The sequence below is a fragment of the Corylus avellana genome, chromosome 1 (assembly GCF_965113065.1).
Source record: "Corylus avellana chromosome 1, dhCorAvel1.hap1.2, whole genome shotgun sequence".
In the NCBI taxonomy this organism is placed as follows: Eukaryota; Viridiplantae; Streptophyta; class Magnoliopsida; order Fagales; family Betulaceae; genus Corylus; species Corylus avellana.
Window position 1 is genome coordinate 23,745,658 of NC_142490.1, and position 122,588 is coordinate 23,868,245.

The following is a 122,588-nucleotide window of genomic DNA, read 5'->3' on the forward strand; positions in this document are numbered from 1 at the left end:
GAGAGGTGATCAAGCTTTGTCTGTCGCTGTGTTTCTCTTTCGCTTGCTCTGTCTCTCTCTGTTGGATGTTTATTTCACGGGATTAATTTCTATTTCTGGTAAGCCTGGGTTCTCCAACTATTGCCATAATCGGCAAAAGTCAGGTTGCTTTTGCCGACCACATCAATTACGAATTACGACTTTACGAGTGTCCCTATTTTGTTTATTGGACAGCCAAGGACCACCTTTTTCCATGAAACTATAGTCATGCCATCCCTTCATTCATACTGCACCAATGATTTTTTGTGCATGCTTTTAATTAAAAGTCATGATGAGTCATACCAATCAACCGAGTTCCTTTTTTTTTTTTTTTTTTTTTTTCTTGGATTAGTATAGTAAATTAATGAATCTATTTTCTTCCACATTTTTAATTCATCATTTATTACGTCACTAACGAGATAATGCCATTTTTTTTAACATATTTTAATAAATATTAGGGAAATCATATATAAAGTCCTTAGGTAAACGCGTTTTTATTAAAAACTCTTTGGGTATTTTTTTTTGAAAATTTTGTTCCTGGGTCACTCGAAACTACTAAAAAACTTCTTACCGTCACCGCCACCCCTGGCCACCCTTCAAATTTTTTTATTTTTTATTTTTTTAAGATTTAATTTTTTAAATTAAATAAATAAATAACTAATATTTTAATTAGATAAAACGGTGAGTTTTGAGTGGACTAACGGAAGTTAACAAAAATTGACGGTAGGGAGTTTTCTAGTAGTTTCGAGTGACCCAGGAACTAAATTTTCAAAAAAAAATACCCAGGGAGTTTTTAATAAAAGCGCGTTTACCTAAGGATTTTATATATAATTTCCCTAAATATTAAGTCTCAATTTGAAACTTGAGATATTTTTAAGAGCACTCCTTGGAGCTTCAACAAATTCATTTTTTTGATTATTTGTAAAGTAATGACCTCCCCATTAGAGAACATTTGAGGATATATATATATATATATATATATATATATATATGAATGAAAGAATTTATAGATGCAACTATTCTCAATCAAGAGACATCTCATACGAACCTGTCACCCATGGGAAATAATTGTATATGTGGGGGCTACACATCATTAATTATAGTGTCATCACCTCACATGAACTTTCATATTCCACTTGAGCAACTTTACACTAATTTAACCAAACCAAAATGACACATATTTGAAGAATCTTCCTAAAACAGCAAAAGTTACACGTGGTAGAATGACCCATCTCTCTCTCTCTCAATCTCTCAATTATATATCATATTTCACTTTGCTAGTTGTATCTGAGACCCAACTTTTCCTTTTAACTGGTTGACAATCCAAAAGTTTTGATGACCGAAAACACCATGAAAGTGAAAACTTACATTACGTAGATCACTATGTTTGGTCGGAGATATAAAGAAAGTGACAAAGCAAAAAAGCATCTAAGGATGAACGAAGTGTTTCCATTAAAATTTTAAACCATTAAAATTTGCCATCCTTTGGTTCTTTCTTGAAGAAGCTTTTGATTAAACAAGTGTAACCAAAGAAGTCCTTCCGGGCATGGAAAAAATAGAGAGCAATTGCATAGTGACTCAACAAGATTAAACATTTCCCGGGAACAAGATTCACCCGAGCACCAAACAAATCACCGAGAAAATTATGCACCAAGAAAATTATTGAACCTATTTTCTTCTCGTGTTTTAAATTTAATTCATCATTCATTAAGTCACTAACGAGATCATGCCATTTTTTCTCTCACAATTTGATAGTTAAAGTCCAACTCTTTGGACACAAATTTTCTTCAGCGGTTTAAAATAAATTATTATTTTTTATATACTTCTCCCACTAAATTATAAACTAATGACCGAATTGATGAGGTCCACGTAGCTTTCTCTTTACATTGTGTTTTTCGTTCTTTGAAACTTTTGGATCATCTACTAGTTCAATGGCAAGTTACGTCAATTTTGTATGTGAAATATGCTGTATATATTTATAAGACTCAAGCCCATGATGGCAGCCCTTTCTCCCACTACCCTCTGTCACCGGTATGAGGTAGACATGCATGATGTCACATAGACGAATAAAGACGAATAAAGATGAATAAAGAGCATGTCCCACTACCCTTTGTCACCCGTGTGTTTATTTTTTATCTTGATCTTTCAAAATGGGAAAAAAGTAAATGCACCCAATTAATGATACACCTTATCTCCTGTAAATGTACATATTTTTGTACATATTTTGCTTTAACGTTGCTTTTAAGATAACTTAATTTAAAAACAACCATTGAGATTGCAAAAAAGGACTCGAATTTTCTATCAAAACGTGGTACGTACAACATGCCAAACAAAAAAAAGGGCCCATGGTCAAGATTTGTCCCATTGTGACGTGGTACAACTTTACCTAACCCTGTAGATTTCTTGCTTTCTCTGTATTTGATTTGACCTAACCTACAGCTTTTTGTTTTTTTGGTAGGAGTTGGATATTATTTATAATATTCGACCCCACTGGCCACTACTTCACTCCAATAATTTATATTCTCTCTTGTCCTGCCTCAATGAGTTGTTAAATAGTCCAAAAACATGTACCTGACTCTCCTCCCAAAAAAGCAAATAGAATTATATAATTACAATAATTAAATATTAATAAATTTAAAGAAAAAATAAATAAATTTAGTCCTTTAAGTTTGAATGTAATTTTAATTTAGCCCTTAAATTTTTAATTTTGACAAATAAGTTTTAAACTTTGTCTCTAGTTTTAAATAAGTTGCTCAATCTGCACAATGTGACTTGTCAATGATAAATTGATTTGCCTAACTTGACTCATAAACTGGAAATCAGGGACTTAAGAACAGTAACATGGTATAAAATGGGTAAGAGATTCTTAAGATGAACTCCACTCCATTGGAGACCGAACTATTGATTAGCTGAATTAGCTTAAGAACAGTAATATGGTATAAAATGGGTAAGAGATTCTTAAGTTAATTAGCTGAATTTTTTGGCATCTTCCCTACATGTTGTTTAATGGTGATTTTTACTTGAAATCAAACTAAATTAAATAAAACTCAGCAATAACTAGGTTCGGTGGACTTACATTAATCGGTAATATTGTTGATTGTTGATTATTATTTAGCATTAATTATTATGTATACAAGATTTTTTAAGTAGCTCCTCCTTTACACTTTTAATTATTATGTCCTAATATCCACCCAAGGGCCAATTGAACAAAAAAAAAAAAAAAAATTGCCGGAATGATCCTTAGTCACCCCCAATTTTTTTTTTTTTTAATTTATTTAAATATCATTCTTAATGTTTTTTTAAATTTTTTTGATTAATTAATTATATGAACATATATCGAATCATGATTGGTGCTGACATGGCATTCTATCAAATTTTAGACGAAATATTGACAGAAGGACAATTCCATTGATGGGTCCTTCTCCAACACCACTAATGGGTGTGATTTAGGTGGTGAATAAGTGAAAAACTCCACCGGCGCCGGTACTTGAAAAATTGGTTTTTTTTTTTTTTCTAAGAATAAGATAGGGTGCTTTTGTGTATATTATATTTGGTGATTTTAAATGATGTGTCAATATTTTATTGGTAAAAATAAGATATTACAGCCCAGCAGGGGCTCTCATAATATATGTCCTGGCCTCCCCGCATCAACAAATTAAGAGTAGAGTCATGAGGCCAGGGCATCTTTAGTTGCTGTAAATATTTTAATTTGTTTAGCTTTTGTGTAATTTGTTTTTTATAAAAAGAACCTAAAGGCACGTGGCATCGATCTTAACTGTTATTGAGAGTAATTAGTTCTTTTTTTTAAAAGAAAAAAAAAAGATTTATTTGAGTCATAAGATAGTATATATTTATTTAATTAAAAAAAGAAAGAGAGAGTTACTCAATAAAAATACGCATTTGATTTCAAAGCTTTAAGTTGTTGATCAAATTAAGGGAAATTGACAAGGCCAAAGCTCAGCATTCAATGATGGTACCCCATTCTCCCCTACCCTCTGCTCCCTCCTTTACTGAACAGTGGGCCCTCGCAATGCAAGCTATGGGTTTTTTTATTTTTTATTTTTTATTTTTTTCAGGTATTAGGACCTAGCTAAGTTGCTTTCACAGGACAAGGCACGAATAAAAAGGACAAGGCACCACCACTCACGAAATGTGTTTTGGCTAAAGAGTCCAAACAAGAGATCATGTGAAAAAAGGAGAGATTGAAAGCAAAACATGAAAGAAAAAAAGAAGAAAGAAACGTGTCAATGTCATCAAGTCCATCATATTCACAAGCATCTTTTACATCTCATGCGAAAAGAGAAAGAGGAAGAGAGAGAAAAAGAAAAAGGTTAAATCCTTTAATTTTTTTAAAAAAATATTAAACACCTATACAAGAATAATAGCCACACCAATTTTTTTTTTTAAAAAAAATTAATTAAATATCATTTTTAATGCTTATTTTAATTTTTTAATTTTAAAAAAAAATTATTTTTTTAATTAATTAATTATATGGACATGTGTTAAATTGTGATTGATGCTGACGTGGTGTTCCATCAAATTTTGAACAAAATTTTGACGGAAGGGCAATCTCTATTTTTAGGCAAACCAAAAGGACTTTATCTAATAAAAAATAAACTATAAAAATTAAAAATTAAAAAATTAAAACACAAGAATAAATAAAATATCTAACCCGGTATATTAACTAAGTGCACTCATCAGATTTATTGGACCAAAAAAAATAAAAGCATTGGAGGATAAGTCATACGTGCCTACGTGGCTTAATAATGCACTTCTATTGACATAAAGAAAAAGTAAACAGTTTATATATTTCCTGTTTGAGAAAAGGGTGTTTTTGTCCTTCCATTTGTGGGACCATACGAATCTATCCAATCCTAGTGGAGTCATTCACACCAAGCACACTCAGAAATACACGCTCTTAACTTTTTTCATTTTTGGAAGATAGAGAAAAACACAACACTTTCCCATTTTGGAATATAAAGTCTTCCCAACGTGAAGAAAAGTTTGCCATTTTGAAGGGTACGTGTATGGGCTGCATTGGTTGCTTGTACGTAGTTGGATCAAAATATAAAACTAATAAGCATGGAAAATTTTGCACTATCGGCATCTCTTATTGCTCCAAAGATTGCACATCTCCATAGGGTTGGCCTAGCAAAATAGGATTATGTGTTGGATTTGTGTCACTCCGATTAACTTGTCAAGTCATTTATATTAATCCAAACACAACATATTTATTAACTGTCCCTAGTCACGCTTATGACCTGAACTCTAAACTTAAAACTACGTGTAATGTTCGTATTGAATTTGTAGGTTGCAGGTTAAATTGTTAGCCCTAACCACCCCTAACCCCTCCTTTATAATGTGTGCCATGTGGCATGATTTTATTGGATTAACTTAGCACACTGAAATATGTTAAAGTAACAATTCTCTTTTATTACTTTACTGATAACTTTTCATGCATTTTGTAGAAAAACTTAGTGAGAAAGGAAGAATGATTATTACTTATTAAAGGGCAAATGACATGATATTTGATGAAAGAATATAGGATTTTGGTGGTATACGTGTATGTCACCCCGGGAAAGAAATCCACTTGATAGGGAAAGACTTTCCTCACAATCTGCAATAATTTTTTTTTTCTTGGGAAGTTTTTCAAAATCTCTCTTGTTTTTTTTTTTTTTTTTTTCAGTTAAATAATTTAACATTTCCCTTTCAAAAATTCATAAAGTACAAAAATCTTCCTGCCAAGTCACGAGTCATTTGATCTTTTGATTATACTTATTTTTTGCTTTTGTTTTTTGTTTTTTTAGGAGGTTTTGGTGTGGGGGCATTGGGAGAATAATTTAGACTTTTAGTAGAAGGTCCCACCAATCCTTTTTTTTTTAAAAAAACTCAACTAATTTTTTCTTTTTCTTTTTTTATATAAGTCTCAACTAATTTTTTATTTTTTTTATTTTTTTTTTCACTTGCTTTATTTTTGTTTTCTAACTATGAAGAGACTAATTGCTCAATAAAAAGTTAAAGAGACTCTTCTATCTTTTCAAATCAACAAGAAATAAATGATAAAAAATGTTTAAACGTCTTTTATTTATTTATTGTCATTTTCAAAAACATAATAACAAACAATTTAAACACAAAGTACTTTTAAAAATATAAAAAGAGTTTTAACTTTTTATGTCACATTACATTAAATTTTTTTTCAAACTAAAAATACAACAGTACATTTTTTTTTGGAGAGAAAGATATAAAAAGTTGTTTGATAATAATAAGGAAAAATTACACTTTACTCCCTAAAGTTTGGGGTAATTTTTAATTCGACCTTCAATGTTTTAATTTTTGCAATGCACCTCCAAAATTTCCAAATTTTTGCAATCCGACCAATTTTATTCCAAAATTCTATATTGTCCCCCTCTTTTTTTTAATAATAAAAAAAAAGTTAGGGGTGCAAAAATGGCCCGACGGCCACAATTTTTTTTTTTTTTTTTAATAAAAAGCAAATTGCACAAAAGCTAAACAAACTAAAATATTTACAGCAGCTAAAGATCAATCTCATTATTCTCTCGACTCCACTCTTAATTTTGATGATGAGGGGAGGAGATATATTATATAATATAACATTTGGCACAAAATGGCTTAATATGGGTTGTTCGCTACTTTGCTTTGCTTTCTTTATTTTCACGAGCTTCATAAGTTATGATCTATTACCTATTCTAACATAAGCCTTTTTTTTTTTTGTCCTAATTAAAAGGGGGAACATTAAATGAAAAGAATTCTAAACAAGTGTATACACGCGTAGTATGGACTGTAGAACGCTTTTATGGTGCACTTAGCATTGAACTGTAAATAATTAAGATCTAATTAAATCATTTATCTTTTCTCCTCACTAGTCGATCCAAGAATAAATTTGATGACCCATATTCTTACTATTATGCGGGACAATGGGAGTGATTTGATCATTCTATAGCCTTTTTCATCTGCAACTTTTTTCTGAGATTTGAAATCATCAACCACATACTCACTAAAAATAAAATAAAAATACAATAACAGTTTCTATAGTTTAAAAGACAATTTATTCATCATAATCAAATTATGTACGTCTTGACCTAATTAAGGTGCATTTTACATTGTGATTTTTTAGACAAAAAAGTTGAATTTTAAACTAAATTGCAGAAAATATATTGTTTAGCATTGATTTTTAAAAAATTTGCAATTTAAAATGCATAAAATTTTTATTTTCAAATGGCAGGTAGAATATGCTATTTTGAAAACCCACAATTTAAACTGCAATTTTAAAAGACAACTCATGATTTTACAAAACACTTAACTACGTTTTAAAAATTACGTTTTTAAAAGGGTTAAATATTTCAAACCCCCCTAGGGTTTTACAACTTTATTTTTTTTCTCTCTGGGGTTTTATTTTTATCACAGGAGGTCCTTGTGGTTTTGATAATAAACCAAGTTAGTCCTCCGTCAGTTGACCGTTAGTTGACTTAACGGAAAGTCATGTAGATCAATCAAATGCTGACACGTGGCACCTACTTAAATTTTTTTTTTTCAATAAAAAAAAAAAAAAAAAAAAAAACTGAGGGTGGCCGAAACCACCCCTAGTACACACTGGGGGTGGCCGAGAGCCAAGGGGTAGCCGAAACCACCCCCAACCACCATTGGGGGTGGTTTCGGCCACACCAAGCAGTACAAATCATTGAAGCTTTTGGATAATTTTGGCTGAATCATTGAAGCTTTGGATGCTTCAAGTACTATTATTGCTTTTGGTCCATTTTCTGTTCCTGTGAGCTGGCAGTACTTTTTGTCGTGACCATTTGTTTTTGACGGTGATTCGAAGACATTATTTGTTTGCTTTTGAAACTTTTGCATAATTGCTTCTTATTTTTTGATGTTTTGGATCATTGGATGCCTCTATCTCGTGGGTCTTCATGTTTTATCGTGATGATGTGATTTTGAAGACTTTATGGCTTTTGCTGTTGTGAAGTCTTCATCTACTTTGCTACGGGTAGTCTTCATAAACAATCAAAAAGAAAGGATCCCCCTCTTTTGGTTGGGCTTTTTCCTGTTATTTCTAATCTTTAGCATGTTTTGCTCTCTATCCCGGTTTGGACAGCTTTAAAGACCTCTAGATGTGTCAATTTTTGTGCTCATCAAGTTGTTAAATGGGCCGCTTCCCACTTTATGTTCAGAAGCATTCCCACTTCTTCTCCTTTTCTAAGTTCTATTCGTGTAAGGAGTGACAAAGACCCTCCTTTGTAATGTTGTTTCCCTTTTCCCGGTTTCCTTTATTTGAATAAAAAAAAAAAAAAGAGAAAAAAAAAGAGAAAGGAATTGAAGACTATTAATTAATTAATATATATTGATCCCAAACAGTCCATCCATTCAATAATTTATAAATATTTCTTTCAGATACCCTAAGATTAAAAGGAACTACAAATGAGCTAATTTATGAGAAGCCTCTAACTCATTGGGTCGGGCCTTTGACTATCTAATCTAAAAATTAATTGGTGTTTACTAAAAAGAATTAAAAATCTTTTATGACAATCAAAATCACACTCCACAAAATATATTATAAGAGTCATCGTCCACGTGAACAGAGGAACACCATCGCAACGAACTCAACAAAAATGTTAGCCCGCTGCCCGCTGCAAGATATTTTGTTTGTCAGTTGTCCAAATTTATTGGAAGCCAACAATAGTTTCATTAGTGTGATAAGTTAAGTCAATAAAATTACGACTACACTTGATACACATCGTAAAAATGTAAAACTAAGAAATTAAAAACCAATAAAAAATAAGGGAGTGGGGTAGCTTGCACGCCAACCCCGAGGTGGAATTATTTGAAGGAATGGAATTATTGTAGGGTTGTAGATGTGATCATTTGTCAATTTCTGTCGGCTGTTGATCGATGGTGACATTTGTGTTAGTTTGTGTGGAAATGAAACGACAATGAGATTTGAGAATATAAGGGTGTGTTTGTTAAACACTTTGGCATTGTTCATTTTCCACTGCATTGTCACGGATAGAAGGAATAAAAATAAATAAATATTAAACACCTATACAAGAATAACAGCCACCCCAATTTTTTTTTTTTTTTAAAAAAAAATTTGATTAAATATCATTTTTAATGTTTATTTTAATGTTTTTAATTTTTTCAAAAAAAATTATTTTTTTAATTAATTAATTATATGGACATGTGTTAAATTGTGATTGATGCTGATGTGGTGTACCATTAAATTTTGAACGAAATTTTGACGGAGGGACAATCTCTGTCTTCAGGCAAACTAGAAAGACTTTTTGTGATAAAAAGTAAACTATAAAAATAAAAAATTAAAAAATTAAAACACAAGAATAAATAAAATATTTAACCCGGTATATTAACTAAGTGCACTCATCAGATTTATTGGAATAAAAGCATTGGAGGATAAGTCATGCGTGCCTACGTGGCTTAATAATGCACTTCTATTGACATAAAGAAAAAGTAAACAGTTTATATATTTCCTGTTTGAGAAAAGGGAGTTTTTGTCCTTCCATTTGTGGGACCATACGAATCCATCCAATCCTAGTGGAGTGATTCACACCAAGCACACTCAGAAATACACGCTCTTAACTTTTTTCATTTTTGGAAGATAGAGAAAAACACAACACTTTCCCATTTTGGAATATAAAGTCTTCCCAACGTGAACAAAAGTTTGCCATTTTGAAGGGTACGTGTATGGGCTGCATTGGTTGCTTGTACGTAGTTGGATCAAAATATAAAACTAATAAGCATGGAAAATTTTGCACTATCGGCATCTCTTATTGGTCCAAAGATTGCACATCTCCGTAGGGTTGGCCTAGCAAACTGAGATTATGTGTTGGATTTGTGTTACTCTGATTAACTTGTCAAGTCATTTATATTAATCCAAACACAACATTAACTTGTCTGCCAATGGTCTTAAAAATAGACTTCTACTACTTTTACTATTTATCTTAAAATTAATCCTAAGATTTTTACCTTTTATATTGCATTAATAACTTTTTATTACTATTTAAATAGAAAAAAATCACTATAAAACAATTTTTTATTTTTTATTTTAATACAAAATATATATATATTTTTTTTTCACGTCAATCAAATTTGTTACAGTTGCACAGACCAATTTCTCTTTCTAAGGCCAATGGCCAACATAGCCTTGCATTCTTTGTCATTGCACAATCTCTATGGTCATAAAAGGTTGCTAAATAAGGAAAGTTGGTCATAAAATAAATGCATCTAAAACATAGGTTGCTAAATAAGGAAAGTACGCTAACATGGTGGGACCATCACAAATCAACAAAACAAGTGATGCTTTTCGTTGTCAAAAAATAAAGCCCAATTCACAAGCTATATTGCGTGCCTAAACCCAATTGGTCCTTTATTCTTAAGTGGGCCCTACAGTGAAAAAAAATCATCCATTTTTTTTATTGTTTATCACGACCACAAGTAAATATATGTTGTTTCTATTATTTATTGAAATTTAGGATAAGTTTGATTATAATTTTAAAATATATATTTTTGAATTTTAATTTGATAAAATATTTTAATTTAATATTATAAACATGAAAAACATTTTTTTTTTTTTTTTATTGCGAACTAGTTCTAGTGTTTTTTTTTTGGCTCCAATTTCTGAAAATTTATCATTGTAATTAGGGAAAAATATAAAATCATTTCTTGTGGTTTAATAAACTTAGAGATCTTGAGGTATACCAAAAAAAAAAAAAAACTTCATACAGTCAAATTCCATCAAATGATTTAACTGGTTCCGTTAGTATAATATTGACTTAAATAGAACACTTGATAATAGTTTAAATGCACCTTTTTCTTTTTTTTTTTTTTTTTTTTCAAGTTAAACATTATCATACTTTATTTCTAATAATTCTTGCATTTTTTTATTTCTAATAATTCTTGCAATATTTTATAATTAATTGTGAAATATAATTTCAATACTAAACTTGAGTTTAATGAAGTATTACTGCTATGAATTATCCTTTCGTAGAAGTCTATGAAATGTTAATGCCCACCCCTAGCTCTCTCTTTGTAATGCCATTGAAACATGTTTGCCATTTTGATTTCTTTAATTTTTCCAGCTAACATTCCATATACTTATACGCAAAGGTCAAATTTGGTCTAAAATGCAAGAAGCACGTACACCTATTAAATTGCTTTTTGTTTAAACTAGGGGTTAACCACTAACTACAAATTGCTTTTGGAAGTGATTATAAAAAATCGCTAACCGCTAACCGTTAAACATTAACTAACTTTATGTATATAATATATATTATATTTTTATATATAAAAATACATGAAACAACGTTGTTTTTATGTTTATATATATATATATAAAATCTAGAAATGATGTTGTATATAGTAGGGTTTTATCATATCCATAAAAACGACTTCGTTTGGGTTTTTTTTTTTTTTTTTTTTTTTAAAAAAATATTTTTATCTTTTTTTTTTTTTTTAATTTTTTCTTTACAAAGCGGTTAGAGGTTAATATATATAATCTAGAAATGATGTTGTATATAGTAGGGTTTTATCATATCCATAAAAACGACTTTGTTTGGGTTTTTTTTTTTTTTTTTAATATTTTTAACTTTTTTTAAAAAAATTTTCTTTACAAAGCGGTTAGAGGTTAATAGGGTTTGTTGGTGCAATTTTTAGTCCACAATACGGCTAGCCAGCAACTTTTCTTCTTTGTTGGGTTGAGAAAGAGATTCTTGTACATCTATGGTGTTTCTGCAAAATAAAAGCACGGTCAGGGGTCTCCGGTTGGGATTCCGAAGACCCTCCGACGCTCAAGTTAGCATCTCATATATGGGTTAAAATATATGACTATAATACGCCCCAAATGCTCGTTAATCTGTGTGTGTGAAGTAAGATGTGGAAGAGAGAAAGATAAAGGTAAGTGGGAGAGATAAGAATCTCCTCTGAGAGGGAGATACGTGTGTGAGAGAGAGGCCAAGAGAGATCCAGTTAAGGAGAAAGCGAGAGCTTTCTCCTTTTATAAACCAATGGTGACACGTGTCGTTATATGAATGGGCAATAGCAAAATGGTAAATAAATATAAATAGGATGGCATATTTTATCCCTAACAGTTACCCCCTGATTCTCATGGTCGACTCAGATGGTAGGCAAGTGTCAGGAATCTTTGGAGAATTTGTAAATGTATTTACCTTTTTGCTTCTTACCAAGCGCGGAGTGTTGTCCGCAGGGCGTTTGACAGCGACCTCAGGCGTCGCGGGCCCATTATGTGTACGGGGCTTACCGCCCGAGCGGGCGGCTCGGCCTTCGCCAATTCTTTGCCGATGAGCTCGCCGATCCAATATCCTATGTTCAACGAACATGGTGCTAGGTTTTTATGCCTCATTGAGCGATCCTGGGGCCCGGTCCCTGTCAGTCGGGGTAAAGCGGATTTGTAGGACCTTCGTCTGATAGATACATCACTATCTTGGCCAATGAGAGTCTCATGCATTTCTTGAGGTTCCCTGCGTAAGCTCAAGACAAGCAGGAAAAACACATATAGAGTAGCTTCGCTACTCACTATCACATATAGATAGCTGCAGATTGGGTTAGCTCATAGGAAAATAACATTTTCACGGTAAAATAAAGTAAATATGCGGGAGTCAAGCAATATGCCAAAAAGGGACATACCTGAACCAGGCAAGATGAGACCTGTCGCATGTCACGTCTTGGGCAAAGGTTTGGGGGCTATCGGGACCTTTAATCCTGAAGGATCATCTAGAGGCTGTAAGCCTGTTCTCCTTCACATTGCTGTTTGACAATTCATTTCATTCTTGTGGCCACTAGGTCTATGCCGTAGGCACATTCTGAGGTCGCGACGAGGGCGAGCCGAGGTGGCGAGCGATGTGCAGTGTTGGTTGTTGCGAAGGTGCTTGCGCAATCGGCTGCTCACAGATTTGGAGATGTCGCGGGTTAGTTTGGCGACCCACCGAGGCATATTAGTAGTCCCTGGAGGTGCTCAGGTTGATAATGAAATGGCGAGACCGCAACCCGAGATCGAGGTCAATAATGGAATAGGATACTTTTTGTGCTCGAGCTTCTTTGGTCGCAACATGTCGGTGGAGTTCTCGGACAATCATTGCATGTTGGAGAATCAAAAACTGGAGAATAGTAGCTTTAAAGGACACGCTGTTTATGTGTTTGATTTCGTGTACTTGCCGGAACACTTCTGATATGCTCAGATGCTTTGATGCTGTCGAGGGGGTATGGAAACTTTTCCATTCCCACAAGGTACGAGAGATACTGCTCACTAGACTCCAAGTGACAGAATAGGAGATAAGGGGGCTGATCTTCCCTTGCTGTCTCGAAAGGTAAAGTTGTGTCTTTTAGGTCTGAGCATTGATTGTGGACGGAGTAGCAGCAATTCTTTGTCATCGAAGTTTCAAGTCGGAAATGCATGGCGGTGCGAGGTTGCCGCCAGCGGGGCGAGGTGAGGCCGATGTTGTCGCGGGCGAGACGAGAACGAGGTTGTTGCCAAAAATATAAGATGGTGCCATTTGTGCGGGCTTGCTGTCGCCTGAAGGTTTGCAAGGCCACTTATAAAATTGTCTAAAGCAGCGGCGGGAACAACTCAGCATAGATGGTTGCAGAAGGTTTTCCAGAGTTGGCGATCACGGTAGGCCTGGTTGGCGAACTCTGAAGATAGGGTCCGTGACTTCTGGCAGGGTCGAAACATGCTGTCAAAGTTAACTTTCGGATGACGGCAGCTGGTGTGCTCGGTATCTGAGTCTTTTGTATAAGCAGCTGGCGAATGATCCTTGGTGGCATCTAATCCAAGAGTTGAACCAGCTTCAACTCGCTTCCCTCAGGGAAAGATAGAAGTCCATAGGAGCCTCTTTCATGTGCACTAGGAATCCGATAGTCGAAAAAGACCTTATTCTTCTATCCAGGTAGGGAGTTTCTGATACTCGCGCACCGATCAAATCAAAAGATGAGCCTTCCACTGAGAGTTCTTCAATTGGGAGTGTTCAGTTGTGACCTAGGGAGGTCCAAGAATCCCAGAATCCCGGAGTCTAGTTGAAGAGAATGGAACTAGTGGCATTCTTGCTTCGTCGCGAGTGCGGCCTAGGGTCGGCGTTGCTGGCTGGTGGAGATCGGACCTCGCGGAGACTTTGCCGGGAGCTCGCACAGACCGGAGACACGGGATGTTGAGCACATGCTGGGTCGGCGACCGTTGGCTTGCTAGAGGATCCGCGGGGTCGTGACAGGATTACCAAGTTGCTAGGCCCGGTCTCGCCAACCTGCTGGCGTAACCGTGAACTTGTTGGTTGGCTAGTATGCTCGTCGGTGATGCTACAGACTTGTTGGGCGAGTTCGCGCGCTTGGCGGCAAGCGTGCCGGATGGGGCGCCTGCGGGCGAGGTCGAGGAGCTGGTTTGTCCTCGAGGTGAGGCGATGGTGTTGATGGTTTGCAGGAGGGACTACTAGCACTAGTGTTGCTGTGAACGTCGTGTCTTGGCTTGAGAGGACCGGCGGAAGTTATTAGGAAACTCTCTTTGGCGAGGGAGGACCTCGGCTTTTCCTGGAAAGCCAATGGTCTCTGCTACCGTAGGGGTGAGTGCCCATTGTTTGGCTGCCAACCTCTGCTTGGACTCCGCTGGCTAGCAGCTCGTATCTAGCTCTGTCTGTCATCGCATAAGCAGCTTCCTTGCAATGTGACAATGGAGGTTGTTGGTCGCAGTGATGGGGTCAGCGACTCCTCAAGGGTGCTGAGGTGGATCCAAGGCAGGTTCGGCGCTAGCTAAGACAGCCTTTTGAAGCCGCTGGCAACCGTCATAAACTCAGTTCTGGACATCACAGTGATTGGAGGCGTTTTGGTGTCGTTCGTCATTCGTAGGTTTAGCGGTCCTGAGATGAGGCTTGTGCGCTTTGTCTAGTGAACTCGAAGTAGGGTCCTTGTCGTCCTTGGTGGTTCAGATTTGCGCGATGTCTACGATTGGCGCTCTACCATGATGGGTTACTGGAGCTTTGCAAGATTGGGGACTTCCTGTATAAATCTAGAAACCGACAGGGAAACACATGCAGTAGCCTCACTACTTATTGCCATGAATATAGGACCTTGGTCCTAGTTAGCTTTTGAGCAAATAACATTCTTATGACTGAGAGAAATAAATAGGTATGCATCAAGTAAGTATGTGGAGAGAAGCTTACCTTAGCCGTGTGAGGCGAGACTCGTAATATGCTATGCTTGGGGTTGAAGCTCGGTAGCTGGCTCGGGTCGAGATTGCGATAGGATGCCGTGTCATATCAAGGAGGTGCCTAAGAGCAACCTTATGCAGCGAGCAAACTGGGCCTAGTTTGGAGTCGAAACAGGTCGCCTGACCTAGTCTTTCGCTGGGTTTGGTCGACAGATCTGGCCTTTGGCCTAATAGGTTAATGGACCTGGCCTATGGCGTAATGGGTCAAAAGACCTTGTCTCTGGCTAAATGGGTCAAAGGACCTAGCCTCTGGCGGGAGTAGGTCACCGTGCCATGGCAAGGGTATGCGCTTTGCGCAGTCTTATGCCATGAATGGATTAGGACCTGGCCTTGAGCTTATCCTACCATGACAAGGGTATGCGCTTGGTACAGTCTTATGCCATAGTAGGATGGGGCCCAAGCTCTAGGCTTGCTCCGAAAGGAACCCGAGGGTTCATAGCATTATTCTTACCTGTAATGACATAGAGGGAGACAAGATAGAAACCCTTGTTTAGATGCTCGATGCTCCGTAGATGCGTGGGCTTCTTTGTTCTAAGCGAGGGACCCCCTGTGGGTCGAATGTGGAATACATCGAAAGCCGAGCAGCCTTGACACTTGGTGTTTTCTATTAAGTAAGAACAACCTTGGCCCAATTGGGCTATCACTTCAATGGTGGAGTTGGGCCTCATGGGCGCATGTATTTCATGTGGAGGCTCAGAAGATACCAAAACAATATATGGCAGTTGCGCTGCTTGTTAGCTCAAGTATAATTGAATTATGATCCAATATCATTTAAAGTGTCACTATCTGACTATTGTAAGTGACTAGCATGTGTGTCCAGATTTATTGAGCAATTATGTATGCAAGGTAACTAATGAAAGCTTATAATAACCTGACGGTGATTCGCAGCTCGAGTTTTGGCACTAGAGGTGTGACTTTCTTATGATTGGTTCTAGCGACTGAGGTCAGAGATAGCCAGCTGAGGCCGCAATTGGAGGTTGAAAAACACAATTGGAAGGTCGGGGTCGATAATAAGACCGCGATAGGAGGTCGGGAGACCTTCCATCGAGGGTTGCCAAACCTTGCTTGAGGGCTGGAGGCCCTACGGCCTGAGACCCAGGTCGCTGATGGAAGAATGAAGCTGCGACCTGAAGTTGAGGTCGGCAATAAAATAATATGAAGTCCGCAACCTGAAATCGAGGTCTATAATAAGGTAAGAAACTATTTCGTGTGCTACCGAACCAGGGCCGGCTCAGGCCCTAGGCGAGTTAGGCCCTCGCCTAGGGCCCCCAATTTAATAAGGCCCAAAAAATTTTTTTTTGAGTTAAAAAAAAAATTAAAAAAAAAAAAAAAAATTTATTTTGGACCCAAAAAAAAAATTGAAGGCCCAAATTTTTTTTAGTAGGGCCTAAAAATTTTTTTATCAAAATTTAAGGCCTCGATTTAATAAGACCTCAATTAATAAGTTTATTATAAATTTTAAAAATAATTCAAAAAATAAATTAAAAAAAAAGACAACATTAAAGCCTTTTGACATCTAGAGCTGACGCTACAGTGCTGACGCTACAATACCCGACGCTACAGTGCCCTGACGCTACAGTACCCGACGCTACAGTACCCTATACATGCCTACAGCCTACCTCATTCATTCATCATCATGGCCATTGGCCTCTCTCTAGAGACTAGAAATTTTTGTTTTTGATAAAAATATAAACGTTAGAAGAAATAAAATATTATTATTTATTATTTATTTATTATTTAGCCATATAGGAAAAGCTAAAAGCCAAAAATATAAATTGCTGTCACTATGGGCATTTTAAATTTCAGTCTCTATATTTGCCACTTTACCTCTCCTCTTTGCTTGCTCTTTTCTGAGTTTTTCTTCTCTACCTATCTCATCATTTTCTTTTCCTCTCCGACTCCGAGTGACTAAGTCTTTTGTCCTATCTTCAAGAACTGCTTCATAATTCCTTTGCCAAATCAGGTTTTATTGTTCTATTTTTGTCATTTATTTTATTATAGTCATAATTTATTTTTGATAAATCGTGTTTGTTTAATTTGTTAGTATTCTTAATTAAACATGTCTACTAGAAAATATGCATCTGGATATGAAAAACTTAAAAAAAAAAGAAAAATAGATAAATTGATTGAATCTCAAAGAGGAGCTCTAAATAAATTTGTTATTAACAATAAACAAAATATTGAGGATAATTTAGGTGAAAAACTCATAAATGAACAAGAAACTCTTCAAAAAGAATTAGAAGATAATGAAAATGTTATTGATGTATCTAAATCTATTGCTACAAATATTTATGATCCAGGCCAATGGAAAAATATTGATGCAAAATTAAGGGATTTGTTAGTAGAAAATGGTCCAATAAGATACAATACTATAGATTTTCCTAAAGATGAGAACTCTAGGCATTTTTCTAATACATATTATATACGAAAATTATCAAATGGGGAGCAACATAATAGAAAATGGCTAGTTTATTCAAAAGATGTAGATAGAGTATTTTGTTTTTGTTGCAAGTTGTTTAATTCAAAACCTAATAGAATGCAACTAGCTAATGAAGGGACTAATGACTGGAAAAATCTTAGTGCTAAACTAAAAAGTCATGAAACAACCAATGAACATATTACTAACATGAATGATTGGATTGATTTAGAAATGAGATTGTTAAAAAATAAAACAATTGATAAAAATGTCCAAGAACAAATTAATAAAGAGAAAGATCATTGGAAAAAAGTATTATTGAGAATTATTGCTGTAGTAAAGAATCTTGGTAAGAATAATTTGGCATTTAGAGGACAAAATGAAAAAATTTACCAAGAAAATAATGGAAATTTTTTAAGTTTAATTGAAATGATTGCAGAATTTGATCCAGTAATGCAAGAGCATATTCGTCGTATTAAAGATGGGGAAATTCATAATCATTATCTTGGACATAATATACAAAATGAATTGATACATTTGTTAGCAACAGAAGTAAAAGGGAGTATTATTGAAAAAGTTAGAGAAGCAAAATATTTTTCAATTATACTTGATTGTACCCCAGATGCAAGTCATCAAGAACAAATGTCTCTCATTTTAAGATGTGTTAATATTTCAGAAAATCCAATAAAAGTAGAAGAACATTTTGTAGAATTTATAACAGTAGATGAAACTACTGGAGAAGGTCTTTTTATTGAAATGATTGGGTTAATCAAAAAACTTGAACTTAACATTAGTGATATACGAGGACAAGGCTATGATAATGGATCTAATATGAAGGGAAAAGAACGAGGGGTGCAAAAAAGACTACTAGATATAAATCCTAAAGCATTTTACACTCCTTGTGGTTGTCATAGTCTTAATCTTGTACTATGTGATATTGCTAATTCATGCCCTAAAGCTATATCTTTTTTTGGAATTGTACAACGTATATATACTTTGTTTTCGTCATCTACAAAACGATGGAAAATATTACTAGATAATGTGCCAAGTTTAACTCTTAAGCCATTATCACAAACACGTTGGGAAAGTCGGATTGAAAGTATAAAAGCAATAAAATTTCAAACTCCACAAATAAGAGAGGCTTTGCTACAATTAGCAAAAACAAGTGAAGATCCTAAAACAAAAAGTGAAGCTAATTGTTTAGCAACCTATGAGATTGAAAGTTTTGAATTCTTATTGAGTATGACTATTTGGTATGATATTTTATTTGCTGTTAATACTGTTAGTAAAAATTTACAATCGAAAGACATGCATATTGATGTTGCTATAGATCAATTAGAAGGTCTTATTTCCTATTTTAAAACTTATAGAGAAACTGGATTTACATCGGCTATGATTTCATCTAAAGAGATTGCAACCATAATGGAAATAGAACATGTTTTTCGTGAAAAACGTGTAATTCGTAGAAAGAAACAGTTTGATGAGAATGCTAATGACGAGACAACACAAACTGCTGAAGAATCTTTTAGAATTGATTACTTCTTATATATAGTAGATCAAGCTATTTCTTCAATTCAAAGTAGGTTTGAACAATTTCAAATATACGAAAATATTTTTGGTTTTTTATTTAATTTTAAGAAATTAAAATCACTAGATGATGATAGTTTGCAAAATAAATGTCTTAATCTAGAATCTTTCCTAAAACATGATCTTGATGGTTTAGATTTATTTTCAGAACTAAAAGTTTTAAAAGAAATTTTACAAATAGAAGAAAGTGCTCCAATTGACATATTAAATTATATAAAAAGACTTGATTCTTTTCCAAATGCATGTATCGCTTATAGAATTTTATTGATAATACCTGTTACAGTTGCTTCTGCAGAAAGAAGTTTTTCAAAATTAAAATTGATAAAATCCTACCTAAGATCAACAATGTCACAAGAGAGATTAAATGGCTTAGCCATATTATCAATTGAAAAAAAGATATTAGAAAATCTTGAATATAAAAATTTAATCAGAAATTTTGCATCTCAAAAAGCGAGTAGAAGAATTTTTAAATATATATATATATATATATATATATATATGTGTGTGTGTGTGTTACTTTAAAAATAAAAAATAAAAAAAAAAAAAATTTGTTACTTAAAAAAAAAAAAAAAATTTAGGCCCAATTTCAAAGTTTTGCCTAAGGCCCCAAAATATGTTGAGCCGGCCCTGTACCGAACCAATTGCGAGACCAACACTGGTCTATCCCATTTTTCACTGTGAGTCACGAGAAGTTGTCTTAGATGGCTGTTAGGAACAAATTACTTGCAATAGAGATCTTTATCCGTATGCGCAAGCGCGGGTGGCAGTTGCGAGAGTATTACGGCGGGTAAGAGACCCGCGTACTTCTCTAAGGTACTACTCCATTCTATCGTTCATTTCTGATCATTGTAGCTTGGCAATCGGGAGGGCACTACTTGGTGCTCGGAGACTGAGCCTTGGAAGCTGAACTCCTTGGGAGTGATAATTATTTTTGTCGGAACCTTGGGGCTAGAATTTGGCAATCATTGTCCTAGGAGCTCTTCGGGATAGTGGACTTGCCCTCTTGGTCGCTGCTTTTGACTAGGATAATGCAGCTCAGAAAGGCATTCCGCTAAGGAGGTGTTGCTTGTTGTTCGAAAGAAGACCGATTGTGTAGAGAGCAGCCATACAAAGAAACCCAGGGACATCAATGATTTGATTTCCTTATCTTCATGCGAGACGCCACTCGTTCTAGTAAGATGATGGTATGAGGGTTATACAGCTACCCCCGAAATTTTTGGCTATCACAAGAAGCAACTCGGAGGCCTGGCGGTCGTCAAAGCGATGTCATCGACCCTTTATCCCTGTTGTCTTGGTCCTTGGACAAAAATAGGAAAAGGAGATCCGCTCCTAGATCTTTTTTTCTTTCTCGTTAACCCATCTAGGCTTTAGTGCAGCCAAGTGCCATGCCACTCGAGCGTAGGCGTTTCCATCACTGTGAGCACGTCTCCTTCCGCACTCATATGGTCACCCAATGTGATATATATATATATATATATCTTTTATTCATGCACTGTAGGAGGTGCGTGAGTCACTAGGCATCACAAGTATTTTAAAGCTCTGCATGTGAATTGCATGTCAGACAAAAGACACCCCCTTTTTTTATCAAAGCATCCTACTATATGGGGTATGCCAAAAGATGAACGTGGCACTCTATTCACATGAATTTGCCATCAAGGTATAGTATATATGCAAAATTATAGGGCATGCACCCATCATTTTTAGAAGTAATGAGAATAAGACAAAGAAGGCATGTGAGCTCATCTTATGTAATAGGCCGGGGTAGTCATTGAATGGGCGTCTGATACGCGCATATATGCAATTGTGAGAGGTACGAAAGGGTGATCGCACGGATGCAAGTCCAGAGACCGCTAAGGTGAGGGTTAATGACCACCTGCGATCGAGCTGTTTACTGCACATCGTGACAACACACAAGCCCTTGGGGCTCTTTGGATTATTCTTCGAATGAAATGTCATATACTACGGAAATCAATAAGGTGGGGAGCTCTCCTTACCCGAGCAATATACTAGAATTTATGCATACACGAATATATACACATTCTTTAGCAACAATTGTTGACGCAGATAAATACAAAGAAAAATGAGGATAATAAACCAAAGAATGCTAATCGGTAACACGGGTTCTTATCTCATAGGTGGCACTGCGGGAAGGCCCATGTCCGTTAGTTGCCTAGCTAGCGGACGGACTGTGTCATCCTTTTTTTTTTTGTTATCCTGCAAGAGATGAGACGAGCAAAAAACCCAGCTATGCGAGGCTTTCTTTCGTTAGATGTGACTTAACCATGAGTTTAAAGAGGTAAACGGATATTATTAAGACAGTTCGAAGTGAACCTTCTAGCACCTGTGCCTTACCGGTATATCCAGGGCCAGGCTTATGACCTGACTCTTGCAGGTGTATCTGCCAATTTCAGAAAGCTGAGGAGGCTGCTGTAGAGTTCGCCACTGGAGGACAGGGCAGCCGCGCTTCCCACTTTTGCGGTGAGTCGCGGCTTCGGAGGTTCGCAGAGAATAGGGGAGAAGAGCTGGCGAGGGTCGGCGACCCTGAGTTGGGAGCCGGCGACCACTGTAGAATGCCTGAGCTTTCTTCTACTGTATCCTTCTTACTTCATCCCTCACATACTGATACTTGGTGGGCAGTGCGTCTTTTTCGTTCACTAAATTAGAAACATCAAGGCCATCCTAGTGGAATAGCATTGTTCCTTCCAGAAACTTGTCGACAATTAGCTTCGCATGTGTTTTCACATGCAGTAATGATTGTGACGTCCTCTTGACTCGAGTACATGCGTTCTTTGGCACACTTCAAGACCCCTTCACAGCTACTCACGCTGGCGCACGCCACCACAATGATGAGAGAGAACGACAATGAGGGTTGACATATTTTGTTCAAGGTGGGCGCAGCGCATCGAGGTTGAGCGCCGGTTCTGGTGAGGCTAAGTGGAGGCGAACCTTGGGCGAGGCGGCGAGACGAGCGGGTTGAGACCGGGTCTCGTGGGGAGCTGGTTCGCTGCATGAAGCTAGGTGAGGCCGGCGAGGCGGGTCCGGCGACGCGAGGTTCGCGCACCCTTGGAGGGCGAGACCCATCCTGCGAGGTGGGTCCAGCGACTTGACCATAGGCGAGGGCGAAACCCATCCGGTGGGGGCGAGACCCATTCGGTGAGGGCGGGACCCACCCGGCGAGGTGGGTCCAGCGACGGCGCGGACCCGCTGGTCCGTTAACCAAATTATAGGCCAACTGGTTTTGCGAGCTCGCTCCTCCCGGGCTGGTGAAACCTCGAGCTGCCGGGTGAGACTTGTAGAATGCATGAAGTCCACGTGCTCAAGGAGGTCCAGCTAGGCCGTGGAGGTCATGAGTCTGCGAGTCATGGAGGAAGCGGACTGGCGCGACATGGAGGTCGCGGGCTGTGCCAGGTTTGGCGAGGCGAGGCGGGCTCGCTGGCAAAGCCGGGTTTTGCCGACGAAGGCGAGACTTGAGGCGACCTTGATGGCATGGAGTGGCGAGCTTGGACTCGTGAGGTCCGGCGACGGCGAGCTTGGGCTCGCGAGGTGCCAGTTCGCGGGCAAGGCGTGGCCAGAGTGCTGGTTCACCGGCGAAGCGCAACGATCTTGGAATGTTGGTTGACGGGGTCGCTGTTCGCTGGCTCGGACGTCATGGGGGAGGTTGGCAAGCCACTCATGAAGCATTCAGACTCGTTTGGGAGAGCTCACGCTTGAGGGGGTGCAACTGAGCGAAGGGATCTGCATGGATTTTTCAGAAAAGAACCCTTTTCTCCAAGGTTGGAGAAGATGTCAATAACTATGGCACAATAGTAAATTTGAGTTTATTAAATGTCACGAGAAGAGCCAGCCATCATGCTTTTCCCATATTTCACGGAAATATTAGTAAAATAATCCAAGTTAAGGAAATGGACTTATCTTGTCTTAGTTTTCCTTTGTTGGGGGCGGTGACTTGACCGACGAGAGCTAATGAGCTGCAGGTATCGGCGAACCTTTTGGCGAAGTCACCGTGACTCCGAAGCTGGTTGGACGAGCTGTCGTGCAAGGTCCGATGGAGGCGAACCCCAAGTTGAGAATCTCATTTTGGCAAACTTCAGGTCGGGTTTGGCGGGACCTACAGTCCGGCGAACTTGGGTTGGAGTCGCATGCGGGACGCTAGCTAAACCAGCGGTCCGCTAGAGGAACAGAAGGTTCACTGGTGGGATAGGTGGTAGCGGGTTAGCGAGACCTGGATATCGCTGGCGAGTTGCGGCGAGGCGAGGCTCTGCGGGCGAAGCTTGGGAGCTGGGTCGCCGGCGAGCGATGCGTGGGCTTGTCGAGGTTCTTGCGCGGGACGAGGCCAAACTGCGAGTGTGAGGCTGATGGTCTCCAGTGAGGCCTGGGTCGCAGATGAGGCGATGCGAGGCCGGGACTCGCGGCGGACGTCGATTCGCTGGTCTGGCGAGGCCGGGGATCGCGGGGAGCTGGTTTGCTGCATGAGGCGAGGTGAGGTCGGCGAGGGTGAGGTTGCTGCGAGGCGGGTCCCCAGCGAGACGGGCTCGCTTGAGATGAGGTCGCCGGCGAGGTGAGGCGCGAGGCCGGCGGTGGCGTGGCGCTACCGGCGATGACGAGGCGACACTGGCGAGGGCCAGGCATTTGGTGCGGCGAAGCTTGGGCATGCGAGGCCTGGGCTCGCCCGGTCTCTAGAGGGAGTTCGCCGGAGCGAGGCCGGGACTCGCGGGGGACGTCTATTCGCTGGTCTGGCGAGGCCGGGGATCGCGGGGAGCTGGTTTGCTGCATGAGGCGAGGTGAGGTCGGCGAGGGTGAGGTTGCTGCGAGGCGGGTCCCCAGCGAGACGGGCTCGCTTGAGATGAGGTCGCCGGCGAGGTGAGGCGCGAGGCCGGGGGTGGCGTGGCGCGACCGGCGATGACGAGGCGACACTGGCGAGGGCCAGGCATTTGGTGCGGCGAAGCTTGGGCATGCGAGGCCTGGGCTCGCCCGGTCTCTAGAGGGAGTTCGCCGGAGCGAGGCGAGGTCGAGGTGCTAGGCCAGTGAGGCGGGGTGAGGCTGCGGCATTCTTGTCGCGAGGCGAGGTCTGGATATCGCGGCGAGGTGGCGGGCTCGGTGCGAAGGCGAGACAGGGGGCTCCCTGGCGGGATGGGCTCGCTGGCGAGGTTGGCTCACTGGCGAGGCAGACTCGCTGGCGAGGTTGGCTCCCTGGCGAGGTGGACTCGCTGGCGAGGCAGATTCGCGGCGAGCTCGAGGGTCGCTGGCGAGGCTGCGGCATGCTGGACGCGGGCGAAGCCAGTCTGGCGAGGTGTGGCAAGCGAGGTGACCTGGGGCGATGGCTGCGGAGGTGCTGCAGGTCACAGAGTCCGCTTGGGGTGGCCCTTAGCTTGTGCGCCAACTCCATCATTTCCGTTGTTGGGTGGGCGACTGTACATTGCAACTTCGAAACCATGAGTATTTGGACGCACAGAATGGGTTAGTGGTTCGGAGGCTCACTGTTCTAATTAAGACCATCAATTAGACATTCTTACTTGATTCTTTGCTTCTCTTTATTTATTATTATTATTATTATTATTTTTTTTTTCATTTGATTTTTGTATCCAATTGAAACATTTGCTGATCGACTCAATTTCTTCCATTTATCGGGTTGCCATTTCACACCATTTTTTTTTTTATTTATTTATTTTTTTTTCTTTTTTATTCCTTGAGAAGAAAAATGATCACCTCAAACATCGTAGCAATAGAGGCGGATATAAACCAATGAAATAATACAGAGGAAGAGACAGAAATACAGAAAAGATTATACATGACAGTAATTCTACAAAAAAGATTATAATTTATACCGACCCCTTTTCCCTTTTGGTAAATGAACTACGTACGTATTTGTTGTGCTTAATTCCAAAATGCCACAGACATGGCTATGAAGGATGAATTTCTACCTTGGTTTATCGAAAACACAAATTTCCTATGCCACCAAACTATGACAAAAATTGGGTTTATGACAATAAACAAAATGATTGCTTTTTTCTTTTTTTTGTCTTTTATTTTTTTTACATGCGCCTTTATTACTACCTAATTTTCTTTGTCTCCAATTTTTTTTTTTTTTTTTGGCGAGTTTAGTCATCTATTGCAAGCCTAATCACTGTTACACAGTCCTTGAAAGTTTTTCTCTTTCCTATATATATATATATATATATATATATATATATATATTGAATCCATTAATTAGTTACCTAAAAAACAAGATAACACTTAACTTGTCATAAGATGTATTATTCTATTCAAGTATGAACAAATGTATAATTGTATAAGTTTACCGGTAGAAATTTAATGAAACTAGCTAGTGCATGACAATTAGTTTTTATTTCAAGTAAATTCTCAACTGATAGGTTATGAATCGCAGTTACTTTTTATTCGTGCATGACAATTAGTATTTATTTCATCTCGATGACAAGTTTAAAGATGATCCCGCTTGTCTACTCCCCGAACACCTTCCTTTCAACAAACAAATCCTCTAGATGTTACTTTTTCATTCAACTTACTGTTATTTATAAATTTTTTTCTCACTCCAAACCCCATTTGCTTTCCTTAATTTTCCCAATGCTTTCATGCATCTTCCAGAGTATTAAATTCCATATCAAGTTGAGGTGTCCAATCCATTTGAGTATTCATATTTTGAGGGGAATCACCTGTAATGCTATCCATATTTTTTTGGGTATAAAACTATATTTCTGTCATCAACAAACAAAAAATAAAATTATACAAGTCAATAAAAGACATTACTTTATACAAGGATATATATATATATATATATACACGTACATTAGGACTTGACTGGCTCTTAAGTTTAGGTTTAGTTTGGTTTTTTTTTTTTTTTAATCGGCTCTTACATGCACTTAGGTTTAGATTAAAGTGTGCTCTTTTAAAAACAAAACAAAACAAAAATAAAAAGGAACGATCCAAACACAGACAATAAATAACAAATAGCAATAAAACAACCCCAAACCCATATAGCAAACCCACTAAAAGATCCAAATAAACAATAAAAATGGACAAATTACTCAAAAGAGAAATACCATGGTTCAATAGTGCTATCCTGCTTGGTAGTTTTTCTCAGATTCTCCCTTAGAAATACCGGTTGCTGTTCGAAACATCTGCAAAATGTCGAAGCTTTTTGGTGGTTTTTTTTTTGAGAACGAGATGAAAAAAAGAAGAAGCAAGGGATCTGATCATTTTCCCCTTTCCCACTTATGAGGGAAATTATTTTTAGAGGGAAAAAGCGAAGCCTTTGGAGGGAAATTTTTTTTAGCCTCAGGAATATGCCATCCACTAAAAAACTGGGTGTTTTATTCTGAGCCATTAGATGGATTCAATGCCTTAGATTTGTAAAAAAAAATCCCGTGGCAATTTTTAAGAAAGACGAATAAAGAACATGTTTGTCACCCGTGTTTTATTTTTTATCTTGACCTTTCAAAATGGGAAAAAAGTAAATGCACCCAATTAATGATACACCCTTATCTCCTTTAAAATGGACATTCTTTCGTAAAACATGTTAAAAGCAGTTACATGGTGCATTGCAGGGTATGGGTGTTGATTATGATTTTTTTTACTAAGAGTATTAGTAGCAATTTCTTTTTTATTTTTTTCTAAGTTTAGAGCACAAAATTATTTTTTGGCTTCTCTTATCTTTTCCTATATCATTAAAATAATATTTCTTTACAAAATACAAGTTCTCTACTAAACCTCACTTTTTTCACAAAATTTCAACACAATCCCCAATTAAAGACAAAAAGTTGAAAGAGGAGAGAAGAAAGATAAATATTTATATTAAAATAAAGTATAGGGAACCACTTTTGATTCCCTTCACATTGGGAAATAATGTAACAACCCTTGAGAGTTGGTTAAATGTAGCTTTTAAAAGTCATGATTAGTCATACCAATTAACCGGGCTCTTTTTTTTTTTTTTTTTTTCCCTATTTTTTTTTTCTTGGATTAGTATAGTAAATTAATGAACCTCTTTTCTTCCACAGTTTTAATTCATCATTTATTACATCACTAACGACATAATGCCATTTTTTTCTCTCAAAATTTGATAGGAGAAGTGCTAGAGAGCCAAACAAATGAACACAGAAAAATTTCCAAACGAACGTAGCAGACCATGAGTGGCAGATAAGGAAGAGAGAATTGTATTTTTTTTTTTTAATTTAAAAACCTTTGCCACATCAGTTTGGAAATTTTTTTGGGTTTATTTGTTTGGTTTACTAGCACTTCTCATTTGGATAGTTAAAATACAATTCTTTGGGCACACATTTTTCTCAAATTAAGAAAAAAAAAAGAAAAAAAAGATTCTTCTGTTGTAAAATTAAAGAAAATAACAAGACAAGATAAAAGATTGCAATATATGAAACTAGTTCTTCAGGAACAATGTATTATTCTTCTCTATTATTGTGTGATTTACATACAACTCAATACTCCCTTTTATAGGCACGAAATCATAATGGGAGGTTAAGGAATATGAAATGGGGAATATGAAACAAAAGGGTTAATCAATTTATTACATGGATGTTATAGGAATTCTAAAAGATGACATGAATGTGTAGAATTCCAAGAGATGGAACTAAATGGTCATCCACCAAATGCATGAATGCATTCATAACACTCCCCCTTAGATGACCATACACTAAAAATATGCCTCGTTAAAACCTTGCCAAGGAAAACCCAGTGGGAAAAAACCTGTGGCGAAGGAAAAAGAGTACAATATTCTTGTGTGCCTTCGTATGCTTTAAGATTGCCTCATTAAAACCTTGCAAAGGAAAACCCAGTGGGAAAAACCTTAGCGAAGGAAAAAGAGTACAATCAGCATAATCATTTTACTCCCCCTCATTAGCATGAAGAGCTTCAATTGTTTATGATGAAAGATCCTTCAGTCGGCGCATTCCAATGTTATTCACCAACTTCTTAAATGTTGCAGTTGGTAATGCTTTGGTAAATAAATCTGCCAAATTGTCACTTGATCGTATCTGTTTAACATCAATATCACCACTCTTCTGGAGCTCATGTGTATAAAAGAACTTTGGTGAAATGTGTTTGGTTCTATCACCCTTAATATATCCTCCTCTGATCTGTGTGATACAAGCAGCATTATCTTCATATAATATTGTCGGGCTATCTTTGATTGTGGATAAACCGCACTTTTCTCGAATGTGTTGAATTATTGATCTTAGCCATATGCATTCCCGACTTGCTTCATGAATTGCAACAATCTCTGAGTGATTTGAAGAAGTAGCAACAAGTGTTTGCTTGACAGATCTCCATGAAATAGCAGTACTTCCACTTGTAAATAGATATCCTGTTTGAGATCTACCTTTATGCGGATCAGAAAGAAAACCCGCATCTGCATATCCAATTAATTGTGAATTTGAACCTTTTGAATAAAATAATCCCATGTCAGTTGTTCCACGAAGATAACGTAGAACATGTTTGACCCCATTCCAATGCCTTCGAGTTGGTGCAGAGCTGTATCTTGCTAATAAATTAACTGAAAATGCTATATCAGGTCGTGTGCAATTTGCAAGATACATCAAAGCACCAATTGCACTAAGATATGGTACTTCAGGACCAAGAATTTCTTCGTCATCTTCTCGAGGGCGAAAATGATCTTTTTTCACATCAAGTGACCGAACAACCATTGGAGTGCTCAAAGGATGAGCTTTCTCCATGTAAAAGTGCTTCAGGACTTTTTCTGTGTATGTTGACTGATGAACAAGAATTCCATTTGGAAAATGTTCAATTTGTAAACCAAGGCAAAATTTTGTCTTTCCAAGATCTTTCATCTCAAACTCATTTTTTAAATATGTGGCAGTTTTTATGAGCTCTTCTGGAGTCCCAACAAGATTTAAATCATCTACATAAAATCACTAAGACGATTGTACCACATGCGTCCGGATTGCTTTAACCCATATAAAGATCTTTGTAGCTTGATAGAATAAATACTTCGGGATTTCGAATTATATGCTTCAGGCATTTTATATCCTTCAGGGATTTTCATGTATATATCATTATCAAGTGATCCATATAAATATGCTGTAACCACATCCATTAAACGCATATCCAAACTTTCTGTAACTACCAAGCTAATCAAAAATCTAAATGTAATTGCATCCACTACAGGGGAATATGTTTCTTCATAATCAATACCAGGTTTCTGCAGGAAACCTTGTGCAACAAGTCTTGCTTTGTATCTCACAATTTCATTTTTCTCATTTCGTTTTCGTACAAATACCCACTTGTATCCAACAGGCGATACACCTTCAGGTGTTTGGACTACAGGTCCAAATACTTCACGTTTTGCTAGTGAGTTCAATTCTGCCTGAATTGCTTCCTTCCACATTGGACAATCATTTCTACGTCGACATTCTTCGACGGTTTGTGGTTCAATATCATCATTACTTCTGGTAATGTCAAATGCAACTTTAAATGAAAATATGTTGTCGACAACAATTTTGTTTCTATCCAATATTTCTCCTGTACTTACATAATTTATTGAGATCTCATTATTTTCAGGTACCTGTTCCTCTTCAGGAGGTAACTCTTCAGGAGATTCCTCTTCAAGAGGTTCCTCTTCGGGAGATTCATTTCCAGGAGAATTTTGTACAGAAAGTTTGGATGAATCAATTTTCGTTGCCTGTTTTGTGGGTAAGGCCTCTTCAGGAGCGCCGATTTCATTTCCTTGTGCTTTTCTCTTCCGGGGAATCTTATCCTTTGCACCAATAGGTCTTTCACGCTTCAGGCGCGCCTTAGACTCATTTGCTGCTGTATTAATTAATTGTCCTACAGGGACTTCTATCTTCGCTGGAGTATTAGCAGCTGGAATGTGAGACTTAATTATTTTCTTGTTGTCAGTAAATGCATCTGGCAATTGATTTGCAATACTCTGCAAATGAATGATCTTCTGAACTTCTAGTTCACATTGATTTGTACGAGGATCAAAATGAGATAACGTCGAATTATTCCATGTGATTTCTTGTCGTGCTTCTGGCAACGACTTTTCTTTCCCTAGTGATGGGAATATGTTTTCATCAAAATGACAATCTTCAAAACGTGCTTTAAAAACATCACCAGTTAAAGGCTCAAGATATCTAATGATAGAAGGAGAATCAAAACCAACATAAATTCCAAGTCTACGTTGAGGTCCCATCTTAGTGCGTTGAGGTGGCGCAATTGGAACATATACAGCACAACCAAAAATACGAAAATGAAAAATATTTGGTGGTTGACCAAATGCAAGTTGCAAAGGGGAATATTTTTGGTAAGCTGTTGGTCTGATCCGAACTAATGATGCAGCGTGTAATATTGCATGTCCCCAAGCAGAAACAGGTAATTTTGTTTTCATAAGCAAAGGTCGAGCAATTAACTGAAGTCGTTTAATAAACGATTCAGCTAAACCATTTTGAGTATGAGTATGAGCAACAGGATGTTCAACATTAATTCCAATTGACATGCAATAATCATAAAATGCTTGAGATGTAAATTCACCCGCATTATCCATCCGAATAGATTGAATTGGATAATCAGGAAATTGTGCTTGTAATCTAATTATTTGAGAAAGAAGTCTAGCAAATGCAACATTACGAGTAGAAAGCAAGCAAACGTGTGACCACCTAGATGATGCATCTATTAAAACCATAAAATATCTAAATGGCCCACATGGAGGGTGAATCGGCCCACATATATCCCCTTGAATCCTTTGTAAAAATGATAGAGATTCAACAATTATCTTAGAAGGGGATGGTTTGATAACAAGTTTACCTTGAGAACATGCAGCACAAGGATAATCACTTGGTAAAAGAATCTTCTGGTTCTTTAAGGGATGCCCATGAGAGTTCTCAATTATTTGACGCATCATAATTGTTCCCGGATGTCCAAGACGATCATGCCAAAGCATAAACATCTTTGGATTAGAGCACTTCTGGTGCATTACAACATGTGATTCAATTGTTCTTATTGTTGTATAATACAACCCGGAAGAGAAAGCAGGCAGTTTTTCCAATATGAGCTTCTGGCCCGAAATTGTTGAAGTAATATAAAGATATTCATCACTACCTTCATTAGTGGTTTCAACATGATAACCATTTAGACGAATATCCTTAAAACTGATTAAATTTCTTCTAGATTTAGATGAATACAAAGCATCATCAATACAAAATTTTGTTCCTTTTGGCAATATGATATTCGCTCTTCCAGAGCCTTCGATTAGGTTTGATGAACCTGATATTGTATTGACACTAGCTTTGTTTAATATCAAGTATTGAAAATATTTCTTATCTCTAAGAATTGTGTGCGTTGTACAACTGTCTGCTAGACACAAATCTTCACCAATCATCTTGAAATTAATCATTCCATCAATATGACCCATACCTCTATATATAAACAAAATATATATTAAAATTTCATTAATCAAAAAGAAAATAACAAAATACAATGAAATTTGACAATGTAAACATACTATAATTAAGACATAAAGAAAACATATTAATTGTTGTAGACATATTCATCACCAATCAGAAGATCAGTATTTGTGTTAGAGTCTACAAAGAAATCAGAAACATCAAGATGAGTGCTACCCTCTCCATTTAGAGTATCAAGAAAAATTGGAGAATCTTCAGGATTATTGTGATTAGCAAAATTCATTTCAATCCCATTTTCTTTTATGGAGGCTTGATATAGATCTACCAGATGTTTAGGCGTACGACAGGTATGCGACCAATGTCCTTTCATACCACACCTGTAACATTTATCTTCATAGTTCTTTGTAGGTTTATTCTGTAAACCTTTGTTTTCATTTTGTTTTGCCTCAGTGTGGTTCCACTTCTGGTGGTATGGGGTATTTCTTTTGTAAGAATTATGAGTACGTTCCCCTTGACCTCTATAATTTTTTCTACCACGTCCACGTCCACGACCACGGTTTCCTTTATTACCATGAAATGAGGTTCCATTTGCTTCAGGAAATGGTGTAGAACCCGTTGGACGAGATTGATGATTTTTCATTAATAGCTCGTTGTTTTGCTCAGCCACTAGAAGACAAGATATCAGTTCAGAATATCTTGTGAAATTACGCTCTCGATATTGCTGCTGCAGGAGCACATTTGAGGCATGAAATGTGGTATATGTTTTTTCTAACAAATCCACATCAGTGACTTTTTCTCCACACAATTTTAATTGTGAGCTGATTTTAAAGAGTGCAGAGTTATAGTCACTGACACTCTTAAAATCTTGCAACCTCAGGTGCATCCAATCATAGCGAGCTTTTGGGAGGATAACTGTCTTCTGGTGCTCGTATCTCTCCCTTAAATTATTCCACAAGGTCAAGGGATCCTTTACTGTAAGGTACTCAATTTTTAATTCTTCATGCAGATGATGGCGAAGAAAAATCATTGCTTTAGCGCGATCCTGCTGGGATGCTTGATTATCTTCCTTAATAGTATTTCCAAGATTCATAGCTTCAAGATGGATCTCAGCATCAAGGATCCAAGATAAGTAATTTTTGCCAGAAACGTCAAGAGCGACAAACTCAAGTTTTGTAAGATTTGACATTATCTATACAAAAATATATCAAGAATTAAATAAATAAACATTATTTAAAATTAAGTGATATTATACACAAACCAAAAATTTTCAAATATAAACTATTATGTTCATAGCATTAGTATGATAATATTCTAGTTCATATAAATCTCACATGGATATGCAAATGTTAGAATGTTAATTAACAAAATAGATAATAAGATTACTAAACGTTAAAGAAACTTACAATGAATTGAGAATAGCTCACGGATAGCTTTTGATGTTGAAGATCAAAAGAACACAACAATTGGCTAGAGCTTCGTGCTGATAACGTGTTGTAAAATTAAAGAAAATAACAAGACAAGATAAAAGATTGCAATATATGAAACTAGTTCTTCAGGAACTATGTATTATTCTTCTCTATTATTGTGTGATTTACATACAACTCAATACTCCCTTTTATAGGCACGAAATCATAATGGGAGGTTAAGGAATATGAAATGGGGAATATGAAACAAAAGGGTTAATCAATTTATTACATGGATGTTATAGGAATTCTAAAAGATGACATGAATGTGTAGAATTCCAAGAGATGGAACTAAATGGTCATCCACCAAATGCATGAATGCATTCATAACATCTTCAACATATTTTAATAAATATTAAGTGTCGGTTTGAAACGTGAGATATTTGTAAGTCACATGAGTTCCACATTATTGTATGGTGACGTGTAATGGGCGAATATTTCGATTAAAAGGGATATAAAGGAGAGATGTAGATAAGGAAATTGCCAAATCAAATGTTTATCATAAGGTTGGGTGCTTAAACATTTCATATTACAATGCAATGCAACTTGTTTTGTTTCAACTTTTGAAACTAAAATATGTTAAATCTACCCTACTAAATTATCTGTAATTTGTAAACAAAGCTTAAGAAGAAAAAAAAAAACTTAATTAGGAATAAAAATGAGAAGAATTTTTATTTATTTATTTTCACGTATGACACCTATCAAACCTAGCTACCAAATAATGATAAAAATACAAGGCCAATTTGGTCATCCACCCGAACAACACGTGCAATATTTTCTAAACTACACTAATTAACACGCCCATCTCTCCCACAAATCAACACATCCATATTAATTGTTACAAATTAAAGAACCAGATTTCCAAGAAGTTTTTGACTAAACGAATATATGCAAAATCTAATCCACTCACGAAATGCGTTTTGCCTAAAGAGTCAAACAAGAGATCATATGAAAAAGGAGAGATTGAAAGCAAAACATGAAAGAAGAAAGAAACGTGTCAATGTCATCAAGTACCCATCAAATTCACAAGCATCTTTTACATCGCATGCGAAAAGAGAAAGACGAAGAGAGAGAAAAAGAAAAAGGTTAAATACTTTAATTTTTTTTAAAAAAATATTAAACACCCATACAAGAATAACATTGGTAGTAATCAATTCCCACTAGAAAATAGTTATCACATTTCGATAATGTGACATGTCAAATTAATAAAATTGTAACACGTGTTTTATTTAAGTTAATATCACTAACGAAATCTATTAAATTAATGAACGAAATTTAATGATATAAAATAAATTATTATTTTCATATACTTCTTCTACTAAATTATAAATTAATGACTGAATTGATGAGGTCCACGTGGCTTTTTCTTTGCATTGTGTTTTCGTTCTTTGAAACTTTTGGATTGTCTACGATTTGAATGGAAAGTTATGTCAATTTCCATTGCATTGTGTAAATGGGAATGAGATGCAGGTCCCTTGATTCATAAGGATAAAACCGTAACTTCACTTTATATGTGGACATTTTTACCCTTATGGATCAAGGAACCACGTTTTGATTTGTCTATGTCAAAATGTGAATGAATCAATATTAACTTCACTTTTACCCTAGACCGACTCCGTCTAAGGGTGGCCGAACTACTCCTATGGCTCTTGGGGGTGGTTTGGCCAACCCCAAAGGCCAATTAAAAAAAAAAAAAATTGCTAGAAGGCCACATTCACCCCAATTTTTTTTTTTTTAAAAAAAAAAATTTAATTAAATATCATTTTTAATGCTTTTAATTTTAAAAAACATTTATTTTTTTAATTGATTAATTATATGAGCATGTATTAAATTGTAATTGGTGCTGACGTAGCGTTCCGTCAAATTTTGGACGGAGGGACAATTTCTATTTTTAGGCAAACTAGATAGACTTTCTGTAATAAAAAATAAACCCTAAAGATAAAAAATAAAAAAAAAATTAAAACACAAGAATGAAAAAGGTGTTTAACCGGTATATTAAGTAAGTGCACTCATCAGATTTATTGAAAAAAAAAAAAAAAAAAAAATGAAAAAAAAAAGGAGGCATTGGTGGATAAGTCATACGTGCCTACGTGGCCTAATAATGCACTTCTATTGACATTGAGTCATGGCCCAAGAAAAAGTAAACAGTTTATATATTTCCTGTTTGAGAAAAGGGAGTTTTTGTCCTTCCATTTGTGGGACCATACGAATCTATCCAATCCTAGTGGAGTGATTCACACCAACCACACCCAGAAATGCACGCTCTTAACTTTTTCCATTTTTGGAAGATAGAGAAAAACACAACACTTTCCCATTTTGGAATATAAAGTAAACCCAACGTGAACAAAAGTTTGCCATTTTGAAGGGTCCGTGTATGGGCTGCATTGGTTGCTTGTAGTTGGATCAAAATGTAAAACTAATAAGCATGGAAAATTTTGCACAATCCACATCTCTTAGAGCACTGATTCACGGCACGCGACCTGCGTGGCATGCCTGTGCAAAAAAATTTTTTTTTTAAAAAAAAACAAAATTTTGCACGCGGCGTGCATGTTTTGTTTTACCCCATCTCTTATTGGTCCAAAGATTGCACATCACCATAGGGTTGGCCTACCAAAATAGGTTTATGCGTTAGATTCGTGTCACTCCGATTAACTTGCCAACTTATTTATGTTAATCCAAACACAATATGTTTATTAACTGTCCCTAATCACGCTTATGACATGAACTCTAAACCTAAAACTACATGTAGTGTTCGTATTGAGTTTGCAGGTTGCAGGTTAAATTGTTAGCCCTAACCACCCCTAATCCCTCCTTCATAATGTGTGCCATGTGACATGATTTTATTGGATTAACTTAGCGCACTGAAATATGTTAAAAGTAACAATTCTCTTTTATTACTTTACTGACAACTTTTCATGCATTTTGTAGAAAAACTTAGTGAGAAAGGAAGAATGATTATTATTTATTAAAGGGCAAATGACATGATATTTGATGAAAGAATATAAGATTTTGGTGGTATACGTGTATGTCACCCTGTGAAAGAAATCCACTTGATAGGGAAAGACTTTCCTCACAATCTGCAATAATTTTTTTTTTTCTTGCAAAGTTTTTCAAAATCTCTCTTGTTTTTTGCGGTTAAATAATAAATATTATTTAACATTTCCCTTTCAAAAATTTCATAAAGTACAAAAATCTTCCTGCCAAGTCACGAGTCATTTGATCTTTTGATTACTTTTTTTTTTTTTTTTTTTTTTTTTTTTAAAGGAGGTTTTGGTGTGTGGGCATTGGGAGAATAATTTAGACTTTTAGTAGAAGGATAAAGTCTCACGTGAGGGTCCCACCAATCTTTTTTTTTTTTTTAACTGAACTAATTTTTTCTTTTTCTTTTTTATATAAGTCTCAACTAATTTTTTTTTTTTTTTTTTTTTTTTTTTTTTTTTTCACTTGTTTTATTTTTGTTTTCTAACTGTGAAGAGACTAATTGCTCAATAAAAAGTTAAATAGACTCTTCTATCTTTCAAATCAACCAGAAATAAATGATAAAAAATGTTTAAACGTCTTTTATTTATTTATTTATTTATTGTCATTCTCTTGTATATTTTTTAAAAAACATAATAACAAATAATTTAAACACAAAGTACTTTTAAAAATGTAAAAAGAGTTTTAACTTTTTATGTCACATTACATTAATTTTTTTTTTCAAACTAAAAATACAACAGTACATTTTTTTTTTGGGAGAGAAAGATATAAAAAGTTGTTTGATAATAATGAGGGAAAATTACACTTTACCCCCTCAATGTTTGGGGCAATTTTCAATTCAACCTCAAATGTTTTAATTTTTGCAATGCACCCCCAAACTTTCAAATTTTTGCAATTCGACCAATTTTATCCCAAAATTTTTATATTGCTCCTATTTATATTTTTTAATAAAAAAAAAATTGAGGGTGCAAAAATGGCCAGATAGCCAAAGGGGTGACTACGGCCACCCCGATTTTTTTTTAATTTTTTTTTTTAATAAAAAGCAAATTGCACAAAAGCTAAACAAATTAAAATATTTATTGCAACTAAATATCAAAATCATTATTCTCTCGACTCCACTCTTAATTTGATGTTGAGGGGAGGAGATATATTATATAATATACCATTTGGCACAGATGGCTTAATATGGGCCGTTCGCTGCTTTGCTTTGCTTTGTTCATTTTCACAAGCTTCATAAGTTATGGTCTATTACCTATTCTAACATAAGCCTTTTTTTCTTTCTAATTAAAAGGGGGAGAAAGGGACTACAAGGGAGGGTCCTTCTCACTCTTGATCCGGATGGAAGAAAGAATGAGGGAACCTAGGGGGAATGCTACCAAAAAGAAGATGGGTAACGACCCATTTATCTAACACATGTGCACGAAAATTGGCACATTTGGACACTTTTGAAGCATTCCAGCTTCGAAAGATCAACACAAATGTCAGAAATAACAGAAATAAAATGCCAAGAAGAAAAAAGAGCAGGCTAATTCACTGCTAAAATCACCAGAAGTGCATCCCCTTCAAGGAGAAAACATCCAAACCAGAAGACCGAGCCAACCGAGTAGCAAGAAGAGTAGCCGTGTCTTCTCCTAAAAGGACATCAGAGGAATGGAGCTTCAAGGAAGCAGCAATAAAAATCTCCCCAAAAGAGTCACTAAGAACTATTGCGGCAATTGCAAAATTGCCTCCAATGGCAACATCAAAATTCCCCTTGATACTACCCACAAGAGGAGGAATCCATAAGGAGGGGAGAGATGCATTTTTCTAGGCCGAGAGATGGAAGCCCAAACTAGAATGAAGTTGCTGAGTAACCTTAACCGGATCTGGTTGGGAAGCCTCATGAATCAATTTATTCCTGGACAACCAAATTAAATCCAAAGTGAGAATAGCAAAAAATTGAAAATGACAAACATCAGCAATAGGAGTAGCCAACTTTTCAGCTGGATAAACAACAGTAAGAATCCACTCGTGAATAGGTCTGGACGAGTAAGAGGAGATCATATTAAGCCAAGAAGAGCTACTCCAAAGAGCACGGGCCAGATTACACTCCAAGAACATATGAGTCAAGGTCTTAAGAGGACCTTTACAGAAAGGGCACACCCATGCATTAGAATCCTCAGAGACAACAAACCTACCAATATTAGCACTAGAAGGAAGCAAATCCCAAGCAATCTTGAAGCTTGAGGCCCCAAAGAGCTTGCCAATTAGCCGGAGAGAGAGGGGAAGATCTGCTAGCTGTAGACAAAGAGACTTCACGAGCAGATCTCACACAGAAAAGTCCAGAAGGAGAGGGCACCCAAGTCCATTTATTTGTTAAACTAACCTAGGGAATATAAATGCTAAGAATGCTTGAAACCGTGGAGGGAGAGAAAAGATCTCTCAAAAGATCCGCATTCCAAGAATGCACACCAGGGAGCAAAAGATCAGCCATAAAAAAAATCAAGAAGCTCAGTAAGAAGAGCATTCAGCCTGGGCTTAAAATTTGGCAAAAAAGGAATCTCAGGAGAACTCCAAATAGGGATATTCATGCCAGTAGAGATAGACCAACAAGCTCCTTTCTCCACAACCTTCCTATTCTTCAGCAACCCTTTCCAAATCCAAGAAGAAACAGGATTATAAAGAGCCTCCAAAAAAGAAATACCATGCTGCTAATACTTTCCCCTAAGGGCATCAACCCAAAGAAGAGGCTCATTTGAAGTCAACTTCCAACCAAGCTGAGCCAACAAAGAGTTATTTAGAAATTCCATTGAGCTAATATCTAGCCCACCCAAACTCTTTGGTTGGGAGATGCTATCCCAAGAAAGAAAAGAGAGGTTGTGCCTTTTTTCTTGAGGGAAACCCCACTAGAATTTTCTTAAAACTGAATCAATCTCTGAACAAAGAGACGTAGGAATAAGAAAGAGAGACATAATATATGTAGGGATGGCATTTAACACAGATTTCAAAAGTGTGGTTCTTGCAGCCTCAGATAAGAGTCTTGCTTTCCAACCAGTCACCTTAGCAAAAATTCTGTACTTGAGCTCAAAAAAAGAATCCTTCTTATTCCTGAGAATAAACATAGGGATCCCCAAATACTTGGCACGAGCTGGGATAGGAGGCAGCTTGAGGACGCTATCAACAGAAGCCTTTACAGCAGGCTTACAATTCTTACTAAAGAAAATTGCAGACTTGGCTTGATTAATACATTGCCCAGACTAGAGGGAATAAGAAGTAAGGCATTTGAGAATAACATTAGCTTAAGCCATATTTGCCTTGGAAAAAATCATGACATCATCTGCAAAAAATAGATGAGAAATTGGAGGACTCATTCTGGCAATTTTAATACCATGGAGAGCACCGAAATTTTCTTCCCTTAATAAAAGCCTCAAAAGGATTTCAGAGCCAAGAATAAAGAGGAAGGGAGACAGAGGGTCCCCTTGCCTCAAACCCCTAGAGGGAAAAAACTTGCCAAAAGGAGCACCATCAAGTAGAATGGAGAAGGAAGAGGTGGTAATACATTGGCTTATCCAATTAATCCAAGTGGGCTGGAAACCAAGAAGCTCCATAATTTTCAAAATAAAGCTCCATTCCATTGAGTCAAAGGCCTTTTCCATATCCAATTTAAAGCCATAAGTCCACCATTCCCTCTTTTCTGTCCCATAGAATGAAAAACTTCATGCGCCAAAATAAAATTATCATGGATAGATCTCCCTTTTTAAAAAAAGCAGATTGCATGGGAGAGACGATTTTATGAAGAAGAGGTTTAAGCCTATTCGACAAGATTTTTAAAATGATCTTGTAGTTGAAATTGGTAAGACTGATATGCCTAAATTGATTCACCCTTGAAGGATTATCCACCTTAGGGATGGGAGCAGTATTAATATGATTGAACTCCTTAGCTATAAACCACCTCTAAAAAAAGATTGCATTGAGGCAATAACACTAAGCTTCACAATAGGCCAGTAAGATTTGTAAAAAAGCCTTGTCATAGCATCAGGACCAGGAGCTTTATTAAGACCAAGATCAGTGATAGCCGAAAAAATTTCCCCTTCAGTAGGAATTACACACAAAGCCATATTTTCTTCATTAGTTATCACTTTCTCCACCAAACTAGAGAGATCATCATCAAAAGAGAGGTGAGTAGTAGTAAAACGGGAATTAAAATGATCCACCAGCAAAGAACCAATATTCTCCCTACCCATAACACTGACCCCATTATCAAAAAGACAAAAGATGGAGTTGTACCTACGACGACAAGCAGTAGAGGTATGAAAAAATTTGGTATTAAGGTCCGTGCAAGAAAGCCATAACTCCCTTGATTTTTGTTTCCACAAAACTTCTTCATGAAGGAGTTGCTCTTGGAGAGCCTTTTGAAGAAGCACTTCTCTGGCTGCACTACTGGAGAAGTGAGGAGAGGCTTGAATAACACCAATTTGGGCCATAAGAGACTTAATCTGAGTCTAAATATGACCAAAATGAAGAGTGTTCCAAGACTTTAAAGCTGATTTTGTTTTCTTCCACTTCCTGCTCAACGAGAAAGCTGAAGAACCTTCCACCTCAACGAACGAAGCTTCAGCTACCACTGAGTGACTAGCCTGATCACGAGTCCAAAAGGCTTCAAAACGAAAAGGCTTGGGAAAATTTTGGTAGGTACTAGAGGTAGACAGCAAGATAGGGCAGTGATCCGAATAAACCCCAAAAAATTGTTAATCAAAGAATTGGGGAAAAGAGACACCCAATCTTGATTAGCCAAGAGGTGATCTAATCTTTCCCTGATGTTTGCTATACCAGAACGACAATTACTCCAAGCAAAATTATTACCAACAAAACCCAAATCAATAAGAGCATTAGTCTATACAAAATCAACAAAATCTGTATGCGAAGTAGTCCCAAAGCTACAACCACCACACTTATCAGCAGAAGACAAAATCGCATTAAAATCTCCCAACAAAAGCCAAGCTCCACCAAAAAAGCAGCCCAAAGCAGAAAAGTTGGACAAGAGAGCAAAACGATTTTGTATAGTATGAGGAACATACACATAGAAAATTAACCAAGAGCGTTGAAGAGGATCAGAAACCACCATACAGGAGATGTGGTGCTGATCAAGACGAAAGTAAAGCCATATTTCCAAGTCACAAAAAGACCTCAACTTAAGCCAACATGAGGAAATTCTAGCCAAGCAAAGAAACCCAAGTGAGAAAGAGAGTTCCAGAAGCGAGAAGATAAAACCTTAGTTTCAGACAAGAAGAGAACATCAGGCCTATGCTTCCTAATTAGGGCTCGTAAGGTACGAATAGTCAGAGCACAAGCCAACCCCCGACAATTCCAAGCCAAGATTTTCATTGTGGCGGTGGGGGCTGGATGAAACCAGCCACCCCATCCAAAAGCGAACCACTAGAGGAAGATACATCAACTTCCTTATCACACAATTCCCTGCCATCGCAGTCACCATAGGAAGAGCTAGAACAAGGCTTGGATTTTTTGGGAGGATGAGGATCATAACTAGAAGAGGATAAAGAAGGTGAGGGCAATTTGTGGTAAGGGTGAAAACGTTTTTGGAGAAGGTAGCGAGAGGATATTTTGGAGGTTTCAGATGAGTAAGAGAAGAGTATTTTTCAATAGGTGGGGATGCCTTTACTATAGAAGGGATAGTTGCAAGAGGATTAGTAATGGAAAGAGAAGCAAACGTGGGAGTTAGAGCACAAGTGTCGTTTGGAGAACTAGTTACTAACGAACTAGTTAGAACAAAAGGGGTGGGCCAGTAGAGCTATTGGGAGTGGACCACAAATTATTGGAAATATTGAGCTGTAGGCTATTAGCAACATGGGCAAACATTAATAAGGAAGAGATAGGGTTCAGCTAAAAGTTTATAAGGGGGGACTTTTTCGTGAATGCAGATGTGAGGGAAGGTAAGGGTTTAATCACCGAGAGAAAATCGGGGCTCGATGAGGTGGGTTTGGTGGAGATGGGATAGGCCAGCTTTGCAAGGGAAGGGACGCTTGAACGAGTGGGACTGAGTTGGGATGAGTCACCAATGCTAAAAACTTGTACTGACTCACCAGGGTCAGGAGCCTGAACTTGAGAACTAATCCCATACATTGCTGGAGAGACCTGGGACATTGCCAGAGAGACCTGGAAGCTTCTAGGAGACAGCAACAGTTTTACTCGATTAGCATAAGGAGATTTTACTTTAAGCTTAGGACCAAATATTCCAGAATCAGGGGGATGAGGGATCACTGGGCATGCAAAAGATAAATGCCCAAGCCTTCCACACGCATAGTAAAACTCAGATAAACGTTCATACTGATAAAAAACTTGAGTTGGTGACTTAGGAGGATGCTGAAGAATAAAACCCGTAGCCAAAGGTTCATCAAGAGGAATAAGAACACAGATTCTCAAAAAGCCTACAAGGCTTTATATTATCCATGTTATCAACTTCAACCAGACCCTCAAGACTTTCAGCAATAATAGTTGCATTAACAACAATCATTTTATCTAGTTGAAGTCCAAGAACCTGAACCCAGATAGCTGCCTTCGAAAAACCAATATCATCAAAAGTTTCATCGTTTTCCTAACGCTTCAAAAATAAAGGAGATCCATTGATATTCCAAGGAGAGTTGTTAAGAACCCTAGATAGATCCTCCGGATCTTCAAAGGTAAATACCATTTTGTTATCATCTTTATCCTCAGTGGTAAGAGACTTCACAAATTGCCAAGCTTGCAAAATGTTCTTTTTTATAGCAATCTTAGACACAGGTTTAAGGGAGATGATCTTCCCTACTAAGGTGAGAGAGGGAGGGAGAGGAAGGTTGATGGGATGATCACCCAAGATGGGAGCAGAGGGGTCAGAACAGTGGAGAGCATTTGTGTGAGTGATGACTGATGAGATCATTTATTTCATTACACATTTCATTACATGCTCAGGGCAACATCAACCTTGAGGAATATCTATTAGACACGGGATAGAACATCAATATAGCAAGGAGGATAAATGAACATGCTAAGGCAAACCGGTACTTCATCTCCTTTGCATGAAATTTGTTCTTTTGCGTTTGTAATTGCATTTCAAAATTAACAAATGTAACCTCCATTGTGGCCTTATATTCAGCAACTTCAATCTTGCATTTCAAAATTTCATTCAAGATTGTTGTTCCAATCTGAGCAAGCTCAGTCTTCAAATTCTCGTGTCACTCAAACAGTTTTGAAACCACTCACTTACCATGTTGACAAATATTTATATCTACCCATTTGAAAAAGCCACATCCACGGTTGTCTGAATTCTACACAATCAGATCAACATAAATAAGATCTCACACAACTATTATGTACCATAAGCCACCAACACTATTTATTGACAAAATAGTGTATCTGGCTTCAACCAAAAATGCTTTATTCCAAATCCTTCTTAGAGTTTCAAAATCAATCAAAATATATCACAACCAATTTCATGAACAAATTAAACCTTAAACCATACTCAGCTAGCATGACCATTTAACCAAAAACATCGAACCAAATCACCATACTCAACTATCATGGCTATTACTTATATCGAACCAAAGTACCCAGCTAAAATACCCAGTTAAGCAAACAAATTTAAGCAAATACCCAGCCAAGCAAACAAATTTCAGCAAATACCCAGCTCAAATACTCAGCCAAGCAAACAAATTTTAGCAAATACCCAGATAAGCAAACAAATTTCAGCAAATACCTAGCTCAAATGCCCAACCAAGCAAACAAATTTCATCAAAACACTCAGCCCACATTTTCCTATAAGCAAACAAATTTCAACAAATACACAGCTAAAAACTGTACCATCCCCAACCGAATAAAAATACCCAAAGCAAATAAAATAGCCCACAATTGCGAGAAAAAAATAAGATCAAGAGCTGGGTTGCGAGAAAAAATGCCAAAAAAAATCTTACCACATAATTTGCATATGTATAAAACCTTTTACCGAAATTCAGTAGCGTGAATGCTATTAAGATGCGTGATCTCCTCCCACATTTGCACATTGGATTGTTGGTTCCTGTTCCTGTGTCGATGACTTCACTGACTTCACTGTCGGCTTGATCCATAGTGGATATCAAATGGGTATAACGAAGCAAAATGATGAAATGGTCAACACGAAGAAGAAGAAGAAGAAAAGAGGGGCTACCCAAAGAAGAAGAAAAAGAAAAGTGGGGCTTTCAGTATGTGGGTATGAACAAAAGAAGAAGAAGCAAATGATTAAATGGTGAAGAAGCAGGGAAAGAAAGAAGAGACTTCAATAAAGTTTCAAGGGTAAAACGGGGCTTTCAATAAGTTTTCCCTCACATGCGTGGCATGTGCGAGCTCTTCCGTTAGGATTTCACAGAAAATCCTAATGGAAGAAGCAAAGTAAACGAAACTAAAACTTTGATACATGAAAGTGAGAGTTTTTGAACAATGGGAGGTATTTGCAAAGAAATCCTAACGGAAGAAGCAAAGTAAACGAAACTAAAACTTTGATACATGAAAGTGAGAGTTTTTGAACAATGGGGAGTGTCTGCAAAAAACGCGAAAGTTTGGGGGTAGGTGAAGTTTCCCTTTTTTTTTTGTCTGTGCTATACAGGAAAGGGAAGGAGACATTTTTTGAAGGTTAAAAAGTAACTTACTAGCGCAGAAAAAAATCCATTGCATCCTTTGTTTTCTTCAGAATATTATTCTTGTATTCCATGTGTGGAATATGAAGATCATCCTCTAAAGAAGTGAGGCTAACAGCCAGAGCAAACTGAGTGATAGCAGCCCAGCAGGAAGAAATTGTTTTGTAGGGATCCTGGCCCACTATACCAAGACCAAAACCCTGGGGAGGGGTTTGGTAGTAAAACTTATTGCTCTGAAAATTGTTTGTAGAATGATAGAAATTGTTAGCAGATAGATGGAGAGGGAAGACATTTTCTGTCAGAAATGAGGATTTACTTTGGATGAAACTATGGAGAACTTATAAAAAGATTCGTAAGCCCAAAGCTATTGTTGGTAAAAATGGACTGCGAAATTCTCAGAGCAAGCCCAGTGAAAGTTCCAGGCTTTTCGAAAAAATTCAATGTCGATCTTTCGGTCGGGAAGAGAGGGTTGGGGGCCAGGGAGGAGGGAGAGTAAGAAGCTTTAAGCTGGGAACAAAGCTTGGACCAATCTCTCCCGTCGATTTTTCTTTCGAGAGTATCGCCTATATCACAGTCAGGCAATCCAAATTTCAAGCTAAGCTTTTATGTTACAGTCACCCAATAAAGACATTCCCACCCAAAAATTAACACTAAAAAAACATGGCAGGATTATCAACAAACCAAGATCACCCCGCCTTTTGATGGGATTTGTCAGCTAATGGCTTTTCTTCCACTTTCTACCTTCTTGGAAGAAAGAGGTCCATAGAAAACTTTTGAAACTTTGCCGGAAATGGCGTATATTTCCATAGCAAGATGGTGTTCTTAATTTTCAATCTTCTTCTATAAATAGAAGTCCTTGTGGGTGGTCCTAATTACACGGTGACTCTCATGACTATATTCTACTTTGCTTTCTCAATTATGCTTCATAATTTTTAGACCTAGCTAGCTAGTTAGCATATATGCTCTGTTTATTACACGCGTTTATTTTTAAAGTCATGAAGAAGAAGATTAGAACAAAGCGTTTATTTATTTTTTTTCTAGGCTATACAAGAAAGGGAACGAGACAAATTTTTTGAAGGTTAAAAAGTAACTTACTAGCGTAGAAAAAAATCTTGGCTCCGCAATTGACCTTGAGGTTGGCCGTGCGCCAACCCATGGGCCGGGGCGGCGGCGAGTCACCCCATCTCCCTCCTCTACAACCCTCTACATTTTTTTTAAAAAAAAAATAATTAATAAAACCTTATATAATCAAGTGTAGTTGTGCATTTTTTCTTAATGTATTTTATGCTAATGTGTCTACTTGTGAATGGTGGGCAGAAAACTATGGGTTTGGCCACCCCTAGGGCCAAACCCATAAACACAATTTTAAGTGTGATAAAATTGTTTGGGGGATTCCATGTTTCTTGTTGAATTATCGAGATGTGCAATCTTTGGACCAATAAGAGATAGTGATATTGCAAAATTCTCCATGCTTATTAGTTTTACATTTTGATCCAACTACAAGTTTTCAACCAATGCAGCCCATACACGTACCCTTCAAAATGACGAACTTTTATTCACCTTGGGATGACTTTATATTCCAAAATGGGAAAGTGTTGTGTTTTTCTCTATCTTTCAAAAGTGGAAAAAGTTAAGAAGATCCTTTGAAGTTTGAGGTATTTTTTAATTTGAACCCTAATATTTAAAAATTTATAATGTATCTCCTTAATATTTAAAAAATTTACAATTGGGACCTTCCGTTACTAATTTCTGTCTAAATAGACGGAAATCATCCCACGTGCATCTCACATGGGAACAATATGCTAAAACTTCCAATTTTACACCCAACTTAGATATTGAAATGACGTGATTACCCCCACATTAAACTCAAAGCTTTTTTTTTTTTTTTTTTTTGACAGCGTCAACCCTCCTTTTGAACCTCACCCACACTAGTCCTTCTCCTTTTGTGGCACAGCCAGACAATTCATATTAGGGGTACTGCTAAAATTTTTTTTAGGGTGCCGAGTGGTAACTTGCGTAAGTAGGAGAGAAGAAATTTGTTTTTTTTTTTTTTTTTTTTTTTTTAGGAGTACCGTGTGGAACTTGGGCAAGAAAACAGCAAAAAAAAAAAAAGCTTTGAGGGTGCCACGTGGCTCGATCAGGACATATTCAACAAAGCCTCACGTGGCTCCGCCAATTTCACTCCAACACCCACACATTAAAACTCAGGACATATTGCGTTTTGCAGGAAAGAAGAGAGATCAAGACATATAAAGGCTTGCGATTCACAGTTTCTATTTTGGATGATGTATTTGCATTAGAGATGAAGAAATTGCTTGGTACTGCGCTGCAAGAGAAAGACTTGGAGCCACTGCCAAATAGTAGGGAACTGCATTCCTTGGTCTACTGAAGACAAGGGTGGCATGGATTCATCATGGTGATCAACATGTTTGAATACTTTGTAATATCAATTAGTCTCCACTATGTTAGAAGATTGGATTTTGTAATTCTTTATCATTATCCTTAGCATTTCAAATGTTACATAATCAATTTATAAACATGCACAGTGTAGCTAATCAAACTCAAGCTGCCACTTTCCAATTCTTGTCTATATTTTTCATGGTGTCAAAGCCTGCTGTCAACACCATCGATCCTATGGCTTCCAACTCTAATGCTTCTGTTACTTCTGTTGTTTTCCTACCAAGCATAACTCATTTTATTTGTATGTAACTAGACAGCAGCAATTTTTTGAATTGGGTGTCTCAATTCCTTCCGGTGCCAAGGAGTCACCATGTCTTTGCTTTGTAGGCAAGAAACTTGGGGTATACGCCCCAAACAATATGAATTCCAGACTTTCAAGTGCGATAAGTTCCTCATATATATATATATATATATATATAAAGGAAAGGAAAGATCAACAAATGCCAAGCTTTAGTTCTCATGTTACTTATTTTCTTTATTCTCCAGCTCAGAGGCCTAGGCTGTGGAGATTGTTTATTTTTCACAAGGTACCTTGTGCTGATACAAAATTATGCTAATCGAATCTGTTTGCTTGTAAGGACTATGTGAGAACTGAGAAAGATTTGGCTTGCCTTCAGCTCTCTCTGAAAATTATTCTGTATTATGTCCATTATAATCATGACTGAACAAGTTGAACTTCAGAGTAATGTAGATTTGTTTTGAAGGATTTTGTTATTTTTACAAGATATCAATTTTTTTTTTTTTTTTAAATGTCTCATACCCAATCAAAATAAAATCTCCAATCCTTAAAGACACTTTCTAATTTATCTAAGTTGATTTATAAATGATTATATGTAGACAGATGTCATATTCTACATAAATGATAATATGCCAGTGATGATTCCCCTTCTCTGAATCAACAAGACATTGCAAGTAGGAAGTTTTTGTCATTGTTTTTACATTACAGCACTGTCCCAATCTAAGGATCTTTCTTCAAAATCATAGTCTAAACGTTGGTGCCTGTCGTGAGCTAACCTGCTCATCAAAGAGAGACCTGCAACAAAAAGCCAACATCAGATAAAGGCAGACGGAAACATTTTTTTTTCCATGCAATTTACTACAAGCACCACAAGAGTCATGCTACACTACGCTTCACCTCCATTTATCACGCTTATTTTAGGATCCGGCTTACATGCTGTTATTAAAATAATAGCATATATGTTGTAGTGTAAGCAACAGTCAAGATTGAATCTCTCAAAATCTTTCTTCATTTTCTCTCTCCTATTAAAAGCTTCTTAAAGTAAGTCAATTTTGAGATTCAATCTTAACCGTTGCTTACATTACAGCATACATGCTGTTATTTTAATAACAGCATGTAAGCCAAATCCCTTATTTTAAACTGGCTTACGTTGTGTGCTTTAAGTGACCGACATGAAAAGCCACTTAAAACACGTCACAAAGGAAACTGTACCAGGAAAGCTTCAAGTCCCTAGATGGAGTGTAACTGTACCTTCAACAATTTTGTAAAGAGCAGACCACCATGTATGAGTGGGGACCTGATACTCATTTAATGTCTCATCTATGATTCTGTCATGCCTTCCCTCCAAAACTCCCTGCAGGGTTATAACTGCATCCTTTGTTTTCTTCAGAATATTGTTCTTGTCTTCCATGTGTGGAATCTGAAGATCATCCTCTAAAGAAGTGAGGCTAACAGTCAGGGCAAACTGAGTGGCAGCAGTCCAGCGGGAAGAGGCAAACCATCTCCTTTGCTTGGTTTCTTCTCTGCTGGACTTGTTCTCTTTACCTCCAAGTGCTAAGCTAAGTAAATACTGAGCATTTGCAGGCCCTGTGCTTTGGACCATCCTGGAGAATGCGCTTCCTTCATTTGATAGAAGTTCCTCTGGGGTATCATATTCTAAAACCTGAAATGAATGGTTCAAAGTATTAACTAAAAAGAAACAAATCAGAGATCAAGATTTATGTCAGCTAGCGATCGTCCGGCTGATTGTTGAGTTTGGCTGCTCAAACTTGTTTTATGGATCCTATTAAGCTGCAGGCTCATGCTCTTGTACAAACCAAAATATTCCTGTCAAGTGGGAAAGAGAACTTCTGCAAGAACAGCATTAAACTTGTGGGAATACCTGACCAGCATCAAGCACAAGAATTCGATTGGAGTCGATTATAGTATTTAGCCTGTGAGCAATAATGAACATTGTGCAGGATTTGAATTCTTCACGAATGGTTTTCTGGATAAGTGCATCAGTTCTAACATCAACAGCTGCAGTAGCTTCATCTAGAACAAGAATTTTTGACCTTCGCAATAATGCTCTGGCAAGACTTAACAGCTGCCTCTGTCCAACACTGAAATTTTCTCCTCCCTCTGAGACCTTGACACAACTCAAAATAAAATACATTTTTGGTTAGCATTACTCATATTTTTTTTTTATTTCTACATACATTTTCCATTGAATTAAAATAAATTTGTCACTTTATGATCTTTTACACAATGAAATTGGTGTTAACAACCTACATCAAGATAACTTAAAACAAAATTGACCAGACAATTTTGCCACCACTTTTTCTTTAAAATTTTATGTTTGTATGATGTTCATATAAATTGGTGTCTGCTATGTATTTATTATTCCTTTGTCATCATATGAAAAAGATAAAAAATACTTTGTTTATGGGTGACATATAAACAAATATATGATTTGAAAATTACTGTTTCTTAATCCTATTGGTGAAAGTAAAAGGTAATATATCATGGCGTTTCAAGCACAAAAAATTGGAGTGCAATTAATAGCCCCCATTTAGGACATATCTTAAACCAAAGTGCATCAATTACTAGGTCCTAAGAATCATAAGAACTTCTTGATACTATAAACATTTGCATGAATGAAAAAAAGTAGGATTACTAGTTGCAGACTTGTAATGGTACCTCCATGAACAATTTGTGTACCAAAATTTTGCTTTTAACCAGCATTCAACCATATAAACCTTGATCACTGGAATTAACTAGGGATAATCAGGTTTATACCTCAGCATCCAGGCCAAAAGAATTCCTCCTTATGACATCCTTTAGATGTGCCCTTTCTAAAGCCTCCCAAAGGTTAGCATCATTGTTTTCACTGAAAGGATCAAGATTAAATCGTACAGTTCCTAGACAAAATAAAAGACCATTAGAATGATGAATGCCAAATTTGGAGGTTTTACAATAACATGTTCTCATAAATTGAAAAAAAAAAAAAAAAAAGCATATAATTTCATGCAACAAAATTTTCTTCCTAATTCTTGTTAGCTAGTAGCATGGTTTGGCTGTTTCCAAAATGTTTACACTGAATATATGTCATGCATTCTTAGCAACCAAAACGTGAGATTATCTTCTTAAATCACGAGTTATTCAAAAAATTTAAGCTGATACTTCCTTATGTGTAAGCTTCTCTCTCAATAATTAGGATCCAACAGATAGAATATTTGACTGAAAAATGAGGTGAAGTATGGAGTCAATGTTCGAAGTTTAGACCACTATTCTTATACTATGTTAAATCACTAATTGTCTTACAAACATAAATAATGAATTTAATCATCTTATTATCAGTTTAATAACAATCCAAGAAGTAAAAAAAAGCAACATATATGTGTGAGAATATGCAGCTAAAGACTAAACATACAAACCTATGCACCAACACATAGAGACACACTACCTGACTTCATAACTGGTTAAGAAGAATGCAATCATTTATTGCACTATAAAAATAACCATTCACTTAGTGCATAAAATGTTTCTAAAAAGTCTGCCACGTTTATATTTGTGTTGTCATAAATATGGCACGTCAAAAAGAAAAAAAAGCAAAGGCTAAGAATATTACTGACATCATATAAATTCCACGTTGAAGATCAAAGCGGCATCAACTTCACTAAAATTTCTACTTCAAAGATTTAAGTTTACTAGGTAAGCAATTTCTCATGTTGAAAAGCAAAAATAATCACAAAAAAAGGAAATAAAATCACTTCAAACCATCAAAAGAGCAATATAGGGTTGTCTAAGTATGCATACCTGAGAAAAGAACTGGTGATTGTGGTATGATACTAAGAGTTTTCCGCAAATCCGTCAGTCCAAACTTAGCAATGTCACAAGTGTCAATTAAAATTCTTCCTCTTTCCATTTCTACAATCCGAAATAATGCATTAAGCATGCTAGATTTCCCAGCACCGGTTCTTCCGACTATTCCCAACTTCTCACTTGGAGGAACTGTAAAGGACAATCCATGCAAGACTGGAGGAAGTTCAGGCCTGTAACGCAAGACAACATCCTCAAATGTAATTGATCCTGATGAAGGCCAACCAGGTGGGGGACGGTTGCTCTTAATGACAGATGGAGCCTCAGAAGGCAAATCTATATATGTGCCAACACGCTCAACTGAATTTAAACTATTTTCAGCCCTACTTGCTTGTCTCAGAACACCACTCAGCAGATTTGTTATATTCAAAGTATAACTAAGAAGTAGACCCATCGAAGATGCAAAGGCCACCTGGTTTTCCTGTCTAGCATTCAAGACAGCAAAGGTTGCTGTCAACCAAATCATGAGGCCTCCTAATGTTTCCAACCTTATGGTGAGCCAACGATTTGAACTAATATTCACAAGAGTGAATCTGATATTATTATCCATAGACTTCCCATTAATGTTAGCCATCCGGTCATATGCTTTGTATGCTCGTATAGTTGACAAACCATTTAACGCTTCTCCAAATTGTGCGTAAACAGGAGATCTGGTAATGGAATCCAAGCGTTTCACTTCACGGGATGTGCTCTGTCATAAAACATATATGATCACAAAAACTGTGTGGAATTGGAAACTAATTATATGAAACATGTTTAGCGAATTCTTAATTTGATAGAAATATATAAAATATACTTTCCTTGCTACTTAATGGTTAGATGTTAAAGTAAAAGTATGAAGACAAGGTTGCATTCACTGCAGTATCATTCGTGCCAATAAAGCTTTGCTACCAAGGCTAGTTGCTATCTCCAATTATTTTGTCAAAAATAATTTCCCAGGAGAAAGTGAAATGCACTTAGTTTGTGATGAAAAATAGTTGGCAGCATCTTTATTTCTTTCCTTATACAGCAAGGTTTAGAAAGTGAGACTATGTGAAAGAGCAAAAGATACAATCAAAATGGTATAATGTCGAACATACCTGATAATATAGATAGGCTGCATAAAAGAAGATCAGAAGCGGCATTATGGACCACAGGGATATGGTGCTTACAGTGCCAATCAGAACAAAAGTTGAAAGCAGCTGCCACACTTGGCCCATAAACATATTCATAGAGTTTGCGACATTGCGATCTATATCACCCAGATCCTTTGCAAACCTATTGATTATCCGTCCAGTTGGATTAGTGTGGAAGAATAACATTGGAGCTCGTAGAACAGACTTTAGCGTGGAATCATGCAAGCTTTTGGCAGCATGAAGACTGGAAATGATCAACCAATAGGAGTTTGCAAGCGTCACAGCTACCTGAATCCGGCAAAGATTACGTACGGCTTTAAACTTTATAACAATTACAGAAACTTTAATCTTGTTTTTGTTCATTTGCTACTTTTTATCCAGCTCTAAATATTATGTGGTGCTTTCTTCCCACTAAAGTTTCAATACATTTTCTGCCACTGTATAGGGTTTAATAGTATGATTTTCATTGTACGTGTTTTCACATAGATGGTTTTTCTTTTACCTATCAAGACTAACATAGACTCTTAAGTTAAAAAACAGACAGTAAAGTCAATACCTGCAAAAGGATGATTTCACTCTAAATAAAAAATAGTTCCCAATCATACACTAACTGGAGACAAACCTGGCCAAATGAAAGAAGTGCATAAATAAGAATGTAGTAGCCTGGTCTATAATTCTCGGAAGCACTTTGATCTGTCCAAACACTTAACCATGTGCTACTTGAAACTCGAAGAACTTCCGTTAGCAAATAGCACATAAAGAGTATCAAAACAACCCATAGACCTCCTACTGCATCTTTGTACCTGCAGATAGGAGCAATGTAAACATATCGTCATAAAATGACCGAAAGAAAACTCATGATGCATGAAATGAGTTTACACAAAAATCAACCTGGGAAAAGGAAACTTATGATGCATGGTTAGTGTGGCTGTATTAAGGAAAAGTACTTCCAAGGCCTTTTAGGTAGCCCAGAAAGGAACTGGGTCTCGTCACAGCAGAATGGTTTCAGAGTATGCATCCAATCACAACCCAACATGATAACTATAGAAATTTTTTTCCACCATTCTTCTCTATTAACAGGCATAACTGAAAATTTTCAGTTCATGCATTTCTTGCTACTGTTAATCCAGAAAAAACTACATAGTTAATGGTTTCAGAGTCTGCATCCAATCTCTACCTAACTGAATAAACCCATAACCTACTACTTCAGGTAGGCCACATGAATCATTTTCCACCATTCTTCTTGACAAGGGGCATCACTGTAAAATTCTAGCTCATGCTTTTCTAGCTACTTCTGGTCCAGAAAAGGTAAATAATTAATGTTTTGAAGTTGCCTACCTCATTAACCTGCTTAAATATACTTAATTTTCTAATAACACTTGTCCTATGTCCTAAGAAATACTGTTAATGTATGATATCCTGTTTTGCTTCAAACTAACAGAAAAAGGAGCATAGAAGATGATTGAAATTTGGTTTGGAAGGATCTAGGGGAGAGTTAAAGTCCCAAAATTAGTAGATGCTGATAAGTTTCATAAATAGAAGCGCAAGATATATATCCTGGTCAATACAGATACCATTTCTCATCTCTCGCTTCTCCTCAGCCTTCTTCCCTAATCAGTACTCTTTTATACATACATCAACACACATGTGCATACATCCATACATAAACACATACATGTACTATCCCTTGTCTCCTAGTTAATTGACGATCTGCTCGTACTTCATTGTATCTATCACTAAAATAAGTATTCCATAAATTTTAGGAGAAAATATATTTTAACCCCTCAAACTATCACCCATTTTGTAATTATACTTCCAAACTTTAAAAGTGACATTGAGGCCTCACATACTACTGTCGCGTATCAAATTAGACACTTTTGCATTTTTCTCTCTAAAATACCCTTGAAGTAATTAATAAATAAAAATTTTAAAATATATAAAAATAACCATTTGAAAAAAAAAAATAAAAAAAATTAAGGGGGGCTAATATAAAAAGGGCCACCTCTTTTTGGTGTTTTTAGTTTTTTTTTTTTTAATAATTTTAGTTTTTTAAAATGGTTATTTTTAATTAAATTTAAGGGTATTTTGGGGAGAAAAATGCAAAAGTGTCTAATTTGACACGTGATGATAGTATGGGAGGCTCTAATTTGAAATATTTGGGTGTAATCCAGGAAAGACGAAGTCTTTTTGTTTGACACTCTAGCAGAGTCTAGCATGCATTCCATACTGATACAGCTCCATTTCCAGACGTGCATGACCTAGGGTGAAATGTGATATTTCACTATTGAGTTTCATCCAAGGTTCTAAATTGGACTAGAAACGGCTTCATTGACAGATATGAATATTATAGTGTGGTGGATTAGATGTTATAATTCACAATTGTAAGTCGTAGAAAGAAAGGGATTTATTCATTAGTTTTGTGCTCAGTTTTGTTTGTGTCATAAAAATATATGTCAAAACAATAGCAGATCTACAATTAATTTGGAAGGATTAAAGTAGCATAAGTATATTACCTCACCAAAACGTTCAAGCTGACAACACCTGTCTCTCGTTCTTCTTGTTTAATAAGCACAGATTTCCCTCCTTTCCCTTTCTTTTTATAGATTGCATCTTTTGAAAGCTCATTCTCTACCCCACTTGAAGCTGGTTCAGAGCTTTTCTGATCGTATTTTTTACCATCTTCCTTTTCTTCCTCTTGTTCTTCCATTTTCCCAGCATTTTCCATTAGTTTCTGAAATAGAACACCATTTTTTGATAGCTCCTCAAAGGTTCCATCCTCTTTGACCATGCCTTCAGAGACCAGGATAATCCTATCCACCTGAGGGAGGAAATGTAGCTGGTTTGTGACAAGAACCCGGGTTTTTCCACGCAGCTCTTCCCTTATGCAGCTATTAAAAACCTGGAGATGACCACAGATTATAGTGATATTATCCTAAATGAAAGAATTTATAGTGAAATTAACGGTATATCATAAATGAAAGAACTAGACTAAAGAACCACTGCTGATTATAGTGATATATTAAGTAGGAGTACTAGTCAATCTAAGGTGAACTTATGCCACTTAACATAACATGATACCTGTCGAGCAACATGAGCATCAAGAGCACTTAGAGGGTCATCAAATATGTATATGTCGGAATTTGAATAGACAGCCCTGGCCATGGACACTCTCTGCTTTTGCCCACCACTAATATTAACCCCCCTTTCACCAATCTCTGTGAGATCACAGCCCTGAGAAAAGATGTGTGGTAACTTTCAGAAACATTCCATTTCATTAATGAGACACATCATTACTTAGAAGTAAATGCAAAGATATAACTCTGTAATTCACTTAACAGGAAGTAAGTTAAGATCGTGCTGTAAGGCGGTTACGTCAATGGCCTTCCAGTATCGTGCAGCTTCAAATTCTGAGCCAAACAATATATTTTCACGCACCTGTTAGAACATATAGAAAGTCAATAGCATGAATGAAATTGCTACAAGTATAAAGCAAGGAGAAGTTTAAAAGCAGTAGATAGATAAGGAATATAATATCAGTCAGAAAGCAAGCAAGCTGCAACTCACAGTAGCATTGAAAATCCATGAAACTTGCGGTACATAGGCAACCGTTCCTCTGATAACAACAGAAGTATCTCCCACAGGAGGCAGCTCCCCCAGCATTGCCGAAATTATTGATGTCTTTCCTTCTCCCGTACCGCCAACAACTGCAACTAAGCTGCCAACTGGTATGTCCAAATTGATATTTGATAATGAGGGCTTATCTGCCTGGTTAGAACAGGGATGTTAAGAATTGTGATTCAAATAGGAAAGAAGCACATTTGAGGGTCAACAGGGTCTACAATATCATCACAAAAATGAGAAGATCTAATGGAAACGGATGGCAATTATGCCTTTGGTGTCAATTGGGAGTCTACATTTTCCCTCGAGTAAGTTTCAAAGCTGCTTAGATGGTTTTGTATTTTGGATTTGTGGTATCGTATGTAGGTCAAATCCTATGATGAGAGTTTTGGGCTCCATAAGGAGAATTAATGCAATTTTCCTGTTGGCCTAGAACCTGTCTTAAAAGTGTCCTCTCGTACTTGGGAGAAATGGTGGACAAAGTTCCATGTTTGGAAGCGTCTAGAAGCAGTATACTTGCTTATGAAAGGGTGATTGTTAAAGTAATGATTAAGTGATTATATTTACCTCTTCCTATCAGCTTAAACTTTTTGGACAATTGGTAGTTTAACATGATATCAAAGCCAAAGGTCATGGGATCGAACCTTGACTCCGTCAATTCACTCAATTTAAATTAAACATTTCACATGTTGGGCCTCACTTATTAAGAGGGAGTTTGAGCCCACACGTAAGGGAAGTGTTAAAGTAATGATTAAGTAATTAAATTTACTTCTTCCTATCAGCTTAAGCTTTTGGGACAACTGGTAGTTTAACAATGATTACTCAAGGAAAGCGTTGAGGACGTATTAGAGTCTATCATATTTCAATTATACTCCCACCCTATCTAATCAACCATAGTTGCCTCATTATTAAGTGACCTGCTGTGTTTTCAATCATGCTGAATATTTCTTAGCCACCAGAAAAAGAAATGACAATCTCTCCTTGTGCATTTCTTTGTGATGAAAGACTTGGCTTGTAATATAGTCATCTAAAGTGGCGTACAATCTATTGTTTGGGGAGATGAATTCTTACTAGTGATATTTGTTAAATCACCAATTATCCCAAAAGCTTAAGCTGATAGGAAATGGTTAATTTAATCATTTAATTAATATTTTAACACTCCTTCACAAAGGGGTAGAACTAGGATTTTCTATGTGGTGGGGGAAGCGGAGGAGGCAAAACACAAAAAGAGTTGTCTGAGGGGTGGGGGGCAGAAATTAGCTTTGAGGGCTACTTCATACATAAATATTAACTCTGTGGAAGTTTTAAAATTTTTTGGAGGGGCCAAGGAATAACGAAGGTCGACCCCTACCCTCTCACATGTGAACTTAAACTCTCCTTCAACAAATGAGGTTCAACACATAGAATATTTAACTGGAATGTGGGTCAAATATAGAATTAGGGTTCAAACTCAATTAAGGCCAACATCGCATAAAAACTCAAGCATCTACCACTTGCATCATGCCATTGCCTTCTCCTCTAAAAGCTGATATGAACTCATGTTCCTCTTATTTGGCATGATTTGCCATACCAAATACTAAAACCATAGTTGAAAAATGTTAACGAAATTAACAGTTAAGTACTATATATTTCATTAAATAAAAATATAATATTAAAATATGACCTTTGAATCCCATGAAAAGTAGCCATCCTTAATAGAGATTGCTGGAAGCCCTGGTTCAAGAGGTGGATTTGGCTGTAGAACTCGCTCCTCAGCTAAGAATAGTTCCTCCAAGCGTTGTAATGACACATTAGCATTTACAACCTGTCCAACTAGAATAGCATGAGAAATTCAAAGAATCGCCAAATCGCTTTGAGAATTACTGCTGATATGTTGGCCACGTAAAAATATGATTTTTTTTAAGCTGTATTTTATTATTATTATTATTATTATTATTATTGTTATTATTATTTATTAAAGAAACAAGGTAAAGTTCACATCAGAGTAGTTAAAGTTCACATAACCAATAAATTTTCCAAATACCTTCAATGAGATTTAATCCCCAAAGGATGGGTAGACTACACACACACACAAACAAACACATATGATTCAGTCCAACACTTTTAACTATATTCTATCTTTATCATCTGATTCATCTCCTATGATGCCATAAAGATATAGATTATCTTTTCGAAACTGTTGCAAATACCTCCCCTTTTACTCAACTCAACGCCTTCCTAAATAGTTGGAGTTCACCAACATGCTATCCCTTCTTTCTAACTAATTTCCCTTGGCTGGATTCTGCATTGGCCTTGCAGCAATCCAGTAAAACTTTCCGTTTAAATTTAAAGGTATTAGACGACTACACAATACTCAGATACACTTCTCTACATCATTCACTCTACCATGTTTCTTAGAAAATTGTCCTCAAAATTTCCATTTGGAAAATATAGACATCATTTGGAATCAATACTCAATTTCCTTTTATGCCCATTCTAAATGAGGTAATGAAAAATAATGTGGTTTTAACAGCAAACAGGAATATACATAAACTTAACAGAGGTGCAATAGACAGACCTGACTTAATAAGAGAGGAAGCATGTTCAAAGGAAATCGCAGCACTGTAAACAGTGAAAGTGATGTAAATGCCCGTGCTGGGGTCAAATTCCCACCAAGCAAAGTAAACAACCCAAAAGAAGTCACCGTTACAACAACTGGGATGCTGTTCAGTATAAAGCTGTTCAACTGCAAAGAAGCCATTTAATCGATCAGAAAAACATAAAGCTAAGACTGAGATAGTTTTGTTGAAATATACAGGCAAATTTTATCTATACTGAATACTTTTAGGATAATAGATATCTGATTATATACTATAAGCTTATCTATACAGATTTTGAAGTGGACCATATCTTATGTTGCACGCAGCACAATTTATAGTTCACCATATAAAGGAATTAATGCATATGCCATTGCTGGTCTTCAAATCCCCATGTCTTTGGTTCTACATTGATCATAGGATATGAAGTTACTCATCATAAATCTATTTTACCAATCTAGATCAAGTATGTACATGATGCATTCAAGGGAAACAGATCATGGTAACATAAACATCATAACTTTTTCTAAACTATAGTAAAGATGAAGCGTTCCAAAACATTACATTCTTTTCAAGTACATTAGATATTTGCAAATGCAATCTATCAAGTGGCACGAAGTACGAATCCTAGAAAAAGAAAAATAGGCAAGCATGCACCGTACAGACCAATTTCACCACACTCTAATCTCAAACTGATATGGCTAAGGGCTGTAATATTATTTCTTGCCACTGTGGAACCACAAGCCGTGAAAGCATCTTTAGTAGCCAGACAAAACATGAAACTTCCCCAGCAACACTCATAATAGCAGTGCAGTCACTCAAACTTGATTGGTAGGCAACTCCAAGCAGTTGTAAACACAATACATGTCAACAGTGATGACGTGGAATTTTAAAAAGAAACTACTAACATCATTATGCTCTGGAAATACACAAAATAGATACAAGCATGTTAAATTACCATTTATCCCAAGACCTTAAGCTGATAGGAAGAAGTAAATTTAATCACTTAATCATTACTTTAATACTCAACTCACATATGGGCTCAAACTCTCTTTTAATAGGTGAGACCCAACATGAGTCATATTAATTTAAATAGTGGGTTGATTTGACGGAGTCAAGGCTCGATCGTAGGACCTTTAGCTCTGATATTATGTTAAATTACCATTTATCCCAAGAGTTTAAGCTGAGAGAAGAAGAGGTTTTAATCACTTAATCATTACTTTAACAAAGCAAGAAGAAAATTTTCAAGATTATGTTTTGAGGCGTACAGCAGATAGTAATTGTGCTTTGCGAAACCAAGACAGCTCATCATCCCTTATGCTTTGAACTCTAGATTGGAAGCTTGTCTCCCATGCGTAACATCTGAAAAATGTTTCAGCATAGTATCAAGCCAAAAAACTTCAAGAATGAAACAATATAAATGTTCAAGGGAAACCTTTTTAAATTTGACCATACTTCACAGTGTCCATGGCTGCCAAGATCTCATTCATGAGGCCGACTCTCTTGTCAGTCCACTGCAGTCCTTCCTTGGTCAGTTTCCGCATTTTGCTAAGCACAATGGTCTGTTCTCACAAGTTAATTCATGAAACATTAGCTGATCAATTTCATTTAAGACATTAAATGCAATTTAAAAAATGGTACTGAAATATCCGAGAATTACAGTTCAAGTATCAAATCAAATAAGGAAACAAATAATACAAATCAAATTATATATTATTATGTTTAATAACTTTAATATGTATATAACATAATATTATATGTTATAGTTGAATTAGATGAACTAAATGATAGGAAGTAGAAACAAAATAGAAAAAAATTTCATTGCATTATTATTATTTTTTTAAATATATAATTGTATATTTATTAATTGTATAGATTGTCAGATTTTTACTCAACATAATGATTAGGTATTTATTTTTTATTTCATTAGCAAAAATAATTTTATTATATATATATATATATATATATATATATATATATATATAGCATCTTACGAGCAATTATATATTCGATGTCCAAACCAAAGTGTAAAATCACAATGATCATCTTGGGGCTTATTTTTGCTTAGTATCTATTAGTTTATAAAATCGTTAATTCTTCGATATAACATGCTTCTTATTTGATATTTGCCCAAGGCCTTTTCGCCCATGAGATTTTTTTGTTTATTTGTATGATTTACCTGGATTTTCAGATATTTTTTTAAAGTACTTTTCATGCTTTTTTTTTAAAAAAAAAAATTATTTGATTATCATACAAAAAAGGAACTTCGAAACACCTAAGAGATAATTAAGATTGAATATAATGTGGGATGATTATTTGATTGCATTGTTGATTGAAAGATTTTTTATTACTTTGCTGTGTACTTTTTTCAAGGCTCATAATTATATGGGTTTTATAATTTGTATGAAATTTAATAAGTATGGGTTTTATAATTTGTATGAAATTTAATAAGTATAACGCTAATAATATAAATGATTCTTACTAACTTTCTATTAATGCTTTGATAATCACAATCTAAGTTTTCTTTTCGCTATTTTTTTTCTTTATATTTTTCATTTTAAACTATACATATGGGAACAAAGATTTTAACATGTTTTAATTTATATGGATTAAACTAATTAAAGTTAAAGGCCTTAAAATATATAGTAAAATGTTATGCGACTTATACATTTATACAATGTTTTGTGTATGATTGTGTGTCATTATGTTGAGTAATATATTGGTGTATAACCTTTAGTGTGTCTTTTTATTTAAAAGGGCATTCGATAGAGATGTGTTTAAATTTTGAAATTAAACTATAACAAAGAATCTCGCGCATATTTTTTTCTATAACCAAAGTACTTTTTCGAATGTTCATAATTTGAGTTTTATTCAAGTTTTCCTCTTGCAATTATGAAACATAAATTTCATAATACTTATGAAAAGTACGATTATAATTTTTTTAAAACTTTATAATTAAATTGTAATGAAGGGTTATAAGCTAGTTCTAATAATACAAGTGTCATGTAAGGTTTAAAAGTAATATAAATATTTAATCATATCATTGTGAACATGAAACCCAAAAAAAAAATTTATATTGTGCTGGGGAACCAGATAAGATTTTAGATGTAGTAAGTTGGGTTCCACTGGTTGACTGATGCAGCAACCCCTAAATTGTTTCAGGAACTAAGAAACCGATCCATGGCAGGTCAAGATTTAGGCAATAAGATCAATATATACTTTCCAAGTAATAAAGGAGTCCACGAGTAAAAGTCCCAAGAAATCTTATTTTCTTTGTAAAACAAAAGGTTGAGGCCTAGTTCCTTATTGAGCATCTATGGAAAGAATCTTTGGACAGAAAGCTATTCTATCAAGAGTTGGAACCTCCTCTCATTGTTCCCTCATTTTTTCTTCCCATAAATTAAATTTATTTTGTCAATGGTGTTGAGTTTGTTCGTTTTTCTCATAAACAACAAAGCAGTAGCCTCTGGGCTGCATCATTGACACCAAACAATTCGGTAAAGTTTGGCTGAAGTTAGAATATGGAATGTGGAATTTGTAATTATAACCAAAAACTATTTTCAGAACATGAATATTAAGAAGACAAAAAGGCAAAAAGAAGAAAAAAATCCTAACCTGTATGGGGACCATGAGAACTAGCAGTAGTGATCCAAGAAGTGAAGCAACACCTAGTTGCTGGTAAAGAAGAAGCATAGCTACGATGATACGAAATGGAGCTGACCATAATCCGTGAAGTTGTTGACAGATTAGCTGAACAATATAAATAGGATATTAGAGATGATTCAGTTACGCCCAGCTCTGAGTCAATTTAAAGGCACCTTAAAGTCAACTTAAAAAGTGCAACACAAAATTGATTCAGATAAATGCTTTCAGTACTACAAATTTTACTCCATAACAGTTACAAATGGAAATAAATGCTGAGTTGTCAAGCGATGTTTATCACTCTCATCCATCCTTGAGAGCAGGTGGCGGGGACCACACATTGTACTTGGCATCATCACATATGACCATGTCAAGTAATTAAATTGTAGTACTCCTAGCATCACTCCTTGACCTTAAATCAACCACCCTTAAATATTTTTATAGCAACAACGAACATGTCCTTCCATCTACATTAGTAATGTCCATGATACTACACTGATATGTTTATGCAGTACTTTTGACATGGGTGCTATATTACTAGAGTCGTGAATCAACCACCCAATGAAGGCACAATATTACTAAAGCCTTTACAAGAAAGATTTTTTTACAAATAAATCTTACCATAAGGGCTACTCTAGATCATTTATACTTGGCACAACATAATTAAAACCCTAGGATCCAGTTTACATGGCTCCCAGAAACAACAAGAATGTTTTATTGCAATCTTCTTTTCCAATGATTACTCTTAAGATTTATAGTCTATTCATCTATTTCCCCATTTTAGACATCAGAGCTGACATATGATTGAGCATAAGCAGCATACTGATTAGATTTTTTTTTTTTTTTTTTTTTTAATGATTTCTGAAATGTTTACTAAATCTCATTTTCAACAGTTCTCATATCATCAAGTTTCTTCACTGCAATATCCCATAAAATTATAGACAAGGGAAAAGTGACATTAAGATGATGAAATATATCCAGTATCACATGTTAATAAATAAATGGAGCCAGTGAGTAGAAACCTAATAGCTTCACAGAACAATGGACCAAAGCTTCTCAGTACTACCACTGAAAGAACCTTAGGAATGGTTCTAAAACCTAACAACAATGATTAAATTCAAATTTTGATGACTTCATTTTAGCTCTTTTATAAATTTTTATCACATTCTAAATCAGTAATCTCAATAACTTGTTCATGCCACATCACTACGAGTTTAAGAGAAGCAACCTAATGTTTAAGTTCAAAGGCTTGCATACGGTACTTTTGAAGCATATGACAAAAGAATATTTCATTTGCTCCAACAAAATTCTGTAGCAAGACATTTTTCATTGAAGGCACTTTGCCATGTATAAAAGATTTCACATTCTTTAAACTTTATAGGTCGACTGAAGTATGGTATATGTTTTAGAATAATTTCTGAAATTCATACTATGAAAAATAACATCATTGATTTTCTAAAGCAAAAGGCAAAAGGTAAAGCAATTGAACATAGGGCTATAAATATGAATGCATAATTTATTTGGCTTTTGTATGATATTCACTGTAGTTAGAAGATACCTGCAGTGCATTACAATCAGTTGTCATCATATTGGTTATCTTGCCAGACGAGAACTTCTTGCGACCCTCATGGGTTAGTCTTAAAGATTTGCGGAATACAGCAGCCACCTATAACTAGAAACAGTCACTACTTTGAAACTTTGGATAAATAGCAGTTTCCAACCCTAAACACTTGGCATATTTGCAATGTCCGCCCTAAATTTCAAATTTCAGCAATCAGCCCACTAGAGTATGTGATTAGTTGCAATGTCCCTCCACTGTTAAAATTTCCCTAACTTGCATCATATTTAATCTTAATTCCACATGCTTATGACATGACCTTGGAATGGATGCAAGAACAATAAACATGCAATCTATGATAATGTGATAAATACACGAGTTTTAAGGTTACATAAACAAATTTAGAGAAACTCTAACGATAGGGAAATATTACAATCAATCCTATAGTTTAAAGAGTTGATTTCTCACACTTCAGTTTAGGAGGGGCATTGTAACTGACCTCATAGATCAGGGTGGGAGAATTCAATTTACCCTAAAAAGTTCCTACCCATTCAAGAACTTCAAAAAGAAAATTGAGACTTCAAGTGATATACCAACAAAAGCAACACATATATCTAAATATTGCTAACATAGAAATGATTTTACCAAAGTTGACCTCAGCCGAAAACCAACACGCATAACATTCTGAAAATACTGAGACTCGCATAGCACGCCGAGTGACTGAAATAGATAAAAGCATCAGTCAATCTTCTTTAAATGTAAATGTAAACCAATTATAAAACAATGCTCATAAAGTCAAAAACTCATATCTTTTCTCAGAAAGAAAGCAGAAGAGATTTCCATTGCTATTTTACGTAAAATATCTCAAAATGTGATATTTTCTTTCCAGGCCATAATTTGATGAATGCAAGTACAAAAATCATTGTGTAATAGACACTTAACTCAATGGGTTATGAAAATTTTAACAAACTGCAAAGAAACATACTTCACTAAAATTACTTACCAAAAAAAGAACCACAATTGATCATTACATGATGTGAATTATAACCATGCTATTGCTTTACTATAAGAATATACACATGAAAGAATCAAAAGACTCCCTATAACTCCTTACTTCCAACATCCTCCTTAACATTTTGAATAGTTTCAGAAGAATCATAAACTCAACTTAAAGAAACTATCCTAAAATGTAAATCCAATAACACCCCTCACGTACTGAAAGTACCCTTCACATAATTCAATTAACATAATTCCCAGGATTCCTTTCTTTATACCACACATTTCCCCTTTTGACTGATGTGGATGATCATTTTTAACTTCCGAGGAAAAATAAGGTGTCAGAAGAGCAACTTTTCAAATATAAGCATCAAGAAACATGAAATGGTTTGGATAATATGAGATAGAAGTCATACCACCCCAACAAAAATTGAGAAGGCATACATGTAACCAATCCAAGCTGGATCACCTCGTTGCATTGACTGCAGGCAGTAAACAGGAAGTTATGAACTTTTATGATCTGAACACAAGCCATGCAGACCTCATAAAGCAGGTTACTTTTATGGCTAAAATGTAACAGAATTAAGCACTCAGGAAAAACAAATGTAACAGAATTATGCACTAGAATCATTTCAAGCTGAGCTAATTGATAAAACCCTTATTCATGATAAGATACTTTTCTCATCATCATAGCAGATAATATCAAGATTGACAGACTGCAATGTCCAAAAAGATCAAATTGAAGAATCAAATTAACTCAACATATCAACATAGATTTCTAGCACTAGTGCATTTTTGAATTGTTAGTACTATTATTTGGAAGTTTTATAATTGTTTTTTTTTTTATAAGTAAAAGTCAATGTATTAAAAGCGCAAGGGGCGCAACCCATGTATACAGGAAGTATACAAAAGAGCCTACTACACGAGCTTTAAACTGAAAATGACGCACCTAGATCTATAAATTCCGTAAGCGTTGAAGCTTGCGAAGAAGACCCCAAGTCCCTCCAAGAGAAGAGTGGAAGTTTTATAATTGTTAAACTCATTATGGCATAATAAAACCATGAACTGAATTATTGCATGAAAATTCACCTGGTCACTTGATCTATTTCCCTCTATAATGATTGATCTACAACATATTTATGAAATCCAACCACAATGAAACCATATGAATGGACTAAGACAACAACAAAGGAGGCTTCCCTTCCAAAACAATTGATATAGCCTGAAAGTAAGGCTAAAATTCCCTGACAGCTTGATTTGATTATAAAATTACTAAGATATCAAATAAGATTCAATTATTCTTAAGTGTTTTCTCTTTTTCAAGTACTTTCAATCATATGCTATTATCCAGAAAAACACATAGTTAAAGGATGAGTATAACTCTTATTTGAACTTCTACAAAACAAACATATTGTGATATTTCAATGGAAATAAACAAAATTTTAACACCATGATCATAAAAATTCCTAATTTGATGTCTATTTTAAAATTCTTGATGTGGGACAAATCATTGATAAGTTTTTTGGACCAGTTGGACAGCCAAAAGTACAATCACAATTAACCAGAAGTTCTCTTTAAAGGTGTAGAAGCCATATGACTTGAGCATTCAAAGAATCATTCAAAATAATATTCTTGAGGTTCTTTTGCTCTCTAACGTCTTGTTCTCATTTTAATTGTTTCACTGCTACTTGGTATCAAAGCTTTGTTGTGTCTTGGTCTGATAGCAAAGGGAAAAAACGGAAGCAACCACTCTGGCAACAAAGATAGTAGGTGCAAGCCCATTAAGTAGCTGTTCATGCTCAAGAAAAATGATCAAATAGAATCAAATGCATATTGCATGAGATTCAACAAGTAATCACTGGACTTGAGATAGATAGCAATAGGAATTGTAGCCAAGATCGGGTTCATATCGGAAAGGTAGCTCGTGGCCAACCAATCGAGGATAACATTCCTGAACCACCATGTAGGCTTCTAACCCATGTGGATTCTACTGCTTCTACTCAATATCTTATTAATTATCTAGATATATGGCTTTTTTTGAGGCCCGTGTTATGGGCCAATAGACCATAATTCTTTTTTGCTTCTGAGACCATAATTTCTCGTCTGCATTTGTTAAAGTCCATCTTTCTGACAATCATTTCAAAATTACAAATAGATAAAAACCTTGACTTAATTTCCTTAGGAAATCCTTTCGAAAAGTAAATATCATTCTTGCTTCTAACTTCCTTTTTTTAACGATATCTTCAACTTTTGCATCTTCATTATGAAACTAAGGTTCCATAAATTGATGTCAAAAGCTGGTCAAGTGATAATATCTATGCACTTGAATTTGATCCAACAAGCATGGAACAACATTCAATGCTTCAAAGATTGAACACAGCTTTTTGGCATGAAAGTTCATAAAATTAAATACAAGAAAAACACGCCTTTTACACACAAAATAAAATGAAATAGGTCGCATCATTTATCAATAAAACCATCGTTCGAGAGTAACTGACCTCTAAGAGACGATTCAATAGAATTGGTCCCACGAATTGAGAAAGATCATTTCCAATCTACAAGATGTACAATGAAGAATTTATAAGCCTCCAAAGAGTTATCAAATAGAGCAGTGAACGTTATCCGTTATATGTAGCACTTCAGAAATTCTGCTCCCTTTAGATATTTCTACTTGCACCAGATATACTAGTCAGATGTCCATGCATCAATATCCACGCGGATAATGTATTGAAAATTCCCCATTTAGTGAACTTCTATTTTAATATACAAAATAGAAGAACCAGATATCTGCTCATAGTAAACATTAGAGCTATCTATAGAAAAGTCCCTATTCAGTAATATCTAGTTGATGGCACACCAACATCCTTTCAATGATTTCATTTTTTAAAATCACATTTGTGCACAATGAATGTAACAGATTTATATGCCCAAAAACCAAAGAATTAACAGATTAAGGCAGACAAGTTGATTTTGACCTTCAAACTTTGAAGGAAGATGATTTTTTTCAACAAAAAAGTAGACCAAAGACATCCAATTGCAAGAGATACTGTAAGGTGGATGGTGATTGATGAGCAACAACGCCACCATGAACAATTGTAGACAAACTAGGAGGACAGAAACGTGGGAATGAGCACACTACCTTGAAGAAGCCTCCACACCAAAACCTACAGAACACATTTATAGTAGATTCATATGCTTGAAAGCTTAGAGTCTAATCAAAATTTAGACAAGGACAATAAAACATCAAGAAAAATGTAGGTCATACCTTCCACCAAGGCTATTATTCAATGCTCTTAAAAGCCATGGGTTTGACTTTTGCAATTCCTCGATCCAGCATCTCTGGAACCTACAAGATCAACAGTGTTATACATGTTTAACAATGATTATGGATTCATGGAGAGTCATATGAAAAGGTGGTAACGGGATGCTAACTTTGTAATAAGTGTCTCGGTCTGATCCCATGTATCTAGCTTCCAAACATCTCTTTCAGTGATAGGTTTTTTGTAACCTTGCTGCATGAGTGGAGTCAACCACCCAAAATATATTCCTACAGAAATGGCACTAAAGGGTAAGCAGGTCAAGGATATCAATTAAATACCCAATCGTGTAAAATACTGCAGGTTTGATCTTTCATCAGGATACAAGAGATGACCGTTCAGAGGAAATCCCAACTTCTAGATTAAGAAACTGTAGGCAACAAGGATCCTAACTTCTAGCTTAAGAAACTGTAGCCAACTAGGATCGTAATGGGTGAGGGCTTCTGGAAAATATTCTCATTTTTTTTAGCACATCAAATAGAACATCCAGAGACTAAAATCCTTCACAAACACAACCAATGCCAAATTTAAAAGTGAAAGCCACTCTTAGTCTATACTGTGTACTTTTATTTGCTCCATCTCCAGCCACAATAACTCAAGAAGTGAACCTTTACAAAATTGTAGAACTCCTGGCATTAAAGACCCGTCAGTTTAGGAAGCACTTACTGGCAAATATATTGGCATGCCTCTCAGGACAAATTTTTTCTTCTCCAGGAAGTGCTTCATATTCAACATTGTCAAGAGACTCGGCTTGCATCATAATGTATCCCGGATAAGGATCCAGCTTAGGAACATAAGCAACAAGAAGAATTCCAAATAAGACCTACATCAGAACAACACTGATAAATCAAAATGTATTGACATGCTTTGAAATGAGTTAAAAAGGAAAAAAATATATATATTTTGAGATTCAAAATATCTACTAAAGGTAATTTGCTAATCTGACAAAAATATGACATTTTAATATATCAATCTTGGCCCAGGTTACAGTAGCTGAGGACAAGGTGTTGCAATGGCCTACTAAGTATAAAATCAGGACTAGTCCAGATCTAGAGCCCTGTCAGAATTAGTGTGAATTTGAGTTTGAAAAGTATTTTGGCCCACTTTGTAATAGCTTAAACTTTTTAGAAAAGTGGTTTCTAAAGCTAGGTTGTGTGTGAGATCCTCAGTTCAAGTCTTTCTGTCAACCATTCTGCTAGCTTCATCCTTTCTGGTTTGCATGTGCAAGGCTCATGGTTTTTTTTATTGGGCAGGCCAATATGTGAAGTAGATATTAATTGTTCACCTTTACTTGAGCTAAATATGCATTGTTGTCCAACTTTATAATAGCTAAGGTTTTTAAGACAAATGGTTTCCAAGAAGAATTTTTAAGAAAGGGTCCAGATATGAAATGGCTCATTTCCTGTTAACTTAAGTTCTCGGGGCATATGATTTCTTATGAGAATTTCAAGAAAAGGTTCAGATATGCAAGCCAGCTTGGATTCATGACCCAGACTGGAACTGCCAATCTGAGCACCATGCTATAGGTGGGTAACAGGATGCCAACCACCAATTACCCATACCTACCTTCAGAAATCAGCAAGATTATGTAAATGGTCATGCTAATATTTCTCACAAATGCACTCTAAGTGCCACATAGCAAGGCATGCTACAATGTTGATGCTCTTGTTACAGAGTTAATATTTACACATTCCCATCATAGATTTACAATAATACTGTTCATTTTATGATTATTTAGAGAAGATGTATAGCCGCTAAAAGTATATTTCCTTAGTCCCAGGCCCAAGTCCCTAAAGCCTTCCAAGGTGTTGGCAAGTGACTATCAATTCATTAACATGGAGCCTAAGATCTGTACAAAGCTTCAATAGCCAATTCCCAGCCTTGTATCAAAGACCATTTACAGTTATGATAGGATAAAACACCACAAATGGAAATTAATTTAAGAAGTTATGGACCAGCATAGCTGTTACAGAAAATGCACAAAAAAAGAAGAAGGGAAATTAACCTGGCAGCAAACTGTACTGATGTACAAAAACAGTGGAGATCTGCATGAGTAAAATAAAATTGTTACTATGCGCTGAACATCCTACAAGAACAAAAGGTATCCTACTCCATAAAACAGTGCTGATAACATGTCTCCTATCTACAATAACCATAAAGTTCACTTAATTAACCTGTTTGCTCTCACTGCAAACCATTTGTACAACACTAGCATTTGTGACAAGAATTGTAAACCTATAATAATGATTATCAAGTAATGATACCTGATAAAGGTGCAAGATTAAAATCCTTTTGTTTTATATGTAATATAAATATATGCACTTGCATGTATAAAATTCTTTTAAGTATTCCACTTGATCAATGGGAGAAAAACTAACCTACTGTTATAACCCCTCACTGAAAGAATAAGATTGAGCAGCACGGCATCTCCTGTCAAAACATAAATGACTCCAAACCGTACATACCACCGAAATTGCCGAATGTAGATTTTAGTTTCCAAGCCAATCATTATCACCATGGCACACCAAGCAAGAGCTTCGATGATCAAAGCAATTATCTGCAAGAGAAAACAAAAAAATGTCACTTCACACATTCGAGTCATTGCCTTGTTTGGGAATGCCATTTTTTGGTTTTGAACTCAATTCATTTTTGAGTTGTTTTTTAGTGTGAATATCAAAGAGAAAAAAGAGTTGAGATCATGTTTAGATGGCAATTGATAAAATTAAGTAAAAATTATAAAAATACATATAATTAAAAAAATTATTAAAATATTAGAAAAAAAAACAAAATTAATTTTTTTAAAAAAAAATTATGGGCAATTTTGAACCACCCCTAGGGGTGGCCAAACTACCACTGAGGGTTGGATCAACCACCCCCAGGTGTCTAAAGGTGGCTAAGTCACCACCAGGGGGTGGATCGGCCACCCCCGAAACTAATGGGGGTGGCTCGACCACCCCCCAGCAGCAATTTTGGGGTGGCTCGGCCACCCTAAAAACTGCTTGGGGGTGGTTGAGCTACCCCTAACGGCTACTTGGGCATGGTCAATCCACCCCTAGTGCGTGGATTGACCACCCCCAAAGCTAATGGGGGTGGTTCGGCCACCCCTAGCTGTTACTTGGGGGTGGTTTGCCATCCCCAAATTAGACGGGGTGGGGGTGGCCGAAAGCTTCGGCCTTCAGGGGAGGCCGATCCTCCCCTAGAGAGTGGATCTTAGGGGTGGTCTAGCCACCACCTGGGGTGTTCCGGCCACCCTAAATTTATTTTTTTTTTTTTTCAATTTTTATTTATAATTTTTATTAATTGGGTTGAAAATTTTTGAGTTGAGTTTAAAAAATTGCCAAACATGAATTTAGAAAAAATTTGAGTTTGAGTTGGAAAATCTTGCTTCCCAAACAAGGTAATATCAGAATTGCCTTCAGCCAGAATTAGAGTTGATAATTATCAGACTGACATTTACACATCAAACTTTTTACAACAAATTGAAGCTAACTGCTATCAAAACTTATGTACATTTCATATTTCCCATACATGCTAAGATTTCAAACTGCCATTTTCTTGACAAAGATAGAAAGCAAATAATCAAGAAAATATGAAAAAACTAACCTCAAAAGGTGCAAACCCGATCTGTCCATCCAGGTTAAAGATTGAAAAACCCATCACCAACCTTAATAAAGGCCCAACAGTGCAATAACCAGACAACAGCCCCAAGATATAATTATAGTAATTCGACCTCAAGCGAAACCGGTTGGCATTGGTATTATTCTTTATCAACCATATTCGATAAGAGCAAAGGCCAAGTAGAACCAAATGAGATATACAGATTACTAGCGAGTCAATTGCACAAGGTGTGTATGAGCCAAAAGCACTATTTACTGCTTTGGCCCATACCCCATTTGCTACCGGCTGACAATACCAAATAAAAGGTTCAAAAGCCATATTTGATTCCTTTTTCACAAATCTTCACTAGAGAGACCACATTACACACACATACTTTCTTTCTGATTTACTCCACAATTGCCACTCATTGCCTCACGGTGTACCTCCTGCAACAAGAGCAAACCATACTTATAATCCAAACAGGAAAGAAATCGGATAAATATATGTGTAATTCCCATCAATAAAACTCCCCTACCCATGAAACAGCACAATTGCAAAGCCACCTCTATTCTGCAAATACTAAACTAAATTTATTAAGGAATGGATAACAGAGAGAAAAGGTCAAAGAAAACCCAGTCAACCTCTATTGGGTTGCTGAAAGAGACAGAGGAAAAAGAAAAGGATGGTTCAATGTTTTCTTCTGTTCCAAGAATACCAGATAGCTTTAATTAATAGTTTTCTCAACCACCCAGAAAATGTAAATTATTATAATTCCTTCCACTTGTCATATTTCCTAAGCAAACAAGAAGAATAGCAGCAATATCAGTGAATTCTGAAGAAGAACATCCATAACTATCAAGAGTATTACCTCCAAGAGTGAGCAATCGTCATGTTTTACAGAGAAGAGGTGTTATCAGCAGCTTATGGCATGCATGGCCATACATATATACTTTCCAAGAGCACAACAATACAAAGACCAGTGGAAAAGCGCGAAATGGGCAACTAAACATATGTAGAGCGCTGACGCCACGGCTGACGTAAGGCATCCTAGACATTAGGAAAAGGACAAGGAAGAAATCAGCCACAACATGATTGCTACAATAATGCTATCTCCCAACTAATTTGGCTGCATCCGCACTCTAATTTTTTTTTTTTTTTTGTCATTATTAAAAATCTTCTTGAGAAACCACAGCCTAATATTCTTGAGAAAAATCTTCACGAGGTACAAGTATCAGGAAAAACTTTATTTTCCTGGAATAAGAATGAAGACGTGAGCCATGAGGGATAGTTGCAGAAAAGAGTATTCTTGTGCTGCTAAACATGAGGTTATAAGAAATATGCTTTCTTCAATGTGCACAAATGGGATACTCCCCAGTGAGAAGTAGAACCGCCACCACTAGATTTAGGATTAGGGATACATGAAGCACGCTGGTAGGCCAAATATTATAAAATTTTATTTTTTTAACTGTGCAAATATTATTTTAATAATATTTTATAATATTTTAACACCGGCCAAATATCACTACTCGGGATTACATGTGTTGCATGCAAAGACTGTAGACCAGGCTGAAAGGGACTGCTTGATACCCGTGGGGATTCTTTTGAAAAGGTCCAGAACAAAATAGGACAGAAATTGCCTTCTCACCTCATTTGATAAGGGAAAGCAATTTGTTCAAAATAAATCAGCCCGTTTGACAACTCATTCAGTTTAACTCAATTTTAAACGATTCGAACTTGAACACACATTTTATAGCTCGGCTCGAATAAGCATTTTTGTAAACGAGTCAATCTTGAAATCTAAAAACTCGACTCGGATCGACTCGATTACAATTACAACCCTAGGTCTATAGTAATCTGACTTATTTAATTAAATGGATCAAACCCTTCAATAATAACTCGCTATTTTTTTTTTTTTTTTTTGACATGTCCACACAAGAGGGAGAATGAAAATTCGAACTAGTGACCTCCGCTTCATGAAGATTGATCTCCAGCCAATTGAGCTATCCCTTGAAAACAATAACTCGCTAATTTATTGTTAGGTTCGTGTCAAAAATTGTCAGTCTTAAATGTTGCATATTGTATTCGGATTGTGTAGAGACATGCGTACAAAACTATAAAGGTTAGTTGTAACTTGACACATTTACTTAAATGGTTAAATCTCTCATCCTTAACCCGTTAGTTTTGTGTTAAGTTCATGTCCAATTCGCGGGTTGTGTCAAAATTATCAACCCTACATATGAGACACCAATTGGCCACTCAACAAACATGATTAATTTTCAACTCCATAGTTTTGACTAGTGCAAAATGATGGAAAAATCCAATCCTCCATTGGGTACCAAGGAATTGGAATTCAAGATGATAATGGCATTTGATCCATGTCACCCACCACCTGACGAGAATAGCTTGCTTTTTTTTGACATGTCCACACAAAAGGGTGGAGAAGGATTCAAACTGAAGACCAGACGTGGTCCCCAACCAATTGAGCTACCTCTTGCAAACTAGCTTATTGTATACATACACTCATGGTCATAATTTGTGCACTTCACATTGCAGTTACAAGCAGAAAAAACTGTTCATGGCTCATTTTGAATAAATCAGTTCAATAATTTCCTTTACAGTCCAACATTACATGATAGAAAAAGGCAATCCAAACTCATCAAATCAACCTTTCTATACTGTATATAAAGTCAGAAACTGAAGGGCAAATTTTACATAGTGTGCCTTATTGTGCCATGCAATTCTCTCCCATGCATCTTCTTCATCCTTTGGAGATTTTTGAAGATGCTTGACAAAAAAATACAGTGGTTGCAGTCACAAATGCGTGTGAATGTGTCGGCGTCGGAGAAAGCTATGAAGCCTGTTAACTAAAACAGACATTGTGCCTACATTTGAACATGATCCCAGTCAATAGCTCTGTCGTCAAAATCATATTCCGATCGTTGAAGCCTGTTTCGAGCTAACCGGCTCATCGTAGCAAGGCCTGGAAATGAGGGAAAGAAAAATATTAGATGGAGTTGAGACTTGCTAAACAATGAAAACATGAATGAACTGGAAATTTAATATGAATAGGAATGTATAAGGTGTTTCCAAGAAATTCGGATTTTTTTTTTCTTGGCGGAGGTTCAAGAAATTCTGATGGCAAGTATTATTGGCACCCTATTTATGTAACCAACAAATATTGCCTGCCGTTCTGGATCTAGAAACAAGTTTATCTACCAGTCATGCAGGACCATCAAACTCCAATAAAATAAAATCCAAATCTACAAAATGCATTGATATTACAAAAACGTGCATGATTCATGAATATGGATATCGAGTTAAATGTGTAAAAGGATGATGCAACCAGTGAATTCAACTGTACCTTCAACCATCTTGTAAAGAGATGACCACCATCCATCTCTAGAGATCTGGTATTGATCAAGCGACTCTTCAATTACTTTGTCATGCTTTCCTTCCAAAACTCCCCGTAGGGTTATTACTGCATCCTTTGTTTTCTTGAGGATACTGTTCTCATCTTCTATTTCCAGACGTTGAAGATCATTCTGTGATGAGGTTAGACTAACAGCAAGGGCAAACTGGGTAGCAGCAGCCCATCGGGAAGAGGCTAGCCATCTCCTCCGTCCATCTACCTGCTTGTTCTCACCTCTTACCGACTCGTTTTCTCCTTCCCCTCCGTGTACTAAGCTGCGTAAGTACTGTGCATTTGCAGCCCCTGTACTTTGAACCATCTTAGAGAAAGCACTATCTTCATTTGACAGCAATTCCTCTGGGGAATTATATTCTAGAACCTGGTAAAGCCACAGAAATTTCATGTCAACCAAGAAAAAAGAAAACGAAATTAAAAATCTGTCTGGATTCTCAAGTTTAACAACTCATTCAAACTTGCAGTTGTCATACAAAAACGTTATTCATCTTATACAAAAGCAGCAAAAAAGAACATAACAACAGAAGAAGAAAAAACAAAAGAGCTGCAAAAGCCCTAAACATTGAAGGCATACCTGACCAGCATCAAGCAGAAGGATCCTATCACAGTCGATTATGGTATTAAGTCGATGAGCAATAATAAGCATTGTACATGATTTAAATTCTTCTCGAATAGTTTTCTGAATAAGAGCATCAGTTCTAACATCAACAGCTGCAGTAGCCTCATCAAGAACCAGTATTTTCGATCTCCGCAACAGGGCTCGAGCAAGACTTAATAGTTGCCTCTGTCCAACACTGAAATTTTCCCCTGCTTCCGAAACCTTCACAGAATACAAGCAGTTAACAGTCCCATTTTACTTGAAATTATTAAGAAGCAAAGTAACATAAGGTACTTCTGTTGATAATATAGCAATGTCTCATAACAGATTCAAGGCTATTTTGAGAAAATGAAAATACCAAAAGACAACCTATTGTTGGCAGGGGAGTGGGGAGGGGATAAACTTATCAAACAACAAAATCATCCAGAATGGACAATTTTATGATGTAGAGCATTTCACCCATCAACCCAATTCATCTAGTCAAAAAAAAAAAAAAAAAAAAAAAAAAAAAGGAAGGAGCATTTACTCAGCATCCAGACCAAAAGAATCTAATTAATAAGTTATTATTACAAAAAATACAAGGGACATTTTGCTAACAGTTCACAGTCACAAAAAATACAACAAAATCTAATTAATAAGTCATTATCACTCTCATCTAACAGTTACATTTTGCTTTAAATATTAAAAAAGACAAGTAAGGTCATGGTTGTAAGCGTGGGGGGCTCAATTACATGGACTGCTGTTGATAATTATAAGGGACTTCTGTTGATAATTATAGTAATGCCTCTAATAGATTTGAGGCTATTTCAATCAAATGCTATAATAAGACAATCTATCGCTGGGAAAGGGAGGGGGAGGGGGTTAAACTTATCAAACAACTAAATCATTCAGAATTGACTGCTTACGGCAGAGTGTTTCATCCATCAACCCAAATCATGTAGCAAAGAAAAATTAAAATTCACCTCAGCATCAAGACCAAAAGAATTCCTCCTGATGACATCTTTCAAATGTGCCCTCTCCAATGCCTCCCAAAGGTCAGCTTCATTGTGTTCATTGAAAGGATCAAGATTAAATCTCACAGACCCTAAGCAGTGAAATTAAATTCAAGATTAGAATAAAGCAGACTTCATTCATGTATTGTAATTAATTATAACAACCAACTAGGAAAGTAAAGACTCCTATCTCCTATAAGTAAAATAAAAATATAGCCTCCTATAATTGATAACTGTGTCATACGTATCTCAACTATGGTACAGTTGAAACTTGGAGGAATCCATGACACAATGAGTAAATTTAAACAAATGAAATATAAATAGCCCAAAAGTATGCTGATTAATGAGTCGGACTTAAACCCATTAATGCCGCATCTATATCATGGTTAGGTATGAAGCATCCTCTTTGGAAGCTTAAAACCAAGGCCAAACCAAGAAAGAAGCCCTTTTGCTTTTTAGAAGACTTTTCATTTTACCAAACGAGTTTTCTTCTATGGACCCATAGACAACATTTTTCAAATCTGGCCCCCACCAAAAACACTTCTCAATTTTCACCTTTTCAAAAACTTTACTAAACACACACCAAGTCACTTAATGAGTGTAGTCATAGAAACTCAAGCTTCCTTATTGCCCAAGAATAAGAATAAGAGAAACTCCAGCTTCCTTAATGAGTTTCATTTTGTTTGTGCAATTCCAAATAAGAATAAGAGAAAACCATGTGAAGTCAATAAACGTGGAAGAGCCAATTGCAACTAAGCTGTCATCCCAATTTAAAGAAATATTGTGGTGAGTGTACCTGAAAAGAGAACTGGCGACTGTGGTATGATTCCAAGAACTTTACGTAGATCATTCAGTCCAAACTTTGCAATGTCATAATCATCAATTAAGATCCTTCCTCTTTCCAGCTCTACGATACGAAATAAGGCATTGATCATGCTAGATTTCCCTGCCCCGGTCCTTCCAACAATTCCCACCTTGTCAGTTGGAGAAATTGTGAAAGATAACCCATGCAGGACAGGAGGAAGTTCAGGCCTATAACGGAGGACAACATCGTCAAACTTGATAGATCCTGATGAAGGCCATCCAGGAGGGGGCCGGTTGCTCTCGATAACAAGTGGAGCTTCTGAAGGCAAGTCTATATATGTGCCAACCCGCTCAACTGCATTTAAACTATTCTCAGCCAGACTTGCAAGTCTTAGTACAGCAGTCAGCAGATTTGTAATGTTTAAAGCATAACTAAGAAGAAGACCCATGGTGGAGGCAAATGCCTGCTGGTTTTCGGCCCTCCCATTCTGCATAACAGCAAAGGTTGCTGTAAACCATATCATGAGGCCTCCCAATGTTTCCAAACGGATTCCGAGCCAGCGGTTTCCACTCATGTTCACAAGGGTAAATCTAATATTGTTGTCCACAGATTTTCCATTGATGTCTGCCATCCGATCATAAGCTTTGTATGCACGAATGGTTGATAGACCATTCAGCGCTTCTCCAAATTGTGCATAAACAGGAGATCTGCTGATGGAGTCTAAGCGCTTTACTTCACGTGCTGTGCTCTAAAGAAACAAAAAGATGCTCATGTTAAAAAACACCTATTATGCTCCATAAAAATAAAATAATGCTCAACAGTTGAAATATGTATCAAGAGCCAAGGACTCAGAAATCTAATCCAATTTATCAAGGTTTGCGAGGGACTCCAAATTACCACCAGTTTTTCTAGCCAAGTGGTTCCTCTCCCTCAATGGGGGAGAGAGAGGGAGAGAAGGGGAAGAGTTATGGACTCCACCATGGGAAGGTAGGGATTTGTGGAGGGGGATTTCTGCCTCACATTCTCTAGCCCACTCTTACAGTTTTGATCGAGAGAGAGAGAGAGAGTCAGTCCAACTTAATACGAACTTTTGGAAAACTACAAAATCACTAAAATAAGTGTTATGTGATAAATTTATTTAAAATACCCAAAATACTACGGTTTTAGGAGTTACAATGTTGCATTTGACATCCAAGTAACAATATATATATATATATAATAAAAATTTAGACCAGAGAGAGAGAGAGGGAGAGGGTCAACCTTTTTTTTACTATGTTTTCTTTGGTTGAAGGGTAAAATGGACCTTTTAAGTAAAAAATTTGCATGTGCAAGTCACATGCGCAAATATCAATCCATTTTTAACTTCAAACACTAATGGAGGGTGCAAATTGAAAAGAAATGATAGTTTGAGGGAGCCACATGTCACAAATAGTAGTTCAGTGGCTATTTGCAAATGGCCTGGTAGTTCATAGGCGGTAATTGTATTTTCCCCAAAAAGAATAACTTATAGCTATGGTATATGCACTTTACAGTGAAACAATGGGAAATGTAAGATGACTGAGATACAGCACCAAAATAAAGGCAACATTAGAGAACAACAGCTGAGATGGGTTCGTCATGTGCAACGGAAAACCAATGGCTGAACCAGCAACACAAAGTGATTGCCACATGTTGGACTTACAATGACACAAGGAAAGCTTCAAAGAAGTTAACTGAGGGAATGAGAAAGTATTGATGTGACCAAATATGGAGCAGAATGCGAGAAAAAGGTTCTCCACCACCAACCAAATTTGATTGGTATTGTTGAGTTCATCTGAATGTAATACAGGAAAAGTGAATAGAGCGTGGGTCAAATTCACCTTTACCCCCACTTACATTTAAGATAAAGAAACTATTCTAAAAGATAGAATCGAAGAAACATTTGCGCCAGTCATTATTTTCTGTAGCCAATAAAAAACTTTCCTTGGACTTCAGTAAAATTTTCTTAATTTATGCAACATGAATCTGATCTATAGCTCCATATATTAATTAATACAACTTTTGATTCCCATAAAAATGAAGGGCATGAAGAACAGGAAGATAAGCTTTGACATACCTGATAGTATAGGTAGGCCGCATAAAACAAAACCAAAAGTGGCATTATGGCCCATAAAGACATTGTGCTCACAATTCCTATCAAGATGAAAGTAGAAAGAAGCTGTGATACTTGGCCAAGAAACATATTTACAAATGGAGCAACACTCCGATCAATGTCCCCTAGATCCTTTGCAAATCTGTTGATGATCCGTCCAAGTGGATTGGTGTGGAAGAAGACCATTGGAGCTCTTAGTATGGCCTTAAGCATGGCCTCATGCAACCTTCTGGCAGCATTAAGACTTGAAGTGATCAACCAATAAGAGTTTACCAACGTGACCAAAACCTGAAACCAGATAGGTATGGTGTGCAAAGAGATTTAAAGTTAAGATTTTCCCAGCAAATCACACACTAATTATAATATGCATTATACATCCAACTTCTCAAAATAGCAGGAAATACAGCACCTAAACAACCAGGAGGGAGGGGAGCTTGTGTGCAGATGAATAAATAGGAAAGTTTACAATAAAAACTTTCAGCCAATTATCGTTTAACTGTACTCATACCTGACCAGATGATAGAGCTGCATATATCAGATTGTAGTAACCAGGACTGTATTTAATCGAAGTGCCTTGATCAGTCCAATGGCTTAACCAAGTGCTACTTGAAACTCGTAGAACTTCACTCATCACATAGCATAAAAAGAGTATACCAACCACCCATAGGCCTCCTAATGCATCCTTATACCTGTGCCCACAAAATTCAATAAAATCAGCAATCAAAAGAAGTAAAAATAAAAAGAAACAAGAGCCATTATGAACAGGATTAGCTGAAAGTCATCATACCTAAATTTGGGATTAGCTAAATTGTCAATGTCAAAACAGACATTCAGATTATGTTTTACAATAATTAAACACATTCAAATCAATCCTGAAAGATATACAACCTTTATTCTCCATCATTCTTGTTTTCCTTTTCTTTTTCTTTTCAATATCTTGATCTCAATCATCTTACATTTCCCATTTCTCTTTAACTCTCTATTTTCTTCAATTTGTCTCTCAAACTCTATCTAAATCATTTTTAGCTTCCAATTCATATGGGATTTCCCCTTGACAGAGGTTCCTTAAAAGATCATGGACCCTTCCCGATGATTGCATTTTTATACTATGTTTTGGACATACCCATATTAACTAGATTGAATAATTTAGGATATTAGCCGTTGGAAGGATAACTTTTTAAGGGATGAAAGATTCAATGCAATCTGGAGTATGGAAGGAAAAGCCCTATCAGAAAAGGTAACTTGCATGCTGTTCAGATTTAGAGGATAAAAACTTATAAATAAAGACACTTTGCAACCATCTTTCAGCTGTCACTTCTGAATGAGACAAGCATTAAGTCCACAGTTGGAATCAAAATTCCTTTCCAAAATTATTATATAAAAAAACTATATTTGCTACAGTTTGTCTTGTTTTAAGGGAAATGCAACCCTAAAATCATCTCTAATTATCTGTAAGGATGCTCGAGGGTCAAGACAGAATACATATCCAATGTAAAATTATATATTTTGTCCATTTCTTTTACGATGCTCAGACCAAATTTGACTTTTATTTTTCTAAAAATTAAGAATTACACATGAAGTTCTATAACTAAAGAGTAGAAATGAAGGCGACATTTTGTTACCTCATCAAGACATTCCAACTAACAACACCTGTCTCCCGTTCTTCCTGCTTGATAAGGACAGATTTTCCTTCCTTTGGTTTATTTGTATCGTTTGCATTCTTTGGAAAATCATTCACCAACCCATTGGCGACAGGTTTTGCGGAGGTCTTATCATCAATGTTATCACCCTCTTCCTTTTCTTCCACATATTCTTCCATCTTTCCCGCATTTTCCATTAGCTTTTGGAACAGTACGCCGTTAACAGAGAGCTCCTCAAATGTTCCCTCTTCTTTCACCATCCCTTCATGGACCAAAATGATTCTATCAACCTGTGACAGAAAATGCAGCTGATTTGTGACAAGGACTCTGGTCCTTCCTCTTAGTTCTCCCTTAATGCATTTATCGAAAACCTGAAGATTATCATCAATGCAAGTTAGAACACTATAAAATAAAATGAAAGAACAGTTCAACTAAAAAATTTGAAAAGCCAAATATTTTCAAATGTCCAGAAAAATAAAAGGAAGCGAAAAAAAAAAAAAAAAAAATACAAGATATACACAACATACCAGAGATGAGCAAAATAAATATATCAAGAAAAAAACAAAAGAAAATACATAACAAATACATGCTCATCCAATCAGTACCAAAGTCATATTACAAACATGTGTGTGTGAGTTTAGATATACACATACATAAATACATGCATCCATTGTGATGTGGCACGTGCTCTTTGGAGTGTTCTTTTTTCCCTTTTTGATGTGAACTGGGTCATGCATGGTAGGGTTATTGACCTCCTAGATTGCTGGAAAGGCCAAAGAGGTAATAAAATGGTGATAGAGGTGTGGAGAATGGCTCCTTTGTGCCTTATGTGGACTATTTGGAGGGAGAGGAATGCTCGATGTTTTGAAGATAAGGAAATGACAACGGCGGAGCTTAGCAATAGATTTCTCAAATTGTTTTTCCTTTGGGCGGGAGCCTTGAACATTCCTCAAGCTTCTACTACGCATCAATTTGTGGAATTGTGTTCTTCTTTTTATCTTTAAAGGGGTGTGTGTTTTTGTATACTTTCTGTGTATTAGGGTTGCGCCCCTCTACGCTTTTTAATGAATACTTATTTATCAAAAAAAAAAAAATACCAAGATAAATTTTAAATTACAATCAAAAAAATACATGCATAGTACATACATACACACGTGTGTGTGTGTGTGCACGCGTGCGTGCGTGTGTGTGTGTATGTATGTATGTATGTATGTATGTATATCCATTGATAAAAGTAGATCCTATAGTTGCTTGGGCAGGGAAAGAGAGATCGATATATCTACAGTCCAATTATGATAGAAACCAAAACTTTTTTTTTTTTTTTTTTTTTTATATATGATACACCAAATACCTGACCTAATTGAATATATAGTTTGCTAAATACTAACACGCTCATAAAGGAAATAAGATAATTAGGTGGTATACTCTATTTATATTTACCACAGAACTCCTAATAACTTATGCAATTATATATTTTTTTTCTGATAAGTATAACTTATGCACTTATATTATCATTCCAATTGGAAGATCCATTAATGTGGTGGATTATAAACGGATCAATTTAATTATTTTTTTCTGGAGATTGGGAATAGAGGGACTTTCTATAGGACCTATTTTGCTGACAGGATTTATGACCGCTGAGCTACTTTAGCGGCTTGGCCAGTTACTCAAGATTCCCGATGCGCAAAGTCGTGCCTTGTTGGGTAAGTGGTTGTGGAGGTTTGCTACAAAAAGGGATGCTTTGTCTAGGATGTTAGTGGACATTAGATATGATAGTATGAGGGGTGATTGGTGTTCCAAGGAGGTAGGGGGGGCCTATGGAGTGGGAGTGTGGAAATGTGTAAGGAGGGGGTGGGAAGGTTTTGCGCATCATGTGCGTTATGAGGTTGGAGATGGTTCTATAGTGTTGCTTTTGGCATGATGTGTGGTGTGGGGAACTACCTTTGAAGGTCCTTTTTCCCAGAGTTGTTCACTATTGCATGTGGTAAGAATGCATGCGTGGAGGAGAATATCCAGTTCCAAAATAGTAACACTCATTGGAATATTTTGTTTATTCAACTAGTGCATGATTGGAAGGTGGATGTGGTCTCTCGATTCTTTGAGCTGTTGTACTCCCAAAAAGTTAGGCATGGAGGTGATGATACAATTTGTTCGGTTCCATCAAAAAGGAAGTCTTACTATCAAGTATTGTCTAATCTTGTATGGTCCACTTTTCCTTGCAAGAATATTTGGAAAGTTAAGGCTCCCCTGAGAGTGGCACTCTTTGTGTGGATGGCAATTCTAGGAAAAATCTTAACTTTGGCTCTATCATTGTGATCAATAGATGTTGCTTATGCAAAATTGGTGGGGAGACTATTGATCATCTTTTCATTCATTGTGAGACTGCTCGTTCCTTATGGCAGGCCATATTCAGTCGTTTTGGGTTGTCTTGGGTAATGCCTAGCAAGGTGGCGGGTCTGCTTGCTTGTTGGTGGATGAGAGGCCGCTCTAGGAGTGCTGTTGTTTGGAAAATGGTCCCTCTATGCATTATGTGGTGCCTTTGGTTAGAAAGGAACGAGAGATGCTTTGAGGATTCTGAGAGATCATTGGAGGAGCTCACGGCCTTCTTTTTCCCTACACTTTACACCTGGACAGCGGCTTGGCTTGCTCCTATAGTTATTAGCTATCCTGACTTTCTTGTTCTTTTTTCTTCTTCTAGCTAATCGTTTCCCTTGTATACCCCCTGTGTACTAGGGTTGCGCCCCTCTACGCTTTTGATATATAAACATTACTTATCAAAAAAAAAAAAAAAAATACATAAGAGGAATATTATTGTGCTGGAGTGGTCTTGTATGTGTAAAAATTGTGGAGAGTCTATCGACCATTTATTCCTTCATGGTGAGGTTGCAATAGAGATGTGGAATGTGCTTCTTCAACTTGAAGAAGCTTTTTGATGTTGCTTAGGTTATGCCTCGCAGGGTGAGCAAGTTGTTGGGAAGTTAGAGGGGACAGTTGGAAAATCGTCTTGCATTGCACATATGGAGGATGGCTCCATTGTGTTTGATGTTGTGTCTTTGGCGAGAGCGGAATGCACGAAGCTTTGACGAGTGTGAGAATGGTTTGCTCGATTTGAAGAAGTTGATGCTACAAATCCTATATACATGGAGAGTGGCATGGCATACTTTTTCTAAGTTTTTAGCTTTATGTTCTTTCTTTTATAAGTAATTTTCTAAAGGTTAGGAAATGAATCAGATCCTTGCATGTGTGAATCAGATGGGGAGTCTGTTGATCATCTCTTTCTTCACTGTGGGGTGGCGCGCACCATGTGGAATGCCATTTTCGTTCGGTTTGGTTTGTGTTGGGTTATGCCAGGTAACGTTAAGGAGTTGTTTGCTTCTTGGTGGTCGGGTGGTAAAACCAGCAGCGCCGTTGTATGGAAGATGGTTCGTCTATGCCTTATGTGGAGCATTTGGAACGAGAGAAATGCTAGATGTTTTGAGGACTCCTCTAGGAATATAGAGGACCTTATTCATTTTTTCTTGTACACTCTTTTCTCTTGGACTGCTAGTTGGCTAGCGCCTATAGTAATCAGCTTTCAACATTTTTTTTTTATGTTCTCTTCTTCTTTCTCTCCCTCTTAGTCGCTCTCTTGTATACTCCCGGTGTACTAGGGTTGCGCCCCTCTGCGCTCTTATCTATATATCTTTACTTATCAAAAAAAAATTCTAAAGGTTAGGAGTTCTATTGTATGCTTCTTATGTACTTAGATTACCCCCATCAGCGCTTTCATTGAATATACATTATTTATCAGAAAAAAGAATATGAGACACATGCTTGCCTTCTGCTAACCTAAATAATTCTCGAATGTCTCCTTGAAGGTGGAAAGTTTCCATAACACACATCATGACCAAAAACAAACTATTCTACTTCCTATTATGTACTAAAGCCAAAATACTTTTCCCCACGCACTATTCTGACCCAGACATCCCCATATTTAAGTCCCAAAACCTTCTCCAAAAATAACCCCTCCTTCTACTCACCTCAGCACTATAGGCATTCACTTAATAGTGCTTACTTAGTGGCACTCAAATTTGCATATATATATAGACATAATTAAAGAGGAAGACAGAATTTTGAAATATGTGTATGTGTGCATCAACTCTTCTATTTCAATGTAGAAGTAGTTCAGTTCAATCTAAAATATAATCCAGAGGAAGATTTTAGAAATACAATCTATAATCCTGATTACTGCAAACCAGGCCAAAACCTTTTTAGATGAAATTATAAGGCTCCACGCAATTTTAAAATGACCATAGATTATATTGTATCACATATAGCTTGAAGTACAATGTGGAAGCAACATGGAACCATAAGTCTTTAAGTAGATTAAAATTGCCTAACATGAACAGTTACCTGTCGAGCCACATGAGCATCCAGAGCGCTTAAGGGGTCATCAAAAATGTATACGTCAGAATTAGAGTACACAGCTCTGGCCATAGACACTCTTTGTTTTTGCCCACCACTAATATTGACCCCTCTCTCACCAATCTCAGTAAGATCACCTCCCTATTTATTAAGCAAGACAGGTTACAACAGTTAAATAATATGTGACTGTATGAGAAACTCCTTAAAATGCACTTCCATTATAGGACATTGTGAAACCCTTACAGGTAGTAGGTCAAGGTCATGCCGCAATGCAGTCACATCAATTGCCTTCTGGTATCTTGCTGATTGAAAAGCAGATCCAAATAAAATGTTATCACGCACCTGTGAAGTTAAAAAGAAAAAACTATGAAGGTCACCAAATTCAAACAATACCAAGAAAGACCACTTGAGCCAAACTTATCCATCAAAGCAGCCCAAAGCATTTTAGTTTAAGCAATAAACAGAATTATCAATAGAAAGGTTTGTAAGATTGACAGGAAGCTAATTAAGTTTTGCAATTTCATATATTTATTTTAGACTATACTATAAAATATAAGCTTTCTGCAACTTACAGTTGCATTGAAAATCCATGAAACTTGTGGAACATAAGCAGCTGCTCCTCTCATAACAACACTGGTATCTAAGACTGGAGGAAGCTCCCCAAGCATTGCAGAAACAAGTGATGTCTTCCCTTCTCCAGTACTGCCAACAATTGCAACTAAGCTACCAACAGGTATATCCAAATTGATATTTGACAATGTGGGCGTCTCTGCCTGAGGAAAAAATAAAAATTAAAAAACTCAAGGGCTGCAAGTTTTCAGGAAAAAGAAGCAACCCTAGAAAGCTTCCAGTACTCAAATTCTCACCAAGTACAAGACAACATAGAGCTATCATACAAGCAAGCAACTATCAAGAAAACAAATGGTATTAGCACAAATGCACAAAAACGATTAACATGGGATTTGTCCTTGTACCATAGTGCTATCAGAAAGCACGCTTTTTACCCTACTTATTTCATGTTATAATATTCTCTAATTGGGAACATTTTGAAGTGTCCATCTATCAATAACTACCCACCATTTTGCTGAAAGGATTCAAAATATTCTTTTAACCTGGGAGCTCAAGGAAAAAAAGGAAGTTGAACATCTGAGTACCAGTTTTTCTTAAATGCAATCATTATAGTAGCATGAATTATTTCAAAGGTTCATAAAAAATAAAACCAACTGAGAATCATAAGAGAGAAATAGACTTCGAGGATAAATCAGAAACATACATATCATGGTAGTAAATTGGCATGCTTATGTGTGAGAATGTATGCATGAACAATAACAGATAAAAGCAATTACATTAAAAATAGACCTTAGAATCCCAAGAAAAGTATCCATTCTTGATTGAGATAGCTGGTAGTCCTGGATCAAGAGGTGGGTTTGGTAGAAGAATTCTTTCTTCAGCTAAGAGTAGCTCCTCAAGTCGCTTTAAGGATACATTTGCATTAACCACCTGCCAAACTAAGGCAGCATTAGAAGCAAGGAAACAATACATTGGTATTAATCATCTGCCAAACCAAGGCAGCATTATAAGTAGGAAAAACAACACAACCAGTTTAAGTAAGTCGTTTTTCTTTTAATAAGTAAACGCAAATGTATTAAAAAAGCGCAAAGGCGCAACTCATATACACAGGAAGTATACAGGAGAAACGCCTAACTAGAAAAAAGAAAACAAAAAAGGATCAAGAGCAGTTTTAAGTAAATTGCTGAAGAAGAAACTTCCATAAATTTATTTAACGCAATTTTTTTATGGAAAGTTATACAAATTCCTAGTGGGTCTTTAACCTGCAACCACGCTCTCCACCCTTTTCTAATAGGGAGAAGATGCCACTTGAGCTGGACTCATTGGTAAAATGCTATGTCGAAATATATGATATATAAGAATTTTTAATTGAAGTGTAGGATAGTGTAAGTCATATGAAATTCTTATATTTGAAATTCCATCCACCAAATTACAATTAGAATCTAGTGAAAACATATAATAGTTAAGTCAAACTTGCCTCTCACACAAGCTTCCTTATTTAGATGGCTAAAAGGCAGTATATAGGATATGAATACAATGCCCTTGTTTATATAGAGATAAACAGATAAATAGATCCTTATTGTAAATGACAACCAAAAGGGATATCTCACTGCCGCCTCATTGGGATGCAGGGCTTTAGTGATATTGAGACAATTAAGTGGTAGGAGGGGTTCCCTTGAAGCAGCATTATTGGTTAGCAAAATCAAAAGGTCCAAGAGGATGAAAAATTGTTAGAAAATTGTTAGAAGGAAATCAGCAAGATTTGATGGCAGTGACACAAAATAGTGGAGGCCAAAATATTTCCATGTGATCCTTATTCATAGAAGAGAAGCTGAAGATTACATTTAGTAGAAAAGGTGATGTTACAAAAGATATGTCACAATAGCAATAACAACAGTCGTTCTAAAAGGAATATTCAATGGAGAAACAGTACAAAATAGAGGGTTGCATAGGTTGGGAGAAAGGGGGGGGGGGGGGGGGGGGGGGGGTTGTGGCGAGAAAGATAGAGAGAAGAATTTGAAATAGTAGAAGAAGAGGTGGTGATAGCTGCCAAGGCCACATATCTCCTTCTGATGCGGGACAAAATAATCACAAAAATCACACAGTAAAATTAGGTCAAAGAAAGGAGAAAGAAGTTAAAAGAGGAGAGCGAAAGAAGCTAGAAAGAGAGAAGTCAAGAAGAGAAAGGGGAAGATGAGAGAAAGAGGGAAAAAGCTAGGGCAAAGAGGGAGAAAGAAGAGGGGTGTTAAAGTTTTGATTAAATGATTAAATTTGCCTCTTCTTATAAGCTTAAGCTTTTTGGCCAAGTAGTGATTTAACATAGTATTAGAGCCAAAGATCTTGAATTCTCATCCACGACCTTTGGCTCTAATACAATATTAAATTACTTGAGCAATACACATCACTACTCAGATTAAGGGACAAGGAGCAGAAAATGTGTAAGCAGACAAATGACGGCCATTATTATCTATCCTACCTACACATGAAAGCAACGTACAAAAATATTCGAGTAGTATGTGAGATATGTGACCAAGGTGAAGAAGACAGAACCTGAGTTATTATATTAGGGAGCATGAATAAGGGGAAGCGAAGCACTGCGAACAGAGAAAGGGAAGTAAATGCTCTCGCAGGTGTCAGATCACCCCCAAGCAAAGTGAACATTCCAAATGAAATCACAGTAACCACAACTGGTATGCTATTTAGTATAAATCCATTGCACTGCAAAACAAGGGAAAGAGTTAGGAAAACGAAAAAGATAGCATGGCCATGGTCCCAAGATTTTAACATCATTCATAGAGAAAACCCAAGTAGAATACTATAAAGCTAATTAACAGCTCATGTTAACATAAAACTTGCCAATCACAAGCCCAAATATTAGGGGTACATAACAGATGGACCAGTCTCGTCAAACATAACAAAATATTCATATGTTAAAAGACACGAAAAAACTGCAAAAAAAAAAGAAGGGGAGGTCATAGTTAGTGATCAGTTATTATCTGAACTAAGCACTACACACTATTAACAGCTCTGGTTATGAAACAAGGACCCTACACTTCTTTTTTTCTTTTTGTTTTCTTTTCTATTCAGGAAAATGGTCACATATGCTTGATAAGACTCCCATCTCAACGCCAACACAAAATGGTGATTTATTTAGTCTGCATTCAAGCTTAATTTTCAGGCCCTTCATATCGATTTCAGAGACGGACCTCTAGCCATGGCTACAGTACTGTGAACAGTACCAATGGAAAAAAATATATATATATATATATTTCCCCCAAATCTTGACCTGTGTCAAAATTGTAGGAGAAGAAATCCAGGTGACCATGAGCATGTATGTAATCAATTTGTTTACTTTTTTTTGGGCTAGGCAAGACTATGTGTGACTTGTCCATGCAACAGGAAGAAATGACTACAGTTCTATAATTACCAAGTGGCCAAGTAGTTATTCTTCTTAAATAGAAAAATAAATCAATCACCTATAATACATAAAGTGTATCTAAGATAAGACTGGAGAAGAACATATTAATACATTTTTTAATTATTGTAATAGTAAAAAAAACAGTAATTATTGAACATGTCATATGACATACCGCTCCTAGTAGAGATGCTTTACGGAACCAAGACAATTCATCAGTCCGAACACTTTGTACTTTAGATTGGAAACTACTCTCCCATGCATAACATCTGTACCATTTCAGCATAGACAATCAAAATTATTAAAATGCCTATATCACACAAAAGGTCACAAAAACTGTACTAAAAATAAATCATACTTCACAGTGTCCATGGCAGCCAATATTTCATTCATGAGACCGATTCTCTTGTCTGTACGTTGTAACCCCTCCTTAGACAATTTCTGCATTTTGCTTATCACAAGCGTCTGTTCCCACAAAATAACTGAAAAGATTATGGACGGTCCATTTCACTAAATAATTAATGTCAGATGCAGACATGTGAAACAAAATAGAGCCATAATACAATCAACACAACGACCAAAATAAATAACTATAAATTTGATTCAGTAAGTAGAGTCAGATTAATAGACTTTGGATTACCTACCACCAAGATTTTTAGACCCAACAAGCAACACTGACATGATCTACTGCCCTTAAAGTGAAAGTTTTACAAATTTGATGATAGAATATCACAGAAGTTATAAAAAGAAGCAAATATTTGAGACAATCAAACACAATATCTTTCCAATAACAATCAACAACCCTAGTATACAGGGTTATGTGCTGTAGCATTGAGTGCTTCATGTGGGTTTCGGGTCAGAGGGCTTTTGCATTTTGTGAAGTTGGTGTGCTTGTCAGGTTTGAGGGCTTTTCAGGTTTTGTGGTTTCTGCTGTTTTCTTTGGGTTTTTGTAGGTGTTTCTTGTGTATACTGCATGTGTACTTAGGGGAGCCTTCACTTTTTAATAAAATCTTTTTTTTTTTTTTTTGATAGGTTTTTAATAAAATCTTTATTACTTATAAAAATAAAAATAAAAAAAACTTTTAAAACCGATTTTTCCATTTGAGACAATTTGAGAAGAGTCTCAATATACACAAACTAAAAGTTGTAATACAAGATATCATTTACACAACCGGTGCATGGCTTATTTCCAATCCTATGTTATCTAGTTCTCAAAAGCTGAATTGGAGTAATACAAGATATCATTTACACAACCGGTGCATGGCTTATTTCCAATCCTATGTTATCTAGTTCTCAAAAGCTGAATTGGAGTTCCAAGAGATGAATTGGAAGTGAAAAATACAAACAAAAAATATCATAAATAAATTCAACATTGCATGCCAACATAGTCAAATTCCAACTGTTTGAAGTCTCAGCTACACGAACCCATTTTAGTTGTTCTAATCCATTAAAGCAACTATTTTCTTTATGTAATGGTACACAGCACTTAGCCTAACAATTTTAGGCTAGCTGCACAAATCAGATTTTTGCAAGTGGGCATCATTTTCAGTTAGTGGGACGCCACTATATCGTTTCTTTTTTTCACTCCTTCAAGCAACTCTTTCGTTTTTCCCTAGTGCATCAGTAACCTGAACAGTCCTTTTTGTCAGTCATTGTTCTTCATGGCCAAATATTAAACCATCTCAACCAACTTTATCTCATATTGTCTCCAATTATTGCCATGTCAAACTTTGACACAGCCACTCACTTCAAATCATTTCATTTTTTGCCTTTTCCAACATAATATTCAGTTTAGCACAACTTCAGGACATAAATCTTGACTACATAGAATTTTGAACAACAAGGTGCACATCATGACAAATGTCCACCATTCCTTGTAAGTGGTTATTTCTATTATATAACACTGTTATACTAACTGTACCAAAGTCCAAACTTACTCCACTTTTGTGCAGCATGCTCAATTTCCCAAGTTCATGGGTGATTACGCCGAAGAAACAAAATATTCACAGGAGGAAATTCCTAGCCACTGTTATCATACTACACCAACTGTTAATCAAAATTAAATTAAATTTTTTTCTGGGACCTGTTGTTATTAGAAGCTTTTAATTCCCACATGTTTATCATGAACTGACCTCTTAAAATAAATATTTACAATACCAGGAGATCAGTGTAAAGGAAGAAGATGAAACCGAAACAAATTACAAGCATGGCATCAGGACAGTAAATATAGACAAGGGCACACCAAATACAAATATAAATGGCAAAAGATATGATTTATTTTTCAATTGGTAGGTAACACACACATCCAGTGAGTTAGGAACCCACAACCTCACCCTCCACCTTATTCTTATAAGGGGAGGAAGAATCATTTGAGCTAAACCTCATTGGCTAAACCACATTCAATGTAAATATGGATAATTTTCTTTCAAAGATAAAAAAGCAAAGGTAAGGATAACTCTTGGACCTGTATGGGGAACAAAAGAACTAGCAGTAAAGCTCCAATAAGTGAAGCAACGCCCAATTGCTGGTAAAGAAGAACCATAGCAATGACAATACGAAATGGAGCTGACCACAAAGTGTGAAGTGATTGGCATATTTGCTGTACAAGGAAAATAACAAATTAATAATAAATCAAACAAATTACTTTACAAAGAGAGAAAAGCACTAACAATAGTTAAAATAGTACACCTAAATGTACACCAAAGTTACATCAAGTATATGATCTAGAACTACAGTAACGTTCTCTTCATTATTGTAATTAAATTGAATTTATACTGTAGGTTGAAGTAGAAACTGTTAAATGCATCAACTTGAGGCTTCACCTTTATTCAATAAAATATAAAGACTATCAAAAAGAAAATTGAGGTAATTGTGGTGAGGAAATGGTCATTTCCAAGAACAAATCCCCCTCAAAAAGCATCCACATCCACATACTTTAACTTTTTAGATTTTCGACCCCAATAGGTCGGTTGCTTCTCTTGTGTACTTCCTGTGTACATGAGATTTTCTCCTAATAAATTATTATTCATCAAAAAAAAGCATCCACATACATAGTTATTGGAGTTTCGTGCTCTTCATATTGAGATGTTGGGTAAGATAGCAAATTCATAGATAGTTACTTCTTACTCGGCCATTGGTCAATGAGATCTACTTCACTGCCAGGTTGAGATAACAATGCATAGAAATGAAATTTACATTAATAACTTTAACACTCTTTCATTCAAGAATAGTGTGTATAAATTGTTTAAGAAATGAGGAATGCTACACTTACTCATTTTTTTACACAATTTTTCCACACCCATATGTGGCTTTTAAAACCACAATTGGATCAAAATTCAATAAAGATTCATCTCATATATAATGGTGGTTTTAAAAGCCACCTATGAGTGTGAAAAAATTCTGTAAAGAAGTGGGAATAAGTGTAGCATTATTCTTAAGAAATATGTTGTAAAAAAGAACACTCCAAATGAGATGATGGAAAAAGAAGGAAAATTTCTGCAGAAAATCAGCTTCTAGCTGCCCACTTGTGGCTTTAAATTCTAAACTAAATAAACTCCGGTCAATTCTCTTTTGCTAACACACCAATGATTTACCTAAAATAAGAATGTAAAGCGTTATGGAATTAATTGACATGTTAACTTTAAGTCACCATACTCCCTCCAAGTTTCCAACCCAATAACATTCAGTCCCCACAACTAATAAAAAAAAACATCTCATTTGCTGGAGTGAAAACAGAGACAAAGCTGATTACCAAGCACATTAACTGAAGAAGCTTAAATTTTTTCAGTCACAAAGTCTTGTCTCAAGAAATTTATTAGTTTTCCACTATTCACTGCTCTAAAGCCAATTATGATCGTTTATATTCTATTAACCTCAGTTTCTATCCAACAAAAAAAAAAAAAAAAAGAGGAAAGTACATCGCAAATCAAATGATGCATATGATTCACAGAATTTTCTATTATTAATGGTGACACGCATTTATAATTTTCTGAATAATGGCAGATAAATGACCTCTGGAAAGTTGCAACACCCCATACTCCTACCAATTAGAGTATTATATGCTTATTAGCAACTAAAAAGTCCAAATCAAAGGACATTTCACACTGTTCAGGCTAGGTTATAATAATTCACAACACACCAAAATCACTTTTCATGTCAAAGCCTATAAAACCACAATTCAGTGATCTGACTGCTTTCAATGTAATTTCATACACTGTTTTGGACATATGAAAACATTTATGAAGTTGAGATGCACACCTATATTTATTTTATATGTATATTTATGTAGATATGCACAATGGCTACAGAAAATATTGACTTCACAAATCTATATATATATATATATATATAAACTGACTTGGGTTTGTTTTACAGCATCAGTTATGAAGTAATTAAAATACAAATCTTAATTGTTAAAGACAAACAAAACCTGAAGTGCCTCGGCATCAGTTGTCATCAAGTTGGTGATTTTCCCAGATGCAAATTTCTTGCGAGCTTCATGAGTTAGCCTTAAAGATTTCCGAAATACAACGGCAATCTACAAAAAGTAATAACCATATGTGAATATACTGGAACTATAAACACCTTCATTGCTGGCATGGAACTCTTTAACAATGTGAGTTCAACTTTGCCTTGCATAAGTAGAACTGGGATCATAATATCATGACTCCAATAACCACCCCCCCTCCCCCCCTCCAATTCTTGTTTTTAAGAAGCTCAAAGACACTCTCCCTCAGTAAACACACACACAATTACCAATTACACCCAACCAAGATCAACAAATTCTAGACATCCAGATGACAGTGAATATCCTTCTTAAAAAAATTCCCCCAGAAACTAACACAGAGTCGATAAATCTAATCATTTCACAGATAGAATCTATTATTGAATAATCCAACCATGAGGGTTTCTTCATATCACCTAGGTTTCCATGCCACCAAGCCCATGACATAAGTTGCCATTTTGTCAGCCAAACCCAACAGCAGAGGAAAACCATGGTCCTCACAAAGCAATTTCAAGTTTCGACAATATGATCAACCCCTACCCCCGCCCAAACCCCAACTGTGTCCTCATCCTCTCCTCAAATATCCTTTCTTGCCTAGAAGAAAGCAAAGAAACTACAGTCTGATACAGTTATGTTTGTCACTAGTAGTTAACATAATGGCGTCAAGGCATTAAAGTAAACTCTGTAACACATTCCAAAAGACAGGCCAATCTAAATGAGAAATATCTAAGTAAGCACCAAAAGCATGTCATAAGGATCAGGAAAAGAAAAAACAAAATGAAAAGAAAAATACCAAGGTTGATTTCAGCCGGTAACCAACTCGCATTACATTCTGAAAATACTGAGCTTCAAATAAGACACCAAAAACCTGGAGCAAATTACACAGGTTAGAAACTATAAGAGCTTCTTAATGAGTCCATTAAAATTTTCCACATAAAGACAAGGGTGCAGGCAGAAAGAGGATGTGCCCAATACAAGTAAAAAGCAAATAAATCCACTTACTCTAAAGCATAATCAAAAGGCATAAGTACAAGATGCAATTACCAAAACAGCAATTCAATCTTGAGGAAAGTAAAGTAACATTAAAATAAGAAAAAAAAAAACACAAGCACGAAGAAGTTGTTTTTATTATAAGTAATTGGCCCTAAGGGTAAGGGGAAGGAGATTCGAACTAACCTACAGATTTCATAAGGCGTAATCCCCAGTTAATTGAGCTACCCCTAAGGGTACAAGGACGAAATTTTTTATAAGAATCTACTCAAACTCCAAAAGTCTATAGAAGGTAGCCTCAATAAAATTGAAAGCCTAAACTCCCAACATATAGATTCCACATTAGTAAGGATAACCTAGTCAGATGGAGTTAGAGAAATCCCTGGAAGAGATAAAGGAATAGCTTAAGACAAGCAGATTTGCAACTTTGCTTTCATGCAGAGGCACTGGAAATTCCAAGAAAGGTTTGCATAAATGAAATACATCAGCAACTTAGCACTTTGAAACATATAAAGAGAGACCACATAGGCCAACTCTACTGCATCTCCAAAATCCAAAGTTATGTATAGAAACAAATTCAATAACTCCAACATCTACAGGTTCAAATATATAACATTCAAATTATTTAAAATGAAATTTGATAAAAACTGAAAACGCTGAACAAAAAAAGAAAAGTTGAATTTTGGTCCAGAAAATTTTCATCCATTAAAAAACTAGATCAGAAGCTTTTGATTTAGTTTGTGATCACTTGTTAACATGTCCCTGCAAGAGTGATAAACAGAAAGCTAAAAAAAAAAACTAAATCAGCACAGTGGCTCCAGTCAATTCACAAGGCATGGGATCTGCACCATGCACATATGGATTATAGGCAGCAATACTATGACAAGCATACATCATAATTATAGGCAATCAATATCTTTGGATACATAGATAACCCCAAAAATAAAACAGAGGGATTCATGTCATACCACTCCAAGAAATATTGAGAAGGCATAGATATACCCAATCCATGCTGGATCCCCACGTTGCATTGACTGCAGATAAGTCACCAAATAAATTAAATTACATATTTGGGGAGATAAAACAAGGTTTAAAAGGATTATAGTTGTTCCTCAAACAATAACTTGCAGAACATATACCACCTAATATGTTCTAGAGGCACGCAAAGTATTATTAAGAATGCGCAAGTGGAATATGGGTACAGCGAGACCATGTGACTAAAAGGTGTACCACATAATATATTCTAGATGCACATAGGAAATAGTCAAGACTTTTCATTGTAAATGACATTTTGTTTCGGAGATCAATGGTGGCAATGGAGAGGAATTGGAGAGGAAAGGTCGCAGGAAGTAATGGAGTGTCAAATAGATGTTGGGATAAGGGAGAGAAAGTACAAGTGGAGAGGGTGTTTGGGGTGTTGAGATCTGGTGCTGAGAATATTGCCGGGCAGCTTCAAGTCTTCTTTGATAATATGTTGAAGGGATGAAGCATTTGGACTTCGGTAGTTGTGGGTAGAGATAATGTTAGAAATGGTTAGATGGCAAGGAATCAAATATTACAATTGGAAAAATCAGTTTGAGGAGGTTGTTGAATCTTTAAGCCTTCTCTCCCTCTTTGTTTCTTTTTTTCCCTGTTTTTCTTTTCTCCTCTTGTTGTTTCCCTGTTCTTACAGTTACTATAGTTCAAGCTTTGGAGACAGCTTTTCTTCAGCAATCCAAGGAACCCAAAAAGGAAGATTCTTGGAATGGGATATAATTCTAAGTTTCAGATGACTTTAAATGAGAATCCATGAAGAAGATAAACAGAAAGTTTAGGACTAGTTTTCGTGCATGGCCAAAAAAAACAAATTAATAAGTAATTTTTTTCAAGGGTGACGATGAAGGGGAGGTTTGAACAAGTGACCTTGCAGAAACAAAATTTAAACTTGGGTTAAAAAAAATGGGGGAAAGGAAGATTCGAGCTAGTGACCTTGTAGAGACAAAATTTAAACTTGGTTTAAAAAAAAAAAGTTTGAGCTTCTTGTTAATTCTCATAGGAGAAGACAATCTTTCCCCTTTTTTACTTTTAAATTTTTTATTGTTTGTAATGTAATGTTATGTTTTTCTATTAAAGTATTTCCCTCTTGTTCTGTTTTCAGAGATTGCTTTTTAGTTATTACAGAAAACTTGTAAAAGAATGATGAAAAGGAGGCTTAGGACAGTAGGGGAGATAATAAGATTCCTTGGCTGCATAATTTCAGAGCAACTTCTTTTTCTCTTAGGAAGCTTTTGTCTGATTTGGTTCACTTTGAAAACAATCAAGTCAATGATAGAAGCTTCTCACCACTTACTCATCCTAGCATATCACTACTGAACTGCAAACCCATTTTATTTTTCCAAAAGGAGGAAAACTTGTAGATTCCAATGCAGGAATATAAGAAAAAATAAAGAGCAAAGAGCATAATTGAAAAAAAAAAAAAAAAAAAAAAAAAGAAAAAAAAAAGAGAGAGAGAGAGAAATGAGAATTTTAAATTATTGGGGTTCCAATATTTCCTCCCCTTTCCAAAACTTTTCTCCTTATCCAAACAGTACATAATGATCAGATATTTTTTCAAGTCTTTTTTTAAAAATAAGTATTTTTCCAAGTCTTGAAATTTAAAAATAAAAAATTAAATTAAATTAAAAATAAATAAAAATAAAAATAAAAAGTAAGAAACAAAACAAAATTATCACAAAAACACTCACATTATAACCAAACAATTTTTTAGCGTTCATTGTTTTAAACATTTGTTTCGATTGTCATTACCCAAACAATTTTCTGTCTTATTTTCTGAAAACAACTTTTTTAAGTTATTTCTTTCCAAACACATTTTGACATCAAGAACAACCAAAAACAGTTTCCTCTTCTCATTCTCGAAACCTTTCTTTTTTTTTTGGGAATAGCTTTAAGAAAAGCAATCCAATCAGGCTCATACAATTTCAAAAAGGCTAATAATACAAGGGCACATTCCAAATGTAGAAGAGTAAATTTTAGGATCCAAATGACCATAGAAAAAAATGTATCATGACCATTATAACTTGAGCTCATAAACAGGATTGACATAGCCAATAATAATTGATGAGCATACCAAGTTGAAAATTGCAATGAGGGAATCTTAGAGTTTGATGCCACATAAAGAACCCAACAAACTAACCTGTAAGAGTTGATTTAAGATAAGCGGCCCCACAAACTGGGAAAGATCATTGCCGATCTACAAGTAGATAAATATATTTAAAAAATGTAACAATTATATAAAAATTACAAGTTATAACAAAAATAAAAACATGTCACCTTACTGCTGCAAAACTTCATAGAATGTTTGACAGGTCTACAACCAGTATATATATATATATATATATATGCTTGTGTATAGAGTTGGATTTAAGTTACACCGGATGTAACTCTTTAATAATGTAACACCATTTAATAACTTCTCATAAGATAAATATTATTTTCAACCAGCCATCGGATTAGATGACCTCCACATGCTCATCATGCTTGCCAAATATCAAAATGATAGTTTTTTATATATTCTAAAATTCTATTAAAACTATGAGTTTTAGATTATATAATAAATTATACCAGATTAACTTGAAATTTAGCATCTATAATAAGCATATGGAGGAAATATAATCCAACAGTAAACTTGACAAACTATTGATCTAGTTGAAAGTTATGAAATGGGAGTAAGAATAGCATTTTTCGAAAAGCATAAGCTTGTTACCTTCCAAAAGCCTCCCCACCAAAACCTACAGGAAGGAAAAAGATGATATCAATGAGATGACCATACATAATAACAACAAAAGAAGCATATTACCATAGAGAAAAGAAAGTTATGAAAGGTTTCCGTTCATTATATAAAAGTAGAACTGCTGTTTTGACCATGGCATATTTCTTCCAGATTTCTTCCATATTAGCACTCCAACTCCCGGAATATAAAATTTTCAACTCTTTATAGTCTTTTCCACCATATTAATTAACCCATAAAAGGATCACAACCCAACCCTCCAATGCATTTCCTTCATCATATTAAAGATTCCTAAGCCTATCTAAGAACATTACGACAACAGCATCATGCAAATTAATAACCTTTTTTGATAAGTAATAATGCATTAAGAGCGCAGAGGGGCGCAACCCTAGTACACAGGAAGTATACAAGAGAGCGACCAAGTAGGGGAGAAAGAAGAAGAGAACATAAAGAGAAAATCAGAAAAATCAATTACTAAAGGAGCAAGCCATCCTGCTGTCCATGTGAATAAAGTGTACAAAAAGAAGTGAATAAGATCCTCTAGGTTCCTCGACAGGTCCTCAAAACATCTCGCATTCCTTTCCTTCCAAAGACACCATAGGAGACACAAGGGAGCCATCTTCCAAACCACAGCACTACTAGTTCCACCTCCCGCCCACCAACTGGCAAACATCTCCATGCAAATTAATAACCTAAACTCATGAAATCATTTCATGGCCAAAAGCATCTATTCTTCACCATCATAATTTCAACATCAAGGAGGAAGCATTTACGAACTATGAAACTAATTCTTCTAAGACATGTTTTTCCCATTTTTGGATTATGATTCTTTAAAATGAGTGGTATGAGTGAGCAAAAATAATTAGTGTTGTTCATACCGCATACATTTCTCTATTAATTACCACCTGTATCATATACTTGCATACAAAGAGCAATCATTTTCAGTATTTTGGATCAATGACCCAAAAAAATAAGGATATTTAGAATGATGATGACCGTAAAACTAGACTAGGGGTGGATAAAGTGGAGAGACTCATCAGGAGTATTAGGTGACTATACTCATTAAAATTAAAAGAAAATTTTATAACACTGACAATAACAGCTATGCTTTTTGGTATCAAATCTTGGGCCATTAAAAGGCAATACGTTTAAAAAACCACTATAGCTGTGAGATGAGATGTCAAGATAGGGAAATTTGAAATAAATAAATAAATAAAAATTGTCCAAATCCTGATCAATTGAAAAATTATCTGCTGGAATTAAAGCCTATTTGAGTTGAGCATACCAAGTTTCCATTTTTTTAGTTAATTGTTGTACAAAATCAAAGATTTAATCAATCCACTGCATGTTAGAAGAATTCGTATAATTGAACAATCTGATTAGTTGAACCTTCATTGCATTATAATCAAAATATAGATTTTTTACCATGTACATAAGTAAATAATTTGGAGAGAGCGGAAAGTTAGGAGCTTTAAAGATAGCGAGACTTATGTAGTAGAGCTAAAGAACGTTACGTTCAAATCCCTTTATAAGGGATAGCGGTATAATAGTCCGCATTTTTCTAGTTTTTTTGAAATTTTAGAATTTTGTTTTTCTTTTTCTCCCTAATAGGGAATCTCTCTTGCATACTTCTTTCTTGTATGCTAGAGTTGAGCCCCTCTACGCTTCTAATGAAATTGACTTCCTTATCACAAAAATAAGATGCGAACAAAAGATACATTAGCATTGGTTCAGTTGGGTTTCATTAGGTCTAATTCCTGATCTTCCATATGTAAAGTGCTATTGTGTACCATGGTGTAATCATCGAACAATATTCCACATGGAAAGTGCTAAAGTGTACTTTGGTGAAACCATCAAACTAAAGGCCAAAATTGTAATATAAAAAGGAGATAGCATAAAAAAAATAAATTAATTAATTAAAAAAAAAATATGATTTTGAGAGATATTAAGTTACTTTTTCCAAATAAAAAACTAAAATGTTATCTAGAGAAAAGGCAGGTACGAGCTACTCTTAGTCAAATATAACCAGATATAAAACAAAAATCATCATCAGCTGTGTATCTTAGTATTCACCTTCCCCCAAGGCTACTATTCAAGGCTCTTAAAAGCCATGGTTTTGGCTTCCGAGATTCCTCAGCCCAACATCTCTGGAACCTTCAAAATTAAATAAAAACTATGATGCAACCTTAATATACAAGAACTCATGAAAATACCAATTTGAGAATAAAACTATCACAAACTTATTATTTAGTGTTTCAGTCCGTTCCCAAGCATCTAATTTCCAGACATCTTTCTCTGTGATAGGTCTTTCATAGCCTAGCTTCATTATGGGATTCATCCATGAAAAGAATATTCCTGACAGAAAAACAAGTGACCAAGAATGAGTTAACAAAACAGCTCACCCATAAAAAGATTAATTCAGATCAAATTCAAGAAAAGTATGTTTTATCACCCCATGCTACATCTAACATGCAACAAAAGGAAAATGAAGGTAGGTAAGAGACAGCAGGGAAAATCTAATTTCCCCATGTCTACTATTTAAGAAAATTAAGTATGAATGTAACTAAAACAGGATTTTTAAGGTCATTGAAAACAAAATATTAAAGCATTTAACATGATTATTACTATTAAATAGAACAAAAAATCACCTTGAACAGGCTCAATACGTGTTGTTATGTCATTGGCAGACCATTCATAGTGCAGATGACATAATTTATAATGTTCTTATTCTAAGAATAGCATTTTCAGTTTCCATCAGCATGTAATGACATTTGAGATTTTCTAAAAGATAGGCATTCAGGTCATATAAGCTGATATATACGTACTTGAAAATATGCTGGAATGCCTCTCAGGACATACTTGCTCTCCACCAGGAAGTTCATCATATGCAGCATCATCAACTGATTCAGTCCGCATAGGCATATAACCAGGATAGGGATCCAAATGAGGAACATACACAAATAAAAGTATTCCAAACAAAACCTACATAAACAAACAAAAAAAATTGATAATAAGATTATTAATATCTACTTTTATAATTGAATTTTTATCCCAAAGGAAAGGAAATGCCAGAGTGAAAGTTCACAAGAAGTGGACAGAAGGAAGGCTATTGTCTAGGTCTTTCCAAGGCCCTATCCTAAGGTTGTACTTTGGGCACTCCACACATCTATATATAAATGTGTGCGCGTGTATGCATGTATTATTTGTTTTGTGTGTCTCTGTGTGTGCATTTGCTACATTCTTTATGGACTAGATCTAAGGTATTTTTGATAATTAATTTGATAAGTATTTTCTATTTTTGGTATGAAAAAGTGTTTTGATGTGACATAATGGGGAGGAGTCTTTTTTTGGTGGGGCCCACTTAAGAAAATTGTTTGGTTGTCTTTTCAAAGAAACAAATACTGAACATGTTTATTTTGAGAACAGACAGGCAGGTGTAAAGCTAACTTCTTACTTATAAAAAAAAGGTGGTCATGTGACCACCCTCAATGGAGGAAAGGGGTGGCTGCGTGGCCACCCGATCTGGTTGAGTGGCCATGAGGTCACCCCATACCTGTTGCTGTAGCCACGCTGCCATTCCTCTCCTGCGTTGAGGATGGCCACACAACCACTCTTTTTTAAAATATTTCTATAAGAAGGTGTGAAAAGTTTTCTAACAAGTATTTTGTGTTTTGAATTGTTTATTAATGGTTTTGAGAAAGGTGTGTTTTTGGTTTTGAAAACAGGAAAGTGTGTTAAGAGATTACCAAACATATCCCTAATTTGTCATTACTCAAGTTGGATGATTAACACACTGGCAAAGCCAATTACCAGACCAATTCCAAATACTAACAAGCTCTTAAAGGCAATGCAACTGCAAATTTGGGTTGAAACAGTAAAAGATAACCATATTGTAAAGGCTAAAAAAGAACTAGAGCAACTAACCTGGACGACAACCTCACTGATGTACAAATACAATAGGGACCTGCACATAACACATACAACTGTCAGTTGGTCTTGCCCCACAGCGACTGTTTAATAATTATACTTCTGGACTCAGATTTTCAAATACACATATCTCTATGTACTTTGAAAAAAATAAATAAGGAGACATTGATCTTCAACCCAATGATTTCATCCGGGCAACAATCATTTTTTTTTTTTTTTTATGGCGGGGAACCTCGACAAGGCAGGGCCTTTCGGACCCACCCCCGCAAAATAAACTTCCGATCCGTGCACCGCACCTCTGGGAGTTTCCCTACACGGATCAAGGTAAATCACTAGCTTTTACACCAGAGGGTGAGGCCTCAAGGAGGAATTTGCACCTAGCAAGTCTCGAACTTAGGATCTATGGAATGATAGTCCCTAATACCACAAGCCTCAACCACTAGACCAACCCTTGGGGTTGAAAGTACGTGGACGGCAAGATCATTTTCATAAGCATTCTTCTAGGTATGTATATCATTGCAGTGCTACTTACATGTTATCCTGGTCTTTATACTCTACATCCATAATTCTTTTAACAAGAATGGATGTTTGAGTTTCAGCAAGAGATAAGAATAAGAGTTCAAAAGATATAGGAGGAATTGCATAGAAGTCACTATATATACACATTTTCTAGTCTGTTTCTGCCACAAAGAGAGAGAGAGAGGGTTGTTTGAAAAATAAAAAGTCATATTATGTCTAGCCAAGGAGGTATCAAATTCAAGTAAACAAAGAAACACTAACCTATCATAAAACTCCTTCACTGAAAGAACCATATTGAGCAATACAGCATCCCCAACTAAAGCATAAATGACCCCAAATCTGACAAACCATCGAAACTCACGGATGTAGACTTTAGTTTCTACACCAATCAAGACCAGCATAGAGCACCAAGCAAGAGCCTCAATGAGCAGAGAAACAGTCTGCCAATACAGGTGAAATTAGATAGTTTGAAATTGACTAAGAAATACTGGAAAAATTAAGAAACCTCATATGTGCTTGAAATATTCAAGCCTTCTTCAACCAATCTAAGTTTCAATGTATAAGAGCATTATTAGTAGCCTCACCAAATTTTATTCACATAACCAAAATTACATTTTTCTCTATTTTAACTACTCACTTTTTTAGAGCACTCCCAACAGCCTCACTATTTTAACAATCCACTTTCACTATTCCATTTAAATATTATTTTTTAAAGATTTGTTTACTCTTTCTCTAACTACTAAAGGATGAGGGAGAAACAGAAAAGATAAAAGAGAAACCATTTTTTATTCAATTGGTGAGTGAAGAGTACTCACTATTAATAATGAGTGTTGTTCACTCACCGTTTTTTCCATCAAATTGGTGAGGCTGAAAATGAGAGTTTTTAAGCATTTTCACCAAATTGCCTCACCAAAATAACCAAAAAATGGTTTTGGTGAGGCGGCTAATAGTGCTCTAAAGAACCTTAATTAAACAAACAATCAAACTAAAATCTAATGTATCCAAACATAGGGTGAGTGGTTTGACATTATTTAGATTCGCTTAAATATTTAGGATATAACAGCTAGAAATCTTCTTATAAGCAACTTCGATTATGGGCTGAAATTCAAGATTACATTTGAGAGTCCATGCCCAATGCCCTGTTTTTTCCTATTCCTCTACTTAGCAGGCAATAACCAACTAACCATTCCTTTCAATAGTACAAGAGGTATCTTGTCATAATCATTTTAGTACATCACATTTTCTTATAAGTGAATGTGAATAGATAAGAGTGGTGTATGGTGGCTCTAGGGAAGATTCTAATTTTGGATAAACTGAGGAAGAGGAATGTCATAGTGATGGAATGGTGTATTAGTGTTGTATGCGTAAAAGGAACAGGGAATCCATAGATCATCTTCTTCTCCATAGCGAAGTGGCCAGAGAATTACGGACTTCGATTTTTCGCCTATTCGAAGTAGAATGGGTCATGCCTAGAAGGGTGATAGAGTTGTTGGCTTGTTGGAGAGGTCAATTGAGAAGTTGTACCGTTTTAGACGCTTGGAGGATGTACCCTTTGTACTTGATGTGGTGCATATGGAGAGAACGGAATGCAAGGTGCTTTGAAGATCGATAGATTTCAGTGAAAGAGCAAAAGAAGATCATGGCCACATCACTTTAGACATGGACAAGGGCGTATAATATCTAACGTTTTCTGAATTTGTGGGTTTTTATCCTTCTTCTTAAAAAGGTTTTCTCTTATATACTTCATGTGTACTTGAGTTGCATAGCCTTTGTCACAATTGAAGAAGTTTCACGGAAACTTTATGGTTTCAGACTCCATTCAGGCCATATGCCTTCATGGTGAGAGTGAGAATCAGAGACTTTGACTAGGCTTTAGACTTACCAGTTAAAACTTTATCCAGAAAGTGGACTAAACTTCCTAGTCTTGTGAGTTAAAGGCATTTGTTGTTTTTTGAATTGTTGTATTCCCAAAAAATTAGATATGGAGGTGAGGATAAAATTTGTTGGGATCCTTCAAAAAAGAAGAACTTTGAAGTGAAGTCTTATCTATTATTAGGTTCTATCTAGGCATTTGGTCCTTGGAAGAGTATTTGGAAGGTGAAGGCTCCGCCGAGAGTGGCTTTTTTTGTGTGAACGGCGACTCTAGGAAAAATCCTAACTTTGGACAATTTACGGAAGGGGAATATTATGGTGATGGAGTGGTGTTACATGTGTAAACAATGTGGAGAGTCCATTGACCATTTATTCCTACATTGTGAGGTGGCAACCGAGATATGGAACAAGTTTCTTCAACTCTTTGGTGTTGATTGGGTTATGTCGCGCAGGGTTGGTGATTGCTTGGGGAGTTGGAGGAGACAGTTGGGTAATCGGCTTGTTTTGCACATATGGAGGATGATTCCATTATCTGTGATATGGTGTCTCTGGCGAGAACGGAATACACAAAGCTTTGAGGATTGTGAGAGTGGCTTGCTCGAGTTGAAGAAGTTGCTGTTACATACTATGTTTTCATGGAGAGTGACTTGGTCTAATTCGCATGTGTATATGTTTTCTAATTTTTTAGTGTTATGTGCCTCCTTTTTAATTAGTAGGGGTTCTCTTGTATACTTCCTGTGTACATATGTTGCGCTCCTCTGCGCTTTTTTTTAATAAACATTATTTATCAAAAAAAAAGGTATTTGTATGTGAAGGTTCAATTAAAATGCATCAAATGGACTTTTTAAGAAGCAATTGTTTAACAAGTGCCATTCCTGCTTCATCCTATGGTGCCCAATCTATAGGTCGAACCTCATTTGCTAGCGCTTAAAGCCGCTGGCTCCTTTCCATTGTGATAATTTCAATTCATCAAAACTTGGAATTCACCTATTTCAATAAGCATGCATCACCTTACAACACCTAGACATGTTTCCTCCAACCAAGGAAATAGTAGCGGTGACAGACAACTTTAGTGGAATAGCAGCAATAGACTTGGTATTCAATGTCAGATTCTTCCCCAGTTTTCTTTTTCCTTCTGAGAAGTAAATCTTCCCCTATTTCTTTATGTGCTGATAGTTCATTCGACAATGAGAGTAGTAACACAAGAAAATTTGATTTCTTATTGTCTATAACAAATCAAATTCTGAAGATATTGTGTAAAGAATTCACAGCATCCCTTGGTGTCTCAATTAAAAGCCAAATTTAATAGAGCCAACTTTAGCAGAATTCATTTTCTAATTAGGAGGGGGGAAATACTAGAACTTTAGAAGAATTCCATTCTTCTAACTATAAATTACCTTGTAATCATTTTTACCTAAAGTAATTATGAAAAAAGAAAATACTAATCATTGTTATCAATCTCAAAGTATCCCATGTCTCAGCCTGTAAGATGTTAAAGAAACTGTTAAGGAAACAAGTGAAAAGTTTAAGCCGAATAAAATAATTATGCATTTATAGAACCTTCAACATTACTAAAACAGTAGAATTAAGAAGAAGAAAAAACAAAGCTTTTGATGTCATTTTACATATATGACACATTTAAAAACTTAATGCCTCAATTGCAAAAATTAACCCAGAAACAAAAGGTAAGAGATAATGATTTCTTTATCTAAAAGAAATACCCACAAACAATTTGATTTGTCTTCACTAGAAAACAGATTAGGCTTCATGGCACCCCTAATATAGATGCAAGTTGATGAATACACTTGCATTTAAATTGCATATTTTGTGTATGCCAAATAGGAGAGGCATGTGAAACAATAAAAGGATTAAAAACAAAGATTCAAGCCATTAAACAATCAAAAAAATGAACTCACCTCAAATGGCGCAACTCCAGTCTGCCCATCCAAATTTAAGACCGAAATTCCCATGATTAATCTAAATAAAGGCTCAGCAGTACAATAAGCAGCCAATAAACCCAACACATAGTTATAAAACTTGGACCTCAGACAGAACCTCTTGACATTGAAATCCTTCTTGATTTGCCATACCCTGTAGCAGCACAGACCCAGAACAACCAAATGAGAAAGGCAGACGACTAGAGTGTCAACTGCACATGGCGTGTATGCACCAAATGCATTCTTCACTGCTCTTGCCCACACCCCATTTGCCACCGGCCGACAATACCAAAGCAATGGCTCGAAAGCCATTTTTTTTTATCACTCCACCACCAGGAAAAGCTCTTTGCTTAAAAGCACATAATCCACAATACTCTCCTTTTCCAAATGGATTTGTCTTTCACAACTTATATGACTTTGATGCTTCTAAGTTTCCACACTAAGCTATTCCTGCAATAAGATTAAAACATTTTCAGCCTCAAAGGAAAGAACAGCAATCAAATTAACCAATTCCCCTACACAATTTATCAAAACAAACATGAATTAAATCATGAATATTAGAATTTCAATTCAAAGAAAATGAAACGGTCAGACTTTCCACCGGCGTCTTAATCTGAAAAGTCAAAAATAACCGGACGATTACCTCGTTTCCCACTCCAATCAATTATGAAGATGGAAAATTAATACCTCACACTAAAAGTCAACAAAAACTTCTGTTATCTTGTTTCCCAAATTTCAAATCTGTAAACCCCTTTATTCTAGCTCATTTTCCCGGTCGCCAAACGGAGCATTAAACCCAAAAAAAAAAAAAAAACAGAAATGATAACTTCAAAAAATTTATTCCTTTTCGGACCACTACAACAGAAACAGAAGTCAAACAAACAAACAGAAAACTACAGCTCATGAAAATGCACAGTAAATACATAGTAAAAAACCTCACACAAAAACTAAAAACAAAATTAAAATCTACACCTATTCATGTAAAGCTAAATTTAGAAAGAAAAAAAAAACACAAGAAATACGGAATAAAAGCAACAAGAATACCTATTGCTTTTACACTCCGGACCAACTCTGACACAAGCCAAACAACGCAAACCCACAAAACAAACAAAAAGAAAAAAGCAATACACTTCGCCCCAGTCCACGATTTTCCAAGATCAAAAGGGAAAAGGCATACGAACAAAAAGCTCTGTTCACGTCCGTTTAGAAAAGTTCCAGCGAAAGAGCAAAGGAGAAAGCGAATAATAAGCAGCTGCTTTACCTGCTTTCCCTGAAGCCGAGCAATGGTGATGTAGAGCAGGGGGAATCGGAATTTGGAATGGATTCTCACTGCGCCAAAACGCTAGTGGAGAATCGGAAAGACGACGTTGTTGGTATTTGTTAGCCGGACAAAAGTCCCACAATCTGTAGGGACGTGCTGTCAGTATCTTTCGTCACCGCTTACGATGAAAAAATAAATTGGACTATTTATTTTTTTATTCGTTTATTTTATTTATATATTTATTTATAGGCTATGATCCAAAGGTAATTTATGGGGGCCAGGAATTCTGGAGAGTTTGAGAAGGGGGATTTTTTCAGATTTTGCGTTTGTCTTGCAGTAAATAATGTGAAGAAGGATGGGTTGGTGAGGGCAGGGTTGTCTTTTTGCTTTTTGTGGCCAATAGTGGTTGATGATTTTGTGTGAAAAAGTTAATTTCTTTTTTTTTTTTTTTTTACTGAAATGATTAGTTAATCATTTATTTTAAGTCTCTTTCTCGTTGCTTTGCTTCAGCTTTTGAAAATTGTGTTATTATGGCATTTTTTTACATGTAGCTTTTAATGGTGGGCGGCGCCCGACGGTGGGCAGCCATTGAGTGTATAATTATGTCAATAAAACAGTTTTTTTTTTTTTTTTAATAAAAAGAAGTCATTGTTTTGTCACGTGTTCCATTACTAATAAAATAATAATAGTAATGGGACACATGGTAGAACAATCACCTTTAGATAAAAAATAAACAATCTAGATCTAAAATTTCAAAAACTGAAATTCTTCTAAGAATTCCAGTGGATTCAGATCCTATTGATAAAGCTTGCTTTTGATATTGTGTCTTGGTCTGATTGAGATTTTTAGTAATTTGTTAGTAGTTTATAAGATAACCCAAAATTTATTTAGACAAATAAATCTCATATAGATTGTCTCACAATTTGTTGGAAATCTCAATTTGCGTGGAAAACATTTTTAGTAGCGTGTTGCATTACGACATTGCAACATGTTAAAAATAGGAAAAAGTCTGCGTACATATCTTCTTAAAACTATTATTTAATTGACAATATTTCACGTAAATTTTCAATTGAGATAATGTCGCCCTCAAACTACCAAAAAGTTTTTAATGTCCCCTTCAAGATAACTTTAAACTATCTACAACACAACCTTTGGTTAAAAAAAAAATTGATGACATTTAGCGTAAAAAGATTTTGGTTAAACCTGAGCCCTTGAATTTTTTGTATAGATGTGTTGTAGTTATAAGCCAAATCCTTTAAACTATGGATAGACTGAGTATCACTATAGTAACATACTCTACTCTCGAAAGAAAACAAAAATGTTAAGATTCAAGAGCTAATTATGTACATGGAACAACGTCACATTAGTACATTGTATATGAGAAGTACCGATATTTCATTCCGTTGTACTATATTATGTTAGAGTAATTTTTTTCTTCACCCCCACGATTCCTATTTCATCCACCAAAGCTTACGTGACGCGATTCTTCCAATAAGAAAACTAATCTTTATACATTAAATATTATGAGAGACAACGTCACATTGATTTTGATAAGATCGTTAACAAAAGATTTCTCTAGGTGAATTAAAAAAAAACACACACACGTACATATTTTTGTGGTCGTGTTTGTTATCATCAACCGAGTACTGAGGGTCATGTTATCCCAGTAGGGGCTCGTGTTGAAACCGTCTCTTGGCGTTTTTTAGTGGTATCAGTTTTTTTGATGTATCAAATCATTTATTTAACCAATTTTCATCCTTAGGATGGCGTTGTTTCATTTGTATTTTTTGCCTTTTTTTTTTTTTTTCAGATTATAAGAGTATGGACCACATTGAGATTTCGATTTCAGTGGATGGATGTCTATTAATTGAGAGGGGATTGGAGCGGCCCCTCACAATCTGACTCTTTCATTTTATTTTGGAAGTATCACTTTTTCATGGGGATTCCTTTGTACTCTCCCACACAGCGGGAGTAAACTTTTACTCTATCACCGACATACCTAAATTTGTTTTTAATTTTTTTTACATTTTTATGAGTAACGTGATTTAAGTGAATCTTATTTATTATTTTAAAAATTATTTAAAACATATCACGTTAATGGGTATAAAATGAATATTAAAAGTAATATTATTACCAAAAGAAAAAAATGAGGTTATCTAAATTTTAATGAACTTGAGGTTCCTTTTGCCTTTTTTTAAAAAAAATAATAATAATAATAATAATTTTAATGATTTTGTTTTCCTATTTTTTATTAAATTTTTTTTAATAAAAAAAAACTTGTGGTTATCTAAATAAATTTTGTTTATAAATTTAAGGTATTTTTTTTATTTTATATATTTAAAAAAGCACATGTATTGCATCATTGCATGTGATCAATATTCCATCCCTTTTAATAACCTTGGCAAATGGAAAGAATTTTTCGGAAACGATGGATAATGCGTAAATAAATAATTTTTTAGAGGTTAAAGTGTAAAATAATGACCTTCCATTTGGCTGATCTTAATCTTTTAGACTTTTTCCTCTGGTTGCTCATAAATAATTGATGAAAAGTTGACGTGCAATATTCTTGTAATAAGATAATCGAAAGCTTTTTCCTATTAAGATAATCAATACATCTTTTCGTGTGCATCAAGTCTGTCGGTATATATTCTTTTACAATCTTCCTTTATATTTTATTCATCCCAAAAAAAAAAAAACAAAGCTTTGTTTAATCTATTTTATGAAAAATCCTAAGGTCTTTAATAATTTACTTATATTATTCGATTGAATATTGAAATAAACTACCAGTACAATGCATACAAAATAATATTATTTTTGTAGACAATTTCAATGATATTATGTGTGTATTTTAATATTATTAATCTAGATATTGTTTGCTTTATTTAATTCTGACATAGCAAGATTATTCTATATATTATAGAACCAAATTTTTGACCAACTTTTTATTTCTACCAAGACCAGCTGGGTTGGCGTGTAGCACTTTCACTACTATATTATATATATATATATATATATATATTTAAAAAAAAAGGTGTTGGGGGAAGCAAAATATTTAGTGAGGGAGAACTATATATCACAGAATTTTCTTTTAAATTGGGGATAGAATTTTCTTTCAAACTAGGTTGGAGGAATTTCCTCAAACTCAATCTATAAAAATAATATGTATTCTTTGAACATATGAGATGCATATGTTTTTAAATAGTAGGTACAAAGTTAGAATAAATTTTACTAAAAACGTATGTGCATCTTACATGTTATTAAAAAATTGACATATATCATTTTTACAGACTAAGTTGAAAAAAATTCCTCTAACCCAGTTTAAAAGAAAACTCTGTCGTATATATATATATATATATATATATATATAAAGCATGGGCGGAACACGGATTTTTTTATGTGAGATCCTAATTTATATAAATAAAGAAATACATATAACTTTTTTTATGTGTATGCATGATCATAAGTTATAATTGTATACAAGAGTTTCATGCCTATGAAATCATTTTTAAGAAGAACTATATATATATATATATATAAAAGCATGGGCCGAACAAGGATTTTTTTACGTAAATAAATAAATACATATAATTTTTTTTATGTGTGCGTGCATGATCATAAGTTATAATTGTATGCAAGAGTTTCATGCCCATGAAATCATTTTTAAAAAGAGCTTTTCTTTCAAACTTCCCATACAAGAAACGTTATATATTTGTTATAAACATGTAAAAAAAAAAAAAAAAAAAAATTATGCTCAATAACTGTCTTTCATAAAATACAAATAATTCATTATTATTTTAGTAATGAAATTTTTAGCAATTTATTTTTCAATCTTTATTCTTTAGTAATTTTGGTAGAAAGTTGTATTTAAGAGTGAAAAAATCATTATTATTGAGATCATAAAATAAAGATCAACTGTGACTATTTTACCTGGACATAATCATAATAGCACTTACCCGCTATGAGTCGCACATGTATTCTATTCAACTGGATAGGTGGCGAAGAAAAATTGAGCCTAATTCATGGAAAATAAAATTTTCAACGAAAATTAACAAGAAACCCAGATCTATTGACTCAAGAAAGTACACACCATTGACTAGGATTAATTTCCACTGTGAAATAGTAGGGCAGCACAATGCATCGAGTCGGAAAAGGATCCTCTTCATTTCAATTGAAATGGAGAGTATCCATTTAGGTAAAATAATGAAAAAATTAGGACAAAATTGTCCTCAACTTTAAAAGGTTAGACAATTTGATCTTACCACTTTGTTTAAATGGCTCCTCTTGAAATGGCTCCGATCCTATTCCGGTGGGGTGAGGTAGGTGAAGAGGAATAGTTATGCATTACAATTTATACCAGCAATCGGATCATATGACCTTGTCAAAGTTTTTTATTTTATTTTTTAATTTTGTTTAATTCATCATATGACCTTGTGGAAGTTGAATGTTTGTTTAGACAGTTAGGAAGGACCAGAAGGAATTGGTCTCAATCAATCACCATCAATGAGTGAAGAACAAGAATGATAGCTAGCAAGACGACGTTTCTACTAGATTATTAAAGTCAAACGTAGGGTTCTGTATAAATTATAATTATACAGCTGTTTGTGAGGCTCCTATAAACTTAGGACTTGTTTGGTAAACATCACAACAACACGTTAAAATATTGTTCATAATGGGAAAAAAAAAAAAGAATAATGATTGATAAAATAAAGTGAAAAAGTAGTATTAAAAGGTAAAAAAATTTTATTTTGTAGTAATTTTTTATTTTATTCGAATAGTAGTAAAAGGTAAATAATATAATATAAAAAGTGGGAATGTTTTAAAGTTGATTTTTTTGAAAAAAATGAGGTAAATAGTATTTGGGAGTGAGAGGGTGTTTAACAAACTATAACGTCTATGGACTAAGCCTGCACGATTTTATTATTGAGTTTATTCCCAAAAGGCCTCATACCATTTAGAGAGAGTATATTCCATATAAACACATCATCTTTTCCATGTCGAGGCAATGTGAGACGTCACACAAACCTCCACTTTATTCGGATTTGGTTCATTTAATAAATGAGTCAAGAATAGATATAAAATTAGGCTTGATTAATAATAAAACATACTCATATAAATTATATTCGACTCGGTTAACGATCTTGAATACAACTCGTATAAATTTGGGTTCAAGCATTAGCTCATTTATATGAGTAATGCTACGCACACTTCTACTTTTTCACACCTATGATTGGATTAAAATCCAATAAAGATCAATCACAAATTTAATGGTAATTTTTAAAGTCATTTATGGGTATAAAGAAGTGAGAGTCTATGTAGCATTACTCCGTTCATGTATATGAAAAATAGATTATGTGTGTTACTTATATTATTAACTAACAACTATGTTATATAGGTTATATATATATAAGGATAATTAGTAACATCCTTTATAAATTTATAGGGTAAATCTAAAATAAGTTCCTACCTAAAAACGGCATTTGCTTATCACTCCCTAAGTTTTTAAAAATTGAATTGGACTGCATAACTTTTTTTGCAAATTTCAAATGGGCCCTTTCGTGCATTTTCCATCTAATAAAGTGATGCTCGGTAAGCCGCGTCAATATTTTGCCACATCATATTAAATTTATAATAATTATTTTATTAAAGAAATACTAAATTAAAATTTTAAAAATGGATAAAATTAAAATCTAAAAAACATAAAGGGAGAGGGGCAACAACCCCCTACCACTGGGGGATGGGCAGACTAGCTACCCCTAATACTGGGGTGGCCGGAGCAACCACCCCAAGCAAATCAAACCCACAAACTTACACCTTGAGTTTAGGAGAAAGTTAGAGTATATGATAAAAATGAAAATATTTTATGATAAATGAGGATTTGTTTATCTTAAGTGAAGGGATTTGTTTAGGACTAGATTACATTTGAAATTATTCAAATAATTTGTAAGCTTTATAAATAAAGTATTGCACACAATCATAAGCAGTAAGAGTACAATGTAGTCCTATCAAACTCTTTTATAATAGTGAACATAAGTCTATTTATTTATTTTTTCATCTTCCTCTTTGATTTTCCATTTAATTACAAACTTCTTCATTACATTACTTCTTATTAGACGGAAATTCTGGGGAGCACAGAGCACTGTCATTCTCTAATTATTTATTTATTTATTTTTAAATAAAAAAAAAAAAACATTAAAAGGTTGGCATTTTCTCTTCTCACATGAATAAATAAATCTTTAAAAAATATTTAAACAGAAGCATGAAAGTAGATTCTTAGTTTGAAGAGTATGATGTAAATACTTTTTTCTTTTTTTTTAAAAAAAAAAGATAGTTAAAATACAAAAATGCGATTTTTTTAAAGTAAAATAGAGAATAAATTTTTAAAAATGAGAGAGACAGAGAGACAAGACATGGACCATCAACAACAAAAGAATCATATGGATGAGACAGAATGGTGAGTGGTAATTTTGTCGATTGTTTTGGTGGTAATGTAATTGATAGACTTCCGTGTCATCATTTTATCAATCAGATAATCTCCACTCACTTTTTCTTGCTCTTTATCCACGCCAATTTTTTTTTTTTTTTTTTTTTTTTTTGTGGCTCAAACTTACACTCTCAGAACATCACCTTTTTACTTCACCATATATGATTGATAGACAGTAACAACGAACAAATAATAAAATAAAAAAGAGACAAACAATAAAATAAAAAAGAGAAGGACGAGAGAGGGGAAGCGAAAAGAAATGTATGAGGTATATCTTATATATTTACTGCATCTTATAATTGTTGAATTATTCTTAAATTAATACATAGATCTCTATTTATAAAGAGACAATGACTAATAAGTAGTGAGGAAGAAACTCAAAATAAACCCTAAAAAAAATAAACCCTACATTACAAAGAAAATATAAAATATTCTAACAAAAGAAATAATATATTCTAACAAATATTATTTTGTCGGTTACCTAGCACCAGTACTTGAACTTTTTCCCGATTTGAGCTCTTTTATGAGAAATTAGATACGTGATACATCCATTTCACTATCTTTTTTTTTTTTTTTTTTGGGTTGATATTTTGGTACATTTTTTTGTAAATAAAAAAGGCAGAGTGAAACCATAATAGCACTTACCTGCTAGGAGCTGCATAGGAAGGAGGCATAGATGGAGGAATCATAGACGTTTCCTTAAATCCAACTGAGTTATAACTTGATCTATTCTCACCAAAAAATCAAAGAAAATTAAGGTAGTTTTCGCTAATTAAATAATTTTCATACATGCTATTTGCACATTCATGTGTACAAATACATGTTGACACCTAATCCATTCTTTGTTTTCTTTTTTATTTTCAGCAATCGATTGAAATCTTTTATAAACGGAAGTAAAGCTTGATGTCTCATGATGACACATGATATATGCACCCAGTGACCGTTTTAGATTCGGTGCAATAAGACAATTCATGTGAGAGCATATGCAAGTTCTACTTGTTCGGGCAAACCCTAACCCCACATGCAAATAGACAATCTTATTGCATGAAATTCCCATCCTCTTGGTGACCAGTGCTAACATTATTCTTCTCATTTAAGCTATGATTAACCTTTTTTCTTCTTTCAATTTGGAAATGAACATCAGTAGAAAAGAGAAAGCACTTGGAAAAAGGCTTGCAGAGCTTTTCTTTTTTAAAGTGAGAATAAGAAAGAAAGTACCAATACAAAAGAAACAAAGGGAAACAAAAGGAAACTTCAGAGGAATCCTTTTCTACTGTTAAGGGAAAGATCCAGCATAGAAAAATAATTTTTTGAGATATAGCAGCCATTTGATAAAGTTGTGAGTGCAAAAATCTAAGCTCCTATGAATAAGTCTTGCAGAATTTATTCTTCGATCATTATAAATTATTTGATAACCATTAGAGTTCCAAGGACCTCTCTCTCTCTCTCTCTCTATATATATATATATATATTAATTTTTTAATTTTGAATGATCCTATGCACAAATATACATCTATAAAATGGGGACAATTCAAGAATGATACCTTTTGTTGTTACCGTACATAACAATGATGAATAATAAAAAAATCAAAAAGAGAGATCGAGATTATGAAAGAGTTGAGATACATATTTAACGTGGTTCGGCAATGTGCCTACGTCTACAGAAAGTACGACTGTATTTTGTTATTAATGATTCAAGGTTACATCATAGCATATATATATATATATATAGAAAAACCCTAAATCCTAATTGTACAGACGTATTACGTATTTTAAAAATCTCCAAAATACCCCGTACCATACCCCTCCGTGAAAGTAGCTATCTGCTCCCGTCTACTTGGCTTTCCATTAGTGTTCTAATATGAGCCACTAGTTCCAACACCTTTTTAACTTGGAAGTTAAAGTATAATTTTAGCATTACATTTTTCTTCCAGATTTCAACCCCTCTTTGATATATTGTAGCCAGATTTCGTTGATTTTTTATTTATTATTTTTTTCCCCTCCTCAAGATCAAGATATTGATTAGCATGTGTAAAACTTTTGTTCAAGATATTTTTAGGCACAACTTTCATTGAGATTGGAGCGAGAAATTAAGCTAGGCCCAATCTGGGTTCAAGTTGGGCACAGCAGGCCCAGCCTGCTTAGAGTCTGCAGCCTAAAAGGCCCAGCCCAGGCTCATCAGTAGTTATAGTTTCTGCTATTCCACTTGCACTACAAACTGGGATAAATCTATTATTCTTTGATTTCTTTGTTTTTTTTTTTGGTACGTGCCAAATACTAGAAAATGTTTTTCAGTAAATCATTTTTTAGGAAAATGTTTTCCGCTAAAAACGTTTTTCAATGTTAAACATTTTATGTTGAAACAAATGGAGCTTTAGTGTAATTTTGAGGGGTAAAATTGTCCCAAGAAAATGACAACTTTACCCCACAAAAATAGTGGTGATCTTTGAAGCACCCCTATGTACTTGACCACCCTCGAATCACATGGTGTGAATCAGTTGTCCCCAAGTGGGTTTGGGAGTGGATTGGGCCAATTGGCTACTTCCAAGTTAATCGGCCATCCCAAGCACACTTAGAGCATTCTCAATGGAGGAGTCATATTTTTATGTAAAATAGCTTTTAAAAACTCACTTTTATCTAGTTTAGCTAAGTTATTTTTAAATGTCTCTACATCCGATTAGTTATATTTCTATATATTCTATTAAAATATTATTAAAAGTAAGAAAAATTTTGAAAAAAAGAGAACATGTGAGAGAAAAAATGGGAAATTTTTTGGGGAAAGAGAACATGCAAAGAAAAAGTAGGAAAATATTTGAGAAAAAGAGAAAACATGTGAAACAATGAAATATAAAATAGCTCCATTAAAAAGTGCTGCTACATTTAACTTTTTTTTTTTAGCTCTTCCAATCAAATATCTATTTTACATTTTCTTTTGGCTAATCCAATGTAGGGGTTTTTTAAACATTTAAAGAACCATTTTAGATAATAGTAGTATTTGGGTCTTCCATTGGGAATGCTCTTAGGGTTGTTCGTTTTATTTTTTTTCTCGAGTTTTTTTATTAATTTTTTTAAAACTTCGACAGTACTTAAATAAACTTAGGGGTTTTTATTTTATTTTTTATTTTTAATTAAAAGTATTTTTGTCATTTTATAAATTTTAAAAAAGCACGTGTATTGCACGTGATCAATATTTTCTGTCCCTTTTAATGACCTTGGCCAAAAGAAATTTTTTTGCCAAACGAATGATAATTGAATGGGGTGCTAAATATGACGGTTGATAGTTCATAAAGATAATTTGTAAATAAGTAATAGTTTAGAGGTTAAAGTGTAACCGGACTTTTTATTAGCTATTGGCAAAATAATGACCTTCCACCTGGTTGATGATCGAGACTTCTACCTGATGTGATATATTACAGATATGGTTGATCATAATTTTAATGAAAATTTGTCTTGCATTATTATATTTAAAATATAATTTTAAGAAAATGATAAAAATTATTATGTATCTCATATTTCACCCATTTCCGTACAGACCGTACCCTAAATGTGTTAATCTACTGTTAAGTCATGGATCGACCACATAAGGCCCAACAGGCCTTTAAGCCTAGCTTAAGGATACGATTGTCACCAACAAACTTGGAACTCTCCTAGTACCTCAAGCAAGCAACCACTATTCCCTAGTATAGTCTAGCTGTCCACCAAACTGAGACACGTGTACCAAGCATTACTCAGGCGCACGTGTCCATTGCCAGCAAGGCCAAACCGCATGATCCACGATCTTAGGTTCCTAAGATCGTGGAGCCACCAACAACCTACATCCCTTCATCTATCCTGCACAGAAGATAAGGATGCAGGGTAGAAGTTCAAAGGGCAATAACTACCACCTGATGCCTATAAAAGGGAAGCCCCAATTCATAAATGGGTAATCACAATTCTCTCTCAAGCTCTCATTGTGTTTATATTTTCTCTATAAGCAAATCATTAACTTAGGCATTGGAGCTATTCCCTGGCGACACACTATCGGCAGCTCTGATCCTACTCTTTCTGTGTTGCAGCCCGACGATTCCTCGGTCATACGATCCTTGGTCGATCTGTCACTAAGCAATTCGACAGTTCCTCGGTTATCGTGCCACCCACAATTCTGACTATCCCTCGTAAAGCGTGCCACGTTCACTCTCAGAAAACTATCACCAACATCTACTATTGAATTTGTGAGACTCACATGACCCACATGTAAACTTCACAAATCCAATAATAAATTTGTAGAAGTGATAATTAAAAAATAATTAAGAGAAAAATGTGTAACATGATCCTATAATTTTATCTTAAATTTGTAGCATTACAAGCTACATGCTAGTTTATAATGAAAACCTAAACATCAAGTGATTTCACTATTAGTAAGACAACATCAAGCAAAAGCTTTTTCCAATGAGATAATCAATACATCTTTTCATGTACATCAAGTGGTTAGATACACGCTAAGGTATGAGTGGTTAGATACACACTAAGGTATGAGTTCAAATCTTGCAATAATTTTTTTTTATGTCTGATTAGTGTAAACCACCTTTGTAACGCCCTTGACTCGTTAGGGTTAGCTTTGCTAACTTGATCTCTCGAAGGCACAAACCATTATAAGGCTTTCCAGAGCAATTAACTAAATATGAAAATAAATGTATGATAAAAATTTATTGAATACAGAAACATTTCTTCTAAACAAGTAAACTAACAACATAGTTCTAAAAATCCAAATAGCCTAACTCTGTGCTAGTGCACTTATTATAAAAGAAAACATATTTCATGACATAAGCCTATGGTCCTCCTAACTCACATTCCGGCCTCTTATTCCTTCATGCTTATTCTCTATAAAATAAAAATAAAAAGATTGTAACGACCTAGGGAAAAGCGCTAGCCACATCTGCGCTATTACTCCAAAAGGGCTAGTCAATTTGAAGTTTCCTTAGAATTCATTATAAAGCTCAGTTTCACTTAGTAACTAAGCAATGTGAGACTTAGCACCCATGACTATCTTTATAAACTACCTACTCTATATGGGCTGCTTCTCATCTTCCCAATATGGGATCAGGATGTTACAAACTCTCCCCTCTTAACCACATGAGCTGGTGTTACTAGGTGGCTCTGATACCACCTTGTAACGACCTAGGGAAAAGCGCTAGCCACATCTGCGCTATCACCCCAAAAGGACTAGTCAATTTAGAGCTTCCTTAGAATTTATTATAAAGTCCAGTTTTACCTAGTAACTAGGCAATGTGAGACTTAGCACCCATGACTATCTTTATTAACCATCCACTCTATGTGGGTTTCTTTTCATTTTCCCAATATGAGACCATGGTGTTACAACCTTGCTTCCCATTGACGCCCTAGGTAGGACAACCACAATTGATATCTTCGACTTGCCCTTTTTACTTAGAAAAAAAGAAAAAGAAAGATTGTCAGTGTATTCTTTTACAAACTTTATTTTAAAAAAAAAATTGTTTGACAATAGTTACATTTAGAGAGCACTATTGACAATAATTAAATTTAACATTGAGCAGAGAGTTGTTAAATAGTATATTTTGTGAGTTTTGTTAAAATTTTAGAAAAAAAGCTAAAAGTAGAGAGTTCATTGTAAATGCTTTAAGAATTTGTGTGCTAATTAGGGAACATTTTCATAGAAAAAGCATGACAAGTGGGAGAAAGTTACTTTACATAATGGCAGGCAGGAAAAATAATCACACAAGCAAGGGTGGAACAATGATTTTTTACTGTGAGATTTAAACTTATGTAAATAAATAAATTTTTAGTAATTTCTTTCTCAATCTTTAACAATTTTTATTTTTTAGCAATTTATTTAGAAATCTATATGAGTGTGAAAAATGAGTAATTCTGTAAGTCCCTCCATAAATGACGTGTCTATTAAAATCACTATTTGATCAAAATCCAATAATAATCAATCACAAGCTCAATAGTAATTTTAATAGCCACATCATTCATGAAGGGACTCAAAAAGGACACAAAAGGAATTTGTAGCATTACTCGTGAAAAAGTCATCATTACGGAGACCAAACCATATAAAATTATATTTTTATAGAGACTTTATTTATTATATTTTTTTTGTAAGAGCATTCCTAGCAGCCTCATCAAAATAACCAAAAGTACACTTTTGATTATTTTAACAACTCACATTTTTAGAGCACTCATAGCAGCCTCACTACTTTAACAATTCACTTTCACTATTTCATTTAAATATTATTTTTCAATGATTTGTTTATTCTTTCTCTAACTTTTATATTTTTGAATGTTTGTATTTTCCTAATGGTCTATTTTAAGAATATTTGTCTTATTTTAACGGTAATATTTCCTTTATTTTCTTAGTTTTAATTTCTATTGGAAGAAGATAATGTTTTTCATGATTGATTTTGGATTGTTACACGTTGGCTTATTAATTTCCACTCCCATATCAATTCTGGAATTTTTTTTTTTTTTTTTAAAAAAAAAATTAACGCAATTATATGGCATAATATATGAGTTGATTTCATTGAAGAGGGAGAGAGGTTGTAGAGAAGAAAAAAGGGAAAGAAAAAGGGAAAAAAAAAAAAGGAGAGAGAAATGAAAAGCAAAACGGGCGAGAGAGAATATATTTGTTTAAGTTTGGTGAGTACTGTTCATCTCACCAAATTTTTTTGTTTAAGTGGTGAGGCTGAAAAGTGTACATTTAAGCCATTTTAGTTAAATTGGCTCACCAATTTAACCAAAAAGTAGATTTGAAGAGGCTGCTATGAGTGCTCTAAGTGACTTAAATTTTTAGAGTTAACCCCAACAATACACAACAAGTATTCTATTCATCTGAATAGGTGGCAGAGAAAACTTGAGCCTAATTCATGGAAAATAATTTTTGGGTAAAGTCCATTTAACCCTCTCAAACTACCACATCAATGACAATTTACCCCCCAAACTATCAATTACGACAATTTACCCCAAAACTACCAAAACAATGACAATGTACCCCCAATTTTAAAATATGACAAAATTACCCTTACTAAAATAAAAATAAAAATACTAAATTTTAATTTTTTTTTCAAAATTTTAAGGGTATTTTTGTCTTATTAAAAATTCTATAGGGGTAATTTTGTCATTTTGCTAGCATGGGGGGGGGGGGTGGTAAACTGTTGTAATTGATAGTTTTGGGGGTAGATTGTCATTGAGGTGGTACTTTGAGGGGGTTAAATGAATTTTACCCATAATTTTTCAACGAAAATTAACAAGAAACAAGGATCTATTAACACAAGAAAGTCCACACCAGCGATAAGGATCGATTTCCACTGTGAAATAGTAGGGCACTGAATGCGGCACAATGAATGGAGTTAGAGGGATCAGGAATCAGGATCCAATTATTGTAAGAGTAAGGACAAAATTGTCTATTCACATTTTTTTGGACAGTTTTGCCCTTACTTTTACAATAATTTTTATTTTTTATTATTTTTTATTATTTTTTTAATTTTTTAAATGAACTGGAGAAGATTCAAATTCAGGGCATGGTAGGTAAAGATGAATACTTATGTAGTACACTGGCAATTGGATCATATGGCCTTATTAAGTTTTTTTTTTTTTTTTTTAATCAGAAGGTCAGGCCAGAGAGGCT

The 122,588-nt window shown here is 35.4% G+C and overlaps 4 protein-coding genes and 2 pseudogenes across 5 annotated transcripts; 1 reads left to right on the forward strand and 5 right to left on the reverse strand.

The window, feature by feature from the left end:
* The first annotated feature begins 17,769 nt into the window (after positions 1-17,769).
* On the forward strand, positions 17,770-21,925 carry LOC148588142 (uncharacterized). Its single transcript, XM_088514329.1, has 4 exons — positions 17,770-18,486; positions 18,694-18,861; positions 19,084-19,762; positions 21,655-21,925. The coding sequence occupies exons 1-4, from the start codon at positions 17,796-17,798 to the stop codon at positions 21,923-21,925; spliced, it is 1,809 nt and encodes a 602-aa protein (XP_088370455.1). The 5' UTR covers positions 17,770-17,795.
* A 9,850-nt stretch (positions 21,926-31,775) lies between these two features.
* LOC148588143 (uncharacterized) lies at positions 31,776-32,837 on the reverse strand. Its single transcript, XM_088514334.1, has 2 exons — positions 32,501-32,837; positions 31,776-31,903 (listed from the first exon to the last, which is right to left on the reverse strand). The coding sequence occupies exons 1-2, from the start codon at positions 32,835-32,837 to the stop codon at positions 31,776-31,778; spliced, it is 465 nt and encodes a 154-aa protein (XP_088370460.1).
* A 4,798-nt stretch (positions 32,838-37,635) lies between these two features.
* LOC148588144 (uncharacterized) lies at positions 37,636-41,554 on the reverse strand (annotated as a pseudogene).
* Positions 41,555-41,973: 419 nt separating this feature from the next.
* LOC148588145 (uncharacterized) lies at positions 41,974-44,189 on the reverse strand (annotated as a pseudogene).
* Positions 44,190-47,984: 3,795 nt separating this feature from the next.
* Positions 47,985-72,667, reverse strand: LOC132170340 (ABC transporter C family member 12). The gene is made up of 28 exons (XM_059581290.2): positions 72,582-72,667; positions 71,720-72,159; positions 70,495-70,673; positions 70,122-70,161; positions 68,783-68,939; positions 68,232-68,346; positions 68,065-68,145; positions 67,939-67,963; positions 67,298-67,354; positions 65,216-65,281; positions 64,449-64,523; positions 63,804-63,911; positions 62,219-62,353; positions 60,059-60,165; positions 59,872-59,965; positions 58,585-58,752; positions 57,691-57,831; positions 55,974-56,174; positions 55,746-55,844; positions 55,488-55,640; positions 54,923-55,308; positions 53,032-53,212; positions 52,374-52,697; positions 51,232-51,985; positions 50,212-50,333; positions 49,316-49,561; positions 48,685-49,096; positions 47,985-48,228 (listed from the first exon to the last, which is right to left on the reverse strand). The coding sequence occupies exons 2-28, from the start codon at positions 72,050-72,052 to the stop codon at positions 48,131-48,133; spliced, it is 4,857 nt and encodes a 1,618-aa protein (XP_059437273.2). The 5' UTR covers positions 72,053-72,159; positions 72,582-72,667; the 3' UTR covers positions 47,985-48,130.
* A 1,599-nt stretch (positions 72,668-74,266) lies between these two features.
* Positions 74,267-108,616, reverse strand: LOC132172117 (ABC transporter C family member 2). 2 transcript variants are annotated; one of them, XM_059583567.2, is made up of 28 exons: positions 108,469-108,616; positions 107,187-107,657; positions 103,660-103,838; positions 102,877-102,916; positions 101,778-101,934; positions 101,193-101,307; positions 101,026-101,106; positions 98,929-98,953; positions 98,359-98,415; positions 96,155-96,220; positions 94,990-95,064; positions 94,122-94,229; positions 92,157-92,291; positions 90,051-90,157; positions 89,868-89,961; positions 88,828-88,995; positions 87,067-87,207; positions 86,280-86,480; positions 85,951-86,049; positions 85,696-85,848; positions 81,286-81,674; positions 80,172-80,352; positions 79,628-79,951; positions 77,524-78,280; positions 76,698-76,819; positions 75,712-75,957; positions 75,075-75,501; positions 74,267-74,693 (listed from the first exon to the last, which is right to left on the reverse strand). In XM_059583567.2, the coding sequence occupies exons 2-28, from the start codon at positions 107,517-107,519 to the stop codon at positions 74,596-74,598; spliced, it is 4,878 nt and encodes a 1,625-aa protein (XP_059439550.2). In that variant the 5' UTR covers positions 107,520-107,657; positions 108,469-108,616; the 3' UTR covers positions 74,267-74,595. The 2 variants fall into 2 exon arrangements, with proteins under 2 accessions (XP_059439550.2, XP_059439551.2); XM_059583568.2 differs by lacking the exon at positions 108,469-108,616 and adding an exon at positions 107,851-107,910.
* Positions 108,617-122,588: the final 13,972 nt, after the last annotated feature.

Bases quoted from the DNA above. Each gene is read 5' to 3' on its own strand.
- LOC132170340 (XM_059581290.2), bottom strand. From the start codon at position 72,052: ATGGCTTTTGAACCTTTTATTTGGTATTGTCAGCCGGTAGCAAATGGG. The intron at 70,674-71,719 runs GTTAGTTTTTTC...TTTCTCTTGCAG, and splicing joins TCGGGTTTGCACCTTTTGAG to ATAATTGCTTTGATCATCGA. The intron at 49,097-49,315 runs GTATTCCCACAA...CATTCATTTCAG, and splicing joins TTGTGCTTGATGCTGGTCAG to GTTTTAGAATATGATACCCC.
- LOC148588142 (XM_088514329.1), top strand. From the start codon at position 17,796: ATGCAACTAGCTAATGAAGGGACTAATGACTGGAAAAATCTTAGTGCT. The intron at 18,862-19,083 runs GTGAAGCTAATT...TTTCATCTAAAG, and splicing joins TGAAGATCCTAAAACAAAAA to AGATTGCAACCATAATGGAA. The intron at 19,763-21,654 runs GTGTGTGTGTGT...TGACTCTTGCAG, and splicing joins ATATATATATATATATATAT to GTGTATCTGCCAATTTCAGA.
- LOC132172117 (XM_059583567.2), bottom strand. From the start codon at position 107,519: ATGGCTTTCGAGCCATTGCTTTGGTATTGTCGGCCGGTGGCAAATGGG. The intron at 101,107-101,192 runs GTTTGTGATAGT...TTAATTTTGAAG, and splicing joins ACTGAAACACTAAATAATAA to GTTCCAGAGATGTTGGGCTG. The intron at 95,065-96,154 runs GTATGACATGAA...AATTTGCTCCAG, and splicing joins TCTCAATATTTCTTGGAGTG to GTTTTTGGTGTCTTATTTGA.
- LOC148588143 (XM_088514334.1), bottom strand. From the start codon at position 32,837: ATGTCAAATCTTACAAAACTTGAGTTTGTCGCTCTTGACGTTTCTGGC. The intron at 31,904-32,500 runs GTGACTATAACT...ATAATCCTGAAG, and splicing joins GCAAGATTTTAAGAGTGTCA to ATTCTCCAATTTTTCTTGAT.